Source organism: Nyctibius grandis, chromosome 2, assembly GCF_013368605.1.
Source record: "Nyctibius grandis isolate bNycGra1 chromosome 2, bNycGra1.pri, whole genome shotgun sequence".
Lineage (NCBI taxonomy): Eukaryota > Metazoa > Chordata > Aves > Nyctibiiformes > Nyctibiidae > Nyctibius > Nyctibius grandis.
In genome coordinates this window covers 1,422,636-1,536,751 of record NC_090659.1, presented here as the reverse complement: position 1 = coordinate 1,536,751, position 114,116 = coordinate 1,422,636, and the positions used below count along the sequence as shown (strand labels likewise).

At 42.7% G+C, this 114,116-nt stretch overlaps 3 protein-coding genes across 3 annotated transcripts; all 3 read right to left on the bottom strand.

The window, feature by feature from the left end:
- Positions 1–47,250: 47,250 nt before the first annotated feature.
- Positions 47,251–55,764, bottom strand: C2H3orf52 (chromosome 2 C3orf52 homolog). Its single transcript, XM_068421150.1, has 6 exons — positions 55,597–55,764; positions 52,534–52,657; positions 51,834–51,967; positions 50,897–50,967; positions 49,250–49,449; positions 47,251–47,429 (listed from the first exon to the last, which is right to left on the bottom strand). Exons 1-6 carry the CDS (start codon positions 55,762–55,764, stop codon positions 47,251–47,253), a joined length of 876 nt encoding a protein of 291 aa, XP_068277251.1.
- A 3,702-nt stretch (positions 55,765–59,466) lies between these two features.
- On the bottom strand, positions 59,467–77,845 carry LOC137675162 (suppressor of tumorigenicity 14 protein-like). The gene is given in 14 exon segments (XM_068421139.1): positions 59,467–59,625; positions 62,195–62,331; positions 64,756–65,027; positions 65,726–65,909; positions 66,529–66,648; positions 67,740–67,844; positions 70,954–71,087; positions 71,970–72,082; positions 73,101–73,198; positions 73,785–73,966; positions 74,982–75,022; positions 76,474–76,625; positions 77,280–77,448; positions 77,765–77,845. Coding segments are annotated over 14 exon segments (1,947 nt in total).
- A 1,811-nt stretch (positions 77,846–79,656) lies between these two features.
- On the bottom strand, positions 79,657–113,717 carry TMPRSS7 (transmembrane serine protease 7). The gene is made up of 18 exons (XM_068425372.1): positions 113,625–113,717; positions 109,381–109,579; positions 108,492–108,622; positions 105,747–105,814; positions 104,520–104,713; positions 103,635–103,673; positions 99,913–100,141; positions 98,423–98,553; positions 96,765–96,877; positions 94,515–94,621; positions 89,128–89,264; positions 88,418–88,525; positions 87,665–87,775; positions 86,420–86,536; positions 85,001–85,178; positions 84,121–84,389; positions 82,006–82,142; positions 79,657–79,827 (listed from the first exon to the last, which is right to left on the bottom strand). The coding sequence occupies exons 1-18, from the start codon at positions 113,670–113,672 to the stop codon at positions 79,657–79,659; spliced, it is 2,487 nt and encodes an 828-aa protein (XP_068281473.1). The 5' UTR covers positions 113,673–113,717.
- Between the last annotated feature and the right edge of the window lie 399 nt (positions 113,718–114,116).

The window sequence follows — 114,116 nt, the reverse complement described above, 5'->3', positions numbered from 1 at the left end:
ATGCATTTCGTAATGTCTTTATGCATGCGTACTAAATTGGGGAAGGGGTCTGGGGTGGTCTCTGGTGGTCGCAATCCGCCTTTAATCGTGCTTGTGCGCAAGTGTGGTCGAGGCCTTCTTGTTTACAAGTACATGTGTTCTCAAGAAGAAGATATCGTTTTGGACTTATCTCTCCTCTGACACAAGAGTTTATGAATCAAGTTAATTCAGACATCACAAAGTTGTTCTCTACAGTTTTGTTTTGTGTTTTGGCCCTTTTATAATTAGCAGAGACCTTTGTTTTTCTAAGACTAAGCGTAAACAGCATGAATCATTGTCTACTAGAACCTTGTTATCAATCCCATAAACAAACTCTATCTACAAAACATGTAGTTTGCTTCAGAACCAATTGTTATTCTCTATTATTCTAGCTAAAAGGAAAATTATTGACAGGAAAGTTTGTTCTGTGTAAAGGTAACACAGAGCAGGCCTTTTAGAGCCTACTCTGAGGCCTACTCTTGCTAAACCGTTGCTAAACCTGAGGCCTACTCTTGCTAAACCATTGCTGAACTGAACCGCCTGGTATCACCAACAGCTCTCCGGGAGGGATGGTCACGCTGCTCGTGAAAATGAGCAGCTTAGGAATTCCTGCTTACGAATTTTGGGTTGCACTCCAGCGCGTGACAGAGAAAATTGCTTTTATGTTCAAAGCAGGTTCTTCCCTGGTTTCAGTTCAAGGGTAGTGACAGTCACACCAATAATGACTTTTTATTAAAGATTAATGTGCTATCATAAACACTAAAACTAGAATCCAACAGCAGGAACATAATGTCATAATAATAATAATAATAATAATAATAGTAATAATAATCATCATCATCATCATCATCAATGGCCAGGAGCTGTGATATTCACTGTCCTGATTCTGGACTACAAATACTTAGTGTTCCAGAAAGTATTTGGGTTTTTTTTTTTTTCAGACCAGATCAATTTCTTGAACTTATTTATTGTAAGGTTTCACTGGAAGTTGCACAACAAATGTACCAAGGTTTTCTTCAACCTCATAACTGTTTTCTTCTTAATTACCACAACCTGTAATACTGGCAGTAGCAGGTCACTAGCCTGGCAATAGTCAGCAATAAAATTTTGCGTGCTAGACCAAGGCTCTGCCTCTTTTCTGGATCCTCAGCCCGGGTAAACAAAACCCACCTTATTTTTTTCTGATGTTAGGCAGTAGGAAATTAGTGTAAAGAAAATCAGTGGAAGATCTGATGGAAAGGGAAGGTCATTTTATTATAGAAAATCACTAGGCAAGTTGATTTGATGCCCAGTTTCATATTCACAAGCTGTAGGCTTTCAAACAATCTGGCCAGAATCTTCTGGGTTCCTCTTCATTGGTGATGAGAAACTGATTTTGGGATATGTCTTTTATATCACTGGGAGTGGTCTTTTGCTTTCGCTGTTACCTTCCTGTTGGGCTGAGAGGAAAAGGGGTGACAGGAGTGATACAGGGCAATCTCGCTGCCATCTTCCTGTTGTTAGACTACAGGATCTTCCACTGACAAGTTGTCTCTGTTGTCGTTTTATCAGGCTTGTCCCAGGCTTGACAGAAACAACCCATTTCTCAATTTGATTAATTAGAAACAGCATCCTTTGCAATCAATACCGGACGTTCAGTGTCTGCTGTTCTCTGTTTCTTCGGCTGCTTTCACACACACACACACGCACGTGTTCAGACGTCATTCATACCAATTGTAGTATTTCTTTTGCAAGGCCCTAGAAGATGTCCTGTTTTAAAACATCATTGCTCATGGGAAAAACATCAGACTTGGCACAATTTCAAGCCCCTGCCAAAATTACTTGGGAATCACAGAATCACAGAATGTCAGGGATTGGAAGGGACCTCGAAAGATCATCTAGTCCAATCCCCCTGCCGGAGCAGGATTGCCTAGACCATGCCCATACAGTGGCCAAGAGTCCAAATAAAACAAGAAACCCTTTCTTATTTAAGACACAGATGTGTGGGAGTATTTGCTGCACTGCTATTAAACTATCTTAAGGAACTGGGTGGTGTTTACACCTTTCCTGAGTCATCGCAGGTTAACCCGGATGTTATCTGTGCCTGTTCCGCTGCTCTCAGTACCACAGTGCACACAGTGCATAAAGCAACACTTTTTGACCTGTGAAAAAAGAAAGCCCCCACCACCCACACCAGATCAGATCTAGCCTGTGGCTGGAGGCTGGAGGGTCAGAGCAGTGGCTCTTCCAGCCAGCTACAGCTATCCTTGGAGACATCTTCTCCACCATGGTGCTTGCTCTAGGAGAGCCCTTCCTCTGTCAAGTAACAAACCAATGCCCAAGCTCCACCACTACTTTTTTTCAACATTTTCTTCTCTCCTAGGACCAATGAGTAGTTCTCGAGTAACTTAACTTTCCCTCTGCCAGCCTTCCCCTTTTTGTTTTGAGTAAAGAATGGGCCCCCTCTAAAGCAGGTCAGATCTCCAGCAACTAACCTACTACTTGTTGTTTGAGACTGATGTACCTACACCCTTCATACACATTTTTCTTTTTATGAGAAAAATGTGTTAGCAAGTCTCCTGTGCTCACCTGCCTTCACTATAGTTGAGGGGACTTCAGAGGGAACTCCAGAGAACTGCGGACTACACAGCTCAAAATAAATTTACCCAGAAGTGCCCTGTGCCATCAAAGCAACAAAAGCAGGGAAGTCCCAGGGACATCTTCCTGCCCCTATTTCATGAAAATAAAGGGGACATTTGGGGAACTTGAGCGATATTTTATATTAGCTCACGCTGTAACTCATGTCTACTGAAGAGGAAAAGTTCTATATTTATCCAAATTTTACTGCTCTTTCAATGGGCTGGGGAAACTTAGAGAAGAAAGAAGAAAATGATGAAAGGGTCTGGAGAGTAAGAGGGCTCTTCTTTGGAAGAGAGAGAGAAAACTAGAGCTGAGCAAGGAAAGGATAGTTCTGAAGTAGTAGATGAAGACCAGAGGTAACCTCAGGGCAGACAGAGGCAAATGGAAAGTACTCCAGGCAGACCAGCAATGACAGAAAACTTGAAATTTTTTTATATTCATAGAAGAACAAGACACAAAAATCCCTTTCTGCCCTATTCTGTGCTCTCATGTCAACCATTTCTTTTTACAAGGACCTGGCACAGCTCACCAATCTCTGCTGAGTTTTGCAAAGTTCTTTATATGTCACCTTCTCTGGAGCTGTTGGTGGCTGAGCCAACACTAACTCTCTGGCATGACAAGCCTTTGAAGTTAGTGAGAAACAGAGTGAGTAGAGACCTCTTGTCCTAAAATCCAGAGAGTTCTTTGTTCCTCTCCTTTTATTTCTTCACCTCCAATAAGCCCTGTATGCTGGTGGAAGATGCAATCTGAAATCCCTTCTGTCACGAATGAGGTCTGTTCTTTATCCTTTCCTTCGCTTTCTGGGTGGATGCACTCTGCTGATAATATATTTCTTGGTTCTTCCTTTGATTTCTGGACTCATGACCTCTTTTAAGCAGAAAGATTTGAGCCAGTAACCAGTGAAACTTGTACGGATTTAAAGAAAAGAACACGACACAGCTGTTGCAAGTTGCTGTTACTTAACAGGGAAAGAAAATAAAGCACTAGAGGACGACTGGAACCAGTGACACAGATAGCAGTAAAACCAAACCCACTAAGTTTTACAGGCGGTGCTGCCTGCTGGAGGCTTACATCAGGACTGTCAGGCTCTGCTGATTCATCTCCCTTCTGCTCTGCTCATATAAATTAGCATATTCCCCTGAATCATTAAATTCGAGCTGCTTCCTCAAGTCATGAATGCTCAAATACGTGTACTGGAAGGTCTAGCCTGGTCCAGAGGTTCTGCCACCAGCTGTCATTTTGCCAGTGATTCAACCTCATGACCGTGGACAAATCACATCTTTTCTCTCTCTCTTACTTACTTCTATAAAAGAAGCAAATGCTAAATGGTTTACAGTTTGATACCCTGGCCAATTTCTCCAGTGCAAACTGCACCACGTTTCCCAGCAGAGAAAGTTAACCATGTGGGTGGGGATAAAACCACAGAAAAGTTCTGAGGTCCCTTCATGTGGCAAGAAAGGGCTGGTTACGTTCTACATTTTGCTTTGCTTCCCACCTCTAGAATAGCTGTGTAAAGTGGAAGACATCTAAATTTAAACTTCGCTGTAAAAGGAGGTTTGGTATTAGCTGGAGTTAACAGGAGTGGGGGTTGTCAGGCATCACGCAGCTGGGTAACTTCGGTACATCTAAGATATCCATGCCTGAGCTCGCGTTCTCTTCCCTTCTCTCATTTCCCAGTGAAACTGGTTGTCTTTTTATGTTGATGACTGTTCATATCTCTCTCACTGATCTTCATTTACATGCCTCTTCTCTGCGTGAGGGCTGAGCATCCAGTAGCCGGTGACTGTGGATACCACCGGTTGTACGGACGCTCTCAGAAGTGTGCTGCATGTTACACAGACTAGCAAATATACTTGCACCCCAAACACTGCAAATTCTAGTTTCCTAGGGATGAATAACTGGGAGAAAACCAGGCTGACAGTCATTTCATAAAAGAAAGGTGAGACAGTCACTACACTTTTTAATATTAATTTCTGCTGTCCTACAGAGCATCCTTCAGCTCTTGAGACAAGCATACTAAAAGCAAGCTTGGGCATGTTATCTGGGTCATCTTAGTGAAGCTGGATTTGGGACAGCTTTGATCTCAGCTTCTTGTTTTGTTTTGTTTCTAAAATTGTTTTTTTCCTTCTGAAAGGAAACAACACAATTACTAGGACTGAAAGAAACCATTAATTCCATTTCATCAGGAAGAATCAAAGAGCACTCCTAAACCCCTACCTGAAGAGTAGTGAAAACCAGGTCATTTGCCCTGTAGAAATCCAGTACTGGACTGTTTTAAAAAAGCCCTCAAGTGAGATGTTCTGGAAAAACTGAGACTTTTTCTGCCTCTTTGTTTTCTGAGTCCTTGGTGTGCATTTCATCATATTTTCATTTTTCCTTCTCAACCACCAAAGCTAACTTTTTACTCTTAGAAAAACTACGCTTTTGCACTGAGGTTAAATCATGTACTTGCTGCCAGAAGTGCAGAGGTGAGCCCATACCTCTCCCCCTCCTTCAGCAGACTCTGAAGCACTCAGCTGCAGTACCACTGATCTCACAGCATTGAGCCTGCACATTTCTCTTCACAATTTCCATTTCCTGGGAAAAAGCTATCTTTGAAAAGCAGTAAACTCACGTGCCTCTTCTTTTGTTGTTGTGTTTATACACATACATTGATGGCTTCCAATCACAGCCACAATTGAAGACCACATACATGTCCATGACTACCATGGAAACAAACCACAGATAATTTCTTTGCAAAAAAAAAAATTTAATGAGTATTTAATCTCAGAAAACTCTCATTCGAGGAACGCCAAGTTGAAGCCCCCCCATTGTAACCTACATGCATGTGGCATGACAAACTTCAAGGCAAGCTGAATCAGCACATGATTTTCAGAATGCAGGGAACAGTTGTCCTAAAATGCACAACTTTTGGTTAAAACATCACTCGAGATTGACTTCTACAGGTCTTTTAGCCAAAAAGCCCGAGATTGTTTTCTAAAGGTCCCTTGGCCAAGAAGCCCGAGATTGTTTTGTAAAGGTTCATTGACCAAGAAGCCCAGCTGCAGAAAACCCAGCTGTCTCAGAAGGCAACCCTGGGCAGAACTTGTCAGCAGGACTTTGGCAGCCTAGATGCCTTCCAGGGTACTACCAAATGTCTGCCACTCCCACTTCTCTGTTAGCACACCTTCTTTTACTCATCACAGGACAGCCTGGCAGCTGGAGAACAGTTTTGGGAACATTTCCACATTTCCCTGGTCCTTTGCAAGAGCTCTTTCTCTAGCAGAGCAAGGCAGGACTGAAGCCAAACGCCCAGTTCTTTCTGTCAGTCCCTTTCAACACCTTCTCTTCCAGCAGCCACAGTCAGTGTCTGCTGCAGGACAACACTCAAAGTCATTTCATCATGTTGTTCCCGAATGTCTTTGGATACAGTAGTTGTAATTTCTTGACACTGGGATAGGGTTGCTGGATAACAAAAGACTATTTGGAAGTCCAAAGAGAAAAAAATAGCACTCGTGAGTTACTATTTTAATGGAAGACCCACTGGAGGCTCTCTCACTTTCATTGATGATCTCTCCCACTAGAGGGTACTCTGCCATCATAAAAGAAAGCTCTGCGCTGGGGCTGCACCGCCACACAAGCTGTTAGAAGAGCTGTTGCAAACACATTGGAGGGATATTTCTAACACGCAAAGTGTTAGATACAGAGAGCTGGAGAGGAAGCTTGCCAGCTCGAGCCCTTAAAAACATAACTTTTTTCGAAATTCCGATCTTGGTACAGTTCAGTGGGTCTTGCTGCATCTGCAGCACAGATCCTCCCGCCTGATGACTTGTGAAGCGTCAAAGGGCGTCCCGGGACACATCACCTACTCACCGGCTTGTCTGGCTTGATCCTTGCTGGTGCTCACACGCTCACCTGCACTCGCTCCAGGTGCTGCACCAGGGACACATGGGCTCTGACTCTGATCCAAGCTGGTGGCTGGCACTTGGTTTCTCTCGCCCGGGCCTCCCCAGTCACTGGCACCCAGGCACACATGCCTGCTGGCCCATGGTCCTGGCCCAGCTGCTGGCATCAGGGTCTCATACACACATGGACACCAGCTAGGGAGTCCCTCACCCAGGAAAAGAGTTAGAAATTGAGTTTAATGAGAAGACAGGACAGACCATGGTGACCAGGTGCTGGGCATGGCCAGACAAGTGCGCTGACCAGCCTCCTGCATACGTGTGACCAGACCCTTTTATCCCTTTGTCCTTCCATTTTCCCAGGCTTTTTTTTTTTGGTCTCCAAATCCCCTTGATTCTTCCCTTTCTCACCTTTGGTTTCTCCCTTAAGCATTCTGTAATAAGTCCTGTGCAATCGCAAAATGTTCTTCCCTTGCATTTCATCATAAATTATTTTATTTAAAAAAAAAATACCAATAACATCTCACATTTCCCTGGTATTGGGGGAACCAAAATGCAGCATTTTTACTCCTGATCTGTTTGTGTTTCTCTTTCTGTATGAAGAAGTTTTATCATGAGGAAAGTCTCTCATCCCTCCTGCGACATACCCTCCTGCAAGATCTTCCACATGAAATGTTGTTCCCCAGCATTCAACAGCCAGGGGCCTGCTCTGCTGGCACCCTTCAGCTGTGGATACTGCTGGAGAGACGATTGCATCTGCTCTAAATCAGTGATTATGTAGAAATGTAAACATACAGAGATATATATACCTATGTAGACACAAGTCTACATATTTATTAGAGAGATATATATGCACACACCCACCACACAGACACAAAGGTACCACAGGGAGGAGTCTTCTGGACAGTTTCAAATAATGAAAGCTTCATCTAGCATGAGGTCTGAACTCCCAGAAAAATGTCTAGTGAGGCCTACATAAGTACAAGCTGCCCTCCCACAATTGCACATCCTTTCCTAAGCACTCCCCACTACATGCTGCACCTCTCCGTACAGATGCAGCCCACCTTCCTTTGCGTTTTCCAGGTAAACTACCTTCATTTCCCTTCCCTGCGGGTGGTCAAGGAGGCAGGCCAAGGCATGGAGGTGGTTGGTGGAGAAGGTAAGTCTGTTTGCCACCGTTACTGTTCAGTTTGCATTTTGGATGTGGTATATTTCAGGGAACTCACCCAGTTCTCTGTCATCCAGCCAGGTGATTTCGGGGACAGGCTTTACTGTTGCTAAGTCAGCTGTGGTGAGAAGACCCTCAGTGGACAGGTGGGAATCATATTCCACTGTTTTAGCTCAGAAATTGCTGGGAGAGAAAAGAGAAGGTACTTTTTACACTCTGTGACGAGTTTATGGTCAAAACTGGACAGGTCACCTCCCTGTACAGGGGTTCTTATCTGAAAGCATCTCCTGGCTTATTTACCTTCACCTCCTCTGAGGAAAGGTGGCAATTCTGGAGACTACCCACCAAGGAGATGCTACTGCATGGAAAATCTCCATGCGGTGGAAAGGATAATGCCTTACCCACCTCCTGACTACATCAGACCTGTGCTGAACACCAGAAAGTGAGAAGGTATCAGTGGAAAACTTACTTTGGATGTTGAGGCATATATCTTTGCTGAAAGAGCCACAAGAAAACATGTTGATAATGCATCTGTAACAGGACTCATCCTCAAATGTGAGATTTTGGAGTGTGATAGCTGAGGCCTTCAGGGTTGCTCTAGTGAAACGCACCTTCTTCTGAAATGACCCTATCAGCTTCAGCCCGTGGTTTGGGCTGTAGCTGGCTATGTTTTGGAAGGAAGACCCGTTTCTCTTCTGCCAGGTGACTTGCAAACATCTATCAGGAGACAGAAGTTGCAATAGAAATTTGCCTCTCCACCAAGGGCTGCAGCAATAACGCTGTCAGATTTCACAGCTTTATTCTGACCTAGGAACAAAGCAAACCCCAAAGTCAGAGCAAGAGGAAAAGCAATTCACTTGGGAAAGGCTATATAGTGCCTTGAAGCACCCAGTCACAGTGTTCCCATCTTACAGAGCATTGGAGCAAGGAACTCTGCCACAAAGTTGTGTGGCACACTGGGAGACCTCAGACACCCCAGATTACTACCCATTGTTCCAGTTACCAGTTAGTATTTTTCAGTCAAGATGGCATCTGGGTCTCTGCTTGTCAGGAAAGGCTGGTGCTTTTCTTGAGAGCTCCAGACAACCTCCTGTGGGGAAAGGGCACTCCACTCACCCATTGCTGGCTCCTCCAGCTGGCAGCCTCTGCAGAGCAGCAGTCGGCAGATTTCAGCCAAGCAAAGCAGGGGCAAAAGCATTGAGGGGCAGCAAAATTGCCCGGGAAAGCTCGCCATCTTTCCCCACATGCCTCAGAGGGCAGCTGGCATGCCCAGGTGGACGGCTGAAGATTTTGTGCCTTTTTTCAGAGCGCTCCTCGGAGGTCAATCAGCAGAGCTGTGGTGGCAGGCTGCAGGGAGTGCCAGAGCCTGGCACTGGCACTCAAGGGTAACAGAGACCTCACCTGTGTGACGCACCTTGAATACTGTGTCCAGTTGTGGGCCCCGCACTTCAAGAAAGATGTGGAGGTGTTGGAGCAAGTCCAGAGGAGGGTGACCAAGCTGGGGAAGGGTCTGGAGGGTCTGACCTACGAGGAACGGCTGAGGGAGCTGGGGGTGTTTAGCCTGGAGAAGAGGAGGCTCTGAGGTGACCTTAGTGCAGTCTACAACTACCTGAAGGGAGGTTGTAGTGAAGTGGGAGTTGGCCTCTTCTCCTGGGCAACTAGTGACAGGACAAGAGGACACAGCCTCAAGCTTCGCCAGGGGAGGTTCAGGTTGGACATTAGGAAGAATTTCTTTTCAGAAAGGGTCATTAGCCATTGAAAGGGGCTGCCCAGGGAGGTGGTGGAGTCACCATCTCTGGATGTGTTTAAGAAAAGCCTGGACATGGCACTTAGTGCCATGGTCTACTTGACAGGGTGGTGTCAGGGCAACGGTTGGACTCGATGATCCCAGAGGTCTCTTCCAACCTGGTTGATTCTGTGATTCTGTGAAGTTTCTAATTGTACTTACAGAAGGATACCCACCATGGTCTATACAATTTTTCTGGGTTTTTCTGTAAGAAAGGGAGGAGGCTATTTTACAGGAAAATATGCGAAGCAAATACCACACACATTCTGTCTGTGTTCAACTCTGCTATTCATGAATTTGACTCTTCCCTCCATCGGGAGGGGCAGCATAATGTTTTAGATTTCTTGCAGGTTTCCATGGGTTTACATTCCCCCCAACAACTCGAACCTTGTAGATTAATTAATAAAAAAGCCAGCTGGCCCTCCTGGCACCTCTGTTAGGGGAAGGGGCTCCGTCCAGCCTCTCATTGGGCCTCAGAGCACCCGCTTGCACAAGAGCAGGGAAGTGAAACCAGTGCACACCACCGTGTCAGAGCCTTTCCACAGGGTCCCTTGGGGATTTTCAGCTTCTCTCCCCCTCCCTGGTTCTATCATCTCTCTCCTGCGATGCTGGCTCCCATCTCAGTCTTCTCTTTCCCAGATTTCTGCTCTGGGCAGAAGGTGCTGCCTTACCCCAGGGGAGCAGCCAGGTAGGAGCATTTGGGACCCACCTCTCTGTGACTCAGAGCAAGCCCCCAGAATCCTGCTGAGTGATGCTCCACACAGCAAACTCTATGGCACATAGTAGAGGAAGCCATGGCAACTCACGTCCCCTTTTCCAGGGTCAGAATTGCCAACCAAATTCAGGTGCTTTATTGACAAACCAAAAAACCTCAACAAAAACAATCATCAGAGGTTCTTGCAGAAGCAACTCGAGACAAGAAAGGGAAGGCAAGTACAAGAGAGGATGCAGCTAATGCTGCAGAGGTCACACGGGGACTTTCCTGGGTTAGGAGGACCAAAGAACAAGTAGAAGTGAATACACTCAATGCACATGGGCAGCTCTATGGGGAGGCGAGCTCCCTGCTCCAAGCAAACACCCAGCCTTAGCTAATGTTAAGCAGCCAACACCAATGTCACTGCAACATGGATCTTGCACCCAAGATACAGCAGACAGAGCAGATCTTCTTCCCAGAGCCCAGAGGGAGATGGGAAAGCAGAGCCAGGTGCAGGCACCAGTAGAGGGTCACATGTATAAAGAGTTTTGTGGGAGTGTATCTTAAATTGCTTTCCTATGTGAGAGGGGAGGTTGGTGCTGTCATCTTAAATTGTACCTAATTCTCGCCTTCTAGAAGCTCTTCGTTATCCAAGCAGCAAAATGGACCTAGGTATTTTTATTACAGCAACAACTTTTACCCTCTGAATCTCAGTGCTTTTTCACCCAGGCAAGGATCCTACCTGCCAACTGCATGCTGTGGGGTAAAACATGCCCCCACCTGCTCACATACAAAATAACAACATACAAAAATGGCACTTGCACCTCTAAAAGATCCTAGTAACAAGTCAGATTATTGAAACACAGAATCACAGAATCACAGAATCAATCAGGTTGGAAGAGCCCTCTGGGATCATCGAGTCCAACCACTGCCCTGACACCACCATGGCAACTAGACCATGGCACTAAGGGCCATGTCCAGTCTTTTTTCTTAAACACATCCAGAGATGGTGACTCCACCACCTCCCTGGGCAGCCCCTTCCAATGTCTAATAACCCTTTCTGAAAAGAAATTCTTCCTAATGTCCAACCTGAACCTCCCCTGGCGAAGCTTGAGGCTGTGTCCTCTTGTCCTATCACTAATTGCCCGGGAGAAGACGCCGACTTCCACTTCACTACAACCTCCCTTCAGGTAGTTGTAGACTGCACTAAGGTCACCTCTGAGCCTCCTCGTCTCCAGAAACAGAATCAGTTCAACTTCTTACGTTGTTTCTCACATCCCTCTTCCGCAAATTTTACATTATTTTGAGTAGTTCCTGAACTTTTCATGCAAAAAGAAACTGGGTAGTTTTCTCTTTTCAGGCATTTATCAAAGGCCCTGGAAGATGCAGTTGTTTGTTTAAAAAGAACTATCCCAGAGGACTGCTTGTCCCAGCCAGACCTCAATGCTTTCAACTTTTCAGATAAAGCAGTGCGTTTGGACTGTAAGTACTGGAGAGTCTGACCCTAATTAATTAATTCTTATTTTCTGAAGGGGGAAAAAAAATATTAAAGTCTGCAGAATGCCCTAGGATTTAATTGAGAAGATGACTTTCTGGGGGCCACTCTCTTTCAGGCTTTAGTTTTGCTATTTCCACTGATGACAAAGAGGAGATTTACTAGCGAAGAGAAATATAGTTCATAAGAAGTTTTATAGCACTGTATTTTCTTCCCCTTTCTGTTGGTTCGTGTTTCTCGTTCTCAGTTCTGCCAGAAACCAAGGGGCACCCTGCTCCTGGTAACAGCCTGTAGATGAAAGAGTGAGGAGGAAAGGAAATGTTGGCTTCCCCCAGACTGCAAATCCAGACGCGCTGGCTGCTGAGCCGGGAGGGACAGACATCAGCCCAGCAACTGCTGTGCAGACACTCTGAGAGCAGATTGTCATCGAAGGGGTTCACACACACCCCCGCCCCCCCTCGTTTCCTGTGAGTAGCATGTTTACTTCAGTTAGGAAGTTATGGGGATTTTATATTTTTGATCAGAAACCGACTGGGGCAATGTGGGGTGGGGTATCCAGCGCCACCTCCTTCCCAGAGCATCAGCTCTCAGCTGTGCCCAGCCTTCTTCCTTGGTTATGTTACCTGTAGCCAGTCTCATGTCATACACCAGCCAGCACCAACCAAGGGGCAAAAAGAGACTGACCATCACTAATTAACTCTGCAGAGTTCGCATAGCAGAACACTTGCTTACGCACTTAAGTGGTACACTTTCCAAGTGCTCCTCAAATTCCTTTTCCCAAGCTCTTGGCACATCTTCTGTGTGTCTTGGTTGTCAAACTGGCCAAACTTCTCAATTAGTTTGAGAAGCAGTGCTAATTGGTACTAATTAGCCAATTAGTCTGCTAATGCCCTGCAGAAGTGAGAGGCCACAGAGCAGTATAGGTCCCAGATAACCCTCTTATTGTGAAGCTGATCTTGGGAGATGTGTTTCTCCTGGAAGCAGCCAAGTCCTAAGGACTTGCTTTCTACCAAATTGCCAACTTGAAAGATTTGCTTGGGAAATCATTCTCCCATTTGGCTCCACTTAGAGCCCCTTCCCCTGCCCTCAGGCTCTGTGTGTGCCCTTTTGCCCTGGTCCCCTCTCCTTCTCTCCTTCTTCCTTAACTCCCACTTCCCAGCTCAGCCCCGTGACAACCCTGGCATGGAGAAGGTCAAGGGATGCCCAGCACGGAAGGGGTGATCCAGGCAAGAGGACAGCATCTTCAAAGGTGTGATGAGATGGAATAACATCAGGGAGAGGAAACAACCTCGAACAGACCAGGAGATGCAAACTACATGGCTGGGCCAAGTAACAGCAAAGCAAAGGGCAAACTTTCAGTTGTTTGAGGCAGAAGTATTGCACTGCTTGATAGCACAACATCAGGTCTGGATCCCATGGACCAGAAAAAGAGCAAAGGAAGAAGAAATGTGCTAAGGGAGTGAAGGAAACTGTAGAAAATCTACTAAAGGTTTCCCAGACCTTCTTGCTCACCTTTTGAGAAAAATATTTGTCACACTAGTGACAACTGATGCTGTTTTCTGGTGATTTCTGGCTTGAGTTTTTCCAAGTTGGCCTCCAAATCTGTGTCTGCTGGTTCCACAGCAAAACAATAGAGAGTTACAAACCTGAAACTAGAGGAGTTAGTTAGAACTGCATGATGACCACAAGTTCCTTCTGCAGGGCCAGAGCCCACTGGAGATCTTGGTGCATCATCTTGCTTTGGGCTGGGATGTTATTACCCGTGACCCAAGATTCACCCCGCCTCCTTCTGCATCCTAGGCAGAAGGTTTCCAGCCCAGAGGGGCCCACAGGGTGCTCAGCACTTTCTGTTGGTGATGCAGTGAGGTCTTGGTTCCCTCGTGCAGCCTAAGCTAGACTTTGAGGAATGCTTTCTGGTTCTCTCAATGTGGTCAGAAATTTTTACAATAAACATTTTCAGAAAGAAATGTTGAAGTTATATACGTAGATAAATACTGAAGCGTTGGGTAGAGAACTGACACCTCCCTTCTATTAATGAATCCCTTCTAGAAACTACATTTAATACTCTTAAAACTAAACTGTTCTGAAGTAGATATGCAAAAATCTTCAGAAAACTACACTAGGACATCCTCCCTTTTCACCTCTTTGTGTATAGGTTCTGGTATTTAGAGGTAAATAAAAAGCTGTAGCAAAGAAAGATATTTCTTTTTACTCAGCTGATGGGCAGCTAAAACAACACCACAATCTCACTTATGAAAACAGCGACATTCCTGTAGACAAGGAAGGCTCAAAGCCTTTGAGGCAAATTAGTTTCTTTAAGCTTAAAATGTAACCCTGGGTGTTCATGATGGGATGATGGACATTCTGGAAACTACTTGAAGGATAATATCAAATAAAATATTCTGACTGAGAAAAAAATCTCTAATTTTTAGTCTAAAGGTGTGGGGTTTTTTTCTGCAGGCTTTTCATTGCATCTTAGTCTTTCACATACAATTTCAAGTGCTCTTTTACCAGACAAACTGCCTTTTCTTCCCTTTTTCTTCAGGTGGTTCATGTTAAGGACTACAACTTCTGACAAGCTATGGAAGTTAAAACTGCATTTGTATTGTGAATGGGTCTTAGACTGAGGATTCCCTCAGGCTTCCCAGAAATTTCAGGTGGCTTTTTTTATTTTAAAGCTGAGCAGCCTACAACAGAATCCATCTGCAAAAAGCTTGGACAAGAGTTCAGTGCTTCTTTCACATGCAACTTTATACGAGCAAAGATCAAAGCAGTGGAGATATGAGAAGGCCCTTTGTATGGCTTCCAGAAGATGAGTAATTTCTGGTATACTAAGAGTGAAAACAAAAATATGCTTGATTTTTATCTGCCTGGTTCGATAGTCTCATTTATGAAAGAGAAAAATGCACTCAATTAGTGCAATTCTCTTATTTCAGCTGATTTGCAGGGGCTCATTGTTGAAAACAATACGTTATATTTTCGTCCGTGTTGGAGTTCAGAAGAAAATTTACTGGTGTGGTATTTAGGAGATGAATCATTCCCCCAGGGTCATGCAACAGAGAAATGATGAATGATGCTTTCAGTTTTCTATCACCAAAACAAAGTCCCTTTTCACTATGTGGATTCAGTCCTATGCCTCTGCCAGCAGCGGTTTGGGAAAAATAATATTCTTCCTATTTTAACCAGGGACTTGAAAATGTCTAAGGGCATCACTTGAGCTACATTTCAGTCACATCTTCAACCGAAGCTGCTGGGGAGATTCCCGTACATCTTACTGCTCTTAGAACCGGGAAGCTGGTACCCAGACAGAATAAAATACCAACAGGGTACATCTCTGAAACAGCCCCCCATGCCAAAACAGAAACCTGGACATTTTATACAGCCTGAGGACCCCTATATAAATATATATAAATATATATATAAAAAATATAAAATACAATTTAAAATGACACAGTCTTAAGGTCTTACATGGGTTAAAACCTTAACCCAAGCTGGCTGCTGTCAAGATCAAAGGCTCCCAGAGACAAGAGGTGCAGGCTAAATAATCCCATTTCCTTTGCAGAGAGAGACACGTTACCCAAAGCCAGTTTTACCCAAGTAAGAGGCAAGCAGGAAGGTTGCATTCCCACGTGCCCTCTTTCCATCTCTTAGGAAAAAGACCTATTCAAAATTTGCAACATTTCATTGCCTAGACGCCATTTATTAAAATAAATACTAAGTATCTGAATAAACACATCTGAAATATAACCTCCAAAGAATTACTGCCAAATTGTGAACCGAGATAGCTGGGCAGGGCAGACCAGCACAAGAGAATCACAAAGAAACCTCAGAACAGCAGTTAGGATGTTACTCACTAACAGTAAAAACTTCTGATCCCCTCAGCCAAGTGCTTGTTCGCACCCTGAAAGATGCTTTGTATGTATTTCATACTCTTTTTTCCAGCTAACAGCCAGTTAACTATACATAGTCTAGATGTTTACATTCATTCCTTTGCTACATGGAGCCAAACTCCACGCCACTAACATATACCATTTTATGGCATTGCATTTTAGTAGCTGGCTTTGTATAGCAGGAAGACAAATACACCTATCGGTTTTAAAGCCTTTGGATGTAATTTGCTGTTATTCTGACACTGCAAAAGACAAATAGATTGATAAAGTCTTCCTTTCTCATACAGCATTTTGTTTATAAGCCACCACATCCTCCTTCACTCAATCTCTAGCCCTATCGTGCTCGTAAGCAGAAACCTACAAAAGCTTTTCACAATCCAACATTCAGCTAAATAGTGAAAGAAATTACAGCCCCGCATGTAAATGGACATTTTCATGACTCCAAACCCTGCTTTCTCCCACTCCAGGTGATCAGCTTGTAGAAAAATAATAATAGGTAATCTCTGCAATCTTCTTCTACTTGTAAAGGTTTCTTGACAGCTTTGTGCCTTTGTCTTCCCTCTGAAAATCCTTCTCATCACCCATGTCCAGGCTCCCTGTTTCTACCAGAGACTCATTTCTCTTTTTTTAAAAAAGGCCCATTAGTCTAAACATTAGTGGAAACCATCTTCTATAACTCTAAAAAAAAAACCCAAACCTCTCCAAAAACCCCCTGAAGAGCAAGTGTGGACCCTGCTGAGCGGTGAGGGCTGACACTGCACGTTCAGGAGGGGTGCCAGCGGCTGAGCTCTGGCCTCTCGCCCGCATCCTGCCCCCCACCAACCACCATCTCCCCCAGGGACAACCTGAAATTAAGCTGCAGTGGTGGGAAAGCTTGGACAAAATGCAGCTTCCTCCTTTGACAAATTATAGGACTTGGGAGAAAAACTCCTGATTGTGACAGTTGCAGCCGGTTCCCCTTCCCCTGCCTTCACCAGCTGCGCTATTACTAAGCATTAGGGAGCCTAAAAAAAAGTGTTTTAAGACAACGACTGGGTTTATTCATTCTCAACTCACCCACTCACTTTCATTTTAGGTTCCACTCGCTTTCATTTTAGGTTACTTGGCCTTCCAGCTACAACTCAGCCTGATTCTTCTGGGATGCACATATGAAATAGATGTGCAAGGAAAAACCAGATGACGTGCACTTGCTCCGGGAAGCCAGGAGGAGAGGTGACCTCCACCGGCCATCTTCATGCCGCCCACAAGACCACACCAGCTGGGGGGAGCTCATTTCTGCTTCCCTGGGTCTGCAGGGAGAGGGTGGGATTCAGGGAATTACAGAAGAACTGCTGAGATCTGACCTACAGGTTAGGAGCAATGAATTTTAGCAATAGGTACCACATGTCACCCTGTGCTGGTGTATATCTGCCCACGTAGAGCATCCACCCCCTCACTCCTGCCAACCTCCTGTTTCTCACTACACTTACCTGCCACTATACCATGACACACACAAAACCCACCAGGCAGGCCACAGCCCCTCCAGCTGCCCTTTTATTTCCCCGCTTCCTCCTGCAGGTAGGTGGGATGCCTGGGAACACAAGGCAGCTGTGAAGGATTAGGGAAATTAAGAAGGGGGCTCTGCAAACCACAGAAGAAGAAGAAGAAAGAAGGAGAAGAAGGAGAAGAAGAAGGAGAAGAAGGAGAAGAAGAAGAAGAAGGAGAAGGAGAAGAAGAAGAAGGAGAAGAAGGAGAAGAAAGAGAAGGAGAAGGAGGAGAAGAATAACACGAAGAAGAAGAAGAAAGAGAAGGAGAAAGAAGGAGAAGAAGGAGAAGAAAGAGAAGGAGAAGGAGAAAGAAGGAGAAGAAGGAGAAGGAGGAGAAGAAGGAGAAGAAGGAGAAGAGGAAGAAGAAGAAGAGGAAGAAGAAGAGGAAGAAGAAGAAGAAGAAGAAAAAGAAGAAGGAGAAGGAGAAGGAGAAGGAGGAGGAGAAGGAGAAGGAGAAGGAGAAGGAGAAGGAGAAGGAGAAGGAGAAGGAGAAGGAGAAGGAGAAGGAGAAGGAGAAGGAGAAGGAGAAGGAGAAGGAGAAGGAGAAGAAGGAGGAAACCTCTGCATGTCCTTTGCTTTTACATTACTTTCTAGTAAAGGCTGGTGGAAGTCGGAGTTGGCAACTTCCTCACGCCTGATGACCTCTGACACCTGGGTCACAAGTTCAGGCTGGCCGCAGTCTTGGCCTGATCTCTCATGCCCATTGAGGAACAGGTTCAAACCCCTGATGCCCACAGCAGCACGCTAGGCTGGTCCACGGGCCTTCTGCACCCCGACTCCTGGCGGGGGTCTCCTTTGGCCCATCAGCAGTGCCTCTCAGGCCAGCACCCCTACAAAATGCTGCCCTGTTTCAGACAGGCCCCTACCCAGTTTTGAGCTTGCAATGTTAAAATACCAAAAAGGAATAAACATAACTTTCAAAAACCTCAGAAAATACAAAACATGAGTTTCATTGTGCAGATACATACAGCCAGTCTGAGTCTTAAATAAATACTTCACAGTTTTTTCTACAAAATGGAATATTACAATGTAACAAAATAAATAAATATCTATTCTAAATTGTCCTTTTTTGTATTTCCCTTGGAGTGAAGTCACAGCAGGTTGGCTTGGAAGCCCGAGGTGCCATTGTAAGAAGTTCCTCTGTCTCACGCATAGGATGGGCAGCTGCTCAGGTGTTCAGCAGGGCACCAGGGCTGGGGGGCACCGCTGGAGCCCATCTGCCTGCAGCTCCATACTGCCTGCACTTCTTGGCCTTGGTACAGGCAGGGAGGACCTAATGGAAGAGAGGTTGTTGGTGGGTTTTTCCTTCTTCAAAATACATGGGTATTTTAAGCACAGAGGTAAAGATCCAGGCTGTGTGCCCAAATGGGTCCTTGTATGTCTGTGTGAGGGGAGACTAAAGTTTTCCCCTCACAACCGCCCCAGCAGGCTCCAGCTTGGACCTAGAGGCATGGCGCCCGTGGAAGAAAACAGGTATCGCATTTCCTCCCCCTTCTTTTTGTCTCCAAAACACCCATCAAAAATAAGAGCGCACACTCTGGGCATATCTTGTGAGGACGCTGAGGTGCCTTCAGCACAAAACTGGGCCGTGATTTTCTGAAACGATGCCACCTCACTCAGTTTAGCCCTGCCTTGAGCTTGCCTCCTTCACCTCCTGTGCCAGGACGGCCTCAGTGGACAACCAGCAGCTCCTTGGCCCCTGCCACAGCGTGACACCCTGGGATTTCTGCATGCTCTTCCTCTAAAGACCCCATTTGGTTTGAAATGTCTTGTTGTTGAGAAAGTGAATGTTTTCTAGCTGTTGTCGCTGGCGGGTACCTGTGGGCCTGGCTAAGCCCCTTCAGGTTTCCCCTACACAGCTGTCAGGCTGGGGGCTGATCCCTTCGTCCCTCTCCGCCCCAGGTGCAGCCCGGGTTGGGCAGCGTGCAGCCTGCCCCGGGGTGACCGGGCAGAGCTGGGTCCTGGCGATGAGCCCCGTGACGGGTGGGGGTGAGCCCCGCAGCACCCTGGAGAAAGGCAGACCTACCCAGCATGGCCGGGCTGGGTTTCTCTCTGGGTCACGTAGGTGCCTGAGGCAGCGGCGGAGGAGGCAGATGAGAAGGAGGAGGGAAGTCAGGAGGACCAGCACCCCCACCACAATGGCAATGGCCAGTGCCACACTGCTGTCCAGACCTGTCGGGAAAGCAGAGGGTACTCAGTTTGTGCATGAAGGACACCTGACAAGCAGTAAGACATTGTATGCCATCGCCTAGGGTGTTTGGATGCTCCCCATCACCGCCTCTCTGTCCCTCCCCAGCCCAGCCTCAACTATTCTTCCAGGTGCCTTCCCCACCTGCCCCCCAACTCTTGGAGGACTTTCCTGATCTACCCCAAGAGGTATTTTGTGGTCTCCTCCCTGCTCCAGGCAAGGAGTAGGGTTGCATACTCACCCTGTGCCAGGCTGTCCGTGGGCAGGACCAGTGTCACGTTTAGAGATGGGTGTTGAATCACGCAGGCGATAGGGTACTCCTGGAGGATTTTGGAGTGGGTGTGGGTGAAATTGCTGATGACAGTCACGGTCTGGTTGCCGAGCCTGACGTGGTACTCCCTCGGTTTCTGCTGCAGGATGCTGGGAAGGTGCCAGGTGATTTTTGGAGCTGGTTTCCCTGTTGCTGAGCAGCTCATCCCCACCACTTTCTCAGAGTTCTCAGCTTTGTCTGGACTGGGTATAAACTTAGCCTCCACTTTGGGGTTCGAGATGGCTGTGAACACAAAGCGACAAAATCCTTTACTTTCTGCTCACTTTTGAGCAAAAAGTACCCGTATTTACTATTATCTCAGAGGACAACCTTGATATCTAATCTTGCCTCCTTCTTACCAAAGCCCAAGCAGTGACAAATAAACATGAAAGTGATCTGGCAGCAGTCTGGAGATGAAGAGCTTGGCAAAAACAAAGGACAAGAGGGTAGAAGCACTGGTGTTTCAATTCTGTTGTTAACAGCAGCAGAGCAGCATCCCAACTGAGAAGTGGTAATTATGGATGAGGGAGAAGCACCAGCTAGTGGAACCATGAAACCACATGTCCTCCTCTCTCTGAAAGGGCTGAACTGCTCCAATGAGTCAAAATTCTTGTTCTTTTCCCTTAAATGTATCTGCAGGATTATCTGTATCACTGTTTGAGATATCACAGAATCACAGAATCAACCAGGTTGGAAGAGACCTCTGGGATCATTGAGTCCAACCGTTGCCCTGACACCACCATGTCAACTAGACCATGGCACTTATGCAGGCTTGTGCACCAAAGGACTAAAGGCATCTATTTGTGCAAGACAGTAATAGTGAATTTCTACGTGGTTACACCACAGGATCTCACCTGTGGAGGTTTTGTGCTTCTACAACTTTCTTCCCTCTGGTGTCAGGTTTTGGGGGCGTTATGGTATCCCTCAAAGTCTTCATTAAAGATCATTTGTTCTGAACTCCTCCTCACCCTAGAAGATTTGCGGGTGCTGTCACATTTAGTCTTAGTCAGCAAGAAGGATGAACTACAGGCATCATCCATGCTTACTTACTCGTGTGAAGACTGCTTGTTAATTCCTATTTATACGAACTGTATTTGCAAGGAATAAAGAAAGCGGAGGAGTGCAGGAAGCTGTTTTCAACCTGGGTAGAACTCCAGGCGAGATCTGAACACATAAGGACACATCTGTTCCCTGTGGAAAAATCACCTATTTATTCCTTAGTTATGAAATCATATCACAATTTAGGTCAGAGAGGGCCATGTATATGTTACTATTTACATAGCAAAAATAACAATGGTCAGCACAATTTTTATGCTGAAACTAAGTTTTGTCCCAACACTAACAAACATATCACTATCATTTAGTGATCCTACTTTTAAACAAAAAAAAAATCTGTTTATTCTTCTTAGGAAAATACAATTCTTTTTCCTTTTAGGAGGTAAACAAAGATTTGCATATGAATGAGGTGTAGAAGACACCTAGCGATCCTGTGAAAGGGGGAAAAGGCTGTGCCAGATGCATAATGGCCCTATAACCTCCTGGCACAATTCCAGATGCACTTCACAAGGTTGTCTGGATCCTCCAAGCCATAATTCTCAGAAGGTGGAAGCAAGACATTGTATACCACCAATTTTGCTTTTTTTTAATGGCTAAACCCCATTTATTTATTATGGTTGTGCCTGCCTAGAAAAAAAAAGTGGGTATTTCTCATTTTTTGCATCACCCATAGACAGAAACTCAAACCCTACAGAGCTGATGAAACCCGCAAGTGCTGCTCCGAGAGCAACAAGAAAAGTGTGTAGGGGGATTTCAGCTGGAACTTCTCAAAAATCTCCCTCGTATGGAAAGACAAGTGTCACAAACAGTTTATGTTTTGATTAATAAATGATCTCTGAACTTCTTCTTTCGCTCACGGGATGCATAAAAATAACACATCCACCCACAGCATGAACTTCAAATATTAGGTTGCCACATCCAAAGCAATAAAGGAAAGCTGTCACAGATGTTCCCAGAGGCAATGAGAAAAATTGCTCAGTATCTTGGTAGAAACAGATGCATTCCCCATCTGCTCTTCTTCTGACTAAGCAGTCCTCTCTCTTCCCACACTGGACCCTTAAGGAGTGACTGTTGATGTTTGATGCGTACACTTAAATTAACTGCTTCTTTTGCCTTTCATCAATATATTTATTTCCAGTGAAAAAGTACCCACAAGAGATGTTGTGTGCAAGTACTTGCTTTAGTAGCTCTTGAGGAGCCAAATTTGAGCAGTGGCAGTGTTCCCAAGTATTTGAAAAAGAGACTTTCTAGTGAAGTCCATCAGCTTTGATTATCTGTAACGGTCTTCTGTCATTAAAGGGGGACTGTAAGGTAATGATGTGCTTTTCATATTTAAAAGCTTGACAGTGGTCTCAGAGAGGCTGATTAAAAAAATTTAGGAATTACAGTGTGCCTCATGATGACAGAAAGCCTTTTCCAACTGTATAGATGTTCACCAGCAACAGCATGCCTCGGTTTCCCTGTCTAAGAAATAATGATGGCATTTCTCCACTGTGCTCGAGACTTCCAGGTGAAGAATGCCATCTACAAGGAAGGCAGAAAGTCTCTGAAGACAGCGCAGCAAATGCCCAGGGAATTTTGTGACCCAGCAAGTCTTGCCTGTTCTTGTGTGGCACATCCCCTTCTCTCCATCCCTATTCACTCTGTCCCCTTCACAGAATCACAGAATGTCAGGGATTGGAAGGGACCTCGAAAGATCATCTAGTCCAATCCCCCTGCCGGGGCAGGATTACCTGGATCATGTCACACAGGAACGCGTCCAGGCGGATTTTGAATGTCTCCAGAGAAGGAGACTCCACAACCTCTCTGGGCAGCCTGTGCCAGTGTTCAGTTGCCCTTACTGTAAAGTTGTTCCTCATATTTATTGGAACCTCCTGTGTTCCAGCTTGCACCCGTTGCCCCTTGTCCTGTCAAGGGATGTCACTGAGAAGAGCTTGGCTCCATCCTCATGACACTTGCCCTTTACATATTTATAAACATTAATGAGGTCACCCCTCAGTCTCCTCTTCTCCAAGCTAAAGAGACCCAGCTCCCTCAGCCTCTCCTCATAAGGGAGATGTTCCACCCCCTTAATCATCTTTGTGGCTCTGCGCTGGACTCTCCCTAGCAGTTCCCTGTCCTTCTTGAACTGAGGGGCCCAGAACTGGACACAATACTCCAGATGCGGCCTCACCAGGGCAGAGTAGAGTGGGAGGAGAACCTCTCTTGACCTGCTGACCACACCCCTTCTAATACACCCGAGGATGCCATTGGCCTTCTTGGCCACAAGGGCACACTGCTGGCTCATGGTCATCCTGCTGTCCACTAGGACCCCCAGGTCCCTTTCCCCTCCGCTGCTCTCCAACAGGTCTGTCCCCAACTTGTACTGGTACATGGGGTTGTTCTTGCCCAGATGCAGGACTCTACACTTGCCCTTGTTATATCTCATTAAATTTCTCCCCGCCCAACTCTCCAGCCTGTCCAGGTCTCTCTGAATGGCAGCACAGCCTTCTGGTGTGTCAGCCACTCCTCCCAGTTTGGTGTCATCGGCGAACTTGCTGACAGTGCACTCTATTCCCTCATCCAAGTCATTCTCATCCTCTTTGGTGATGAAGGTGGGCAAAATATTTCCAAAGCAAAATGGAGGGGGCAGGGGAGCAGGCTGTTCAAAACAGACCTGCAAAGCACACTTGAAACTATTCTGTTCCAAAATGGGTTTTGCTACAGGGCAGGAAATTTCTGCTTCTTCTGGGGTTTGCTGTTTCCAGCCAGGAAGGTCTGAGATTCCTCCAGTCATACCTGTTTTTTGTTGGTTTTTTTTGGTTGTGTTTTTTTTTTTTTTTCCACAGTGTTTTATCCAGTTCTTACGCAGTTTCAGTTCCCCTCGTCACGCAGTGATGGTGCCCATCTTGGAACAGCCCCTCTTGCGAAGGCTGTTGTAATCGGGCAATTACCAGCTTGTAAACTCCCTGGCAGTCCCCTCTTGAGGGCAAAGACATGGCAGCGTTTCATTTTCAGCTGGTGACTCTGGCTTGCTCACCTTGCTCTTAATCCCTGAGCCTTGGGAGATTCCTGCTAGCTTCACACTCCGGCCCGGGGAGTCCTCTCGGCTTGTTCAGACAAGTTGTTCCATCACAGAATCACAGAATCAACCAGGTTGGAAGAGACCTCTGGAATCATCGAGTCCAACCGTTGCCCTGACACCACCCTGTCAATTAGACCATGGCACTAAGTGCCATGTCCAGTCTTTTCTTAAACATCTCCAGAGATGGTGACTCCACCACCTCCCTGGGCAGCCCCTTTCAATGTCTAATGACCCTTTCTGAGAAGAAATGCTTCCTAATGTCCAACCTGAACCTCCCCTGGTGAAGCTTGAGGCTGTGTCCTCTTGTCCTATCGCTAGTTGCCTGGGAGAAGAGGCCGACTCCCACTCCACTACAACCTCCCTTCAGGTAGCTGTAGACTGCACTAAGGTCACCTCTGAGCCTCCTCTTCTCTAGGCTGAACAACCCCAGCTCCCTCAGCCGTTCCTCGTAGGTCAGACCCTCCAGACCCTTCCTCACCTTGGTTGCCCTCCTCTGCACTCGCTCCAACACCTCAACATCTCTCTTGAAGTGCGGGGCCCACAACTGGACACAGGATTCAAGGTGCGGCCTCACCAGTGCCGAGTACAGAGGGACGATCCCTTCCCTAGACCAGCTTACGAGTTGGGCAATAAGTGGGTAAGGCTGTGACTTTTGAGGAGCATCGCATAGATTAGCTTCAGTGAAAAATGACATATGTGAACCAAAGTATTCTGTCACACCACCAAACACTTAGTTTATTCATGGTGACCCTCCAGGACATGTTCGATAAAGCATGTTTCAGGGAGGCCACCATGACCCCCATGAGCCAGCCCCTGGCAGTGGCCCACTAGCCCACGCTGGCACAGCAGGAGCAGCGGGGTCATACCTGCCCATGAGAGAAGTGAAACCCTTCTCAGCTGATGGGTTTGCATCTGGGGAGCAGGAAGAGATGCTCGCGGCAGTGTGTGTAGCAGCAGAAAAACATTTTTTTTTTAAAGTAGAGCTCTGCTAAAGGATGAATCATAGCCACAAGGCTGGTGATTTTGGGAAATATTTCCTCCTCTTGTATAAAAAAACCAAACAAAACAACACAAATCTAACTCCTTGTTTAGATTTACATGGTAAGTGAGAAAGAGATCCCTCTGCAAGGCACTTCCATCTTTTCCTGTAATGTATAAACCAGTGTTTATCCTCAGAATGACTCAGGGCTGAGGATTTTTAGGAACGCCTTCCTCTTCATACCTGAAATATTGCGTGAATTTCTCCTAATTTGTCTTTTCTGCTCTAGGAGCTTTCTCAAGAGAGAGGAAAAAGGACTTTTGTTCCAGGCTTGGTTTTCCTTTGTATTTCCCCCTCCTTTTCCCCTATGGCTTAAGTAATCTTTCCCCTAAAAGCCAGGGGCATCTTTTTTCCCACACAAGGACTCCTGGCATGTGGGTATGTGTGTGGACATGCGTTTGTGTCTTTGTCAGCAGAAGGTACCAGGGATAAACAAAATAATCTGCAGGGGTCATACCACCAGCAGCAGGTCCCAGACACTGATGTTTTCCACATGGGACATGATCTTTGGCCAACATCCCCACAGCAGAGTGAATGATGAGAAAGCCAGGAGCTAACAGGGTGTCCTCAGGGCATGTTTAATGTCTCAGCTTTCTCACTGACAGAAAATGAGTAACCTCCCTCGAAAGATAAACAGCTCTTGGCTCTTGTTCCTTTTGAGTTCATCTATTTGTCTATATTTCAGCTTGTACTTGCTGGTTATTTCACATGGAGGCATCAAATATAGCCACCTCGACCCATGGTTTGTTTTAACTCTCTTCTCTGTCATTGATTATGACCTGCACAAAATATTCCTGTGGCAAGGCCCACGAGCTGTGCTGTATTTCAGCCTTTTTTTTTTGTACATCCCTTCCCTGAGCCCAGCCTAACTACTGTCATTTTTACTACAGCTTCAAAATGAGCTTCCAAATACTCTGGCCATGCATATGCCTTTCTGCTTTTTGAATACTTCGAAATTTTTTAAGACTGAAGGCAGAGTAAGAAAAAAAAGTGCCTGATTTCCAGTCTTAGAAGGTGAAAGGAAGCAGAAGAGCACAGGGTTCATGGTTGTGGCAGGCCAGCTGTTGGCACAGCACATGGCCAGGGAAACTTGGAGGAAGTCATGGGTTACATGTCAGCTTTTGGATCTCGCTGTTGTTGACTTAAAGGGGAAGAAAATTGAAGAACTGTTGAATGCTGGTTTCCCATCAGAGGTAAAACCAGAGAGGGAGGGAGGAAGCTGAGCCACCTTTCCCGCAGCAATTTAGCAATGACCAATGGTCAGGGAAGGTTTTTCCCAGGGAAAATGACTTGGTCCTCAGATGACAGCCTGTACACGATTACAGTGCCTTACCGTAAACCTTGAGACACATCCTGCCGGTGACAGCCCCCGAGGGAAACCTGTTGAAGATGCACTTGTAGCATCCTTCGTCTTGGAGGGTGACTCCATGAAGGGAGATGCCCGAGGCTTGTAACTCACTGTGGGCAAAGCTCACGTGGCCGACGTAGCCCTTCGCTATCTGTTGGCCGTTCATTACACTGTAAGTCGCAATGTTGTCTTCAGCCCCATCTGTCTCCTTCTGCCAGGTCACCTGTAGCACGTCTTCTTTTGTGACCAACTGGCATGAAAAGGTAACGTTTCCTCCTGCCTGGACTGACTGGACCTTGCTGTGCATCACCTGCACGGAGCCTGGAGGAGAAGCAGGTGCTGCACTCAGCATTTCTCACCAACCTTCCGCAAACCACCACCAGCAGAGGCCCCTGCAGCCCCTCACCCTCATCCCCGGGGGAACAGCAGCTCTGGAGGGTCTCTCTGCCCCTCCGTCCAGCAAGAAAACAAAAACACAGCTTGAAAGAATTGTCCTGAGAGTTTTGCTGGACCTGACACCTCTCACACAAAACGTCCCACCAGCCTGATACCTGCACTACAGAGAGCCACCGAGAAAGGCAGCTCCGGTGTCGGAGCGACTGATTTCTGTCTGCTAAGACTGTTATCCCACGGGCACCCTTGCAGGGGTTCCTCTGTGCTAGCACCCAAACGGCCACGGGTGCATTACTGCTCTCTGAGCCCTCCTGCGGTGCAGAGAGAAGCGAATCAGTAAAGCTGCTAAAACCTGTTATGTGTATCACTATACATCACGCATCCACACTTGTCAGAGACCGACAAGAGACCAGAAAACAAGAATAAAAAAGCAAGGTAAGGAGGACTGTAGACAAACTGCATCCATCCTCCTGTCTCATGCTTGAGGCTGTGCAGGTGGGAAGCAGCTGAGACCCTGCTGAAGGCCCACGGATGGAAAACTTTCATAGCATAAATGCCATGGTATTAAAGGTCTCCAGGGAAAGGAAAAAAAAAAAAAAAATCAGTCTCCTCTTCCAATTCACAGACACATGCAGAAAAACTATTAAGCAGACTGGCAAGCAGGCAGATCTCCACCGAAAAAGCAGCAGCCAGCTGTGAAGCTGTGCCAGTCGTTTTGCTTTTCAGAGCTCAGTAGTGCCACAGGCAGAACACAAACCATGACCATGAAAGCTATTTTGAAGCAAATTCAGGCTTTTCTACATGATTTTTAATTACAAAAATAAATTTAACACACCCACACTTCTAGTGGTCTGAGTGGACACCTACAAACACCGTGTCCATCACCACAAATAATCCTGTCTTGGCTAAAGCAAATCAGTGCCATACTCTGATTGAAATCCCAGCCAAAACAGGAGATGAAATCAAACTTCACCCATACAGGTCATTGGGAGCTCTTGGACATTTGCCTGGTTAATGATTTGCAAACTGTAAATACATTTGTACCCCTGTCTGCAGCTTGTAAACGCACTGGTGGCACGTTAAGGAAAGGATGCTGTCTATGCAACTGGTGGTGACACTTCTGGAAACCCATACCAGGTTTTCAGGCTTGGTGCAGTCCTCTGCAGTGCCACAAGTGCCCTGTCACCGCGGGGCTCGCCTCTGGGAGGGCAGCCAAGGGGGACACTGCAGTGCCAAAAAGGGCAGCAGAAGGCTGGCAGGGCCACCGAGGTCCCCAACGCTGTCACAGAAATGATAGAGACAGACAGAGAAGGGAGTTACCTGACACAACGATCCAGATGCTGGAGAGGAGCAGACAAGTGACCATCATCATCGCTGTGAGTGCAGCAAGACGAGCGAGTGACTGATCCATTGAGCACGGCTTCCTCTTTTTTTTATACGCTCCGCTTTGACACGAGGGACATTCCCCTCCCTGCACGTACGGTAAAAGGCACATCGTAAAATCCTCCTGCCCCTCCGACACTCAGCTGAACAACAAAAATTTCAGGGGACATGACAACAAATGTCAGAGCCAGAAACCAAAGAATTCCCAGCCGGGCTGCTAGGCAGGCAGGGGCAATGGGGTTACAAGGTTGGGTTTTTCACAAGTGCCTTTTCCATAAGGTTAGGTTTTTGCAGCCCAGATTTCTAAGCTGGCTGAGCACCCAGCATCTGTGGGGGCAGAAGGAAAGGCCACCCTGGGCCTGACCTGAGCTCAAGGAAAGGAGCTCAGGTCAGTAGTCATGCTGCAATGTGTAGTACAAATGTTCCCAGCATGTAACTGGGACCCAGTTAGGGGTCTGCACCCTCCACGTAAATCACTGGAGACCCAGGAGCTGCTGATGCTGCTGTAACGCAACTCTTTTTCCCACTAAGGAGACCAAAGCAAGCCAAGCACCCAGCCCAGGGCCTAGGTCATACCTTGCCTCGAGGAAAAAGCAGAGCCTTGGTCTCTCCTCTCCTCCATTGAGGCTGCCCCCATCTCTACAGGTCTGTGCTCCTTCCTCAGCCCTGTTCCTCAACAAGACATGGCTGCCATCCCACCAGCACACCCCTTCCTCTCTGCCCTCACCTGAGATGACATAAAAATAGCTCACACAGCTGTTTTGAATAATTGTTTTTGTGCCTTTTTGCTTTGTCATTACTACAGCTGTGTTTCTCTTTTTCTGCCAGCTGTGGTCATGCTGCTGAAACCAACAAAACAGCCCACAGGTCACTCACACCACGTGGTGGGGCAACCAGCTGGCGAGACCATCAACTTGTACTGGTAAACTAAGTTTCGTGTTTCTGTTTTCTGACTAGGTGGCTTACATTTCTGCAAATTCTTACTCCCCAAAATGGCTATTATTGCATTAAAAATGTTTTCTTTTAGTTGAATTCCTACACAGATTAACCTCGAAACATGCAAATAGCTTAGGGGAAGCCAACAGGCCCAAATCATAACGTGATACAAAAAATTCTCAGACATGCTCACACATACACAGTTCCTTCTGTCCTCCCAAGTGGTAATTAATTATATGAAAATAGAAACAGCTCAAGTATCAGTATTCCTCTAAAGAAACAGTTTGGGTGTTCTTTTGACTAGGTTCAATAATTCATTCCCATCACTCTGCAAACTGTGATTGCTTCATACTACTGTCTTTTTCCTTTGAGATATCACATCTCATTTTCCTTTGCTTGAGTTATTTCCATAGTTGTGTTCTTCTGCAAGATTTCTGGAAGGGCATTCTGGCCTGACCAAGATGTGAAATCGATGAAAAACGGTTCCTGTGAGGTTTGCCAGACCATTTTACAGCTATTAAGCAATGCAAATAGCTCCCACAGGCTGTGGAACAAGGCCCTGAACCAAGTCGGAAGGGAAGCTGGCAGCTTTGAAATGGGGGTTCACAAGCAAACGTTTAATTTCTCATTGCCAGCCTCTCAGAACTTCCAAAAATGAAAAAACATTGAAGATTTGCTGAATCTATGTCCTTTTGCACCAAAGCCTCCTAGTAGGATGCGAGTGACCTATGCAGGGATGTCAAGATTCAGTCTGGGTTTTGCAGGTGTCCTCACCTTAGCTCTGCTACAATTTTGAAAGAAAAAGATTAACAGAACTTTCCACAAGCTTGCAGACACTGTTGCTGAAGTCCTCATAGCTGAACTTCACCACTTAGTGATCACAAAAGGAACTGCACTTGATTTAAAAAATAACTGCAATCCCAGTTGATGTATTTTTTCCTAGTCATAAGAAATGTCCTTGTCAGCTTTAACCATTTTATTTTCTGCCAGAAACATTCTCATCTTCCAAAAGCCTTTCCAAACAACCCTGAAAACCTGGGTGCCTCTACATCAAATGCCTTTCAGAAAAGACCAAACCTTCAGCTTAGCAACAGCCAGGCAAAGGATAGAGCTGGCTATTGTGGCTGGAAAAATGTGTTGACTTTAATTTGTTTATGGCATCCCCTACCTAGTGATAAAGAGCTGCTTACACTGGCTGCTCCTTCTGGGCTCTTCCTCTCCCCTGACAGCTCCTGACGCATCAGGGACGCCAGGCATGCAGGGACCCCCCTCCCAGCCCACGTGGCTGTGCATCTGCATGCACATCCGACTCCTGCAGCATCTCTTTCTGACCCTCCTTCCTCCAGGGACCAGCCAATATCAGCAGTTGATTCATTACTAAACTTAAGGCAGGCAGGGAAGTGAGGTCCACTTATTAACCCCACTACTTATTTCAGTTCTGTGAGCATATCTTTAAGTGCATTGATTCAGACGTTTCCTGATCTGTTCGTCTTTGCATAGACTTTTGGGGGATTACAGACCTCCTCCTTGCTGGTCAGTCAGATCCCATGCTCTCCTGCTTCAGTTGCACAGCAGCTTCATTTCTGAGAACTGCATGTGATGCCTGAGCTTCCAGCACTTTCCAAAACACAGTGAAAGCTTGGGAATAAATTAGGCAGAAGATAGTTCTGCAACCACTGCTTGAAAAACACGGTGATTCACATTCTTCCCTTCCTTTCTGCTGCACTAGGATGGTCACTCCCCTTCCTAGTAAATCAAAAAAGGATGTACAAGAATTAATTGCACACAGTCACTAACTAAATTACAACGTTTCCACACAGCCCGAGTGACTAATGATATCGATAAACCACACAGCTGAACTTCTGGAAAATGTTGCTGACCGGGGCCACTCGTGCATGATGGTAGATTCTGCTCCCACAATCAGTCTAAAACATTGTTTTTTCGACCACCCAGACCCCAGTTAACAACCTGGTAATTGTCTACCTTGTCAGCAGGATTCAGTGCCGCCTCTCACAGAATCACAGAATCAATGAGGTTGGAAGAGACCTCTGGGATCATCGAGTCCAACCATTGCCCTGACACCACCCTGTCAACTAGACCAGGGCACTAAGTACCATGTCCAGTCTTTTCTTAAACCCCTCCAAAGATGGTGACTCCACCACCTCCCTGGGCAGCCCATTCCAATGGCTAATGACCCTTGCTGAAAAGAAATTCTTCCTAATGTCCAACCTGAACCTCCCCTGGCGAAGCTTGAGGCTGTGTCCTCTTGTCCTATCGCTGGTTGCCTGGGAGAAGAGGCCGACTCCCACTTCACTACAACCTCCCTTCAGGTAGTTGTAGACTGCACTAAGGTCACCTCTGAGCCTCCTCTTCTGCAGGCTAAACACCCCCAGCTCCCTCAGCCGTTCCTCATAGGTCAGACCCTCCAGACCCTTCACCAGCTTGGTCGCCCTCCTCTGGACTCGCTCCAACACCTCAACATCTTTCTTGAAGTGCGGGGCCCAGAACTGGACACAGGATTCAAGGCGCAGCCTCACCAGTGCCGAGTACAGAGGGACGATCACTTCCCTAGACCGGCTGGCTACACTATTCCTAATAGAGGCCAGGCTGCCACTGGCCTTCTTGGCCACCTGGGCACACTGCTGGCTCATGTTTAGCCGGCTGTCGATCAGCACCCCCAGGTCTCTTTCCGCCGGGCCGCTTTCTAACCACTCTTCCCCCAGCCTGTAGAGCTGCAGGGGGTTGTTGTGGCCCAACTGTAAGACCCGGCACTTGTTCTTGTTGAACCTCATGCCGTTGGTCTCAGCCCATCTATCCAACCTGTCCAGATCCCTCTGTAGGGCCTCCCTACCCTCCAGCAGATCGACACTCCCACCCAGCTTGGTGTCATCTGCAAATTTACTGAGGGTGCACTCAATCCCTACATCTAGATCATCTATAAAGATATTGAACAGGCCTGGTGTTTTATAACGTGCCCATAAATACCATCTGTGTCTGACAAACCCGTCTGTCTTGACTGGATTTGGAGACCTGCAGTACCCTGGGGTAAAGACAGTAGCCACGGCTGTTTATCCTTGGTCTTGTTTGACTTGGAAGTATTTGATCTGTGATCTCTTCCCAAACTGGGCTCCCTCCCTCTGCTACCACACTGTCACCAGCTGCAGTAAAGGACTGCAAATTACAGCTGCCAGCACTGAAATCTGGTGTGCGACTGCCTAGCAAGTGCAAGAGAGAAAAAAAAGGAGAGGGGCTGCATAGCTGAGACCGAGCTTGTGAAGGAGTACAGCTATCTGCAAACCCACATGTTACCGGGGGACGGCACATGCTGTGAAACTGTCTGGTTAAGCGCCCATCACTGCTCACCTCTGTGTTTTCATGAAATTGCTGCAGACACCTGGAGTCTTATAGAGATTTTTTTTTTTCTTTTCCAGTTACAGTGTGTGAATTAAAACATATTTACTCCCTGAACCATCAGCCTTGCAAACTGTATTTCTGATTCTTCTATTTTTCTTCTTCCTTGTAGTTCAGGAGGAAGAAAAAGGGATAAAAAAAAAAAGACAAAAAGGAGAGGAGGAAGCAAAACCAGATTGTACTGGAAAGCTTCGGTAGCAAAGGCTGTGCTTCGTTGGGGTTTGAAAGGTTTGGTTTTTACCATTTGATTTGTCGCACTATTTCTCAGAAGAGCAAGTTGGCCAGGCATGTGGTTTCCTCTTGCCGAGAGCACCTCAAGTTGCTATTTCAGTCGAGGGTTCCTAGAGGGAGTCCGTGCTGCAACCTGCTAGTCACTTTGTGGAGGCCACCAGCAGCAGAACGCCCTTGCAGCCAGCACCCCAGGAAGCCACGTCACTCATCCATCCCTCCCCTCTTCCTCTCCCACCCCCACCACCCTCACTTATTTGTGGTGGAGGCTTTGCTGATGGGTTTTTTTAAGGTGTATGGTATCTGGGTGCTGCATACATGTACTGTGTGAGAGATAATGAGCCTCTCTGGTCACGGAGTTTCGCTCTGTAACACAGCCAGTACAGAAAACAATTCAGCCAGCAGGGAAACCACGCCAAAACTGGCTACCCAAGGGTGCAGAGATCCAGTGGAAGGATGGGAAACTGCCTACCAAAAATGAGGTAAGTTCAATACCATTTTATATTTAATTACTAAACAAGAGGGCTAAGAGAGTGATTTTATAAAGAATAGGATCAAATTATACCTGCAATAAGTCAGCCTTAAGGGACCATGTAAGGCATGTGAGGAGCTTCTTGATTAAACAAAGGTAATCTAGCAAGCAAATTAAGGCAAACAATATGGTTCTTAGTACATCAAAGAGTATTGCCTCAGGATGTTTTTCAGGGAGGTGACTTCATCCCTGGGCTGTCAGCAGCGAGAGCCTGCTGAAGGGAGGAAGGCTGTTACAGGTGAGGAACACAAGGAGCAGATATTAGTTGTCATCTGCTCCAGGTTTCCAGGCAGGAAAACTACACTTAGAGGTTCACCTTGCCACCTTCTATCTGTTGCACTGTATCTCATAAAGACAACCTTTTATATACGTTGTAGATAAAAAGATTAAATTATGCAATATATTTCAATGGTGTACATGGTATATATAAATAAACTATAGTTATGTACAACAGTGGTTAAGAGCAGATTGTCTCGTAAGGAGCTAAATACTCTCCTAGCTCTCGGTCTGTGCCTTTGTACTTCGAAGGGACAGTCATCAGGGCTCTCCAGTAACACCTCTCCTTGAAGAAACAACCAAAAACCACTGTGTGGACAGATGACTTCCTTGAAGGCCCACAGAGAGGAAAATCCCCTCTCTTTCCCATTATCTTCTCGGCAGATCAAAGAAAAAGTTGTGCAACCTCTGAATACTGTACCTTGACTGCTTCGTTGGTCTTAAGGAGCTCAGATGAGGCACTCGGTTGCCAAAATTAAATGTTCTGCTTGTTCCCAAAGGGATAGCCAGCCGGTCTAGGGAAGTGATTGTCCCTCTGTACTCGGCACTGGCGAGGCCGCACCTTGAATCCTGTGTCCAGTTGTGGGCCCCGCACTTCAAGAAAGATGTTGAGGTGTTGGAGCGAGTCCAGAGGAGGGCCACCAAGCTGGTGAAGGGTCTGGAGGGTCTGACCTCCGAGGAACGGCTGAGGGAGCTGGGGGTGTTTAGCCTGGAGAAGAGGAGGCTCAGAGGTGACCTTAGTGCAGTCTACAACTACCTGAAGGGAGGGTGTAGTGGAGTGGGAGTCGGCCTCTTCTCCCAGGCAACTAGCGATAGGACAAGAGGACACAGCCTCAAGCTTCGCCAGGGGAGGTTCAGGTTGGACATTAGAAAGAATTTCTTCTCAGAAAGGGTCATTAGACATTGGAATGGGCTGGCCAGGGAGGTGGTGGAGTCACCATCTCTGGATGTGTTTAGGAAAAGACTGGACATGGCACTTAGTGCCATGGTCTAGTTGCCATGGTGGTGTCAGGGCAACGGTTGGACTCGATGATCCCTGAGGTCTCTTCCAACCTGGTTGATTCTGTGATTCTGTGATTGCATCCCTCACCTCCCTGCAGGTCTGTGGCCAGAGGTCTAAGGTGTGACAGCTTTACCTGGCCTTGAAGGAAAGTGAAAAAGTCGCCAAAGCCATAAGAAGCCTTGCTCTCAGAAGCAGTTTAAGTCAAGGCCAACAAAATCCATGTGAAACTGATGGGTCCTCACCTGTGGCAGCAAGGAGCAGTGATGAGCTCACATGCCTGAAGGTCTCAGTCCCAGGCTCTTAGCTCCCAAGCTTGCCAAATCCCCATTGCTTCAAGTGCCTGTGTCACACTTATAGATGGGACTTCTGCTGCTTTTGAAAACATTCCTGACTGCTTTTTGCCAGCAGGAATCAGGGCACAGCAAGCAAGGTCTGCATAAAGCAGATTTTCCCTGCTAGCTGTTGGCAGGGCTGTGAAACCCATATCCCCCATCAGAGGGGAGGGGATATGGGTCCACTGCCATAAAAGGCAGCACCAGCATGGTGCTGTCTCGCAGCCTGTGCTGATGCAGCTCCACACCCTGCTTTCATCACTTTCAAAAACTCTTCTGTAAACCAGTGCCAGGAGAAGTAACACAGGGGAAAGCAATAACTAGCTGCCCTTGCAAGACAAAGAGCAACTGCAACCCATCTCGCTCCATCTCATGTCAATTAGCAGTGCCAGCTCGCCATGAGTTTTGTGTAGCACAGCACTCCTGAGTCACAGCTGCCTGATTGATGACAAAGCTGGGTCTTTCTGAAAAGTCACAGACCTTGCAGAAGTTCAGAGGGATGGAGAAATGATGATGGTGGGGTTTTTTTTCAGAAAACTGTAATTCCTGTGCAGTGCTCAGCATCCTGGCAGAGTTCTGGCGCTGTGGAGGTCCAGCCTCATCTGCTGTGGCTCACCTGGCAGTGCAAGAGGCAAAGACTGAGGGTCGGCTAGGAAGGGCTCCTCTGCTCCACAGCACAGGTCAGGCTCACAGTCAGGCTAAAGGAAACGCTCAGATTACAACATGAGAGTTTGTACGTATTCATAGCAGTCAGTCCATCAGTCCACCTGATCCTGCATTCCTGAAGGAGCTTAATACTGCTGCGGGATCAAATCCATAGTGATGGCACTAAGGTCCCCCAAAGCGCCCCTGTCTCTTGGCTTAGACACTAGGCACATACCCACTTCCAAAAACCCTCCCCAAAGCGTTTTGTTCTGCATTCATAGTTTATATTGTTATAAACCCAAATTCCTAAGGAATGAGGCTCATGCAGTCACACCATCCAGCTGTCAGCCTCTCTCCTGAGTAGCTTTAACCAGATCTGGAAAAAAACAAAGTAGATGGGCATCTGTGGATGGTGGAGTGTCAACAAGGCTTGGGAAAACCAGCAGCTAGGTGGAAGAAATAACCCCAAATTATCACTCCATTGAAGCTGGCAGGCAAAGTTCATCAGCTCAAGGTGAATCAGCCCATGAGTAGGTGAGGACCAACCGCGGCTGGTGGGGTCCCAGGAGGGAGGATGCAGGGGCAATTAAAAGGGTAGCAGGAATTACAACACACTGCAGTGATGGGGTGTTGGGCTTTCTTAGTCAAGCAGCCAGCCACAGAACAAAGATGGCACTTTTTTTCTTGGTCAGATGAGGGTTTTTTAGGGTTTAGCAGTTTTGTGTTAGAGGTAGTTGGTTTAAGGAGACAGGTAGGAACAAAACTATTTCTGAAGTGGTAACCTCTGGCTGAGAGAGACCAAATTTGATGGAGGCAACAGCTGCAGCAGCTCCTCACTGAAGTCCTCTCTCCTGAAGGCTAGTGCTGTCATGTCCCACAGCAGATCAGAGAAGCATCGTATTTCTGAAAGCAGGCGAGGCTGGCATCACCCCTTACAAAGGTGGCTCAGTGGATGTGTGTGTGACTGTACCAGCAGCATCTCACTACCTCCGCCCAGGAAGTCCTCTTCTGGGAACAGAAAGGGCATCCACCGCCTCGTCTCTTGGCACTTTGGCAAATGGGTCTGAAGTAAAATCAGACTGAAGGCAACCTTAGCTTCAGGTGTGCAAAGTGGACCTAACACAAACTCAATCTCTTAATAGCAAGTGGCTTGATACTGCAGCCGCTGGGAGAAAATGTCACAACCTGGAGCTGAACAATTTCAGACCCCACCAGTTGTAGCTGCAGTCTACAACTACCTGAAGGGAGGTTGTAGTGGAGTGGGAGTCGGCCTCTTCTCCCAGGCAACTAGCGATAGGACAAGAGGACACAGCCTCAAGCTTCACCAGGGGAGGTTCAGGTTGGACATTAGGAAGAATTTCTTCTCACAAAGGGTTATTAGACATTGGAATGGGCTGCCCAGGGAGGTGGTGGAGTCACCATCTCTGGATGTGTTTAAGAAAAGCCTGGACATGGCACTTAGTGCCATGGTCTAGTTGACAGGGTGGTATCAGGGCAATGGTTGGACTCGATGATCCCAGAGGTCTCTTCCAACCTGGTTGATTCTGTCAATTCTGTGAATTTAGCCATAGACCCCACTGCCTCCTCTCTATTTAGTTTCTTGACCTTCTTTTCTTCTTCCTATATATCCTCAAGTCGGCCACTTCATACCTTCTACTTGGAGAGCTTACTTACTTTTTAGTGGTACTTCTATATTTGGTTTGACCACTTCCCGAGTGTGACAGCCTGTGGAGCCCGTACAACAGCTCATACAGCTGCTCTGCAAACAGAAAAGTGAAACTATAGAAACTAAGAAAATGAATTCTGCCTTTTTTTTTATTGTAATAGTTGAGTCATCGTTCTCCTCTTTTGAGACTGCTGGCCAGAACTATTTCCCAGCATTTTCACTGATAAAGCTGTACTTATAATTGCCTCCAAAAAAACCCAACAAGAGCCAACCCCCACCTCAAAAACCCTCCAACCACAGGCAAGTCAGGCTCTCCTCCTCTAGCTGCTGGGCACCTGCCTCGAAGGAGCCAGCATGTCCATAGTATGAATGCAGATGCTGAGAAATGCTTTCAATTCTCAAACTGTGCAACATATTTTCCCACAGGTTTACACATTATTGACTAAATAAGATGACTTTATCTAAGAGTTGTGCCGCAGTCTACAGGTCAAATTTGCTACTAGAACACAGGCTATTTGTCTTTTGACAGTTCAGGAGAAGAGCTATCCAAGCCCAACAACCTTTCCTTCTGAGTGACGGACTGAAAAATCAGAAACCAAGTGAATATAAACAAGAAAAAGTGGAATAAATAGATGATCAGAAAACAAAAATATCAAACTCATGGTATCTCACAGTTGCTATATACTCCTAGTGTGAATTATGTGTACGATAAATACACATAAAATTTACATACATATTTTATTTAAAATTTATCCCATAGGTCTTCTAGAACCATATTGTATATAGTGTTCACACTGGCATCTCCAACTAAGCTAGAGGAGTTTATGCTCGGAGCAGCAAAATGCTATATACAATTCAAAGAAAATCAGGTAGGTCACGTGGAATGAGGTAGGATTAGCTTTCTCTTTATGCCCAGCTGTAATAAAAGTGATCTAAATTCTCCCACTAAACAGGAAGTTGGGATGTTCACTAATATTTGCAAAAATTTCTGCTGCTCTGATAAGAACACCAGGGACATGTGCAGAAAGAAATTCTTTCATGCTAATTTCTGAATTTGGGTAGTGCATGAAATAACTAAGATCTAAGAGCACACATTTAGCCAGGAAAGTATAGACAGCAACAAAGAATGGTGATGTTATCTATTTACCTCCAGTCCTGGGAAAGAAAAAAGAATAAGCAAATACACAATGAGAGACTGACTCATAAAGCACCTCCACCGGCAAGTTCGGAGCATTTCCCACCTTCATACAACTTGGCAGCTTTACAGTCACAGAATCACAGAATCAACCAGGTTGGAAGAGCCCTCTGGGATCATCGAGTCCAACCGTTGCCCTGACACCACCATGGCAACTAGACCATGGCACTAAGTGCCATGTCCAGGCTTTTCTTAAACACATCCAGAGATGGTGACTCCACCACCTCCCTGGGCAGCCCCTTCCAATGGCTAATGCCCCTTTCTGAAAAGAAATTCTTCCTAATGTCCAACCTGAACCTCCCCTGGCGAAGCTTAAGGCTGTGTCCTCTTGCCCTATTGCTAGTTGCCCGGGAGAAGAGGCCAACTCCCACTTCACTACAACCTCCCTTCAGGTAGTTATAGACTGCACTAAGGTCACCTCTGAGCCTCCTCTTCTCCAGGCTAAACAATCCCAGCTCCCTCAGCCGTTCCTCGTAGGTCAGACCCTCCAGACCCTTCACCAGCTTGGTGGCCCTCCTCTGCACTCGCTCCAACACCTCAACATCTTTCTTGAAGTGCGGGGCCCAGAACTGGACACAGGATTCAAGGTGCAGCCTCACCAGTGCCCAGTACAGAGGGACGATCACTTCCCCAGACCTGCTGGCTACACTATTCCTAATAGATGCCAGGATGCCATTGGCCTTCTTGGCCACCTGGGTACACTGCTGGCTCACGTTTAGCCGGCTGTCGATCAGCACCCCCAGGTGTCTTTCCGCAGGATCAGCTAAATGCCGTAACGCCTGCTGTCAGCTGCCAGTTTGTCCCTGCCACCCCTCCGTCCGTGGGCCTGTGATTCGTGCCTCTCCTTCCCTGGGACAGCCCTGCTCCTGTAGCTCCCAGGGCAGGGCTCGGTGCCTGCCTGGGGCTGCCTCCCCACGAAGACAGGGGTAAGGCTGAGGGGGCAGAGGCAGAGAAGCTGCATAAAGTGACTTGTCTGAAGAACTGGTGGAGGGGGTCTCCCTATGTGACCACAGGCAGTGGGGAGCGAAGACTAACCAGCACCAGACCTAACCTTCCCACTTTTATTTCCATACCCTAGGTGGAAAGCGCGCAACCCCATCAGGAGAAAAGGATACTCCCACAAGGAAAGTAAGTAAAGACACTCCTTGAGCACCCCGAGGGTGATGTGGCATGGCATGACATGGGTGGGGATGTCGGGGAGCCCTCCTCCAGCATCCAGCATCACTGTGGAGGCAGCCAGTAGGCATGGGCACGGCCATGGGCAGGAGCCACAGCAAGGCATTTTGCATCCCAGCTTGGGGAAACATTCTTGCATCCAGTGAGGGCTACCTGCCCTCTTGGTGCCCCACCACGCTGGATTATGTGGGGCCTCTTTGTTTATTTTATTTCTGCAATGACACAGCACAAGGGGGCATCCATCCCCTCCAGCCTCCTAAACCACACGTGCCTTGGCCACCTCCATGCAGCTGCCTCCTGCGGTGGCGACCTCAGCCTTGGTACATCACAGCCGGGCCCACGGGCTTGCAAGATCCTGAACTGCAGCGAGGGAGCACCCGCTCCACGGGGCACCTGTGCTACACCCCTTCTTCATCCCCTGCAAACAAGGCAGAGGGCTGCAAGAGGCAGGGGGCTGCCCACACAGCACGCCCTGCGTCTGGTCACACGCCAGCCCCTGTTCCCCATATACAAGCCCAGTTTAGGACTTCTTCTAAACACACGTCGATATGAGGCGTTCTCCTAACAAAACAGTTTCTGCACATTAAATATGCAAAGAGGGAAGGCTCACACAGCAGCCAGTCACGTGTGTTCACGTGAATCACAAGGCCTTAGTTTTGATTCAGACTGCTACCTTCTCCACCCGTGGGTAAAGCCATTCGTGTAGGGATGGTATAATACTTTTACCACTTTCATAAGTTGTGGTATTTGCTCAGGGAGGAACAATCTTGTTAGTCATGTACATCGGCAATTTCATGGCAGTGTCAAGGCAGCACAGTAATGTTTTAAAACACTGCCAGTTCTCTAAGATGGCAGCTTTAACGTAATATTGAGACCAACATCTTTCCTTCAGTCAGGTTGCAAAACAAGTACACTTAAAAACCCCTTTATCTTAGGCAAAAGTGAAAGCTCAGCTCTGAAACTTTACAGGAGTAACAATAGTTCAATCAACCTCATAACAAGAACCAGCTAAGCAGATAACAATAAAACCGCAAGAAAGGATGATGCAAACAACAACCCCCTGCCGTTTAGATGCTTATGGGACAGAGAGACAAATTTCCAGAAAAACCCAAGCCCACCAAACCCACGTGCACAAACACCCAGTGCACACTCGGGCGTGTGGCACATCATGTAGTGCCTCTGCGCCCCAGCACCCAGCCAGTGATCCCAGGCAAAATTAAGGCTGTGTTGGCCATAAATCTAAAATACAGTCAGAGAGCAAGCAAGAACAGTGATTTTGAAGAAAGGAATGTAAAAATGATTTCAGTCACTTTAAGAAAAACCACCAAACACCACCACAAAAAAACCCCAAGGTCACACATGTAGGTTTTACTCAGGTGAATGAGCAGTGCTGCATGATGTGTGTGTTAAACCAGAGAAAGATAAACCTTGAAAAGCCATCAGATTTATTTAGCCCTCAGAGATTCAACCCTTTCCCCAAATAATGTCACCCTAGCTCATGCTTTTGCATAGCCTGTGCTCAGTCTGTACCTGAGTAAATCCTGTGCTGCAGAAAGTCCTTGTGTCCTGTCACTGCACCAAAGGATGACAACTGACCACGTGTGTTTTCTTCCTGTTTCTCCAGCGCAGACCTACAGCCACCCGCCAAGTACTGTCAAGGTAATAACTAAAAGCAAATGTTTCTGCTGCTCTCCAGGGCAATTGAGTCCAAAACATCCATGTGTCAAAGGACAAGGTGTCCGTCATGTTCCCACAGGAGAGACAAAAACTCATAATCAGGGTATTTGCTTGGGATGTAGAAAAACATGAGTTTAAGCCTATGCACCAAATAAATGTGGTACATAAACTGTACCAATGATATGCAGCCCCACTCTCGGGCAACCAGTGGCCAAACAGACCACAGAACTCACCTGTAACTTTGGAGGCTGAGTGTAATGCTGCGTGTCCTGAATCAGGCAGCTCAGGAGGCTGTATCTCACGCATGTCCTAGATGAGTGTCCCCAGCCACTGGGCAATTTATGGCTGTGGGGGTACTCCTCCTCCTTCCCTTCTCCCCTCAGCTTTCTGGTAGCTTGCTTGCAGTTTCATCAAAACTGGCATGTTTCCACAAAAAAGTTCCAGTTTCAGCATGACATCTTTTAATAAAAGGCCATTTAACTGGACTATTGCCAACTAGCTGTAGCAATAAAAGAAGTTTTCAGTTGAAAGACAAAGGGAGATTTAATCCTTCGAGGCTTAAAAGGCTTCGGTTAATCTTTCCACTGTAAAAAAACAGTGATGTCCCAACAAATGGCTAAGTGTTGGAACAGAATAAGGTTTCTCTTTCCAATGGTCCACTGACTCCAGAAGGAGGAAGAAGAGTCTCAAAATATGCACTGTCAGAATGAACGTTTAGTTTCTTACAAACCAGCATGGATAAATGGCTGCACTCAGGAGAGGACACGCAGAAAAGACTGGCATGATTAACACATTGCCCAGTCCACCTTGCTTCCCTGCTTCGTGGTTAGATTCAGGAGCTCTGGCAATGCACCCCAAGGTAATTTAAGAGGTAACTATATAACTTGTCATGTGCCTTCCTCTTCTGCCCAAACGTATCGTCCTGGAGGCAAGGGGTGGCAGGAGCAGGGGAGCAGCCACTTCTCAGCTGATGCACTTCACAGTCTCCTGTGCTCCTTTGTTTGTGTTTAAGAAAAGACTGGACATGGCCCTTAGTGCCATGGTCTAGTTGACAGGGTGGTGTCAGGGCAATGGTTGGACTCGATGATCCCTGAGGTCTCTTCCAACCTGGTTGATTCTGTGATTCTGTGTGAATACACAGGGCTCCAAGAGACAGCAGCTGAGTACCTGTGGTTTGCTACCTCTGCTTTGTAAATAGTTCATTTTAGCAGGGAGAGAGTGAAGTTGCCTCTTGAGTCACCAATGGTGCATGATCACCAGAAGCCCCATGTACTGTGAAACAAAGCACTGCCATTTAGCAACCCGACATGGTTGGTTTTGGTTTTTTTTTTTAAAAAAAGATGACATCAGTAAAACAAAAGTTGGTGCCCGGCAGATGTGTGGGTGTTTAGCAGAAAATTTTGAAGAAAGTGGGCAAGATGACAGAAAAAGGGTGTGATTAAATGAGCTCATCATTTGTACGTGTCAGCGTGGGGTGGACTGTGGGGGAAGAGAAGGGGAGGGGGTGGAACTCTAATGGGGAACCTGCCAAGTAGTTGTCTAGTTTTGAGAGTTTTTGGTGTCCCAAGTAAAAGCCCCAGAGCACGGTCTGAAGACAGTCCTGGGAGGGTTGTTAGCGCAATAGGAGAGACACCCCTTCCGAGTACCAAACTTGGCTTGTGAATAATGAAAGACTCAAATGAAACCTCAAGAGTCTTCACGCTCGCTCCTCCTGCACTGTCAGTGTGTGGGACAAATCACGCCACCTCTACACTCCAGCCTCCCCGCTGATAAGAGAAGGTCGATGATAACAAACTTTCAAAACTTGTAGATTGGGAGAGTTCTGGAAAACATGGCTGTGAGTAACGCTTGGGTAGACCTATATGTTGGAAGGGACAAGAGGACACTCCAGGCTTCACTCAGTGGATTTGGAATCAGTCACTCATGAAAATAAAGAGCCTGCCTGCTCTCATTCTGCAGGCACATTAGGAGAAATGCTGCTGCCCTACCAATTCTTTGCCATAGTGACTAGGGGAGGAGAGAGCCATGCCCCTGCAGATAGGTAGGGAATTCCTTTTCTTAAGCAAGTTCACCCTGAGTGCTCTACTCCTTAAAACTTCTGGAATTTCTAAATCTCAAAACTTTACAAAGCCTCAACTCAAAACTCAGAAATTATTTTCAGTGAAGTGCCCCTCAAGGTCAGGAGACCTTTCACAACAAGCAGAGTCCAAATAGACAAAATTATTTATATAAGCTGGGAAAATCCAAGACAGATTCTGCAGGAATTAGGTTCTAACAACTATTTTGCACTTTTAAGTTTGAAAAATAAAATGGAACTCTTTGGGTTTATTAACCCATGGAGTAGAAACCTCTGTTCCACTTACAGAGTATGAAAGGTAGATACAAATGTCAGTATGAACTCAGCAACACTCACTTAAAATACCGTTACTACCAGACGATAGAGGATGACACCATAAAGCCCATACTTACTCACTGGCTTTATTATCCAGTGAGTTCAAATCAAGAGCATCAGGGCAAACAAATTTTTAACTTCTGGCTCTGAGTACTTAATCCGTTCGAAATGTCCCTTTAGATTTAATGAGTCACCCTTCTAGCTATTTAGGTGCACAATCACCCACAATCCATTAGCAAACACTTTCAACAGGCAAGAGGAAGGACAAGTCTAAACAGAGTTGGGAAGGCATTTACCCACACAATCTTACCTCCTCCTTCATTAATGGCTTTTCCTTTTCCTCCCTCTGACTTCAAGGAGGGCATTAGACAAGGACTGCCAGGAAGGGGGTTAGCCATCACTCTAGCTCCCATGAGGCCAGGGCCCCTTCCAGGACAGCGTGTCATCTGCACAGACACACGCAGACACACACGCTTGGGGTCTCAGTCAACTCCAGACCCTATGGTCTCTCTGGTAGCTAGTTGCAACTCGTCTTCTTTCCCTTTACCCCCCTATTTTCCATGCTTTTTATTCTGCAAATCACCCTGATCCCTCTCTTCAGTTCCTCCCATAAACATCCCATAATAAGTCCTGTGTAAACCCCAAATGCTCTCCCCTCACGTGCATCGATAATATGTCCCATACCTTCAGTAACTCCCCCCCTCACCCCCATCTGTAAGGTGAACTGGAGAGCTGCTCCCATTCAGTCATTGAGTAGACATCACCCTGGGACCACCAGGATGATGGCTCTCCTGGGCCAGCCCTGGGGCGCCCCAGGGCAGGTGATGGTTCGGGTTCCCCCACCTTCCTTTGTGCCACTGCGTGTGTGTGGTGATGAGCTTTTTATTATGTAACCTACCACTAAGTGCTATCAACCTCAGAACAAGAGTCAGACCTTCACCCTCCATCCACACCAGGCGTGTATGTGGTGTTGGGTGCTCCTGGTGTCTAACCACAGCTGTACAGTAGGGAAATGACTGTGGATTTGCAAACCATTCTCAGTACTATGTACAGTGGTCAGAATCACAGAATCACAGAATCAACCAGGTTGGAAGAGACCTCAGGGTCAACAACACAGCATGAGCACACAGGCTGTACCAGATTTGTTCACATTGCAAACTTCTTCAGGGTATGATCACATTGAAACTTCTCTCTCTTTCTCTCTCTCAGGAACATATTGCCAAAAAAGATTCTATGAATTCCAGCGAGCTGTGGTACTCTACTGTCAGCCACGACATAAAACATGAAGCCTCTGTGATTAACACCAATAATCACACAGAATACGACCTTGTCAACGTGCCCAAGAGGAAGGAAAATATTACCAGTGCTGAAGAGCACAGTGAATATGATTATGTCCTGATAACTTAGGGATACTTTCTGCTCCCAAGGCACTCTTTTTCTTGGATGATTAAGCCAGCAGTATGCAGCCTCGCTAACCATCCTACCTCTGCTGTCAGGTCTGCAAACAAACACTTCTCTCATGTTACCAGTCTTACTCGTTAGGACACATCTGCCAGTCATTTCCAATGAGACAAACCTGTCCATGAAAAGGTGATCACAGAAAAAGACATGGACAGGGTACAAGACTTGACAACTAAACCAAGAGGAATCAGTAGCAACTGTTGTTGTAAAGCAATGTTTCTCTATAGAAAATTAGGTGCTTCATTACTAGAAGCAACTGAGGCTGCACATTTTTCTGGTCTTTTACAGGACTTTTTTTTAAAAAGCAGTCTTACAGAAAAAAAGCAGTCTTACAGAACTCAAATCTCATCATATGCAATATGCAATCTCAAATATGCAATAACAACACCCCCTGTTGGGCTTTTTGTTTGTTTGGGGGAGAGGTGTGTGTTTTGTTTTTTAAATGAAAGCATAGACCCTGTGCTAGGTGTACTTACTCTTTTCCAATGTTTCTCTGGCCTGCTTGATATACACCATTATACAATCACAGAATCACAGAATCAATCAGGTTGGAAGAAACCTCCGGGATCATCGAGTCCAACCATTGCCATGTACAATTTCGACAAATAACTAATTTCTCACATTGCCCTATCCCCTTTAATGCAATACTACTTATCTTGGAGTGAAGTCTTAATGAAGTTGGAATTAAATAAAAAAGCAACAAACTGCATGCAAAACAAAAATTCCAGCCACTTAGAAGACTATGAAACCTGGTGCTGCACTGGTGGTAACTGCACACCTCTCAGCAGGAGATTCCCAGGTGTTGCCTCCACCACACAACGCTTCCAGCTCACTCACAGAATCAACCAGGTTGGAAGAGACCTCAGGGATCATCAAGTCCAACACTCCTGCTGGAGTCTCAGGTCTGGCTCTCTGCAATGCCAGAATACAGCCTCCCCACAGCCCATCACCCCTCTGCAAGCAGCATTTCTGGACACGTGCATAGGACTGAAACCAGTTATTCAACTGTTCACCAGAGCTCATGAAGTGATTATGTGCCTGCATTCTTGCTTAAGCACGTTTTTTTTGCTCCCTCCATTTTTGTAATAAAACAATTTGGAAGAAAATGTTGAACAGTTTTCCTGATTTAAAAATTTTTACGTGATTGCTGGCTGCAGCCCTGGCTTTACAGTGTAGTGCCTCTGCAATTCCCAGGGCTAGTTGTACACTCCACAAGCTGAATTATCAGGACTATCTTTTCCTTTTTCACACTGTCTCAGTTGCCTCAGTCATTAAAGTGTTACCCACAATCCTTCTATTAAAATTAACATCAAGCATTCACGCAGAATATCTAACTTGATGAAATAATGTGTTTTCACACTGCTCTGTCCCTAATGACTGAGGTCATAATTAATTCACTTGGTTATTTTCTTTTACATGATCCATTTACCTCAAAGATATAAAACCAGAAAACACTTTTTGTCATTTTTTGACGTTTCCTTCAATGAGAGTTCAAAGCTTGACTGGAGGTAGACTGTAAAGTTGGACATTTTCTGCTGAATATCACAACATCTTGCTACAACTCCATCTCCTTCTTTCCTGTGACTTGCTGGGGTAAAGGTACTGGGGCAGAGGAGGATGGCTGGAAAGAAAACGAATGCTTGGCTCCCTGACTCTTAATGCACATAGGAGTATCACCATAAAGAAGCATAATCATTGTATTATTTTTCAGTTCTTAGAAACAGAATCAAGAAGTATTCAAGTTCTGTCATCTTAGTAAGAGCAATAAGATCAAGCAGCATCTCAAAGGCAAATTATTTCTTTGCTGCTGGTGTTTTCACAGCCTCCTGCTTATGGGACAAACCATACAAACCACGAATTTTATCCTTCCCCAGTGTAAGAATCAGAAGGAATATCTCTTCTAGTTGTATGCTGCATAGAATATTGCATCAAGAGAAATTACGGTTCTTACAGCCAACAGTACATCTTACAAATCAAGATGGGGTCAGAATTAGCCACAAATATGAGAGCCATGTGAACTACTAATTTAGTCCAGGCTGTTTCCCAAGCTCAGTTAAAACTCAAGTGACAACAAATACCAGTTTCAGTGTATGGCTCTGTCAGACGGACACTTCCTACATCTCTCAGCATTCAGAATTCCAATGGTTATTTTCCAATTCAAACAGCGGGAGCTACTGATGAATGAAAACAATCAGTTTAAGTGTATAAATAAATAATTTAATGAACAGTAAAATTGTCAGAGTACATCTTAAATAAACTAGCAATATTAGAAAAAGAGAAACACAATTTCCCTTTAGGATATTTCTCACTATACAAAAAGGTTTCTTAAAATAAATTTGTCTGTCCAACAGTACTAACATTTATACTGGCTATAAACAAAAGACAAAAAGCTATACTTCACTAACATGGTAGTGAATCCATTCCATTCTGTGTAAGGTAATGCTTAATTTTTAATTTTTGTGTTATAGCCAGTTACTGGCTACCACTCTCATTCCATGCTGGCCTACATGGTCTGCTTCAGCACCTTCCTCTTGGCATTCATCCGTCTCATCTGGTCTCTTGTCAACAAGAACTACTTGCTGCCTTATTAAGGCAAATATCTTGCATCTGTTCATTTCTATCCCCACTGCTGGCACAGGGACTATAATTAAGAGTATAGACTAGTTTCCTCTTTGAATTTACAAATGTGGGTCAAATAGCTGTCTTATTCACTACTACCAGTAGCTAATTATTAAAGCAGACAGCTAATTTGACCCTTGAAAGATTCCTGTGGCATTCAGATGTGTTAGTGAACATGACATGTTTCTTCACGATGTGTCTTCCTTCATTTCTATTTCACGTTACAGAAGAGAAAAACAGAGCAGATACCACCTTATCCAGGATGTCAGTAGGGTGGGCAAGGAAATGATGAGAGCTGAAGCTCGCTTAAGAAGCTAGTGCAAAGGTCTTGCACGTAATTAAAGAAAATAGAGAAGATATTTAAGTTTTCAGGCTGTTTTATGAGTAAAGAACAATGGGGAAACATGGCATATGAAGTTAGTAACAGACACGATCATGGGTGGAGGTGAGCATTAGGGATGAAGCTGTGCAAATAATTTTGGATAAGCCAAGAGAAGAAGAAAGGAGTGATGTGCAAGACTACTTTTAAAGCTCGTGCAGGGAATCCAGATTTAATCGTAAGGCAAGACAAAGCAGAGGTTTCAAAGTCAACAGAGCATGCATCAGACAAGATACATGATGGGTTACTGAGATATCAAGACAACAATGAGAAGGAGGTAGTGGTGTTATAGGAGTACAACACTGTTACAAATATACCACGTTTTCCATTTACAATATTGCATCACAGACATTATTTACAGGATATCTTTAGAAGTGTTTCTACCTAATGAATAACCCCCTACCCTGGGATTACTAATAGATAGACGTCCATCTCTTCCAGGCAGTGAGGAAGATGAGGAGTCTTTCCATCATTTCTCTGAAAGTTAAAACAGTGCATTATTAACATTAAAATGAAACTTTAGTTAGATATTTCAGCATATTCTTTCCTGTCCCTTTTACACTGCATTTTCTATGAATCCTGTCAATATATATAAGGAACAAAATGATACTGAGAATTGGAACTCATGACTTGTTGCTCTCTTATCCCTTGATACGAGTACCAAGAAAAATTAATATGAGTTAATTGCAAGTCTTACTTATATACACTGTATGGTGATGTGTTAGCCCACAATTATTCTGAAAGCATGTACGTGTGGCTCAGTAAGTTGGGGGTGGGTAGAAGCGGCTCCATGCATTGTTTTCAGTAAAACTGCAAAGCTCATAGGACTTTTATACTGACATTTCAATCAAGACAAACCTAAATGCGTTAGAATCACAACCTAGTCACTAGCAGTCATTGGAATCACTACCTAGAAAACCTGGAAGAACAAACATTTGGTTCCTTTAAAAGTTATCTCTGTGCGTAATAAATCTTCCAAAAAACTTTGAAAAGACAAAAATCAGGAGGCTTTTTCATCCTTGACTGTGGAAAAAAACAGAAGTTCACTCCCAAGTTACTTATCCTGTTTTACTTAGATTTAAATTTGTTTTATAAGCATTCAAATATGAATATACAATAAAGAGAAATATTTTTAATTATTTGTCTCCCCCTTACGGTACATACACATATGAGGAGATTTTCTTTGTATGCATAAAATGCAAGAGAAGATCTGAAAAGTCTGGTAGCTAACCAGTCTCATCACTCCTTCCTTTCTCAACAGAGGACCAAAGAGTGAATCCTAGGTTACAAGCTAAGCATAGCAAGACTTTCTTGAAAACTGAGTATTTTACAATTTTCTTAATACTGTTATGCAAAATAAATTTACTAAAAAGATCTCAATGTCTTTCCAGAAAGATTTCCCTCCTTTCAAGCAAATACTTCTGCTCTTTATAAAGAAAGTCTCTCTAATGTACAGCACTTACATGTTAGTGTGAGAGAAGTTGGGTCAAGCTTTAACCTGTTACATTCAGATGTCCCAGGATCAAAAGTATCATCTTCATCATAAATACTTTGACGTAAAACATTCTTTATAAAATCTGGGTTCATTGTGTTTTCCATAAACCCTTCTGTTGATGGTGGTACAGAAAACTCTAGCTGATAAAATACAGTGGAGCTTTCATTACTGAAAAACAAAGTCAAGTATGAATGCCTTCAAGTCGCCACTGGATCTTTTCTTTTTTGAGAAGACCAACTTTTCATATCAATGTTGGTGTGGATTTTTTTAAAACTTGTTCTAAAGAAAAGTATTATAAAGGAAAACTGCCATCAAAGATTCCAGTTTCCTCCTCCCTCCCCCTTCTCAGAAGAGCTCTTGAGATTAACAGAAACTGGGCACATTCCTGAAGCCAACCTCCTGAGACATGTTTTCCAATGCACAAAGGGCAATTGGATATGTGTCGTAATGGGGTGAGGTTTTCAGCACTCGTGCTTCACAAGTCCCTAACGATAAGAGGTGTTGCCATATCTCATGCACAGCTTAGCAGAGAACCTGCAGAAAGATTTTCTCTCCTGCTAGCAGTACCTGGGGCCACCCAGCTGTGCTCTTAACTCAACTCTGGAGTGGATTACACAGACCACTGAACTGGAGTCCGTCTCTGGAGATGTCATTGTTTGTGGTCTACCAAATCCACTGACTACAATTCGACAGTTACATTTTGTACTCACAGAATTTAAAACATAAAAACATTAGTTGGAAGGAGGAAAATAAAAGGAGACACACAGAGAGAGAGAAAGAGGCAGAGAAGAGACACACACACACACAAAGAGGCAGAGAGAGAGAGAGTTCAGCTAGTCAACATGTATGCAGAACTACAGCTTTGTACGTGATGGATTAAATCATAATTTTTAGCTAAGGAGCTACAGCTCACACATCGAAGAGAGCTGGCATGCCCAAGGCTGGCAGTGCAGGGGAGCACATTCCCCAAAGCACCCTCAGGACTGCCCCTTGCCACAGCCCAAGGGAGCTTTTCCTCTGTCCTTGCTCTCTCAAGGGCCTTGGGACTTTGCAAATCTACTTCCCTTGATTCTCTCTTGTCTTTCTAATCCCTTTTGTAACAGTGCTTTTTCAGAAATTTGCTCTTGTTGTCCAAAATAAAGTGAGGGGGAAGAGCAATCCACACAAACCAACAGTGCAATATTACTCTTTTGGCTCTCACAACTTGTATGTCCCTGTTGCCTTTAGCTCTTTTGGGAACAACACAGTTCTCCCATCCCCATGAAACCTGTTTTTTTTATTTAAACCATGTCCATCTCAAGTGGTTCCAGCAGCTCATTTTCCTTTTAATAAATATCCTTGGATATGTTTATTAAGGGCTGCACTTGGAACCAAAGACAACAGAGATGATACTTAACAGCAATAAAACGTTACTGTCTCATCATACATTATTAGCACCACTTGCCATTTACACCAGAGGATGCTTTGACCAGTTTTCACTACCTATATATGTAATTTTCCCCCAAAACAACATATTTTTCACAGATTTAAATGTTGTGAATATTTACATAGGCACATGTATGTCTCATCAAAAGCCTAGAATTTTCAGATAGTTTGTGTGACAGAAATTGCTTACCTGAAATAAACCACCTGAGCTGACCTAAAGTAGCGTCCTAGAGCTGGAGATGAACAGTAGACATCTGTTAACTTGAGGAGAAAAAAAAAATAAAAATAAAAAAATATTTCTTCCATTCACTCTCTTTTCCCCATAAAAGACAGTACAGTGAATCATTCTTACAAGGTGTTTTAAGGGACATAAACACAGGTGCTGAAGGTCAAATATCAGCAAATATCTGCCCTGGAAAAGGTACACAATCCCTTTAAGTTTGACAGACAAGTTAATCTGTGTGTTTGAGTGATTACTATATTACCTTAACACAATGGAGGCATTCAGGGTGAACTACAAGTACGTGCCCATGTTGCCATGGGCAATTTATGTTGTTTGGCTTGGGTTTTTATTAGTAGCAAAAAGCCCTTCTGCTCTTACTTGGTAGAGGGAAGGGTCTTGCTACTGAAACTCCCTTTCCACAGTAAGTCTAACTCAGCACTGCCAGACCTGCTGAGTTTATTGCAGTCGTAACTCAGGGCTGTGATGGCTCAATGGAAATGGCAGCTATAAATCCAGGCTGTCATCATGTACTTACAGGAGAATGCAACACACAGGATTTTTAGCCAGCATTGGATTTAGATGACCTTCACAGGCCCCTCCTAACCTAAGTTATTCAATGATTCTATGAAAAACGTGAAGACTATCTCCCAACCATTACTCAAATTTGGGGAAAAAAAAAATAAATAAAAAAAAATCAATATAAACTTCTTGTGTGCTTAAAAGCAGACAATTCTTTTTTCTAGATCAAGACTTAAAATTATACTAGAAAAAGTACAACTCAGATTTTTTTGTGCGCTTGCAAATGTCTGATTTTCTACACGGAGAAACAGAAATTTCTTAAAAGGGAAAACACTGAATCCATGTTACAAGCAGAATCAGCTTTGCCAAGAACCACAACACATACCCTCTTAGTAATGTCTTCAGAGAAAAGGTGTGGGAGACCACACATTAACTCCAACGTTCCTGAAAAATTGCGATAATTTCCACTATTTAGTAGTGCATCAGGATCCCAATAGTCATCCTCATCTGTGTAAACATCTATTATTCAAAAGGAGACAGAACAGGGAGGAAAAAACTCCAGTTAGCAGAAGTATTGAAAAAAAACCTTCTTGACTTCCTCCAGGGTGGCTTTCTCACAAATTTTCTAGGTAATGACTAAGAGTGACAGACAGAAAGTGCAAGTCACCTGTAGAAAAGTGACAGCACATGGAGGTCAATCACTCGTCCACATTAGCAAAAGTCAGCTGCTTTGGGAGCCTGACGGGCACTGACACCACACGAGGGGACGTAAGTGATCCATTGCACTTGTTGCAACGTTACGAGCATCATTTCCATCCTTATCCCCAACTCTGTTCTCGTAACATTTTCTCACTTAGCTCCAAACTGGCATTGCCACCTGACCAGGGTACAAGTTGTTTGCTGCCTGCTAAGATGAAAGTGTTCACATCCACTACTCAACACACCACCCTCTGCAGTCAGAATCCTGGTCCCTTCAACAGTTTACAGAAGTAGTTTAAAGGATGCTACTGTTCAATTTGTGTTAGATTAGATTGTACATGTTCCACATTTTTTACTAGAGGACAAACTGAGAGCAAGATACTTACTAGAATAAAGAATTAGGCTGATGAGAATGACCAGGAAGAATACTAGAAAAATTGTAGTTATAACCATCCATAGTTTACACTTCCAGAAAACTACATTCCTGCATGATATCCAGTGATCTCTCTCCTAGTTACAAAAGGGAGATGTTGATTAATGAAACGAGGCAGGAAAAAATATTTAAGCATGTCTCTGCTGTAACATTTAGAAACAAAAAAACCCCACCTAGATGGGAGAGTCTCATTGGTAAGCAATGCCCTACACCAGGGGTTCCCATATAGCTGCAGGTAGGAACATAGACCTGCAGAAGGCAAAGGATATTCACAGGCAGGCTATTACTTGACAGAGATGTATCATTCCTCATTTGTGCAGAATTTCCAATTCCTGAATTGCCCATAAAGCTAAGGTGCTACAAAGGTGCTTTCATGGCTTCCAATTTTTTTTTTTTAAAGCACATAGATTTGATTTATTTGTTCCACAAACTCTCCTTTTAATGTTTGCCATGTCTCCCAAACAAAAAGTTTCCTGTGGAGGAATTTCCAAAATCATTCACCTCTGTGATTGATGATATCAGTCTGAATAGCTCCTGGATGCCAGCACCCAAAGCAAGCAAACTGCTATTCGTTAGATACTATTGCATTAAAGAACACTTTAAAATAATTGAGACTTTTACAGCTGACTCCCTTTTTTCTTCAGAAGATTGGAAACTTGAAGGCTATTGAGTACATTTAACAGAAAGTTTATTACAAATCTCACCTGTTCTAGGAGATGACAAGGAAACTCTCTTCAAAGAAATTTTGCATGTGTGCGTGTTCATATAGGAGAGAAAGGAGAGAAAGGACAATACCTGTCTTTCATTTAGTTTTTAATAAGATCGAAGACCGTGGCAGAAGTTAGTACTGCTGGGGTGACTAATAAAATACTAATATTAAAAAAAAAAATCTTAGGTGATATAGCAAAACAAATTAAAAAACCTCCAACTATTTTGTTCCACAGTCAGAAGATTGAAGGAAGGACTCCAATTCATAAGTAGACCATGCTGCCTTTTTAATTCCTCCTCTTTGTCCTCCTCAACCATCATAAACCCAGCTGTAAACTCCATGTCCTTGTTAGTATCAGCACCAGATGAGGAAAAGCACATGCTGTAGGTTGTCTGGACCACACACATGCAGGTTGGCAGGAACTAGCTGCTGGCTGAAGGCACTAACCCAGGTTACCTTCCTTTACTTTTTGAACTTTCTAAGAACCCAGCGTAATAGAAAGCCTTTCAGTGAATTTACCTGACATCCACTAGCTGGCTTAAAAGCTTCTTTGGGGGTGGCAGATGACCAGGGGGAGAAAACAGAAACCCACAGAAAGATCTTACAAAAGTCATTTCTCCAGGAGCAGGGGCAGAGGAAGGGAAAGTGCTCCCTGCAGACAGCCCTGTGCACAGAACTTTGGTGGAGAACGAAGGGCAAAGGCTGGATATGGTTTTGCTTACAGCGTGCTTTCAGGTGTAATCATATTTACACATATATGTTTGAATTTTAAAATGTATTAGAAGAATTAAGCTTCAATTTAATACTTGACACTAGCATATAAGTTTGTATCTGAAAAAAGAAAAAAAGCCAGTGACTACTGCCTAGAGTACAGCTATGAAATCAGACGTAGTATCAGTTGAGACAGACTGTTACCAAGCCCAAGTTTCGATTGAGCCACATATTTAGACCATCACGAAAGTGTAATTCTTGATCATGCATAGCAAACTGGCTTGATCTCAAGCAAACATTGAGCTCTCCAACTATCCCCTACCAGCTGGACCAACACCCTCTGGACATTGCCCATATACATCGCAAGACTGCCGGGAGGGAGCAGCAGCAGAGAAAAATCTCTCTGCAGTGGACAGGGCAGTTCTTCTGATTAACCTGCCACAGGAGCAGGCAGCAGAACATGACAATTTTCCAGCAGTCCCTACAGGACAGGAAGCCAATTGCCAGAATCAGTAGAAACAGAGCCCAAATGACAACTCAGTTCTGGGAAGGGGAAGGCTAAACAGAAACTTAAGGGTAACGTTTCTCAAGATAGCCAAGCGGATCTAGCTCACCCCTGCCTCTCCTCCACCCTCTCCTCTTCCTCTTCGCATCTCTCCAGAATTTGTCTGACCCTGCAGCAAGCTGTTTCAGCTTACCAGACCAGAAGAGAAGTAACTGGCCCCTGATATAGTAGAGGAAATGGGGTTTTTGCCCAGCCAGTGGAATGAATCAGCCCGTGGAGACGACCAGCAGGGCTCACACGAGGAAGCAGTGGCTGTTGCTCGGCCAGGAGCAGGAAGGGAGGGGTAGCATGACTAACACAGCCAAGCTCTCAGGAGGGCTCAGCCATCCCGACAGAAAAGTGGGAAACTTCTTAGCTCTGCCACAGATTCCCTCTGCTCTTAGTAAGTAATGAAAAACATTACAACAGTCACCTGTGAGTATACATTAGCCCTCTGCCAGTGCTAGTCTGTTCCATAGCCTTAAGCTAAACACTGGAAGCTACTTCCCTCAGGACTCACATCTTGGTCTTAACTGAGGCTTTGGGGCACTTACTTCATACAAATTCATAATTGTTAGCAGCTGCAAATTGCTCAAAGATAAAAACAGAGAGAATCCAGCATGGTCTGTTGCAGGACATCCTATTCTTGTTTTGGCAGCACTGTTTTCTGATTAATTTGCTCTGAAAGAAAGCCTGGTTTTAATACAGATTTCAACTTTTCTCCTTTCTGGTTTTGAGCCCAATCCCACAGACAATGCACGAAAAGGAAAAGCAAAACTCAGAGTACCAATTAAAACTTCATTTCCTAAGATAAAGTTCACAGAGACAAATACCAAAAAATAAAAAAGTTCAAAATCCCACTCCAATATTAGAATACTTCATTAAGAAGAAAAGATGTTTAACAGGTTTTCAGCCTTTACTTTCAAGTAAATAACCTTTCCCTCTCCCTCAAATGACAAATTAAACCACCCATACAAGATGTTCCTGCATTTCTCTTGCTGCGTGGTATTTTCCCCAACAGCAAGCATCAAATGAGCAAATGAAATTCCTACCTTTCTTGTTTGAGCATTTAGAGGCTTGTCATGATCAGCCTCACTTTCCTCCGCATTATCTTCTTGTAATTCAATAACCTCATGCTCCTGACCAGAGCTTTGCCTTTTCATAGCTTCTGTCTCTGCATGAGCACCTCTGTCTCTGAAGCAAGCACGGAGGCAACTCATTTCCTTCTGGTTTCAGCAGCAGTTATGGTCAGCAGCAGTCCTGGTATGAGGCTGGAGACCGTAACAGTCAGAGTTGGGATAGTTTTCACAGAAGAGATCTCAAAACACTGATAAACAAGGGGAATTCCTTGAAAGGACAAATAATGTCCTCTGCACTAGCTACGGAGAAACGGGAGGCGGAGGAAGTATCGATTTGCCCAGTCGCCAGAACCGCAGCCCTCAGCTGTGCAATACTCGGCTTTCCAGTTTGTCTGCCTTACAGTACCAGCCCTTGACACGCACAAGCAGGTGACTAAACCTTCAGCTACGTTGGCATTTGCTGAGGCAATTTGGAAAGGAACCGACTTGCTTTCCCTGCTCCTCTCAGACAAAACAGTAAAATACTACTGCCGTTATCGGCGCAGACAAGCAGATGTGGTTCTGAGCAGCACAAACTGAGTAAATGATCACGTAGCTTGTGGTTCGGTTAGGCTGTGAAGGGAACTCATAATATCCATCAACACTTCTAATTTTAGTCTCCCCGTATAGTCAATAAAGAAATGAATGTTACTGACCTTTGTGCTGTGAATTGGTCTCTCTCTAGCTGTTATGTCACCTAAAAATCACATTTGGTGCTAAAGAACCATTTATGTCGATTCACACACTATCCAACCTAAACCTGAGAAGCCACTTCCATGTGAAAAAACAAAAGGACAAATCTGAATAGAGAAGGAAGATGGCCTTCAATTTCAGCCTGTGCCCTACAGGGCATGCTTTTATGAAGAAAATCATGGTGTAAGTTGAGATCTGGTCTGCCCTAGCTTCCCACATGAACTCTCCCGTGCTACTTAGAGTCACTCATAACTTACTGCAGCCAGGGACTGATTCCCCTCACCCCCACTCCCCCAGAATCCCTCATCCTACCTCCTCTCGTTTCTCCTGTTCTGACTCCATCCACGCGTTTCTCCTTCCTCCCCACGGAGCACCTCTCCCTGTTCTGGATCAAAAGGGTTGGGCAGGCAGCTGGTAACTGCACTCTTGGTCACTCTCATGTCCCAGCAAGGAGAGGATTGTGCATTAAGAGGAAAACAAAGCCTCTTTCTCCAACTCCCTCCCTTGCTGGCTGAGCATCCACTCACAGCACTGCTACTCTTTCCGCCAAATGCTGAGGATGCTTTTCCTCCCCCCAGATTTTGCCATTGTGCAACTCATCTAGCTACTGATGCCTGAAGCATTCCCAGGGGTTCAGATTCCTGATGTTATGTCACAGCCATCCAGGCAAAGGCACTCCATCAAGCTGAGCACATGGCTTGGTTTCAGTCAGCAAATAAAAAGAAATACAAATTGCATACCCTACCTTTTGGCTCTGGAGAATCCTTAAAAGTCCGGAGAACTGAGGATGAAGCTGAGCAGTCATCAAGACCAAAACGTGTGTCTGGATCCACAAGATTTTACCTGGAACATCTTCACTATAAAAAGCCTTTACCTATTCGTTTTCAGTACTCCTGCTGGAGATGAGCTTCATTTATTTCATTTCCACTCACAGTAAAAGACTTCACCTTCCTACTGAATTGTGTGAAGCCAAAACAGCTTTTCTAAGTCAAATGAGTTAATCATTATGGATCTCACCCTGCAAAAGCCAAAGTCCTTTTAGTAACATCTGTGAAGGAGCTCCTTACAAAGGCTTTCCTTACAAAGAGTTTCTTTAGTCTGGGTGATCCAAGTTCCACACTTGGTGCCTTTCTTGCATGTGAAGTAACTGACTCTTCTGACGCCTGGTGCTGTGAAACTCTTAAAGAAAACGGGAAGTGGAGAACTGATCTGAACTTTCTGGCCTAGGCTTTTATCTAAAACAGAACAGCAGGAAAACTGTTTTCTTCCGTAGTGAAGACATCTCTGGTTTCAATACAAGAAAAAGAAACTTGTGCCCTTAAATGTGCACTTTAGTAAAAGGGGCAAGTTAGGTTCAGCTTTACAAAAAGAGGAAACTCCAAGGTACAAATGTAGTTCTGATTGCACCTGGGGATTAGAGTTCCAGAGGCACAACCAAATGAATAAAACATAACCACTTGTGTTTTTAGCGCATGTTTATTAAAAAGGAAGATGTGAATGACTGACTAGCCTTTAAAGATACTAAACCCCCTAAAACATAGGCTTTGAGTATAGCTTATGTAGTAAGTTTGACACAAGCATCTTGGGGGGGAGGGAATGCCCAACACTAGTGCAAGCAAGGAAGGAAAAGCAGTATCAGTGTTAGACACAGGAGTCTCACTGCATGCAGATTACAGTGCTAGCTCATTCCAGTGTTTTCCCCATATGCTGCCAAGTTGGGTCTAAAACAAAACAAGGATCGGGTCTAAAACAAAACAAGGATCACATATTTATGTACTGTAGAATAAAAGTGTGCTGTGTGGACAGCAATGACTGGCATTCAAATTGCAGGCTTAATTATTTGTTTTTAATACATTAAAGTTGAAAGATAAACCCTTCCAAACACTGAGCACAATTTTAAGACCATCTGGAAAGACCATCCAGATGGTCTTAAGACTGTTTAGACAGATCTTTTATTAAACTCAATACCAGCATTCTTATGTCCCATAAACAGCTTTGGAAACCTTAAATCAGCCACATTTGGGCTGATTTGCTCATCAGGAGATTATAATTATCAACGCTAGATTTACTGCTAGGGTTAAAGGAACGTGGCTCATTTCCTCTTCTTCTTTCTTTGAGTCCAAGGATGCGTCCAGCCACATAAACCCCTTTTCCTTTTATGTCCCTTTCAATGTCTTGTGGCCATGTGGGCACAGCCCAGGAAGAGACAGAAAGCAAAAATCCTGACCCTGAAACTCTGCTTGCTGCAGACCAAGGACATCAGGAAAAGCAGCACGAACTCACCAGGAGCATGCTAAAATTCCCAGAGCCAGAGCTGGGGAAATACACTTGTAACATATTTCAAACATCAGATCCTACAACTATGTTCAAATTGTTAAGACAGTGTAAGAAAGCTCCAAAGTTTCCTTCTGTTTAATTAATTAAAATGGAATATTTCTTTCCTCTCATTTAAACATCATCCCCAAGAACATAAATGATGCTCTTCTGGTTCTTTAATGAACATTTCTTGCACCCTAACATTTGTGAGTTATATATCTACGTTTTTAGGAAAAACACAGGAGACAGCCCAAAAGTTACAGCCCAGAAAGGAACAGTTGTCTGCACATAACTAGAGAATTAATTAATCTCAGCTTTGTCCACTATACTGATTATAGTACTTGTATTTTCAAGAAACATGTATGTTTAGAATCCTGTAACATCACTAAGGTAATATATATTGAGTATCTATGGGGTGTGGCCATGAATATCCAGATAGGTGTATGTGGAAACATATATAGATATATACATAGCAAGGGAGATGGAAGGAGGGGAGATGATTTCCAAAAGAAAGATTTGTCTTGATTTTTATTACAGGTTCTAACCCATTTTATGTCATTTTTAAGGCAGTGCTGTTTCTGCTGCTGGGGATAAGATGAATCCATAAGAAATCTGAAGTTGCTCTGAATCCGAACAGTTGCTGCTAGATTAAAAACAAAGGGTAGTTTCTTCATTAAGAAAGTGCATTCTTTCACAAAGAAACAGTCAATGGAATTTTCATGTTATATCATGGACATGATAGACTGTAGGAAGCAGCTTTCACGAGGGAGATGATCTGCATTTTTCCTTGGCACATCAGTTTGTCTTCTGACGAATCCAGTTATAAAGTGCAGTCACCTTAGTGTATACACCAGGACGATTGCACCGAGCACATCCTTCACCCCAGCTCACAACGCCAGCAAGGTACCATCTATTTCCCTTTCCTGTGCAGGCCAAGGGACCTCCAGAATCTCCCTAAAATGAATGAAGTTCAGCCATAAACATGTGTGCACACACACATGCAGAGAGCACTGTAACAAAAGTTAGGTTATTTAAGAGCAGTAAATACCTGCCCCTCTCTTTCTCAAATTACAATTTAATATTAGAATCTTGTTTCCAGATAGAATATACCCAGCTGGATGTCAAATTTAGTCAATTTATTTTAACTTAGGGAAGTAGCACACTAATCAACATAAAGCAATGGCAAGAAGTTTAAAAAATTACTCATTGCTAATGTCCCACTACAGGGCTCATAAAGCAACCAAGTGGGGAGAGGAGAAGACAGGGATGGGAAGTGGGAATTGTGCTACCATTTGACCATAAATTGTTCACAGGTTGAAGGCAGAACTCTTATATTGTATTGAATATGAACAGAAAGATACCCCACACCCCCAACAAAAAAAAAAAAAAACAAACAAAAAACAAACAACCAAAAAAGCAAACCAGGCACAATTAAGTATTATCAGCAGTTTCATAATCAAGGCTGTGTCTACATTCATAGAGGGAGAAGAAGAACAAAGACTAAGGAATGTGCAAATAAGAACTGACTTCTGAAAGGGAACATGCAGCTCTGTACAGCAACGTAGAAAAGTAAAAATTCCCATTTAAAAATTCCAAGTTCACAGGATCAAAATGCATTTGGTCTCACAAGTGCTTTGCAGTCTTCGTTGTTTTAACCATTGTTTTAACAGGCCAGTTCACAGAACTCCGAGAAGTTATGAATGCAGCTCATCTCTGCAGCTATTCCTATACAAGGCAGCCGGCAGCCTCCAAGCTGACCCTGGGGTTTGTTTGATTCCCCCAGTTGGAGCTAAAACATGGAAGAGGTCAGAAGAAAGCCATGTACCGAGAAAAGAGTAACAATAGATAGCCTTCATCACCCAACCAAACAAAATTATCTAGAGATAAGAAAAGAAGCCAGAACAGTTCTTTCTCTCTCTCAGGCTGCTGGCATACTGGCAATTTTGGTAATCCAAGAGGCTGATCTCAAAGTGACTTGAGCAAGCAGGCTATATGCTCTGGCCAATTACACAGCCAATGCTGAAAGACTGACAGGGCTGTATACTGGTGGAGAAGGAGGATCCTAGAAAGTGGAACCAAGACCAAAGAACATCCTAGAGTGATAAGAAAACAGAGTCTGAAAGCATAAGTGTTTTATTTCTCACTTCATTTCCTCTAAAGATGTGCAGTACATGCACAGCTTACGTGGCCATGAAGAAATGAAACAAATCAGGATGCCCACAAGTATGGAACTGTAGTAAAAGGGTTTCAGGGTGCTGTGTGGATTTCCTGAACTGCCAACATCATTTGTCTCTAGCACTTCAGAGGAAATATACTAGTGACTGAAAAGAAACAAATAGCAAAATGCTACTCAGACCAAGAACTTAAAGGCCCAGAGGGCCAGCATACTACAACTCAAACACAGCATATTACATTAGAAACTGGATTGACCAATAAGGCATATAGCTGAATTGGTTAAAATGTCCATCTAAAAATTCAAGGGCGTTTCTTAAGCAACACATTTTTTGGAGTAACATCAAGCCTCTAAAGCAACATGTTTTGCAAAATAATTCCGAGGTCTAAGGTTATGCACAAACTGCACATGAAGTTAACAAAAATAATAATAATTAATTGAATTAGAACTTAGAGACTGCAGGAAGATCCTGCAAATAGTCTCGTGTACAAATAAGTTTGACCTATTAAGAGATATGATCTTGCAAAAATTATCCTATTACATTAAAATTGTAAAATTTATATGTTACAGAAAAATTCTGTTAAATTACCACAGTCTAAAATCAGTAACTCATTTCTCTCCCTTTACACAGTAAGTGGTATAATGACCATGTTTGTAATTTTGAAAGTGAATATTCATCATATGTTTAAATACTGATAAAGTAACACAACTAGTCTAACAACTGAGAAGGAAAAAGAAGGCAGAGCCAAGACAGTTGAAGTACGTCCAAAAAGCATCTTCTGACTGTGTATGCAAATAAACTAAGGTCATATAACTTACAATACCATGATGTAATCAAAACTTGTAATTATACACATGAATGAACATATGAAACTAAAAGGCAGCACTGCAACTGCATTTACCAAACCTTTTGTATTTCTTTGCAACTGTAACAATACATTACTAATCATACTGTTACAGTATTTTATTAATCCAACACCCAGATATCAAAAAAGGAAAAAAAAATCAATATGAACAGCAAAAATTGCAGAAGGCCCTAACTTCATTCCCTTTACTTCTCTGTTCTTTTATAGGAAATGTAACCATTGAAGAGGAAAAAGAATTATTTTCGACGCATTTTACGCCTTATCTTGGAAATCAAAATTTCTCAAGAGATTCTGAGGTTATCTATGCCAAATTTCCTTCCTTATTTTGGAGAGCCTTTCACTGCCATGCTAAATGAACCATACACTCAAGACATCTCACTCTATTACTAAGAAAAAAAACAAAACACAAACAATCCACAACTCTGAACAGTTTTCCAATGAAAGCAAACATTCCTTTGTAGTTTCTCTACAAATTCCAGATTACCTGGCATGCATCAATGCCACCATTAAGATTCCCAGCACACAGCGTACGTGATGTGATAAGATCATCATGCAGCCTGTTGCAAACACTTTGGTTAATTATTCTCACTTGAGCTTCCTGCAGTGTTTTGGCAAGATGACCTAGGAAAAATACAAATGGTGTTGTAGAGGTTATGGTGGTACAGATTTCTAACAGAGATCCCACTTGTTCAAAACAAGAGAGAATTGCTCCAAACTCAAAATCTACCCAGCTAATGGCAGGAGAGTAATTCCCTCCTTTTAATTGCTGCCTGTCCTCAGCTTTTGAAAGGTGTTGTCTACACTACCCTCTAGACAGAGAGGTCCTTATGCACCACCTTTCCATTTTCTTACATAGAATCACAGAATCACACAGAATCACAGAATGTTAGGGATTGGAAGGGACCTCGAAAGATCATCTAGTCCAATCCCCCTGCTGGAGCAGGATTACCTAGATCATGTCACACAGGAACGTGTCCAGGAGGGTTTTGAATGTCTCCAGAGAAGGAGACTCCACAACCTCTCTGGGCAGCCTGTGCCAGTGTTCAGTTGCCCTCACCATAAAGAAGTTTTTCCTCATATTTATGTGGAACCTCCTATGTTCCATCTTGCACCTGTTGCCCCTTGTCCTGGCAATGGATGTCACTGAGAAGAGCCTGGCTCCATCCTCATGACACTTGCCCTTTACATATTTATAAACATTAATGAGGTCACCCCTCAGTCTCCTCTTCTCTAAGCTAAAGAGACCCAGCTCCCTCAGCCTCTCCTCATAAGGGAGATGTTCCACTCCCTTAATCATCTTCGTGGCTCTGCGCTGGACTCTCTCTAGCAGTTCCCTGTCCTTCTTGAACTGAGGGGCCCAGAACTGGACACAATATTCCAGATGCGGCCTCACCAGGGCAGAGTAGAGGGGGAGGAGAACCTCTCTTGACCTGCTAACCACACCCCTTCTAATACACCCCAGGATGCCATTGGCCTTCTTGGCCACAAGGGCACACTGCTGGCTCATGGTCATCCTGCTGTCCACTAGGACCCCCAGGTCCTTTCCCCTACGCTGCTCTCCAACAGGTCTGCCCCCAACTTGTACTCATACGTGGGGTTGTTCTTGCCCAGATGCAGGACTCTACACTTGCCCTTGTTATATTTCATTAAATTTCTCCCCGCCCAACTCTCCAGCCTGTCCAGGTCTCTCTGAATGGCTGTGCAGCCTTCCCGTGTGTCAGCCACTCCTCCCAGTTTGGTGTCATCAGCGAACTTGCTGACAGTGCACTCTATTCCCTCATCCAAGTCATTAATGAATATATTGAATAGTACTGGTCCCAGTACTGACCCTTGAGGGACTCCGCTAGACACAGGCCTCCAACTGGACTCTGTCCCATTGACCACCACTAATTTCCTTAATCTTTATCCTTATGGGTGTCTTTTGCCAGAAAGCAGTAAAAAATGCCATCCAAATTATGAGTATAATACAAGGTTCCACACAATGTGACTAATTTTGAATGCCATTTCAAATTATGCCCAAAGATTTTTATTGTTATTTTTGCTCCAAACATTGTCCAAGTCCTAGTGAATGACATTGCTACATTCTTTTCCATCCTCTGTGTTCTAGGGAAGGACCTTAGGAATGAAGCTGATGGGGGAGGAGGTGTGAATAATTAAAAAAATATCAAGCCTGTAAGTCACAAGTGATGCTAAGAGCTTAATTCTGTACTATAGTATTTGCATAAGGTGTCGTTGTGAACTAAATATCCCCAGTCGTATTTTGGCTCAACAGTGAACACAACCTTTTCAATACCTGGATGATCAGAGGAAGTACTGAGTTTTGGTTTGTTTCCTCATTTGGCTCTGAGGGTGTGTTGGGAATGAAACAGGTAAGATAGAAAAATATGTTTTTTTCACATACCATTATACTGATTTTTAAATATTCCCTACACCATTTTGTTAAAAAACAAGACATTGTAAGAAGGCATCAATTGTAAAGCCATTTGGCACTTCATTAGGCTGTGATGTTATTATCTAGATTTAAATCGTTTTTTTAAAAAGGCATATTAAGAAAGCCAGAATTACCATAGCACATGGCTTCTGATCAACCACGAGGGATTGTGTCTCAGTGCAAGTGTAGGAACCACTGCAATGCCGAGGAGCTGTTTCAAAATCCGGGTTTCAAAGCTGGCTCCTGTTTAATGCTGAGACAGGGCCAAGATCCCATGGGCTTCTTCACCACCCCTCTCCAATTCTGTTTGCTTTTTTCCTGCAGCATGCTACTCCAAGCTGTGCAGGCAGAACTCTTCATGGGGCATACATTAAATTGCCTTTTTGTAAATCTAGGATCATTTGCTTTTCAATGGTACACACATTGACAGCTATCACCTGCCACCCAAGCAAACATTCAGCACTCACAGACTGTAGCTAAGGGGATATTTTCCAGCTTTTTATGGACCTACTAAATAAACCACAGATATTTTTTCTTATGACTATAAATATTTCATTGTTAGAGTTTAAAATTAAGCCAAACTTGCAAGAATTATATCCAGGAAACAAACATACTATTTTCTTTTATGGCTCCCCAGCCAGTCACATAGCAGACAGTTCCATAAACAAATACTCTAGAGGTGCTGGGTAAACAAATGGGCTGTACCAGCTCACTGAAGAATACAGATGTCTCCATTTCCACCAGGGCAATGTCATAGTCTGAGATAGACTGGTCATACTGCGGGTGGACAATAATCCTTTTGATTGATCTCATAGCTACACGATTGCTCTTTTCATTGATAACGTGTGAGCCCATATATGCTCTCCATCTCGAAGGAATGGAGTATCTGTACAGAGAATGTGTTTAGAATGTCCCATTGGAAAGTAATGCATTGTCTGTTCACTCCATTTTATCTACTTTTTGATATTTGATGAGGTTAATCAAAAACCAAAGTGCATGGAGTAGCATACCACTTAGGAAGATAGATGCACTATAGTACCTGTCTCCTAAAACATTAAGTAATGGTTTTACTTACCATTTTGAAAATAATCATTTCTTGGAGCTGTGAGACCAATTCCTTGCAATGCACCATGCTTTGGAAGCCAGAAAAGTGTATTATTAAACTCTTTCTTCCTTGCCACATGTAGGAGGTATGTCTTCAATTTACACTACCTAAACAGAACACCGGTGAGTTTTACACTCCACCTATCAATAAATAGTCCTTTCCTTGGCAAAAAAGGCCATAGCTTCTGCTCAGAAAATCCCTGCCTTCTGAACAAACGGTGTTTACCCTAAATCCAACAAAACAGTGTGTTTTATCATGCAGGATTCACTGGCAATGGAGGCAAAAATAATTACTTCAGATAGTTTGTATTCTGCTGGCTTCAAAAGTCCTGTTTGAGGGTTCATGTAGTGATATCATGTCACAGAGTTATACCCTGAATCAACTTATCTAGACAAGGAATAGCTACTGCAGACTTTTGAAAGCAACAATGTGAGGTTATTAAACTGCAAATACTCTATGACAGTATAACTCCGTCATACCTCACCGAATCAAAATCCAGGAAGCAATGGGCAGCAGATATGAGCCACCTACTGGAAATAACAGATGCACCACATACAAGGCCACGGGCTCCCATCTGTAAACTTGCTTGCCAAGGCCACTTTCCAGGTCTTGCATCTTTACCTCCAACAATTCTGTTTTTCTTAAGCTGATGTCTTCCACAAGCTAATAGAAATAATTGAATAAAATAGTAAGAAAAAGCACAAGGTCGTTTCACTTTGCTATGCTAAATACATCCATTTTTATCCACAGACCTCAAAGCTGTTGGAAAAAAAAAATTTTCTTACTGTGCAATTTATTAAAACAGTAAGAGTACTTGCCCATTTTCACTCAATGGGCAGGTCAGGAATAAACCAATCGTTGCCTGTCCTCCCTTACAGCTTTCTAAAGAGGTTAGTAACTCAAAAAGACCTTTAAGCACAATTCTAAGCTGGGTTGTTTCCAAAAGTTCACTTGGATAAAATCTCATGTCTTTTTCCTCCTTACATACACAGCTCCTTGACTGCATTTCGTTCAGCTCAAACAAGGAGTAAGACCTATCAGCTTAACCTGGAAATGTGCATTGCTTCAAATAAGTCATCATAGAATGGATCAGTGGATTTAAAATGAAACAGTGCAAAATTCAAGACAGACATTTTCATACAGATGCTACCAGGAGATTAATTTTTTTTTAGTTCTCATCTGATTTAATAAATTTTTAATTCAATAATGCTTGACCATAGCACAATTTCCTGGCTCATTTTCCCCAAGTCATTAACTAATTTTTAAACAAATGTTACCACACCACAGTTCATTTCATCAGATCCATCTGCACAGTCTCTTTTCCCATCGCACTCAGGATTTGATTTCAGCAAGCATTTTCCATTGAGGCATTTGTATGCATAAGGGGAGCAACTTTTGTAGGCTGAAATAAGAGAGAGAAGATGGTGTCACATGTTTGGAGCTATGGTTGCAAATGATTAAAAAAACTTGCATGTTCAATCTACTCAGTGGTGAAAGTTATTCAAAGCTACATATTCCAGTCTGCTTGAAGTCGTAGTCTGTACTGGTGTAAACTGGTCCCTCTATGGAGAGGGGCATGGGGAATGTTCCACTGATTAATGATCACACTAATTTCAGTCTCCACTGTCCGTGAGGAAAGACAGGAGAGCCTCCAACTGTCCTTACTCCCATTTTACTTAAGTCTAAACTGAGCAAACTCGGCTTGTCAGATCTGTTGTTTTACCTTCATCAGCACTGCTGGCATTACAAATTGTAAATCTTCACAGCAGATATCTTCTGAAAGTCAACCTTTTTTGGTTTTAAGTGAAAGTTGAGAAAATTGTGGAAGAGCTTTTACCTCCCTCCAAGAAATTTTTGACTGAGGACTATCACAGTTTACTATGTGGGGATCCTGACGGCTCTCAGCAATAGGCTTCCATTACTATCATTTTTATTATCAGTTGTTTACAGTGACCTCTAAACAGTGGTAGGGTGTTTTTTTTTTTTCAACAGACAATGACATACTCCTGGCTACCTCAAGGACCTAAGATTCAAAGCGAGGCAAAAATTATGAAGGCAAAATGCAGCAAGCCACTAGGGAGACATTAGTAGCACCAACAATGTCCGTAACCATGATGTATCTACAGTAAAGAATCCATGCATGTGGCAAAGGGCAAAGTCCCTGAGCTATTACATCTCTCCCCCTTACATTATTTGGTGCAGATGTGGCAGCAGTTGGGGAAAAAGTACTCTTCTAACAGGATCACCAGAAAGCTGTGGTTAGGTCATCTAACTATAAAGTCACTGTTATCTTGGATTTTGCTTTGTTAATTTCTTGTCTAGACTCTCCCAAGAACTAGTTATTCTCCTCATGTTTTGTTTTCACTATTATGAAACCTGTACTTTGTGCTATGAAAAAATATAAGGAAATACTACATTTATCCATTAAAATAAGCATATTCCTGCTTCTGCTTTCCACCATCTTTTGGAAAATAGCTAAAAATATATACTTACAGCAGTTATTCTCATCACTGTCCTCACAGCTGTCATCATCTTTACAAGTCTTATACTGATGCTTACACTTCCCATCACCACAGTTCAACTGTGCTGGATTACAACCTGAAGAAGAAAGGTCTGTAAATGCTTTCTAATCCAAATAGCTGGCTAGCAGCCACGTGCTACACTCCCTACCAGAGGTCACCTTGATGTCACTGTGCTGTCTCTGCCAGACATTAGTTTACCTTGTTTTTGATAGCCTTCAGTGACAGAGACTTGTTGCATTATCACAGAATCAACCAACCAGGTTAGAAGAGACCTCAGGGATCATCGAGTCCAACCGTTGCCCTGACACCACCCTGTCAACTAGACCAGGGCACTAAGTGCCATGTCCAGTCTTTTCTTAAACACCTCCAGAGATGGTGACTCCACCACCTCCCTGGGCAGCCCATTCCAGCCCATTATCTAACTTGTGCTGCACTCTCTGACTTTGGATTACCTTCTGGTCATGCTTTCTGGCATCTCTTCATTGTTCCCTATCTTCTTTGATGTGCAGTGCCCAATTTGGATACATTACTCTAGCTAAAGCCTTCCCAGTGGTGACTGGGAAGAACTTTTCAAACTCCTATTTTACATCCTAGTGTGACACTTAAAAAAAACCCAACAAAAACCAAAACACCAAACAAACACAAAACACACAGGGAAAACTGTATGACTTTGTGACTCTCAAGTCAGCTTTTGAGCCACTATCACTCCAAAGCCATTTTTCAGCAGAAATGCAACTTAGGCAATCCACATGTGTATTTAATCACCTAAGTTCAGATCTTGCCTTTATTAAATGGAATGTCATTTTCTCCATATACACTCTCCAGCTTGTCAGGATCATTTATAAATTCATCCCTCTTTCTATATTGTGTGGCTCTTTTCCTATTTCATAAGCATCTTCTCTAATCCATCATTTAGATCACTAACAAAAGTTATAAGATGCCCCATAACAGATATTGGCAGAATGACAATAAAAATATCCTTCCACTTTGGTAATCAGCCACTGGCAATCGTTCTCTGGAAACAGTTTTCTATATTTTTTTCTCACTGTGTTTCCTTTACTTAATGACAAGTTTGTCACACAAGACAATGTCAAAGTACAACTTCTCCTCTATTTATCCTCTCACAGCAGAGAACTAAAACAAAATAAAAAACTCCATGCTGGTTTCTAACACTTTTTTTACTGTTTACGAATAGTTTAGTTTGACCACTCCTTGTGATATATCAAAAATGTTTGTTCTCTTCCACTTTTTCAGGTGTGCCATCAAAAAACAAAAATTCTAGCCCCAGACATTGGCTTACACACACAGATAAATGATCTGTGGAAGAATAACTATCAAAAAATAATCCTTTTTCTGCCCAGGTCAAGTAAACTTAAACTTTTTTCCTCTCTAGCACCACAGGCAAATTAATAGCTAAATGAGAATGAAGGACCAAACACATATATCCCACATTTATTTAAGCAATTCCAATCTGGAGTTATTTAGTCCTCTTCACTGCCTTGCATGTGTCGCCAGTGGGAGGAAAGCGCACAGCACACAGCCAGCACTAGCTCAAAGCAAGGGTCTCTCTGTGTTCTCTTCACCATCCCCTGAAGTTATTCAGCTGATGGCTGGCATTTGCTTTGCAGGTCAGCTCTGAGATCAGAGCTTGGTATTTTAACAACCGTGCTTTGGGAGGCTCCCAACAATAGGAAGAAGCTAATCTGATGTGGGTGGCTGCAGGTACCAAAGATGTGGGAGAAAATGAATCATTTTTTTCCTCCCTCTTACTACTGCTACAGGCAAGGCTGTCATGGAAAACCAGCACCCTCAATACATTCTGCTCTCTCAGATAGCCCTCCACAAATACCTTTACTGTGTCGACTTGATACTGACACATCACCCCTCCTGGTGAGTCTTAATACACATCCTTAAGATTGTGACGAAGGATTGATTACACAACTTTGAGCCATCTGCTGGCTGACTTAGCACTAGAAAGGGAGCAGAGCATACAGAAACTAAAGACTTGTACATGCAATAAAGACTGGGGATTTTCTCTGTAGAAAAAGGTATTCTTAGGCTTTGACTCGAACTGGTTTTGGGGCAGTAACCAGAGTAACCAAAGGACACAGTTGAGTGTGTAACTTTTTCCAGTAGAAAGAGACACACATTGGTGGAAGAAGAAATCCCTGAAAATATCTGAGTCCTATACAATGTCTGACCACAAAAATCTGCCACTTATTTCTAATGAAAGGCATGAAGGAAGGATCTATACCAGAGAACTTAATACATAAATACTTCTAAGTCAGAAACGAACAGACCTACACTCAGTCAAGCAAGCTGAGGATCTGAAGAGGTTTCACAAACTGAACTGATCTCGTGAAATCATGGACAACTTCAGCTACCTAGATATTAATTGGGAAAAAGTAGTTGGTTGGCTGAGAAACAAAAGAAAAAAAAAGAGAATGTTTCTGGAAACGACTAGAGAGAAGGCATTTACAAAGAATATACTGCAGATGTATCTTTTCTAAGAAATATCACAAGTAAATATATATATTTTCTGAAAATCTTTGTTCTACGCTCTGGAAGCTCCCCTTCTTCCCCCACCAAAAAAAAAACCAAACCATACCCCACAACTAACACTGCTCCAGAAGCGCAAAGACTGAGGATTCAGGAAAGGTCTGTAAGAAAGCCAGTCATACTTCTGCAACACCTGCTAGCAAGTGGTCCTCATCGACTCCCAGTGAAAACTTAAACAGTTTGTCTAAATCTGGAAGCTGATCTGGAGCACACTGAGTTGCAATTTTAAAGAAAACACTGCCTATTCACGGTTAATTCGTGTTGGCAGAAGAGTCATGCTTAGAGCCTCTCTGCCATACTATTTTCATGTTGCAGCTTGGCTATATTGAGATGTTAGAAAAATGCCAAATAATTACATCTACAGAAACTGGGAAATTTTACTTTTGTTTCCTATTTTACAGAAGTGTTGTTAAAAGTTAGAAAATAAGTCCTAGCTTCTAAAAGCATCTTTTATCTAATTTTGTACATCTATTTGTCCAATTAAATACATAATAACATTTTAAACATTTCTCTCTTGCAATTAGGTTAAGAAAAAAAGGCAGGTCAATTTGTATGTGGTTAGTCTGTCAAGCATGGATTCTGAAGGGTTTCTCCTTAAAAATAAAAGTGCGTGCTTATTCACTTACCATCTGTGTGACTAAAGGCTTTGTATTCAATATAAAACCCTCTGTGGGTGACCAGTTCATCAGAATGGAAGCTGATTGTGACAGAATAGCCATATTCTCTGTTTCTGTTGTTTTCTGAAAGAGCTTTACAGTATCTAGCAAGGCAAAAGTGAGAATAATTAATTCTAACCAAATTGAACATTACCATCCACGACTTCTCCTTTTACTGAAGGGTACCAGTGCCAAAAAGCTTTCAAACAACACAATAAGATCAGCTATTTTTTCAGTATTAAAACAGCCCCACAGAAGTATTAGAAAGTCTATTTACAAATGCCTTCCGCTCCACAGCTTTTCTGGGAATAGCAGACTTTGAAACAAAATACAGCAAGATGATCTATGTCAGGATCTACCTTATAAATACAAACCACTATTAAGCATGCTTGATTTCAGAGTTCCCATTTGGGTTTGCAAACCCAAAAGGCTACAAATCCAGTAATGGAGTCATACAGCCAAATCCAACAGCTGTTGCTGGTTTCAATACGCTCTTTCCAAGAAACAAATCACTCTTAGTACTGTTTTTTGGGGGTTTTGTTCTTTTTTTTAATTTGTTTTGTGTTTTTTTTAAGCACAAACATTGTAATTTGTCTTATTTACAGAAGAAAATTACATTCACTAAAGAGTAAGCGTTATAGAAAATGAAACTTCAGATGACGCAAGCTCTTCACCCATGTCAAGATCATTGCTAGGAATTTACAGCTGCATAAAATCTGGCAGTTTTCTATGTCATTGCTCTTAACGGGAACAACAAAGTAAATGTAGGAAAATCAGGATGCTTAAATTAACGTGATGACAAGTGTTCGGTACTAGAACAGGATTAAGAACATGATTCAGCCAAAATTCAGTGGAAGCATGCCAATTCTTGTTGAAGTGTGTCTTTCTGCACTGGAAGTGGAGAGATGTTTTTTTCTTAAGTACAGTACGTTGCACAGAACATCAAAGTGCAAATTAATATGTCAGAAAATAGTGGTTTTACTCACCTAACCCCCTCAATTTTTAACCAGTCTTTATCACATTTACTGGACCCTGGAGACTTCTCTTGAATTTGTATTATGAGGATTTTTAATGAGAGCTTGTAGCCAGGCAATGGTGCCTAAAAATCAAAGGATAAATATCCTGACACACACATCTACAAAATGAAAAGGCCAGTTCTTCTAAGATGGTAAATCTTGTTTTACTTATTATCAGATTGAAAATACTGCATTTTTATGATGCAAATAAGTACCTTTGAAAAACCAATACACTTCACTATTTTAAACACGTACAGAAATCTTTTTAGACCCAGCTTTGGCCAGACTGTGCCAGAGGAAGGAGTCCTGTGCAGCCAGCACAAAGCACTATATCTGAGGTTCATGATAAGTTTGTACTGCCACATGCTCCTCTAGGTCAAATAAGAGATTTAAGATATCTATGGCAGCTGGTCACTCAACTGCATTAGCTATGACCTTTCTGGTTTAGAAAGCCTTTTTCTTCCCTTTCCTGCATACAGATGACAGTTTTGTACTACAAGCTACTAATAATTTTCATAGAGCAGGTGAAAGGTAGAGACTGTTACCAACTCATAGGCATAAAGAGCATCCCCTTCCAGGGAAAGTCAAAAAAGTAGTGAAATGCTTAAAGGAGCAACAGATAAACACACCAGGAAGTTGGTGGAAATCATGAGCAGATTCTAAGTCCTGCCAAAGGGCTTGCTGGAAATCCAGAACTGAATTTCTGAGTGAGAGACGGTCCTGTTTCTGCAGAGGTCAGGGAAATACAATGTGGTCTCCATCATATGAGGCATGATTTACACGACCATTTTTTCTTTCTGACATAGAAGCAAAGTCCTGACTATTAGCAATTTTCTTTGGCTGCTAGGAGTTGTCATCTTACCCATCACTTTGTTTCTGTCATGAATAACAGATAACCTTTTGGAAGATGGCAATGTTTCCCTTACATAGCTGGCACTTGTACATAGGACAGGAAATAAATGGGTGCCTGAGAAGTCAGGTGCAGTGGTCTTAGTATGTTTTCCCTTGATTTCACACTCATCGAAAGCCATTTCTCCCAATTTTATGTCTCTATCACATAAAGTCAAGTCATCACTACTCAGAAGAGTTCCCAGCACTTACTCTGATGATCCAGCTGCAGTCAATGTTTGGTGGGTAGTAACTTGAGTAACAAGAGGAACTCAGTGTCCCATTCCAGGAAATATAACGACCGCTACACACTGGGAGAGAAATACATCAGCAAGTAACACAGTTATCTCAGCTGGGCTAAAGTGCAGAGCTTAAATATTGTTTAGTTCCAATTCCCCTGCCACGGGCAGGGACACCTTTCCACTAGACCAGGTTGCTCAAAGCCCCATCCAATCTGGCCTTGAACACTGCCAGGGAGGGGGCATTATATAGTTGCTTTTTAAAAGATGCCAAGAAAAGGAACCACAGCTCATTGCAATTCAGTGGGAACTATTAAATTTCAACCATTCTGGCCGGAACATCAGAATAAAAGCTGTAAGGCATTTTCATCTCAGCCTTTCTTTGAAGCATAAGCCAGGGAGGTCCCTAGCCTGGTTTAGTTCATAGGCCCTACAGATAAAAGAATAACTGGGAAACTGCCATTTTTATGTTACAGGATATTTTTTTCTGAATTGATATTAGTTGGGATTGAAGAATAATTACCTGATTTTAGCATCACATCATACTCTGTGGAATCTGAAACTGAAATTTAATAACTATCAGCTACACAAGCCAAAGATATGAACTGCAGAAAGAAAAATAGACAGAATAAGTATTAAGTGACAGGTACATTGTTACCAAAAAGCTCCATTGTAACGAAATCAAAATCTTCCTCCCCAGAGGAGCTGAATGTGTGAGCTGTTTGTTCACTACTGATTTCTTTTTGTTCCGCTGGGGTTAATTGTTTAAGAGAAGCAACCATATCTTGTGGTACCCAGAATATATTCCAGTAGTAAGCTCGAAGTCCAGACTCTCCTTCACTGTGGAGGGAAAAAAATGCATCATAAATCCACTTTAATTAGTATTTGGGATGTGTTTTCCACTGGTCTGCATTTTTGATTCACACATTTTCATAGCCAGTTGAACTGCTGTGCAAAAAGTTGCAGCTGAACACAGTGGCAAAAAGCTCTCTTGTTTAACAATTGCTTTTTCTATACAGTAGAAATACTTCAAAAATATGCTGATTAAACGGTAACACACTGAGGCTGAAAACTACACCTTATAAAAATTCCTTGCAATAATTTTTACAGAATTGGATGTTTCCATCCCTGTTACATAATTATACCCTTTTAAGACCATATTACAGTTCTAGACACATTTTCCTTAATGTTTTTAGTGGAATCTCACACCATATGACAATATAATTTTATGTCTGTATGTTTATACAACATTTCACACAATTCTTGTTAAAATAAATAATCTTTGTGTGTGCATATACAAAGTATTACTTAAGTGATTCAAAGAGACAGTCCACCACACTCATCCTTTGAAAATGGCCTACGGACTGACCTTCCAAAAGTTTTCAAAGCCTATCAGGAGAGTAGTAGCCATCTGCTCAATGTATTTACATTTCTCACCAGGAGCTTAAGTAGAGTGCCCTGCCTAAAATTATACCCTTAAGTTTGTTTTGAGAAATTAAAAAGGAACTTCCCTTAAATAAACAAAACCAAAATAAGATTCTGCAAGTGGTAGAGAAAAAGCCCTGCTGAACAGTGATTTCAAAAATCAAAAGTAGATGAACAGACTACAAAGCATTCCTTAAACAAGGCACAATTAATCAGACTTCATTTCTTTCATTGATTTTACAGGGCATGACAGAAATCACACTACTAGTTCAGCTCTTAGCTCACATACTGAAGTTCATTCCTGCATTTTTCTTTCAGTTATAGAGATCTGCATATTCTTCCAGATAACTAATTTGAAAGGCATGAAAAAAGACAACACAAACACAACTGAATACCTCAAATTTATACCACATGCTGGAACAGAACCTACCTGAAAGCAGCCACCACAGACTTCAAGTAGTACTTTCCCAAGTAGGAAGACTCAGGCGGGTTTTGAATGTCTCCAGAGAAGGAGACTCCACAACCTCTCTGGGCAGCCTGTCCCAGTGTTCGGTCACCCTCACCGTAAAGAAGTTTTTCCTCATATTTATGTGGAACCTCCTGTGTTCCAACTTGCACCCATTGCCCCTTGTCCTGTCAAGGGATGTCACTGAGAAGAGCCTGGCTCCATCCTCATGACACTTGCCCTTTACATATTTATAAACATTAATGAGGTCACCCCTCAGTCTCCTCTTCTCCAAGCTAAAGAGACCCAGCTCCCTCAGCCTCTCCTCATAAGGGAGATGTTCCACTCCCTTAATCATCTTCGTGGCTCTGCGCTGGACTCTCTCTAGCAGTTCCGTGTCCTTCTTGAACTGAGGGGCCCAGAACTGGACACAATATTCCAGATGCGGCCTCACCAGGGCAGAGTAGAGGGGGAGGAGAACCTCTCTTGACCTGCTAACCACCCCCCTGCTAATACACCCCAGGATGCCATTGGCCTTCTTGGCCACAAGGGCACACTGCTGGCTCATGGCCATCCTGCTGTCCACTAGGACCCCCAGGTCCCTTACCCCTACGCTGCTCTCCAACAGGTCTGTCCCCAACTTGTACCCATACATGGGGTTGTTCTTGCCCAGATGCAGGACTCTACACTTGCCCTTGTTACATTTCATTAAACTTCTCCCCGCCCAACTCTCCAGCCTGTCTAGCTATCTATCATTTTCACAAAATATATCAACTAAGGATCATAAATGTGCATTCATTTACGCTAAAAAAAATACTTCTAAGTCACATCACATTTGAAGACCATTGAGATAACTCTTGATAATTAGCCATGAAAAAGAAGCCTTTATGAATACATTTTTTTTTTGTTTCAGTCTTTAAATTTCTGACATATAATCTGGACTGCACACAAAGCAGCTTCGAGACACTAGATTCGCTCTTTTGGGAAATACAGTCTAACAGAGAACTGCTTTGTGTTTAGGACTGCTGTTCACATGTACCCAGGAGACAATATTGATCTCACAAAGAGGAACTCAATAAGAAGTGCAAGAAAGCAAGCATTGCTGTTGGGGATAAGGGAAAACAAAACAAAACAAAAAGTTACGCGTTGAATTTGAGCTATAATTTAAAAAGACCAAAGAGAAAAATGTAGCAAGGAAGAGTGCTTGAGTAAAGTAAAACAAAACAAAAACCACAGTCCTAATTCCTTTAAGAATAATTTGTCCATAATCTTGAAACCCTCAGGTTTTATTACCCAGAAAATGTTGTCCTCACTGTGAGACACACAGCCCCATCTGTCTAGCTACATTCCTAAAGCTGTACGCTGCCAAGGCATTTGCTAGCTTTAAATTTACTATTTTGAAGTAAAAAAAAAAAAAGTGACTAACTAGAGCCTTCTCGTCATTCCCAAACTGATTCTGTAATAAATATTTTTAAATTGTTGCTATACTTATGTGGGAACTTACATAATTTTGGATTGCTTCTGTTTGCAGGAGGAATTTCTGTGACTTGGGATCATTGAGGTCATTTGTATAAGTCAAATTAGGAATTTCTACACTTCCACCAATATAAATAAAGGAGAAAGCTGGAGCTGCGAAAAAAAACAGGATAAAAAAATTAGCACACCTAAGAACATTACAGAAAATCTTCCAGAACAAGCACATATTTGTCCTTGGCATCGACAGGCATTAGTTCTTAGGAGAAACACACAAAAATAGCCAGAGTGCTGAGTCAGTCCCATTGATAGAATAATGCTTAGAGGGAAAGGAGAGGGACTAGGTACAGGTTCAGACAGGCGTTTATACCGGCAAGCTTTAATTGTTAAAATTCCTTTTTTTGCAGCACTATGCTCCTGGAGAGATACGATTTTAATGCTGTAAGTTGAGATCTATAGGAAGGACTGTACATCAGTTAGGTACCCATTCTGGTTTGAAAAAGTGAATAGAAGATAGACACTCAATTCCTATAGATTCTTGGGAAAGATGACAGTTATAACAAGGATGGTATCCACAAGAATAGACAAAAAATTTAGAGGTAAAATACATATCTTAATTATTCCTGTGCAACTATCAACTGCTAATTATTATGCATTTTGTTGCCTTAGCAAAGACATTAAGGAGAAGGGAAAGCCACCTTTATACACGCATTATGTGCTTAGCTTCTTAGTGCAGAGCTTTTTATACTAATCATTCACACAGAGCAAAATGCCCATCCCATGCAGACCATGCTGGGGAGTAACACTTACAGAACGAATAGTGCAGGACTAGCACAATTACTGTAACTATTAAAGAAACTATAGATCATACTCCTAGAAGCCATCTTCTCCAGAAACACAACCACATCCATTTGAAGAAACGGTGCTTCTGACACAAGTCTTCTCGGTAGGATGGACAGTAGGGAATACGCAGACTGTCCTAGAGAAAGACATGGGACAACATCAATTAGCAAGACAACAAAAGAACCATTGTACTATATTTTAGTATATTTGCCCTTTTACTTTTTAAAAAGGTTTAAATTGAGATAATATCTTTCATGTTATTAGTTAATGTCACACATGAAACCCACATACTTTTTGTGGCACGCGTTTCAAGCTATGTAAGTGATGGGAAGAATGGTTATCACGTTGGTTAGGAGCAATTTGCATATGAAGAGCAGAGATCAATACACACCAGAGTGGGCAGAGAGATCATTACTGTGTTGCCTCTGTAAAGCTTAGCTGCTGTCTCTTACCTGCCCTGCACTCTGCTCCGAGTTGTATGGAGCTGGTATGCTGTACACAGAAACCCGGCTGGAGTGGGAAGCCTGTGTCATGATGACTTGACAAATGCCTTTTGACAAACCTAATAAAAAAATCCTAAATGAACCTAATTTCTTAAACATAACCCAGAATAGAGTACCACTCTCCCTGCCATGCACACCAGGCTTCTCTCATTTCACCTTTGCCATCCTGCTTGAAGCTGGAGCCAGCTGATCTGCAATGAAAGAAGGTGGGGAGGAAAAGTTACCATCACTGTAACTCTTTGTTTTCCTAACTGGCTAATAGGATATGGATCCCATCATTTGAAAACAGATCACTTACTTCTTTCAGAAAAACAAGAGTGGGAAATAATTTATGACACAACACAAAGAACATGCAAGAAATTTAGAGATAAAAAGTCCCAGAGCAAGGTAAATGAGGCAGCTGGTGGGATCCACAGAAATATTTATGACAGAGAAGAAATGTACAATTCCACAGACCACCTGAATTTTCCAGCCTCCAGCCAGTACCACAGAATAAATGTAATTACAAAGCAATTCATGTTCACATTTCCTGTTTGAAATTAAAAACAGTTCTAAGTCACCAAACCAACAAGTTCAGGGTATTCGGCATGTGAAATAAGAAAACCAAGGATGTGTGTGGGGAAGTAACATATTTTATACAAGGGGAGAGAAAGACAGAGCACAAAGAACAAAACCTAGAAAAACAAAACAGGCCCAAGAAACTTCAGCCCCAGAAAAGAAAAAGGGAACAAACAAACCCCAACACCCATCACACAGAGACTACAAAAGGGATTAATTGGAAGGCAATCCTCACAGCTCAGGAATGCAGACTACAACTGTAGACAGACTGCTTTGTTCAAGTCCTCTTTTTATCAACAGCCCATCTCTATTACACACACAACCTGCTGACTGACTGATACTTTGCCCTTTCTTTCATGAAAAATAAATACAGAGAAAAAGCCTAGAGGAAACAAAACCTCTTTTGCTTCATCTCTAAAAATTGTATCAGGACTTTTTAAAAATTATACAGATTCAGAGAACCCAATTCTATAGCAGTGCTTCTCAGAGGGTAGAAGCATGAGTTTTATTTGGCCAAGGACAAGATCATTGCAATAACACACATCCCTATGTTTACTCATCATGTTAAGGTTGCCTGAAGATAAAGAATTCATATTCTCATGTGGATGAACTTGAATATGAGGAAATCAAGGCAGGAAATAAAAGAATTAGTAGCTCCAAATCATGCAGTTAATTGCAATGAAAGTTGGCGAAGGAATAAGACTAATGCTTTGTTCCATGCTTACCTGCAGAACTTCTGATCTCCAAAAACGAGGGCCCTATGGATTTGAGAAGATTGAGTTCACTTTCTGCAATCCCTCCTCTCCCTCTTTTTCTGTCAGCTGTTCTTCATGGAGGAAGTAGGGAAAGTAGTATTTGCAAGAGTACTAACAGTTGATTGCTACTTCACAGTTACTACTGTATTGGGCCATACATATCACAGAGGAAAGGACGAAGTAAGACTTAAGCTCTGTCTCTACGTGGTCAATTGTATTTTCAGCTTCCTGATAAATGATTGCACATGCACTTAGCTGGTGCCTGGAAAACTAATATGAAGTGCCAGAAGTTTATTATTGCATCTCCTCCTGTGTCTCCAGACATCAGCACAGAACAACCACCACAAGGAACAGTCCCTTCCTCTTTCACTAACATTTGAACAAAGGGTATTTATCACTTCCATATGTGTACTCCAGAATCAGCAGGGGGACATGCAAAGAAATTCCACCACTGAACAGTTTTTACCAAATATGATTTTTAATGAAGATATCCAGGACATGTTTTATTCCAGGGAAACGGTTTTCAAGTTACAAGACTGAAGGCACATATTTGTGAATCCACGGTGCAAAATTTGACACTCTTGTGTAGACACCTGGGAAATTTGGTCTTCCACATCCATAACCCCAGCTAACAATGCCAGTCAAAAACCATTTTCCATCTCCATTGCTTTGACATGACAATGGTCCACCGGAATCACCCTAAAAAGAATATATTGAGTTGTATGTGTTTAGAATACCACTCTAAATTGTTTAAAACTGAGACAAAATTCCACAGGAGATATTTTGCCTGAGTAATTCCAACAGTGATTATATTTTCCCATTCACATAGTACAAACCATGAGATAGTCAACAGGGTTTTTTTTCCTTGAAGCAGACAGATGTACCAAAGTTGGCTCTCTCACAGGGGAGAGGGCTAGCTCTCACTCTTTAGAAACACTAATAAAGATATTACTTTTCATGGACTAGATTTGAAATTCACATTTTGTTTCCTAGCCTTAAATTTACAGCTAAACCCAAAATCTGCAACTTAATATGTATGTTCATTTGCAGGTTACACCCCTAACGACTCCAAAAAATAGTAAGATTTTTTAAATAAATAAATAAATAAATAAAATACAATATTTAATAATGATATAACTTCTTTCAAATTAAAGGTAAATGGAAACAGATTGAATCTCTCCATCGATTTGGTTGTTGTTTTTTTTTTTTTAAAGAGGGAAATAAAAACTAAATGTTGTCCTCTAGTAGATACAAGCCAGCATGTGATGTTTAAGGGTACATAATATGTTTGTAATCAGAGCAGTTGAAATGAAGTCTGTTATAGACTTCAAAGTTTTATACAGGATGGCATCATTCCATAATACAGGACAAAGCAAACAGTACTCTTCCTTTATAGGGTATTCTTGCAGAAATATATTGGTAGAGGTTCAGGCAAAAAAATGTGCCACCATTTGGGGAAAATTTCTTAGACCAAGCTTATCCTTTCCTGTAAGACTCTGCTGTATACACACCATCTCTGAAAAAGACAGCTAGTAGCAAATTAGACTTTACCAAAACATTGGATGCAATAAAGGACTTCCAAAAGCAAAAGGTAAGTTGGTAAGATTTAAATGTTTTGCAAGAGCAGTGCCTTCCTTCTAGACATATATTTTGTTAGAGCTAGCAAACTATTTTGCTTTAACTTTATAGGATCTTAGGATATGCAGGTTGGCAGAGTCATCAGGAGATGGACTAGTAAAGCCACCTGCTGCTTAAAGTAGGATTATCTTGAACTGCCTCACTAAATTGTTAAAAATATAACTTAGAAGATAATTATCAAGGAAAGAAAAAAAAAATAAGATTTTGCATTTAGAGAGTCAAAATTTCAAGTTTTTTCTTTAATTCCTGGGACAAAAGAGAAGTGGAATACCAGCATTTTTCACAAAATAGAAATCTCACATTTTTAACAACTGCCAGGCACAGTCACAAATCATTTGCCCTTACAGAAATGCAGCCAAAAGACCTGTAAATTATGCCTTTCCTTGGCTATTTCTTGACTGGCCATACAGATAACTGCAGAAACAGTCTCTGGTTAGTGAAAATAATGCTTAGTGTCAATGGTCTCACTAATGGCTGAAAAGCAGCTGGTGCATTATACTCCCTCAGAAAGCCACAGACATTGCTTACCCTGAGAGCCATTGTGGTCTCTCTCACAGTTATGTAGACCAGTGAAAGCTAGAACATCTTGAATATTCCAGATCTCCACCATAAAAAAATAATAGTTTTACTATTATATTAGCAGTAAATTTACTACTGTTTTGGTAGCAAATATATATGGTTTATATAAGTTCTATATAATATATTATATATGCTATATAATATATACTGTAAAATACATTATATATTTTGTGTGTATATAGTTTTACTACTATTCACTAGAAGTCAGAACTTCAGGTTTATTATCTTTCAGCATTTCTAGATCAGAAATATTATATATTTGAAAATTTATGCCTAGTTGTCTGCATCTCATCAGATAGCCCTGCAGTTCCAAGTTGGGAGGGAGGACTCATGAAAAGACACAGGCTAGTTTCTCATTTTTTTCTTTAACTGAGAGACTCTTGTGACAAAAATTGCCTGACTTCAACTTGTTATTGGGACTTGCAAATTGACTGGCCCTTGGCCTGCAACTGAAACTTAGTGATGCTACTCATGCACATAAAGCCATAAAACTCTGAAAACACCCAGATGACAGATTTGTTGGTAGAGAACTCTTACATTGCTGTTTTTCAGAACTGAAATGTATGGTCCACAAAGTGGTCTGCCTGACAATTCTTACACCTCATCATGCAACCATGAAAGACAAGATAAACTCTATGCAAGGTGTGCTAAGATACATACTTTGCACCCATCTCTTTTCCCAGACATTAGTCCGGCACAAAACATCCTAGCTGTGATAATCCCGTATGTGGAATGACATAACGTTTGGTCAATTATTTCTACCTCTGCTTTCTGAAGAATTGCTGAACCTTCGTCGTCTGGAAAACAAATTGAAAGAAGGATGATTCATTCAACAGAGCTTAGGATTTTACTCATCTATTGAAATGCAAAACAAGAAATCTTCAGAAAATACCCACAGATACTTTTGACCTCCAAGTTATTCCAGATTCCAAACAATTAACTGCAACAGCACAGAAAATCTCTTCAGTTATCAGGCATTTATGTAATGTGATCTCAGTCCTTTGGCCCCATCAGATACAATGGTGTAATCACTAGGGTTAGCCAAAAAAGCTTTTTCTAATGCCTTTTGCAAAATGTCTCAAGATTCCTTAATTTGTTTGCTTTCTATTTTTAAAAGAAACACGATTTACAAAGGTATTTGGATCATCACATGACAGATTTGCAATTAGGGTGGTGTCTCTGAAGGGGCTAAATCCAACATTAAAAGTACGAGTCAGAGTTACAGAATGCAAATTATCCTTTTGGCAGCATAAAGAACTTGGAATTATCTCAAATTTGTCCCTCTCTGAAAATTTTGCTAAAATATCTCTTTTCTGTAGAATACATACTTCTGGAAAAACAGAATTAAACTGAATTGTCCCCTCCTTTCAATACAACAGCTCTAATAATATCACCAGGTGTTCTTCTCAAAATCTGGGTACAGCCAAAGAAACTTCACAAACATATTCAAATACGCAAGTGCTGATTTACATAATGAAACTTTTTTTCAGAATTTGATAAAGCTGGTATGTAATAAAGTATACTTAAAAGACTGATTTGGCAATCAAATTATATAAACCAATAAAGGGAAAAAGAGGGGAACAGGGAAAAAAAAAATCCCTTTTTTCTTTTTGAGGCATCACATTTATCTTTCGAATAATCAGCTTTTAAACTGCATGGGTGACTAACCAGTAGGCCAAAGAGACACTGCACCACCCCACACATCTGTACCACCATCCTTTCCTGGTAAGATGGTTGCACTTGCTTCGCAACCACATATTCTTTCACAGCTGTTTATAGAGAGGCCAAGTGTAATTTGGCAGGTGGTAATTCTGGCTGCGAACATCAAGTCAAAATGCCAGAGGTTAACTACCTGCTGCTGCCTCACACCACGTGTTTCCCTGTCCTATCTTCTGCCAAGAGCAGTGGGGCGGCCAGACTGGCATGGTGCCGGCAGCCCTGAGACATCAGGCAAGGCTGGGCGAGGGCAGGCCTGCAGGCGCAGACAAACCGCCTGGGCCAGGCCTGTGTCAGCAGACTCGGGGCTTGGCACGGTAGCGGTTACACGATTTACTCCGAGGGAAGCCATCACACCTATGGTTACACTGGAAGGGCTTTAGGAAAGTGGCCATAAGAGAGGCAGAAGGTACCAGCATTCACAAAAAGGAAGAGGCAGCTCAGGACAAGCTGGTGGGAGGGTGTCTCCGTTCAGCCCACACCCAGGGCTAAACGATAACCAGTTGTTCTATCACCCAATGTTCCCTCCCCAACCAAGAAAGGGAATTTGGAAAAGGAGGGAGACTCGTGGGCTGAAATGTAAACAGACTAAGTAAAATAAGAAAACCAGTATCAATAGTAATACAAAAGACACAAAATTATACTTAGCATAGAGTGGTGGCAAGTCCTTCCAGGGATAGTACCTGTTGAGAGGAGGGGACAAGGAGACAGAGAAAAGGAGAACAGAGCAAAAAGCCCCACCCCTCCCCACCAGCTTTCCTATTTATAGTGAACCTGATGTCAATAATATAGAATACACCTGTGGGCCACCCTGGGTCAGCTGCCCTGGATTTAACTGCTGATGGCCTTGATCACCATACCGCAGCTGGCCGCAAACTGAAACAAAATGTAACAGAAAATTGATCCTATAAATTTTATCCCCATGAAACCAGGACAGAGGGCCAGGCCTACCCCTGCCCTGGGGCAGCCTGCCATTACAGGTGAGGCCATTTTGTCAATGGGGTGGCCCCACTCTGATGATGGAGCTGACACCTCGCAGCCAGGGTCAAAAAATCTCACCTGCTTCCTGCTTTTGGCCCCAACCTGTAATCCAGCACTTGTCACCACTGCGGACCTTGTGCGAAAAGGGAGGCATGCAGATCGGCTGGATGACATGGCTCATTGTGTCCGGCCACGGCTTGCTCAGCTGCAGCAGTGCAATGTCGTAGTCATAGTTCCTGCTGTTGTAGTATTCGTGGACTATGATCCGTCTCACCGCAGATACAAACTTTGCACGGCCTTGCATTTGCATCCCCAGGTGAGCATGCCACGCTCTGGGATCAGACAGCCTGGTTGGGAGCAAGCAAACAAGCCCTCTCTTAAAAAACTACCCCAAAACACCTGCCAACAGCAGGGCAAGGTGAAAAGTAGGGCACATCCCACCTCAGTGCAGTTCAGACTCTGGAAAGTCAAGGTATTTGGGGACACTGGTGATGTTTGGGACAGAGTTACCAAGCTGGTGAAGGGTCTGGAGGGTCTGACCTACGAGGAACGACTGAGGGAGCTGGGGGTGTTTAGCCTGGAGAAGAGGAGGCTCAGAGGTGACCTTAGTGCAGTCTACAACTACCTGAAGGGAGGTTGTAGTGAAGTGGGAGTTGGCCTCTTCTCCCAGGCAACTAGCGATAGGACAAGAGGACACAGCCCCAAGCTTCGCCAGGGGAGGTTCACGTTGGACATTAGGAAGAATTTCTCCTCAGAAAGGGTCATTAGCCATTGGAATGGGCTGCCCAGGGAGGTGGTGGAGTCACCATCTCTGGAGGTGTTTAAGAAAAGACTGGACATGGCACTTAGTGCCATGGTCTAGTTGACATGGTGGTGTCAGGGCAACAGTTGGACTCGATGATCCCAGAGGTCTCTTCCAACCTCGTTGATTCTGTGAGTTAGGGTGAAGACTGCTTACTTGCTCCCTTGAAAGCAGTGAGCTGCAGACACAAGCCATTCTTTCGATATCACTGATGCCCCGCAGTAAGCAGCTCCCACAAAATGGAGGCTGACCTGCCAGGGCCATTCACCTTCCTCAGTGTTCGTACCGCCTACAATCCGAGAGGTGGGATTGCTGCTCTTGCTGCTGCCACAACCTGCAAGGGATGTTTCAGGTTATAAACCCCATCCCCAGTGCTTTCCTTTAAGGAGAGTGCTTCCCACACAGGGCATGAAAGAATCTCACACTACAAAATGTTTTGAAATCTATTTCCTTGCCCTGCTCTAATCAGAAAACTTCTCTATTTGGCTACCCTATTCCTGAAACAAGAGGTGAGTCCATACAAAAAGGCACTGGCCTGCGAAATCTAAGTTTCTTTTCTAACTCTGCTGCAGAAATTGGCCTCTAAATATTTCTTGTGTCAGAAATGTCAAAGGATCCATTGATTTAATAAACATCAGAATGAATATATAAAAATAAACAATCTATCATCTCTTTTTAATACTGTCAGCCCTGAACTGAAAGGAGTTCATCAGGAAGGTTGTTCAGCATCATCAGGAGACTTATTTCTTGTTAAAGCAGTGGGAACAATACAAGAAAAACGTTTATAGTAGCAGCCACATACGTGGAGGTTGGTCATTTGTTATAATTTCAGAAACCAGGTGGTCCAATCATTAATTTGCCTGGAAACAACTGAAAGTCTGAAAATGTTGCCTATTACTAACTCACGGGTGAAGAAGTCATGCCTCAGCACAAAAAGCTGCACACTGTAATTTGAAGAGCAAGGAAGAGACACCCCTCTGTAGGGCCTAACCCCACTTTTATTGCTACTTAATTAACAATCACCTTTCACTTTACAGCAAAAGAAACTGAAAACCTTGCACAGAGGTGACTTTAGGAAGATTTGAGACTAAGAATCTAGCTTGATACTATGAAATATTGGGGTCTTCACCATCCAGAAGAGACAGAGAAGTGAAAAGTTTGTGGTTTTTATCTCATTGCAGTTGTGTCACTCCTGAAGTCCAAACACAGTGTGACTCCAACAGAAGCACCAGACATTGCTGTAGGCAACAAAAATGCTGCCTTACCTGCTAGCCAAGTTCACTCTGCAATTAACCCTGCTTCCCCACTCCTTAACATAGCTACAATAAGCATTACAGCTGACTAAGACTCTCCATAACTAAGCTCACCCTCCCACACGAATTTAGGAAATTCTGCAACCAGACCTGAAATAAACTGATAGCTGATTATTACCCCACTATCACCGAGAGGACACAATAAAAACTCAACTCAATACTGCTGCATGAGTCGTATCCGCTCCAAAACAGGAAGAAATAAAAGGCTTTATTGTGTAAAAAGTTCAAAGTTCAAAAAGATGAACATCTGAGAGGGACTTACTGCAGCTGCTTTCATCACTTCCATCAATACAGTCAACAGTCCCATCACACTTTGCATTTTGTTTCCTAATGCAAATGTTATTCCTGCACTTAAATGTGTGGTTGGTACAAGGAATACCTGAAATAATTATGGGGAAAAAAAATACCACTATTGGCTCAGCTTAACATATGAAGACATGTCTGTACACATAAAAGATTCACACATGTATTAACAGATAGGAGGGAACACAGCAAAAGGACATTTTGACTGGGATGGCTTAAACCAATCTCTAAGTAGAATAAACTATTCAAGTAGAGCTGCATCTATACTAAGGCTTGCATCAAGCTGGCTGAGTCTGAACAAAGTTTTCCTCCCGTCCTTTCCCATGACACTAATGAACACAGATATACTAGCGAAAACTTAGCTGTAGAGCAAGTGTTAAGTTAGAAAGAAAAAACATCCAGTACTCTGGAAAGAAGCCCTCCTTTATATTTCAGCATTAAATATGAAGTGAAAGATAGTAGCGAAAGCAGTCTTACTAATTTTCTTCCATTAAACTGCAACCCCAACCTTGGCATTTTCCTATTTCCCTGTAACTCACAATAAATGAGGCCACTCAAACCCAATCTGTTTTACTTGTCAACACACAGAAGTATCCTGTAATGATTTACGCAGACTGTCTAGTCAAGCAGGTCAAAAACCATTACTTTTTTTAAAAAAGAAGTTACTTGCAGTACTTCCCAGTTGTGCTCCCTTTCATATGTCATGGTGTCCATTTATTCTAAGAAGTTAAAGAAATGTCTGACTCAAAACTTTCATGTGCTTAATGCTAAATTTATAGCTTCCGCAGCATTTTAAACACATTAACCTTATAACCCTGCAAACTGCTCCAGAAAAACTATCATTTTTATAGTTATTTTACAGATGGTAATACAGATCTATGAAATAATTTGCACAGATTATGCTTTAAAGAGATAAAATCTGGGATTCAAGCTCTAAAACCCTAAGTCCCCATCCCGCACTCAGAGTACTCAATTATTCTGCCAGTATTTTGCTAAAGCAGATGTTCATGAGCTCATTAAAAAGAAACAGTTTTAAATCAATAACAGCTTGTTTATAAGTATATCGGAAAGCTGAACAGAATTATACAGCCTGAGTTAGATTTGATAGCGCCTCTTAATTCTTCGAATATGGCATCCGATATTCAAGTCAGGATTAGATAGAGGATAGAGAATAGAAAAAAATTAATCAAGAGAGTAGCCTTACTGTGGGTACAGTTCTGCTCATCTTTTCCATTCTCACAATCACTTATGCCATTGCAGACAAGCAGGTTATCCTGTATTGCGAAGCTGGAGTTACAGTTCCACTCAGGGACAACTTTAAAAACATAAGTCATATCAGCTACAGAAGTGTGCTTGTAATGCTAACACCACCCTTCTGACAATCCCGGGTACCACTTTCATAGCTTTATGGCACGGTGCAAGGATGAGTACAAGTGCCACATTATGCATGGAGAAAATAAAGTACAAAAGATTTCAGTGACCTACCCCAGTTTACACATTGCCCCAAGTGGAGCGGACCAAGTTCTAACCCTCTTTCACCATGGACATTTAGTATCACTCTCATCTACTCTATGTACCGCAATTTGTCATTCCCCCATAAAAATAAAATAACTAATCTCAAAATAAAACAGAACTTTGTAATTACCAGCATTTATCACATGAGGAAAAACTAAAATATAGCCTATTACCAGCTATTGTTGCACACCTAATTTTCTTCCTTGTGCTTTCTAGTGCCATACCTTCTTCATTCTTAGTTTCATCCCTTGCTAATTAACTATGAACTAAGCACCCAAGAGACTGACTGATAGTCTGTAGCTGGAGATACAAAGGAAGCTGGAAACATCTTTTTTTTTTCCCCCCCTAAAAGAGAATTCACCTTGTTTCAGCTACCTTCTAAGACTAGACAATGCATTCATTGGGTTTTCCAGTCAAGTTTCTCTAGTAAGTGAATACAAACCACAAAAGAGTTCATCGCTTTCATCGAAGCAGTTGTTTATCCCATCACAGCGCTGCATCTGCTGGATGCATAAGCCAGTAGAACACTTGAAATGCCCAGGTGGACATGCTGGAGATAAAAACAAAACAAAACAAAACAAAAACCACACCAGACCAACTTAAAAGTTTCCTTTTCCCAAATATTGCCAGCTCATTTCAATTTACAGTCACAAAGCTGTTCCAAAAATTGATAAAGTTGACGTAAATTTAATAGTGTGTATTCAATGCCAGCACTTAAATTTAGTTCAGATGTTGAAAACTGAGATTTAAAAAGAAGAAAAAACATCTCTAATGTTCCAATTCAGCCATTACTGCAACATATACTGCAGGCTCTACACTAGGACAGCCAGTGTTTTGGAGCAACACAAGACAGCTTAGAATGCCTTCTTCTTTTAAAGAACAATCTAACTTTCAATAATCAAAATTTGCAGCATTTTACAACTTCAGTTAGTAACTTGTATTCAGGTGACTTATGAATTACATAAATGTTTGCCTTTTAAAAGAAAATCATGAAGTTACCATCTTTTACATACTCCACATCTACACAACGCATAAAATTGCTCTAATGTGACAAGTATCTACTGGACGTGAAAAATGCTGCTTCACAGCAGCAGACCTGCTTTGCAGGTCTGAAATGCAAAGATGAGTTGAAAAAGATAAAATCCATCTTACGTTGGCTGATATTATAGCTGCCATACTCCACCAGAAGCGGCTTCTCTGAGACCTTCGAACTGCACTGAAGCTCGATGTTGACAGCAGAACTTGCAATGTGGAAGACTGTTTGGTGATCAACGTAGTAACCGCAGTACCTAGAAGTGTTCAATGGAGCTCTAGAGCAGCCTTTGCATCAGAATTGCCTTACATACAATTTAAATGTCAATATCACTGAAATTCAGCAATACAGTCAGCTGTCATACTTTAATTGAGAAACAAAATCTGAAACAGTACTCAAATTCCCCACAATGCTGGTCATAATCCTTCATGACTACACACGTGCAAGCAGAATATTTTGCCAGAAAGTCTAGAGGAACAGAGATGTAATGAAAAAATTTTTCAAGACAAACATGGGTACTTTTGTCACCACTTCTGATACCTGTTTTCAAAAGGTTTGGATTCTTGGGAAGACTTAAGTAAATTTGGTGGGAGGGGAAATGTCAGCACAGTGGAGAACAAATTTAGCTGCTCTGTTTGTGAGGATTGCCCCTAAAGAAGAGTGCACAAAGGCATTGGGACAAAATTGGTCCAGCTACTTTGGAGGCAGAAGGGAATAGATTTAGGGAAACTGAAAATATTTCTAAGTAGTCACCCAGCCTTCATCCACCATTAATATTCTGGAATTTTGCCTTTTAAAGTAATGTCTTCAAATAACTAGTCCAGATGACAAAAAAATCCCTTGGGTGCACATCAACTTTACGCTGCCATTTTGGCAAAGAGCTTCCTTGGACTTCTGCCTAGGTGCCACTTAACTCAAAGCCACCTAAATGCTCCCTGATGCCAGCAAATATTTAATCCATCCATTGCTAATGCATTTCTATTGCCCCTTTCATCAAAGATGCCAAAGATGTTGCAACTGGCATTTAGATGCTACTCTAGCTGGAGGGGAAAAAACAACCAACCAACCAAACAAACAAATAAAGAAAAAACTAAACCAAAACCCCTCGTTAACAAGAAAAGTTTGCTGGATCGTGCTTTAAAAATTGGAGACAGTTTTAAACGTAGTAAACCAGTGAACATTGACAGTACAGATTGTTCTAGAAGTAGAAATAAGGACCCTCTCCTCTGTTCCACTAAAATGTGCCAAAAATGCAGCACTTGTGAGAAAAACATCTGGCTTTAAGAACCCTGTCAAGAAAAGCACTTAGTCTAAATAGACTTAAGAGCAGAAGCAGCTGTATTGATTCTTGGCACATTTGGCACACACACTTGCTTGACATCAGTGGAAGGTCACACACTGCAGTCAGAATGAACACAAAGAACATGGAAGTAGATTATTGTATTGTTAAATGGACTAATGGACTATTATTCAGACGTAAATATTTCCCTTGTTTATTTTGGCAACGCCAGGCATTGCACCAGGACTACTCTTCAATGAGTGCAGGGAAAGTGGGCAGTGATTTCTGTGTGGATAGATGTTGCCTGGTGTCCTGTGCACCCCACTGAAGCATGCCACAGGGAATGGCCATGCTCATGCATGTGTTTCCATATGTGCTTTGTTTCACCCTATGTAAATGAAACATCCTTTTAACAAATCTAGGAGATTCCATCCCAGCAATGTGAAAAATAAATTAACAATTTAAAAAATAGATTCCTCTTATACATCCTGAAAACAGATGCAAAAGGGTTAATTTTACAGCTTTCCACTATAGTAAAGCTAACTGTCAAAAAAAAAAAAAATCTATCAGGTTTAAGAGTGAAGGCTTCCTGCAGCAGGAAATCATCTTCTCACTCCTTTTAGTGTCTTTGTCATCAATGTTCCTGATACCAGACAGTTCAGTTCAGCAATGGTTTAGCAAAAGTAGGCCTCAGGTTTAGCAACGGTTTAGCAAGAGTAGGCCTCAGAGTAGGCTCTAAAAGGCCTGCTCTGTGTTACCTTTACACAGAACAAACTTTCCTGTCAATAATTTTCCTTTTAGCTAGAATAATAGAGAATAACAATAGGTTCTGAAGCAAACTACATGTTTTGTAGATAGAGTTTGTTTATGGGATTGATAACAAGGTTCTAGTAGAAACTGATTCATGCTGTTTACGCTTAGTCTTAGAAAAACAAAGGTCTCTGCTAATTATAAAAGGGCCAAAAGACAAAACTGTAGAGAACAACTTTGTGATGTCTAAATTAACTTGATTCATAAACTCTTGTGTCAGAGGAGAGATAAGTCCAAAACGATATCTTCTTCTTGAGAACACGTGTACTTGTAAACAAGAAGGCCTCGACCACGCTTGCGCACAAGCACGATTAAAGGGGGATTGGGACCACCAGCGACCCCCAGAGACCACCCAAGACCCTTTCCCCAATTTAGTACTCATGTGTAAAGACATTACGTAATGCATTACATAACGTATTAGCATATGCATAAGGGTTTTTTTTTGGAATGGGTGGGCTTTTCTTGGAATTATGTATATAAGGAGCAAGTTTTGTTCCTAGGTGTGCATGCTAGGAGGAGAGATCCCCCATGCACCCAGCGCTGCAATAAACCAATGTCGGCTTTCTAAACTGTCATTTGGTTTGGGGAGTTTTCTTGGTTACTATTTTCCGGTAACATTCCCAACCTAAAACATCCTGCCAAAGTGCGTAGCAAAATGCCACCTAACGATCTGATTTTCCCCTCAATTAGCCCACAGACATTTTCTGCCAGTGACTTAGACAACTTCCCTCTGTCAAGCCTTAGCACCATTTAAAAAAAAAAAAAAAATTACAGGCTGCATTGACCACTTCTCAGCCACATAAAACAACCTCATCTCATCAGAATTAGAGGAAGTTCCTGCCCATCTGTGGAAAAGCTGAGACAGCTACAAGGAAGCTATCTCCTGTACACAGTGAGAAATGCCATATGCTTGTGGGATTTGTAAGACAGAGCTACAGATCCTTGGGAGCCTTCTACTGGTGTTTAATTAGTCATTTCTCCAGGTTCAGGGCAAATGGAGGTTGCAAGGCACTATCTGTAACTCTGTGCCATTGCTGCAGAGAGAAACTAATTAAGGGGATCCTGTCCCATATGTTAAAGCAGGGAGAGGGATACCTGTTCAGAGGATGAGTAGATACATGCATCCTGTAGCAGAGACAATGGGATGTTGCACCAACAGCTTTAACAAAAATAAACCACTGACAACTTCTTTGTTCACATAAACCTCTAATGGTCTGCTCACAGAGACTCGATATTTCTGCCTATGAGAATTTCAGCAAAAGCAGTTTATCAGCTGTAACTCCTCTGACTACGCAGAGGAACATTTGCAAGTCCACTGGAAGAAAGACAAGGAAGAAATGCAGAGCTGCGTTCAGAGTCTCTGGTTAGGTAAAGTTGTCCCTATAGGTTTGAAGGAACCTTATCTGTACCATCTTCGTGGTAGCAGTCTTTATATGCCAAGATTAGTGTCCTGAAGCTTCTTAAACCTTCCTACCTAAGATAGCAGAATACGCATTCTATAAGCTGCAATTGCAGGAAGCTGAAAAGATGGGGTTCCTTCCCACTTCATTAACCATTAAGATGTGTGTGTGGTGGGGAATTAAATATCAAAATGTTCTGGGTCCCACACTTCAAGAAAGATGTTGAGGTGTTGGAGTGAGTCCAGAGGAGGGCGACCAAGCTGGGGAAGGGTCTGGAGGGTCTGACCTCCGAGGAACAGCTGAGGGAGCTGGGGTTGTTTAGCCTGGAGAAGAGGAGGCTCAGAGGTGACCTTAGTGCAGTCTACAACTACCTGAAGGGAGGTTGTAGTGAAGTGGAAGTCGGCCTCTTCTCCCAGGCCACTAGCGATAGGACAAGAGGACACAGCCTCAAGCTTCACCAGGGGAGGTTCAGGTTGGACATTAGGAAGAATTTCTTTTCAGAAAGGGTTATTAGACATTGGAATGGGCTGCCCAGGGAGGTGGTGGAGTCACCATCTCTGGAGGGGTTTAAGAAAAGACTGGACATGGCACTTAGTGCCCTGGTCTAGTTGACATGGTGGTATCAGGGCAACAGTTGGACTCGATGATCTCAGAGGGCTCTTCCAACCTGATTGATTCTGTGATTCTGTGATGTTTCATGTTTTAAATCATATTTTTTTCCATAGACAGTAAACATAGAAAATCATAGAAGTTCAAAAGCCTTATTTTCAGTGAAAAAGACACTTTCAAAGAAAAACTTGTCTTGGTCTATTTATATCATCAGCAACTTGCAACAGAAATCAGGAGCATGTGTTCTTGTGCAGTACTTCAACCCTGAGTGCATTTGTAAGGGTCGTGTATAATTGGTAGGCTTATTTAAAGGCTGCTCTTTCATATAGAGAATCCTTACAATACGAACCCATCATCGTTTTTTTTCTCTAGATTTTTGCCTCTATTTGATTCATATCTCAGTCATCCTTAATATCTCAAACCTTTCCAATTGTGTCATAAAAGAACACCAAAAAACCTCACAAACACACCAAATGTTGTCTGTTTTGATTGCTGTTTTTATGTACCCATCTAGTCTGGCAACCAGTTCCCATCAAGGCACAATTTTAGGAGTGTCAGACAAACTGAATTTTCTTTATGTAAGTACAACACGGTATCAAAGAAGAGAGAAGGTTATTTCTCCTCTCTGTAATTCTTTCAGTTACACTCTTAAAGGCCTGACTGACTTTACTTAGTTCCAGCAGTGAGTTTGGAAATTCAGTTTCAAGTCTGATCTTACTGAGGTTTCCACTTGAACAAAATTAAAAAAAAAAAGAAATCCAACATCCTAAATCTAACCTTGCCTCATCATCCAGTGATTGAAGGATGACCTAAAAAATTTAGGAAAAAATGGGTGGACATTGTGTATGGGAAAGCATAAGTATTTTAATAAAAAAATAGCAGCAATATTTTAATAAAAAACACTTAAGAAATACAGTGGTACCTTGGCAGCCAACCTGTGTGGTTTCTCTTTCAAGAGCCAGTGACTGGAGTGCGTAAGCAGTTGCTCTTCTATTCCCAATAATCTCACTGTAAGAGCTTTCACTGAGAAGTTAATTAGGTTCAGTGTCCTCGTGAGCCACCACAGAATTAAGTTACACTTAAAAAGGTTTTAACAGATCTTGTTCAATGATCCCAGAAAACCTATAATTATTTTAGGGTTCACAGGACACCCACTGTCACCCAACTCTTTCCATTTCTTTCTCTCCAGAGAGTACCAAAGACTCTTGTTTTCATCTTTCTAGTACTTTTAAACAGATTTTTTTTTTATATGTATATATATTTTACAAAGATTCAGTTATATCATCAGTCAAAGTAAAAGAATGGTAAGAGACACCAGTGAAGTATCTCTGTTTTTGTGGAAACTCTCCAAGTGAGCGGAGGTTTATTTTGGTAACATTCATTTAATAACCCTTGCAGAAGTACTTACATGTGTTCATTAATTTTCCACCATCCTCGCTCACAGCCTTTAATATTCTTCTCACTGATGGTATAGTTATGAAACTTCAGGGCTATACCAAGGCTCTTCTGTGGAGTCTGTTGGGAGCAAGACAGACAGTGTGAGCAGTCTTCTTTTTCCTTTTGTGGACATAGTACATGAAAAGTCTTTAGACTTATCTCAGCAATTACAGTGCTTGGCAATGCCATGCTCTGGGAGCTGTGCTGACTTCACCAGTTCACCAGCCAGCACTGGAGACACCTGCCAGCTATTCAGTCTTCAGTAAAAGCAAAGGTTGGCAAAGCCCCACCACAGCTGCAAGCCTTCTCCCACTCTATCCAACAGTCCTTTCATCTTCAGAAAGGCACTGGCCATAGAAAGCAGCCTTTGTATTACAGAATCACAGAATCACACAGAATCAACCAGGTTGGAAGAGACCTCTGGGATCATCGAGTCCAACCGTTGCCCTGACACCACCCTGTCAACCAGACCATGGCACTAAGTGCCATGTCCAGGCTTTTCTTAAACATATCCAGAGATGATGACTCCACCACCTCCCTGGGCAGCCCATTCCAATGGCTAATGACCCTTTCTGAAAAGAAATTCTTCCTAATGTCCAACCTGAACCTCCCCTGGCGAAGCTTGAGGCTGTGTCCTCTTGTCCTATCACTAGTTGCCTGGGAGAAGAGGCCGACTCCCACTTCACTACAACCTCCCTTCAGGTAGTTGTAGACTGCACTAAGGTCACCTCTGAGCCTCCTCTTCTCCAGGCTAAACACCCCCAGCTCCCTCAGCCGTTCCTCATAGGTCAGACCCTCCAGACCTTTCCCCAGCTTGGTCGCCCTCCTCTGGACTCGCTCCAACACCTCAACATCTCTCTTGAAGTGCGGGGCCCAGAACTGGACACAGGATTCAAGGTGCGGCCTCACCAGTGCCTTTTTTTTTGATTAAGATCAAAGCACTCAGACACATGCAAATTTATTTGTGTAGGGACACACAGCCCCAGCGGATTGTTAGCTAAGATACTGCGCTGAATACCTGTGCCACCTTTGTAACGCTAGGAGTTATTTCTACCACAATATTCTAGTCTTCTGCTATCACCTGCTCAGCCAAGCATTCTTTAGCATTTTTCAAAAGATTTTTAAGCCCAGCAGTATCATGAAGGTTCATAATTAATTAGAATTTACGTTATTAGAAGGAACAGAACCTTTTTGCAAGACAAAGCAATGTTCCTTTAAAAACAAGGGCTGGTTCAGGACAAGAATCCAGAAACAGAGATATTTCTCCTTCTCTCTCACAGAAAACACAAATTGGGAAATGAGGGAAGTTTCAGCATTGAACTACTGGGAAATTAAACTGTTTTGAGAAATAAGTCTTGGAGGTTGCCCGTGTCCAGAAACTTCTACCTCAGAAGTCCAGAGTGAATGGAAGATCTGAAGTTCAGCAAAAAAGTAATCGCCTTAGCTTTCTAGAAGAGGAAGAGGCTGTAGGTCATGGCTAGCTGGACTCCATTCAGATTGGTGTGATTCAACGTGGGCAACCACTACCTTAACCAGACAGCAGTAGCATAAGCTGAAAGATGGGTAAACAGTGCACTGCGTCGTATCCATTGTTGTATTCTTTAGAGAGGAAAACACTGAAGGGCAAACCATAAGTCGAAGATCATATTTTAGCAGCATCAATAGGGAAACACTAATGTGTTGGCATGACAAAACTATTTTAAACCAATGTAAGCTTTCAGTCATTTGCTTTCAGGAAAGTATCTAAAAAGATGCAGAAAAAGGTTACCAAGAAAAAACAGTCTGTGGGATTGTGCTGATAGGACAGACCATCTTAGAACACAAAAATTCAACTTATTAAGCATAACAAAATAGATTGAAAAGAGCAGAGAGTAGCAGTAATAACTAGGTTAGAGGAGTCTTTTGTAAATAATTTCTTTCCAGATTTTTTGGGGGTGGGAAGAGGGGAATTAAAACCAGTAGTGTCTTACATTCTCTGCCATGAAGTAATTCTGCAGGCTAAACATCAAAACTTATCTCAGTTCTTCATCTTTATAATAGGACAGCTTAGGAACTATGTCCTCATCATTAAGAATAAGTGCACAGAAAAAAAACACAACAAACAAAAACAATAAAAATAAAAAAAAAAACCAAGCACAGGCAGATATTCAGCTATTGTCATTTCTATAAACTGCCACATCTGTAAGGATGCAGGTTACTTCCTGAAAGAGATTCATGTTACCTGGAAGTTCCACGCACAAAGACATTTGGGAGGATAATAGCTTGGGTAATAGGGACTTGTGAGTCTCCCTTCATAGCCGATTTTCTCTTTCGTCACTATTGCTTTTCCACACCCTAGGGAAAAAAAAAGGAGGCAAAAGTTGGTAAACCTTAATATACTTCCAGCAAAGCTATTCAGTGGGCTAAGCACCCACCGTGAAACAGCTTAGGAATTATATTTATCTGGGTTCAAGATGTAAAAAGACACCCTTCCCAATGGAAGTGGTGTCAGGGCAACGGTTGGACTCGATGATCCCAGAGGTCTCTTCCAACCTGGTTGATTCTGTGATTCTGTGAAAATGCAGCCAGTTAGAAGAGAAACTGACAACGTGCTAATCTAATCAGCCCCCTGGGAGCCAAAACTTTCTTTTATGACTGCTCAATACATTTAGAGAATTCATTCAAAACAAAACACACACATGACAACCAAAGAAAACCTAGACCTGAATTTAAACTAACCAAACAAAAATAACAACCCTGAATTTAAAGTTACTTATGATGGAGAATTTATCATGAGCTTTTATGATGCTATTTTAATGCTTAATTACACTCGACATGGAAAGTATGCAGCATCTTTCTGAGCAGCTTGAATTTCCTTACATTGAACTGTGTTAGATTTTTCTCCTTGTGCTACTAGTGTGATGTTCCTTGTACTATTTGCAATTATGATCTAACTACTTCTTAAAGCTTAAAGCAATAAAAAGCAGATGATGGACTTGACGCACAAACATAACTGACTCCTTTGTGTTAATGAGGAGGCAGAGACCGATACAAAATGCAGACACAGCTACTGAAATTTTATTTTCTGAAAGCAGTTTTCAGTGCTGAACATCTCCCACCTTTAACATCATCGCTGAGTCCCAAACCAGGAGAGAGGCCAGAGCAGTGCTACACCTGGAATAACAGCTCCATCTACTGGCACATTGCAGTCCTGACCAACTGAATTTAGACTGCTATTCTCAGCCTTTTACCTTCATATTTCACTTAACAGCTAAACTGCACAGATTAAATTACTCAAGAGGAAGGCGGACACTCAGAATCACAGAATCAACCAGGTTGGAAGAGACCTCTGGGATCATCGAGTCCAACCGTTGCCCTGACACCACCCTGTCAACTAGACCAGGGCACTAAGTGCCATGTCCAGGCTTTTCTTAAACCCCTCCAGAGATGGTGACTCCACCACCTCCCTGGGCAGCCCATTCCAATGGTTAATGACCCTTTCTGAAAAGAAATTCTTCCTAATGTCCAACCTGAACCTCCCCTGGCCAAGCTTGAGGCTGTGTCCTCTTGTCCTATCGCTAGTTGCCCGGGAGAAGAGGCCGACTCCCACTTCACTACAACCTCCCTTCAGGTAGTTGTAGACTGCACTAAGGTCACCTCTGAGCCTCCTCTTCTCCAGGCTAAACAACTCCAGCTCCCTCAGCCGCTCCTCGTAGGTCAGACCCTCCAGACTCTTCACTCAGTAATGCAGAGGAGATGAAGGAGAGAGACAAGCACGTGGAAAAAAAAGAAACTGAGGTACAGGAGTCATTTATCCATAGTCAGGAACATGACAGCCACTTTGGGATCTTAGACAGAAAGAATTCAATAAACACACTTCCAAACACAGAACAAACCTACTTTCTTGTGCAATGACCTCAAAATAGCCATGGAATTCCTTCCATTCATTTATTTGTGCTGCCTTAAGCATGACGAGCATGAGATTATTTGTGGACACAAGTGACACCAATGAATCAACTGGTTCACAAGCTCTGAGGGGGAAGAAAGGAGAGTACATATGTAAGCATCTGGTAAAAAACAAACAAACAAAAACCCAACACCTTGCTCTCATTCTGTGCATAAGTTTTCCAGTGGTGCAGAGCTTACCTACTTCATAGCCTAGGAAAAACTCCATGCTCTTAAATGCAAAAATATCTGTTACAAGGCCAGTTAGAAACCCAATATTGGAAAGTTACTTCTCACAAAAAAAAAAAAAAAAGAAATTGTGAACGGAATGATTAGCTCTAGGAGATAACACTGACTTTCAGCCGTCACTCTAAGCAAAAATGGATGAAGCCAATAGTAAAGAAAGGCTTGTAGAAAGAGAGAATTTATCTTATTAGACCAACAGATTTAGCTTGTAGTTGGGGAGTGAGAAAGACAAGCAAGTTATTCTTCAAGTCAGAATCGAAGAACCTGAGCCAATCAACTAGTTTCATTAAAAAAAAAAAGAGTTACTTCCCATATGCCTCTATAGATACTGCCAAGTAAGTGAACACCATCTTCTGTTTTATAGACAAGTCAGTGAGTGAGTCAGGTTAGTAGAGGACATCTCTCAAAGAGGACTGAAAAGCCAGTGCTCTTTTTTGAGGCTTATACACACACTGACATGCCAGAGAAAAGGATTTCAGGGGTCAAAACACTGAGCTCTTCGGCTATTTGATGGAGGTGCTGTCTTCAGCTTTTAGTCTGACAGAGCCGTATAGAATTAGTTACCATGAATTTCAAACAAAAAATCCCCAAACAAGCCTACTGGATCATTAAAGTGGCAGGGGGAGGTAGTGGTGGTGGTAGTGGGAGAAGTAATAGTCCACATCCCTCAACCCATCGCAGCTTCAACTCTAGATTTTAATAACCCTCTAAACTACTCAAATAGAGCAGCTAAAGAAAGCACTGAATTGGTGAGTGGCGGTAAGTATCCAAAGAATCACAAGACTTCGTTTTAGAACTTCAGTTTTTGTATGAAGAGCACTAACCTTCATATGGAAGAAGAGTCTGCTTAGGGGAGGAAATTTTGACTTTTTTCTTTTAGTTAGCATCTGTTTCCTGATAAGAAACAGAAAATTCTACCCTATGATGTGTCAACTTCTTATAGCTCTGTAGCTAGGTGAAGATGTACTCCAGTTGAAGAATAAAGAAGAACTTGAAGAATATTTTACTGTTTCTTTTATTAGCAAGATCAACTTTTCCACTTTTATAAGAAAAAAAGAATTGCCAGGTGTTACGTGTGTAATACATGACGATCAGAGTATTTTTAACAAAACAAAAACCACCAAAAATGCAGATGATAAGTCTTCAGAAAACTACCCCAAACGATTGTCAATGAATTCTCAATGAAAATTCATACTCACCGGTACAGTATCTTATGTTTGATTGGCATCAGAGAGTCATAAATGGTTAGTGAGTCAGTGATGCAGTTATCTGCTTCAATCTGAAGGGATACTATTGAAAGACGAATAAGATGGCCCACAGATGCAATCAGCTTGAAATAGCAGATTGTTCCCCCTGAAGTAGCACGGATATCCAGAGGAAAGTGCTCGTGTAGGCGATCAGCATACAGATCATACATACAATTTGTTCCTGTGGAAATGTCACATTTTCAATAGTGGACACTCACTCTGAAACTGTTAAATCCACATGGCATAAAAAAATCCCAGAGGATAAATTACTTAAATAACTGCTCACTGGGAAATGTTCATCTACTGCCAAGGCATAAATCAACTGCTCACCTCTACAGAAATTAGGATATTTATAATAAAAAAATAAACAAAATAAAAAAACAGCTACATGTCTGTATTACTCTGGGGTTTTTAGATTATTCTTCAAATGTCAGAGTTCTCTACATTTTGTTGTGAAATGAGCTATAAGCACTACCACTAAATTCAGATTCACCAATTCCTTCAGTTTGGAAGGGATGCTAGGACTTTTCTTGTCCAACGTCCACTCAAAGCAGGGTTGAAATGAATTCAGACCACAACTTTGTCCTGTCAAGTCTTGAAAACGTTCGCAGCATTAGAAGTCAGTTAGAAATGGAAGTATTGTGAAATATAAATGATACAGCCTAGCCTACGTAACACTTTAATAAAAAAAAAGGCGAAAAAAGGTTGTGTCATAATTTAGATAAGAATAACCAGAAAATTACCCTACTTGCATCTGATTTTCCAATTAAGCTGAAACAGTTGTGGTTTTCAAGTCAAATATATTGAGGTCTTTATTTCAATTCAGTATTGCAGCTCACAGTCGGCAAAAGGTTTAGGGATTTTTTTTGTTTGGTCATATCTAAAACTCTTTAACATAGCCCTTTGAAAGGTGAGAAGGAGCAAAAATGCAAATTAGGGAGAATAAGAGCCAAAGGAAATATTTGCATTAATTTCTGCCTATTAAAAAGACAAGTCTCTGAAATAGTTACTATTGCAGAACACCAGTTAGAGCACTGTGAAAGTTTGTTATCTATTGTTGACTAAAATTAAATGTTGGCCTTTTAACCAGCAGTTAATCAAGACAGGAAGCAGCAGGCTTTGTCTGACTTCCACTTCTAATTTACAGTCTTGAAACTAATGCTATGAATGTTTATGAAAAATCTGTAAGGGTCACATACCGTTCAACTGAATTACAGTTACAACTATTTAAAGCTTTGGTTGAGCCATTGTTCTTCCTTCTTCCTTCTTGTTCTTATCTCTTCCCAATAACATTCTTTTTATAATAGTCATTTGTGCTTATTTACTCACCCTTAACAAAGCCAGCTCTGATCACAATCTTTAGAAATATGTGACTACTACTGTTTCTACTAAGTAGTTAATAATGTGATGAGCTCAGTGCTGGTGTGGAGCACAGTGCAGAGAATTCAGACCTAGCTCTGGAACTGGAAGTAATGCAAGCATACCAGCTTGAAACCAAAGCTGGGTACAGTCTTTACCCAAACAAACCCTGCATAGCCAGATGGGGTTGTTTAGCCTGGAGAAGAGGAGGCTCAGAGATGACCTTAGTGCAGTCTACAACTACCTGAAGGGAGGTTGTAGTGAAGTGGGAGTCGGCCTCTTCTCCCAGGCAACTAGCGATAGGACAAGAGGACACAGCCTCAAGCTTCGCCAGGGGAGGTTCAGGTTGGACATTAGGAAGAATTTCTTCTCACAAAGGGTCATTAGACATTGGAAGGGGCTGCCCAGGGAGGTGGTGGAGTCACCATCTCTGGAGGTGTTTAAGAAAAGACTGGACATGGCACTTAGTGCCATGGTCTAGTTGACAGGGTGGTGTCAGGGCACAGTTGGACTCGATGATCCCAGAGGGCTCTTCCAACCTGGTTGATTCTGTGATTCTGTGATACCATGGCAATGCAAGTCACTTGCATCAGCTGAATACAAGTCCCTTCTCCAACCCATTCTTCAATAAATCTGCACTCCATCACTGTGCCTGAACTAATAACTAGGTGCATCTTCATGTCAAAGTAACTCCATCGCTCTCAAAATACAACCAAGATGATGCACCTTCCTTGTGTGCTGCTGCATTAACACTTTCACCTCTGCACCGTATTCTATATCCTAAGCAGACACACTCAAGGGACCCCAACAAATGAAATTGCACCAACATAAGACTTTCTCAACTCCTGTGGCAATACATTTTGCTGTTCCCCTGCAACGTCATTGCATACCACCACTATGCTTCTCATAGATACTAGTTGCCAGCTGTGGCTGACTACACTGTAAGTCTCTGACAGACATCTAGAACGTTGTAGGTCATCCTTCTCTCTTTGTGTGAAAGATACCATATACATCTTAAAAAAGCCTTAGCATCAATGTTTGTGTTGCACTCTTCTCCTTATTTTCTTCTCTTTTAGGGACTGCACTCAGAAATAATGGAAACAAAAGATCTGACTGTACTAACTCCTCTGCCCTGGAACACTGAACTGGGAGATGAGATTTCTATACAAGTAAGCACCAATGTGCAAAATTCTTTTATATTATTAAAATGCATATAAGGAGATTTGACAAAGGCCGATATTGCTGTGCTTTGCACTTGAAGTCAGGAAAGGTTTTGAGCAAATGAATTCTGTAGCAAACTTGGCTTCAATTTTGAGAAATTATGGGCTGATATCATAGAATCATATAGTATCATAGAATGCTTGGGGTTGGAAGGGACCTTAAAGATCATCTAGTTCCAACCCCCCTGCCACAGGCAGGGACACCTTTCCACTAGACCAAGTTGCTCAAAGCCCCATCCAACCTGGCCTTGAACACTGCCAGGGAGGGGGCATCCACAACTTCTCTGGGCAACCTGGGCCAGGGTCTCACCACCTTCACAGTAAAGAATTTCTTCCTAATGTCTAATCTAAATCTATCTTCTTTCAGTTTAAAACCATTCCCCCTCGCCCTATCACTACATGCCCTTGTAAAAAGCCCCTCTCCTGCTTTCCTGTAGGCCCTTTCAGGTACTGGAAGGCTGCTCTAAGGTCTCCCTGGAGCCTTCTCTTCTCCAGGCTGACAGCCCCAACTCTCTCAGCCTGTCTTCATGGGAGAGGTGCTCCAGCCCTCTGATCATCTTAGTGGCCCTCCTCTGGACTCACTCCAACAGCTCCTTCTTAATGTTTTGTCTCCCATAACCCTGGCAAAACTGAACTGCTTAAACTAATTTCTGTTAGGGAATTCATTCAAAAGAAAATCTCATCATGAACCTTGGAGAAAAGGAGTAAAGGAGGATAAAGAATGGAAAAAAAGCATTGGTATTGTTCAGCATAAAAGCCAGTAAATAGATTTAAATTCAGTACTGCCCAGTTTAGAAAAGGTTAACCTTCTCTTCAACATAGTGAATAGCAAACAACTGACTGAGTTTATTTATTTCCTACCATGCCACTAGGTACATCTGAAAAATTTACCAGTCAGATTAAAGGCAGATAGTTTCTGTATTTGTTGCATGCAAGATTCTTGGTCACTCTTACAGCAAGTCAGGACATACACGCCAAGGTTGAATTTAACACTCTTAAATTAACACTGAACAGCATCTTTGAGGCTAAGACATGCACTAAAAGCTTTGTTCTCCACCTCTCCTCTGCCAGGAAGCTGCCAAAATGGTGAATTACCTGTTCCCGTTGTTGACCAATAATCTGACCGAAGACCTGCTGCATAGAGAAAGAGTCATGTAAGTCTTCCCATTCACCTAAAATCCAGAATTCAGGGTTTAATTCAATCAGACTTTAATCCTAACACTAAACAAACAGGACAAAACAGTTATCTCGATGAGGGAAGCTGCCCAAGCCCCCTTTATTTCTGCAAATTCTGCAAGCAGCTTTGGAGGTATCATGTCCCCAGACATCTCAGTGCCTACGGCAAGAGGAGACTGCATGGCAATTAAGCAGTTCAAATTCAATCGAAAGACTGAGACAGAGGTAACCATGAGGTCATTTTCTCACCCTTGGCCACATAGAGCTGAAAGTCATACAACATTTTGCAGCTAATTACATTAAACAGATACTTGAATCCCACATTACTAATTTCTTCCCCAGAGAGAAATAGCACAGGAGTTGTTTAATGAATGGGCAGCTTTATAATCCGTTTTTAATCTTTAATAAAGAGGTGACGAGAATCTCATTTTCAATGGAAGGGCTAAAGTCTGACCCGTGTGTAAACCTTAACCCTTCATCTTTTGATACTTTTAAAGTCACAGACTAACCCAAATCTGAGCTGCCTACAAGGTGTCAGGCTTAGTTCCTGAATATGAACATAAACACTCCAAATACAGGAAGTTTTGCAATCAGTGTTCACAAGGATGCTTTGTACCTTGATTTGACTTCAAATCTGGTTTTGATTTTCCTTTTCCCTTTTTTCTTTTTATAATAATTTTAGTATTAGAGGCTAAAGATGCTGAATAAAGATTTTGGTTTATTTATAGAATTTGCTACTCCAAGATAAAAATGCTTGCTTAACAAAGCATTTCCTCAAGGATATGGGTATGTGTTAATACTAACCACTTAGTACAATAGAGTCCATGTCAACGGCAAGGCCCTGAAGACTTCCCACCGAGGTCCGGTTAACGATACTTGTCTGAATAGAATCCTTTAAAATGGCAGCCACACAATCCTCACACAGCACCTGGCCTTTTGCCTGTGGTACCACAAATACGATCCAGAAATGAATGAGAAGGCCTCCGTTGTTGTTGTTACTGAAACAAAAAGGTCCTACAGATTATCGTCATGTTGAAAGTTTTCTGAAGACTAGAGTCTTAACACAAGCCTCTGAAATACAGATTTAGAAGCGTATAGCTCATTTCCATCTTGCCTTGTTACTTTGACACACTGAATGTATTTAAAAAAAAAAAAAAGAAAAAGAAAAAAGAAAAGAGAGAGAAGCACAAAAAACACTCTTCATACACAGTTGAGGCCTTTCACTAGGCTGATTTCCTGAGGGCTCCTGATTTTTGAAATCTATGGAAATGATAATATCTACTTGAATTAAAGCTGGATTATCTCCTAAAAATCAAAACAGAAAAAGTAGAATTATCATCTCCAGAAAAGCAGAACTCCTCATTGTTATGTATCTCACCCTGCACTGTGCACTGCAGTACGTAAGAAACGATTCCTAGACCATATATAGGTAACACATTAGAGGCTGCATATGGTCACCCCAATCTTTACCTCTTAGTGGGGAGAAAGACCTTTAAATCAAATGTACCCTAGAAACTCCTGTTCCTGAACAAAAATTGCATTCGGTTCAAGAGGACTGGAATAACTAATCCTCTAGCACTAACTGCATATATAATATCAGAGTAAGAGTACTTTATTGCAGTATAGAGATTTTCCCTTTCTTCTGTCAGTAGAGAATAGTTTTAAACCAATAATATTGCTTATAAAATATGTGCAACTTAGTCAATAACACAGAGCTGTGTTCTTAACAGCACGTTTAAGTGGTTAAACTTCTGTGTAACCTATCAGCCAAAGTATCACCAAACCTCTTTAGGGACATTATTTCTGTTTGCCTTATATTATACTCCTGGCAGAGAAGGATCTGCTTATATGACTTTAGTTTGCCCTTACTTTTGTGAAATGTATTGGTATAGGTTATAAATGTGTTCTGCTATCAGTACAAGTACATCGCAAAGAGATTCAATCATAACCACCAAAAACAGGCTTCTCCTGGGGGCTCGTTATTTTATATACTACCCAGCAGAAATGCAATTAAAATAACCACAATTTTACCTGACTTCTGAAACTGTGGACTGCTTATAAAATTTGGAGAAAGAGGAGGTTGTGTAGACCAAGTTCATCTGAAAGAGAAATTATTAAGATTTAGAATTTCTGAAAATCAGCCATACCTAGAGATCTTATACACCCAGGCTTTCCTAGAAATATCCTCTTTTCCACCAAGAATATGCAATATGCACACGTTTCCAGACATACATCAGCCAAGCTAGGCAGAGAAGCAGGCATGAGTAGACCAGCTCTTCAATGTACCCATAACAAGTCCAGTATTCCCAGGAAACATCAAATCTTCTGCCCATGGCCAGCTGACGTGTACAGCAATGCTTTTTCCAAATAAATGAGTTTTGAAAAGGGTGCACATTCTTTTCCCAGCAAATCCCAAACACAGAGGGCTTCCCTATCCTGATGCTGAAACTTAGGGCCAGTCTTCAGGAAATGAGCACGTTCTCATAACATTTTGTGTATTGCTTCTAAGGTGCAGTTAACGGCCTACATCAGAGCTTGTTCCACACAATCACAGAAAGACTGAGCTTGGAAGGGGCCTCTGGAGAGCATCTAGTCCAACCACTCTGCTCAAAGCAGGGTCAACTACACAAGGTTGCTCAGGGCCATGTCCAGTTGAATATCTCCAAAAATGGAGACTCCACAGCCTCTGTGGACAACTGCTGCAGTGTTTGATCACCTTCACAGTTAAACAGTTTTTTTCCTAATGTTTGTGTGGAATTTCTTGCATTTTGATTCAGTTTGGGTCTATTTTCTTCACTAATAGCTTAGTATTAATGTATTTCTTGCCAAAACACACAGTGTAAAACATGGAGAAGGAAAAGCTGCCCATTTCATGCTGTGGGACTGCCTCTGGGGAAAGCAAGTTCCCGATTCCACCAGTTCTTTGGATGTACAAGGAGGCACACTTCTAAAGCCACAAGGTGGCATGTACCTCAAGCTGTTCAGACCTCATCCTGCTGCTTAATGGTTAAAATTAATGCCTAAGGGACTATAACACAGATTATTTTGAAGCAAAAGCTGTAAAAAAATCACATTAATATTAGTCCCTAACTTTCAGTGTTTGACACAGGAAGTTTGAACAATTATTTTAAGGGCCTAAATAAAATGGCTTGAGCTCAATCTTTCTCCAGATTACGCTAACTGTCTACTAGAACCTTGTTATCAATCCCATAAACAAACTCTATCTACAAAACATGTAGTTTGCTTCAGAACCTATTGTTATTCTCTATTATTCTAGCTAAAAGGAAAATTATTGACAGGAAAGCTTGTTCTGTGTAAAGGTAACACAGAGCAGGCCTTTTAGAGCCTACTCTGAGGCCTACTCTTGCTAAACCATTGCTAAACCTGAGGCCTACTCTTGCTAAACCATTGCTGAACTGAACCTTCTGGTATCACTATCACAGGGGAAAGGAGCCTATCTTGAGAGGTTCTTCCACTACCACTCTGGGGGTCTTTTGGCCAGCAGCTGTGAACAAAAGGGTTATAAGGAGACAAACAAACAAAACCCCAAATCCCCCACATCCCTACTAGCAATTTTAGTCAATAGTCATGTCACCATGAAGCACAGTTTCAGCAATGCAAAATCCATCGGTGAGTTCAGGCAAAGTTTACACCTGAAAAATAAATCCCACATTACACTCAAGTAGGAGGTGGTGACACTGGCAGTTTACACCAGCTGTCTGTCACCTCTCTCCACTATGTGTGACAACAGCAGGATGCTCTGAGACAAGAGCAGAACACAGGGCTCACAGTAGGTTAGAACTTCTCCATAGAGAACAGGAGCAGGACATGTCCTTCACTGGTTTTCTTTTACCCCTGCCTGAAAGCATTTCAGTAGTTAACATGCAGGACTAGGAAAACTAGGCTGTCTGCTTTCAAGTCTTTCGTGATCCAGCTTTTGGGGAGTGAGAAGATAGAGATGGAAAACAGGAACATGAGTATATATATATATATATATATATATATATATATGATGACAAAAAGTTAGCAATTATTCAAAAATCTCTCAGTTGCATCTGACATTATTTTTGTTGTTTTGATATTTTTTTGCTTATTTAGCAGTTTTCATACTATTGCTTGCATCCTTATGTGGACAGTGCTGCATTTCCTGGCATTAATGTCCTTTTCCTCCCTACACCACATGTCTTAAAAGTCAAATTCCCTTTTACCCAAGCTTCCCACCCCTGTCTTCCCACTGTAGAGCAGCCTTAACTGCCTACAGCAGAGTGCTATTTCTGCTTTGACTGTTGCAAGGTGTTTGGGAAGAATAATGGTGTTTAGAATACCTGGCATCAGAAGGAAATGTAAATGTAAATGTGTTTGAGAGCTCTAGGGTAATTATGGATGCTCTAAAGCAGAGGACTGGCAGCAGATATCAATTTAAATGCAAAAGACTTCATCAGTTTAATGCCTCAATAGTGGCAATGAATTTTTGAAGAGTTTTTACAGAGTTCTATTCATAGACCCAGATTTGTGGGGGGAAATATGTAAAATATTTAGCAAATGTAAAAGTCAAACAGACCTGTTCAAAACTCGGTTTGTGAATAACAAGCTGAAAGCAGTCAGTTCCCTCCTACCTCAGACAGCCACCTTTTGTACATAGTCTTCCAGAGGGGGAAAAAAAAAAAAAGAAGAAAAAAAAGCAGACCACCACAGCAGACTCAATGGCACCTGAAAAGTCACACCTCTTGTTCACAGCTCTGACTTTTTGCTAGCCAAGCAACCCACTTGTCTTACCACATGCTGCACATTCTGTGCCACAGAGAGGAATTCTTTTGACTCCTTCTGCCTGTATTCTGGGAGAAACTCTATGTTGGCAACACGAAACAGTCCAACAAAATACAATGCATCCTTGTTTTCTGCCTGAACTGCAAGAAACAAAGACGACAGTTAGCCTCCATTTTTTTTTTTACCTTTTTTTTAATAAAAATTAGATTTTTTTTCTGAATAAATTCTAAACCAAATTAATCTATTCAACCTTACAGTGGAAACGACTGCCAAAAGAAAACTATGTTTTCACAGCCAAACCATTCTAGATGAGTACCACAATATGAAGGCTAATTGAGCACCTGCGTTCTACACATAAGATGAGATACCACCATACAAATGAACCAGCCTAATGAAGCCAATATCAACATCCAGATTCCGGAGCATCCCTAAGGAATCTTAGGCAGGATTAGCGTCAGGGGTCTAAAGAGGGGAACATAGCTTTTACTGCCCAATTAGACACATCTGTATTTTACTTCCCTTTAATTTCTTTAAATCTATTCTGCATGAGAGACAAAGGACTTACCTGACTTTCAGCAGTCCAAGAAACAAGTAGAAGTCAAAATTTCTGAGGAATCAATCTCATAGGAACTGTCAGGTCTGTGTAATTAGCTAGCACATAAAAATGTTTTTGCATAACACTTAAAAAAAAAAAAAAGTCATGCTTCCTAAAGCCAGCAGCTATGCCTGCTCTTATAATTACTTCTTAAAGACACCCAAAAGTCTTTCAGGCCCCATTTAAATAAGTCCCTTGTTTATTTTAGAAAGAGCCTTCAGGACAAGCAAGATCCTAAACCCAACTGAAAGTGCTATTGGGGATAGTGATGCATGAAATTGGCATGAGCTTTCAACAACTCACCAATGAAGAGCCACAGTAATGTCCAGGTTACAACTCCTAAAATGAATAAAATGATGGTAAAGAGAATTATTTTGTTTTGAAAGTTCCACAGCAACTTATCTTTTTTCTTCAATTTCAATTTGCCATGTTTTTTCCTTGCCAGGATCCTCTTTGCCAACTTATCTTCTGCAGCTACCATTTGGACTGAGATGTTGGCTACCTAAAATAAGGTGAAAGGCAACAAAAAAAAGTGGAACATTTCTAACAGCAATTGACTGACCAACAACTAGGAGAGATTCCCACGTATATTTGTCTGTTACTGCATATACACAACTACAATTAACTTAGTAGCAGTTTAAAACTCCAGTCAGAAAGTAAGATCCTTTTCTTCCAGACACTTGCAGATATAACTCAGAGTCAGTCCCTGTTGCATAAGGATGTAAAAACACAACGTACCCCAGGATGACGGATCAACATACAACAGCTACCCAGCATTAACCATATGAAAGAATGCTAATATCCCTGTGCATACCTCATTAGTGTAAAGTAAACTAGCCCTCTTTAGATCAGAGGGTAGACAATGTTGAATTACCTTGCACTTGCTGCTGGTCCACCCCAAAAATTTGTAAAAAGCTACTTTCTTCTCAGACTAGAACTATCCCAATACAAGTGGGCTCAAGGCATTTATTCCTCAGAAAAAAAGTCTCTGCTTCCTTTCAGGATGAGGAGCAGTGGGTATGGACAGCTTCTTCCTGCATGTCCAGCTCTCTCTGAGAAGCTCCCTCCAGTGAACAGCAGGACACAGCACAGGTCTTGCTCGGATGGGACCTGGACAAGGTCATCACCTGGATATCAAGCCCCTTGACAGTTTATTTTGAACTACAGTCCCAGATTTTCTAAAGCCAGATTCAAAATATCTCCTGACCATCTTACCCAGGTACAAAGACTACTATGTGACCACTTCTGCATTTGCAGGAGCAGTTTCTACTTCCTATAAGTATCTATCTTATCTACCTACAGTTTGATCTGTTCTGGAAAGTCTGTTTGTACCAGACACTCCCCCAGGCATTTTCCTCTGCAGGAGATAATCATTGCATTTAAGCATACAAATAATGTCTATCAGTTGCCACAGGCACAGCAAGAGCTGCATGGGGAAATCTCTGGGACTTCATAGAATCATAGAATGGTTTGGGTTGGAAGGGACCTTAAAGATCATCTAGTTCCAACCCCCCTGCCACAGGCAGGGACACCTTCTACTAGACCAGGTTGCTCAAAGCCCCATCCAACCTGGCCTTGAACACTGCCAGGGAGGGGGCAGCCACAACTTTTCTGGGCAACCTGGGCCAGTGTCTCACCACCCTCACAGTAAAGAATTTCTTCCTAATATCTAATCTAAATCTACCTTCTTTCAGTTTAAAACCATTCCCCCTCATCCTGTCACTACATGCCCTTGTAAGTCCCTCTCCTGCATTCCTGTAGGCCCCTTCAGGTATTGGAAGGCTGCTCTAAGGTCTCCCTGGAGCCTTCTCTTCTCCAGGCTGAACAGCCCCAACTCTCTCAGCCTGTCTCCATAGCAGAGGTGCTCCAGCCCTCTCATCATCTTCGTGACCCTCCTCTGGACTCACTCCAACAGCTCCATGTCCTTCTTGTGTGGATCTCCCCTACATCATGGCTGATTTTATGCTACTTGTGGGCTAGAACCTACTCAGAATTATGTCATCTCTCAGCAATGCAAGTCAGGAATCTCTGACAAAAACCAATGACAACTGGTGTATGATTTGCTCGAGGTGCAGAGAGTCTCACTCTGCTGAGGGACACACCCCTGTCCCATCACCTATCCCTTTCAGTGCCCACACAGAAACACACCAGAGAGTTCACAACCACACCAGAACAGATGCACATACAACAGCACAGACCCTGACTTGGGCAGATCTGGCTGTTCCCTATGCTCAATAGACCCTTCCTAGCCTCTGCAGAGCTACAAAGGGTAGGCAGCGAGGAGAAAGGCTGCAACAAGCTGCCAGGCCATTTACCATCATTTCATTCTTTGAAGCCTTTCAGAAGGTACACTGCAAGAGCATGTGACCTGTTGTAGACTAAAAGGTGTGGACACAAGACTCATTTTTCATCCCAACTAACTATATTTCACTTGAGGAAGGAGAAGACTATGAAAGTCAGGAAGTACTCAGCTAAGAACTGCACTCTGAGTTTATCAATGCTAAGTTTGATACGGTGGCTACAAAAACTATGTGCTGATGGAGCTTGACACCCAGGAAATTACAAGCATAACTACTAGCCCTTTGCAAAAGTGGTGCTGTGAAATAATCTACAATAAGAAGTTGTTTCCTTCTGCCCAACACTAGTAGAGCCATATCTGAAGTACTGTGTCCAGTTTTGGGCCCATTGGTATAACAGAGTGATTCCAGGGGAGGGCCATCAAGAGGCGAGGGACTGGAGGATATGATGTACAGCAAAAAGTTGAAAGACCTGGAGTTGTTTGGCTGGGGAGAAGAAGGCAAAGACAGCATGAGTAAATCTAATTATAGATTTCCCTATCTAAAGTGGGTTATGGAGAAAACAGACCCACACTTTTCTCACTGATGCACAGTGAAGAGACAGCCACAACAGTTGCACAGGGCAGCAGAGGAAACTCCAACTAGACTGGGGGCAGGGGGTGGTGGTATGTGGAACATACATGAGGGCCATGCACCTGAGCCATGCCCAGAGAGGTCAGGGAAATTCTATCCCTGGAGATATTCAAAACTCAGTAGGACAATGCCCCAGGAAATCTGTTCTGGCTTTGATGTTAGTCCTGTTTTTAAAAATTTTAAAGCCTTCAGAAGTCCCCATCAACATAATTTTTTCTATGATTCTCTGATATTATGCCCTAGTAATACTTTCATAAGAGAACTCCGTGTATGCTCACAGAGAGAGCATAAGCAACATCACCACAAATATCCAGCTAGTCCCATAGTCAAATACAACGGCTAGCAATCTTTGACCTCAGAGTCGAGGATATTCAAAGATGAGAAGAAAAATGAATGATAAGCAATAATGAGTAGAGTAATAAGACCCAGTAGTACACTTTACAGTTTCCTCAAACAAAATGTGAAAACACCGAACTGGAAGAGTTCAGACTCTCGTCTTCTACCTAATTAACTGCACTTGTTTTGCATGTTCTCAAGAAGGACTCAATTTGCCCATCTTCTGTATTTTTTAAAAGTCTTATTGAGTACAATTCTGCGTAAGGATGAAAACCAAATTGCCTCTTTGCTTGTTTAAAGCTCTGCTCTGTCATGCAAACTTCCCTTAAACACTCAGGTGCTCAGTAGGACAGCTTGGGACAGCTCAATGAATGCTCCGTTCTGACATCTGAAATTTGGGCCACTTTGATCATGATTCCCCCAAGAATATTATGTATTTAAGTTTTCCCACGTCATTCCTTTTTGTAGCTGTAGACCTACCCAGACAGATTTATTCTTAAAAATTAGATCCTGTCAAGTCTCTTTAAAGACTGCTCAAGATTAACATCACTGAACTATAAGTATGCACCTGAAGCAACTAATGTCTTTGTCGCACCTACTGCAATTATAACCTTATTTTAAAAAAATGCACGTCACGTATCAAGGCTTGCATAGCGAAGTTCTCTGTTACACAGGATTCATAGGAATATTGAATCCTATGTGTGAGGTTATACTGGTTTACCATAAACATTTTATAGTAAGAAAAACAAAGGCAAATTTAAGCTGTTCCCTTCCCTCCATAAGTATCACAATTCTCAGTCCAGCTTTCCTCTCTACTGCAACTCAGTTCTTGTGTCCTCGAACTGGCTTCCAGCTAAAGTTGCAATTTGACTACCACCATACACTAAATTATTTAATTACTTCTTTGTCAGGAGTTAATTCTCACACAATAATCCCCTTCTGTATCTTCCCAGGGAAAAGTAAAACACATGACCTACTTTAATGTCGCCTTTCTTGCCTAGAGATTGGTTTCTTTTTGGAAAAACGTGCTGCCATGACACCAAAATAAGCTTTTCATATTGTCACACTGACACGACCATTAGTTCAATTGTCTGAAAACACATGTTATAGCAATTTGAAGATATACAAATATATGTTGACATTTTCAGACTAAGTTATAAACCAGAAAATTATACCAAATCTAACTGTAACGTTACATTTAATACTTGAGTATTAGATCATGAGAGATCTAACAGTGTCAAGAAGCGTATGAAATCAAGAATGCTTAAGTCACCTACTTACACTTAGTTCATCTTCAGGTTTAGCAGGGCGATCATTTTTTTCATCCATTCAAGCAGAATTAATTTTATTGCTTGTCCACGCTGAAAGAGAGCCTTGTACCTTTTCTCAGGCACTACTTCTACCTCTGAAGCTGAAGACAGCTAACAGCAATGTCCAGGACCAAAAAAGGCATCAATTTACTTTGATGAGTTTCCAATTGTAATCTCATCTGCCCTATTGCTCCTTTGCGAATATTAGAAGGATGCTATCATGTAACTTTAGACATCAGACTCAGACTGAATAAAATAGGTTTTTCATAGTCTTTTTAAGCTGAAATAGACTCCAACTTGCTAAAAAAACAAAATCACAGTGCTAAAATCTATATATCATTAAAACTTCACAAAATTAGTTGCCACGAACGAGAAAAGTAGCAAGTAAAATGTAAATATGAGAGAAAAATCATGCAACTAAAAGAAGGAAAATAAATGTAAGCACCTTGAGTAAAAGTGCTGC

Coding starts and splice junctions, on each gene's coding strand:
- TMPRSS7 (XM_068425372.1), bottom strand. CDS start 113,672: ATGGATGAAAAAAATGATCGCCCTGCTAAACCTGAAGATGAACTAAGT. Junction 94,622..96,764: donor TTTGTGCGTGGAACTTCCAG/GTAACATGAATC, acceptor TGCTCCCAACAG/ACTCCACAGAAGAGCCTTGG. Junction 86,537..87,664: donor TGAGCAGAACTGTACCCACA/GTAAGGCTACTC, acceptor TAATTATTTCAG/GTATTCCTTGTACCAACCAC.
- C2H3orf52 (XM_068421150.1), bottom strand. CDS start 55,764: ATGAGTTGCCTCCGTGCTTGCTTCAGAGACAGAGGTGCTCATGCAGAG. Junction 51,968..52,533: donor CAGCCTAATTCTTTATTCTA/GTAAGTATCTTG, acceptor TTTGAATAATAG/ATGTTTACACAGATGAGGAT. Junction 49,450..50,896: donor GCTCAGGTGGTTTATTTCAG/GTAAGCAATTTC, acceptor TTTGTTTTTCAG/TAATGAAAGCTCCACTGTAT.